Genomic DNA, 131193 nt, shown 5'->3' with positions numbered 1-131193 from the left:
ACCTTAATCGTATGCTCCTACACAGTCATTTTATATAGCATGCCTCTGGGACTCATGCATTATTAGAATGGTGGGTGAAAAATGAGACTGAACAATGATTCTTATAAATGACATCTATATCCAGCTTTAGTTCTACACATGTTCTTAAGTGGAACAATGATTTTTGTAAGTGACAAAAATAGGGATCAAGTGATAAGTAGGGTCTTGCCTCCCTTTTAGCTTACATTATGTGATCTGGGTCCCTTACTGCCCCCTCCACTTCTTGACGCCTGAATTTGCTAGAGGTGCTGTGATAGGATATCCACCCCACCTTTGTAGTTGCGTTAGGTCTTCCCTCCTCCTTTCTCGATGACTGATCTATTTCCCATGCCATTCTACTTATCCCTACACTCCTAGGCCACTCCTCCCATGAGCTTCTAGCATTAGGTGTTAACACTTCCAGCATCTAAAGGTAAAAACAATACAAATTAATCACTGCAAAAAAAGCGTTAATACTTCTTATATGCAACGTGAATAGCACTAAGGCTACCCATGGGACAAACATGCCATGTCGTCCCAGGGTGCATGCACATAAAAATCAAGATTGCCTGAGTTGTTTACATAGGGAGCAAGAGATTGAAGACAAGACCTTTGTTAAAACAGAAGTTTATAACAGCCTATTGGGATACTCCCTCTGGAGCTGGGGTCTAGATTCATTAGCAGGTTGCATCAGGAAATCAATGGCATAAGGCTAGAAAAGTATCTGGGTCGCAAAAACAAGGATATAGCAGTATGGAAACAGCTCTTGTGCATCTGCAACTTAAGGAGGGGGGGAGGGGGGAGAGGACGGAATAGCTTTGTGGCAGAGGAAAGTGTGTATAGTTACTGGTTTGATTGTTTCAGCCCATTAAAAGTATTTCTGTCTTGAAACAAACAGAACTGATTGGAAAATGGAAAATTGCATTTTTGGGGAAGTTTCTTGACCAGGCTCTGCACTTGCATTGCAGATAGAGCATTCAGGTTTCCAACCCAGGAACACATTGAAGATGTTTTGTTCAACACAACGATTTTAGGGTTGAGAGTAAGCAGCCTCTCCTCAGAATGAATGAAATAAAGTATATTTCACCTTTATTAGGATGTTGAATGCACCCACTAACAAGGCAATGATGAGCATGCAACTCACACCACTCCTGCTACTTTTATGGTCCACAATGTCCAGCCTGCCTGGATCACCAGCATCTGCTGATGACGTTGCAGCAGTCAAATAACTCCTTGCCCCCACTAGAACAAAGTATGGGGGGGGAGGGGGGTGAGGTCAGGTCAATGCTGTCTTGCAATTTCACAGATAGAAATAGAACTGCACCCACTAGTACCTGGGTTAGAAATACTTTCTCGCAGTTTAGCTGCTGCCAGCATTAGCCTCAGACACATCAATTGTAGTTACAAATCTTTATTTCAAAATGCATTTCAGTTTGTTCAATTGCTGGCTGAATAAAACATGGAACTTCCTGCACACACACATTTTCCCCCAAATTCATGAGTTCTTCCTGTATTAGTGCTGCATGTGCTAATACTAGTGCAATAACGGGACTTCACACTGATCATTTACCTAACGGCGTTAAATCTAAGGTTATTAGATCAATTTCTGATCTCAGTTCCATAGTTATCCCAAATTTACATCACTGAGACATCAGAATCTGGTCCACTGAGTAAGTGTTTAAGGAAATGAAGCAGGCACTACAATGGATCACAGCACTAAGTCGCAATCAGGTCAACCATTTACCCTTATCTTTACTGTACTTACAGCACTATCTTTACTTGTAAAATATATACTGAAGTTCAGTATAGAGTTTATCCCTTGTCTCAGATACTAACTAGTTCAACTTAAAGACTGATATGGACCATACAACAGAAGACTAGCTTAAGTAGGTTGGACCATTCAAGTCTTGTTGAATGCCAAACTAGACTTGTTAATTTTTTGGAATACAGTGATTGCCTAAACAAGACTCCAGTTTTGTTAGTACAATAACGTTTTATTTGACATCTACAAGATTTTGGTATCTTGCAGTTTTTTGGACAGGTTTATACAATCTCAATTTTTCAATAGTGCAACCTGTGCAAGCAAGAAATGACAAACATTGTCCTTCACTTTCTTATAAACATCTACTATTATAGGCAAAACAAAACTTACCCATATTATAGATAAGTGACTATTCACATTTGTACATTACAATTTCTTTTAAACAGCTCCAGATAAACTCTACAATGTCTTACAACATATTAAACAGTATTCAAGTTACTGGGTAACAGAAACAGCACATATAGCGGAACCCTCAAGAGTTTCCCATTGTCTAATTTACAGCTCAAGTAAGGTTTCATCTTACAAGTGACAAAATTAAATTACATTAATGAAGTAAAAAATATAAGATTGTATGTGAGGTGGAAGTGAATTTGCACTTAGTTTCCATAGTCACCTCGGATTAAGGAAATATTTTAATTTTAAAGGAAAGGCTTTTAGCCATCTTTGCATTACACATTAGGAATACCATTAATACATTAAAATGAAGTAACTTTTTAATTTAAGATGCTTATCACAAAAAACATGTTGCAGACTCAAATATATAACCTCCAGGAGAGAACCAGAAAAAAATGCAATACTTGGGTATAAACACTATAAAAATGCAATAACCAATGCTGTACAACTAAGATTGTTTCTCTCGGAATTCTTGACTGGGGTGTTTATCCCGTTCATGCCTGTTTCCAAAGACATGCACTGTCAAACAGAAACTGGGAAGGAACCTGAATGAATGCATGATGTGCAATCTCTAGTTTTCATGCTTATATAAACTTACAAGTTGAAGAGAAAAAACCCAATATATATTTTCTATATATACTCAATACATGCATTCGAGGTTATCTCCCACAGCAATGGCATTGATGTACTGCGTTAAACCCTGAGCACTGTATGACAAGATAAAAATAAAGCCTGTTTGGGAATTTTCAAGCATTTTCGAACAAAATTTGTGGTTTGTGGCTTAAAAGGCCAAAAGTAAAAGCAAACAGGAAGCTCTACAGAGAGCATAGACAGATGCACCACCATAAGCAACTGCTGGCTTTCAGTTCTACCATCCTTTATGTACCTCTTTATTCCCAAAGTACTTCTGAGAGCACACAACTGAACTGAAAAAATATTTCTTTGGAATCTGTCCCTGATTTTTATGCAAGTGATATGCTTTTACAGCCTTTTCTCAAACACCAAAGTCAACATCTGTAGTCTGTCCTCTTATGCATTGTTGAAGTTGGTGATGCTCTGTGGGTGATGTTGCTGCCATATCTGCTGCTGTTGTACTGCAAGCTGTTGAGACTGGTCTGATGTTGACAGGAGGTTTACAAGGGGCGATACACAATTTGCAGGAATGAGCAAACCTGTAATTAGCAACAAGTCAGTTGTACTTCATAAATGTATAAAATGTTTGTATGCTTAAGAACTTAGGCCAATGGTTCCAAGTTCCTTAAATGTCAGCAGTAGCTTTTGCATAGAAAATTAAATCTTTTTATGTCAAGGGCTTTAAGAATTTATTGAGCGCTACAACAGATTCTATTCCCAACTAAAAGTAGTACATTCAGAAGTCATCTGATCCTTCAGTCACAGACTAGCAGAGAAAAAATGCAAGTTGTCTTTAGGGAAGTACAGCTTCAACTACTCTTGCTGTACCTTCAACTAAATGATGCACAAGGCAGCAATTGGCTATTTATTCACTCTCCTGGTTGAATAGAAGATGACAAAACCACAGAAGTTCAGGAATGAAGAGAAAAAAAACCCCAGTTTAAACCTCTTCACTGAGTTTAGGGACATTTGAGTTAAGCTGCTAAGGCAGGGGTGGGCAAACTACGGCCCGTGTCTGGCTCATCAGACCTTTTAATCCGGCTTTGAAGCTCCCACCGGGGAGCGGGTCGGGGGCTTGCCCTGCTCATGCCGTCGCTCTGTGCGGCTCCCAGAAGCAGCAGCATGTCTCCCCTCCAGCTCCTACATGCAAGGGCAGCCAGGGGGCTCCACACACTGCCCCTGCCCAAAGCGCCGCCCCTGCAGCTCCCATTGGCCGTGAACTGTGGCCAAAGGGGGCTGCAGGGGCGGACTGCGGATGGGGCAGCGCGCAGAGTCATCTGACTGCACCTCCATGTAGGAGCCGGAGAGGAGGACATGCTGCTGCTACTGGGAGCTGCTTGAGGTAAGCACCGCCCAGGGCCTGCACCCCTCATCTCCCTCCCACGCCCCAACCCCCTGCCCCAGCCCTGATCCCCCTCCTGCCCTCCGAACCCTCAATCCCAGCCTAGAGCACCCTCCTGCACCCCAAGCCCCTAATCCACAGCCCCACCCCAGAGCCTGCACCCCCAGCTGGAGCCCTCACCCCCTACACCCCAACCCCCTGCCCAGAATCCCCTCCCACACACTGAACTCATTTCTGGCTCCACTCTGGAACCTGCACCTCCAGCCCAGAGCCCGTACCCCCTCCCACACCTCAACATCCTGCCTCAGCCCATAGCCCCCTTCCATACTCCCAACCCCTCTGCTCCACCCCCAGCCTGCAGCTCCCTCCTGCACCCCAAACCCCTTATCCCTGGCCCCACCCCAGAGCCCGCACCTCCAATTTCAATGACATCCATGGCCTGCCATACAATTCCCATACCCAGATGTCGTCCTCAGGCCAAAAGTTTGCTCACCTCTGTGCTAAGGCCTACGTTCTCCACGCATACTTTTTGGCCATGGCTTCAATAGCCCACAAACACTGCAGAAGTGAGTATTTTAGTGGTTGAATTAAGGGTTTGCCACCCCTCTTCAAGGCTGAAAAGTTGAGTGACTCTGGTTTTAAAGATAGCTGGGTGGAAAAGACTTGGGTGGCAGAGAGAACCACAGGTGTATTGGGGCAGAGGTGGATCTTGCCTTTGTTGGGAAATATGCATCAGGTGATAAACAGGAGGGGGAAAGTGCAACACTTTGGTCCAGTAGTGTAGGGGTGCAACGACCCTTACCTTTACGACAGTGCGCCTGCTGCTTAGCCTGAAGTGATTCACACCCACTACATTTTTTTTTTTTTTTTGCTCTTCAGCTCTAGTCGGTGGAAGTTTTCACAGAAGGCTGGTTTGGAATAGTTCCTCCCCCTTAACCTCATGCAAACAACTCATAATACAGAAGTCAAAATACTTACTTACAGTAAGGCACAAAGGCCTACTCTCTATGTGTACCTGTATACCTCCTACACAAACTCAGAAGATAACTCTTCAGTCTATACACTGAGTCTAACTGACTGCTATGTGGTCCAGCAGAGACGAGGTAAAATAACGGACAAACTTGCTTACCTACAATCCTCTGTCCATCCTCTGCCCTTAGCCGAACTATTTGCATTTTCACATTTGTACCACTCACAGAGGCTAGAACTCCTTCCACTTTTGTCCAGACACTTAGTACTGAACCACACAAGACGAAGTAAGTTCGACAGCGGAGGCCCACTTCACAAACTAATCCGAGGCTTGCTTTCTTACAATTGCCTCTCCTGGAGGAGGAAGAGAGTTTAACACATTAAAGAAAAAGGGAGAGTATTTTTCAATTCAAATGATCTGTACTTGTGTAAGTAAACACTAAAGGATGAGAAAGTCAAGATAGTCAAGCTGGATAGTGAGATGGGGACATGGATAAAGCTACCTCACAAAATGGCTTTTAAAGTACATCTCGGGCTAGATCCTCAGCAGGCGTAAACTGACATAGCTGCATTAAAGTAAATAGAGCTACACTAATTTACACCAGCTGAGGCTCTGACCAATAATGTCCATTAGAAATAGCAAGAGGGTAAGTGCTCTGTAAACAAATTCAGCTGTTCGGGTACTAACACACAGACATTCTTCATCAGTGGTTAGCACTGAGAAGTCAAGGCACCAGATGTTGAGGGTTTATAACAGCATACTGCTAGGAGAATCAGCATTAAAACTAATGTTCTTTAGTTCAACCATCTAAACTCTGAATCTAGCTAAAGTTACTGAGTTTACATTTTTTCAAGTTAGTTATATCCAATACATCTCAACAGATCAATATGTTTACCAAAGCATGAGATACTTTTAGTCCCTCTGGGTTATTACAAAAGTTCTTCATTATGCCCACTCTGAACTAAAAATTGAAGTCTGAAAACAAGTTCATGGTTTCATCTCTCTCTTGTAAGGTAAGAAGTTGCAGATTACCACTTGGATTGTTGACTTTGAGACTCCTTCAGAAATTACATGAAGTGACCAATATTGGCTCTTGGAATTTTTATGAAGATATGGATGAAAAGTTGATAAATTAAACAGCAGACTCCTGGTCCAAGTGATAAAGTAACAGCTTTAGTCAAACACCTTGGTAGAAAACCTGTTTATATACATATAAATACTAACCAATAAGCATGGGTACAGGTATCTGCCGATGAATTGTACTGCTCTAGCCAATGTGGTAGAGCATCTTCAGAAGGTACCTGAAAAGCCATTTAAAAGTTGTATTAAAATATAAACGTGGCTTCTGAAAACTACAGAACAGCACACCGTATTTTGCTTGTAGCAATGGGGCAACAGATAACACTGATACGCCTATGGTTTTGTTTTTAGTACTAAATATGAACAATCCAAGTTATATTGCTCGGCAAGCATTTTGGTTCATCCATGCTAAAAGTGGAAATCCTGCTAAGGATGTCAATAAAGGTTTAGGTATAGTAGAATCTCACTGATTGAGATGTGTAGATCCAAGAACCTCGTTTATAAAGTGACAAGCTCAAAGACATCGTCACACTTAGTGCACTTCGTTCACTTATTCATATAAGCATAGTGTAAGTTCTTAACTTGCCTATGAAAACATTGGCTACTAAAGCAATTGTGTTGCTCTGATACAATCTTGAGGAACAAATGAAAGGATTAATTTCAGCACTTTCGGCTGTTTCCCTGCTACTCTTTCTAAAGTTCAGAATCATGTATGGTTAGAGTATATTGTACCTAGTGGTCAAACACGTTGGGGATAAAGCATCTTCTGTAAGTTGAATTGCAGTTGAACCTTCTCCCTAGTTGATGTTTGGAAAGCTGCTTCTAGGTTGTGGAAAGTCTTAATGGAAGGATTGATCTTTTGGTAAGTTTTTGCAGATACAAAACACTATTTGTTTAGGCAGGCTTGCAGAGCCCTAAAGATCTTTTTGGATAAAGATAACTATAGGCTTGTACTGGATGAAGTTTACTGCATAAACAACATTGGTTAAGTATTTCTATAACTTGCCACCATACTGTGTATGGACAGACATGGGTTTTGAAAAATCCTGCATTGTCTTTTACCACAAAGAAACTACTTTTTAAGTAATGTTGATTTAAAAGGTCACCTTCTTATATTTCTTTTTCAGGTCTGCATACGTTTCCAATTTGAGTTGTTTTCCAGTGTTTGGTCTGTATACTAAGAAAAGCTTCTTTTTGGGATTCACTTCCTTTACTAAGATGGCAGTTTTCTTATTATTTCTTATCTGAAAAAAATGATTATTTTGTAAGTTTAAACATGGGCAGTGTCTTTCCTAAATAATTATGCGTACAATAAATGTGGACAGAAGTAGATGATGTGTTGAATGGCTATCCAGATTCTAATTCTATATACATATTGGTCCACAACTAAAAAGAGTACAGAATTAACCAATATGACACAACAGGGTGTGTATTATGGTCTAGTAATGACATGCCTTAATGGTAGTTTGGCATGAGGTGAAAGAGGGGCACTGGCTTCCAAGAGGTGTGTCATGATTACCATAATCCACACCCTAATGTCTGAGATTATACACTGTTTTCCTTGCATGTAGCATGAGCACACACATTTTAAGATGAATACCACTTAAAACTAAGTGTATGGTTACATTTGATACCTGTCCTGAATGTCTTAAAAGTAGTGTTTTGTCATCAGTGCTTGATGATTAAAAAAAGTTACACAAACCACAAAATCATTTTTAAAATGAATGTGCTCATTTATAAAAATTGGAAAGCATTTTGCTAAACTGAATAAAAAAATAAGTGATTGTACTGGATTGAAAATAAATTAAAATCTTAAAGTTCTGAATATATTCATTTTACACATTTAATGTGAAAAATCAAGTTAGTGAAGTTTATTGGGGCAGCCCTAAAATTGTTCTGTTAAAAAAATGCATCTGAGAAATATGAAAAGAACATTTTAATAGTAGATTCTCACTTGCGAAGATAAATAAAATCCATCATCTGGTCCAGTTTGCTCAGCCCAAATCTTAGTTGCTTCTTCCCAAGACATACCTCTTTCTACACTGATCTAGAAGAGACATTAAAACAAGGATGTTTAAACACATTTTGGAACAATTACTGAGATTACATACAAACAATTAAGTCAAAACAATTAACAGTGCTCTTTAAAAGAAGACAAGGAACTTCATTCTTTCAGTAACAGGTTTACAAGCCTCCATAGTGGGATGCCAAGTCTCAATTTAAGAACTGAAGTTTCAAATTAAGGATTTTCAAGGGCAACTAAAGTTATGGCAGTTTGAAGAAACATGGAATTAACTTACTGTGTATAATTCTACATGTCCAGAGGTAGAGTATCCTGGAGTTAAAAACTTCTTAGTATCTGCCTTTCTGACCTTCTCATCTCCAGACCCAAGATCTTAAAAAAAAAAAAAAAACAACCAAGAACAGAAGAATTTGTGTAAGAGAAGCAGATTAAGGAGCAGAAAAAAATTTAAGAAATTTGATTTACTTACCTAAAATACCCATGTCATATCTTCCATTCTTTTTAGCGTTTTGTATAACTGCATTTAATGTATCTGAGAAATACTGGAATAAAGCATTCTGCTGATGCACCTCCATACCCAGAATTCTATTCAGGAACTTTCCTATATTGTTGTAATCTAAAAAGAATCACATATGATGTATAAAGTGCACAGCTTAGGAGAGAGAATTCCGGTACAAGTTAAGTCCTAAACTAGAATTCAAATGTTTTGAAAATTAACTAAAATCAAATTTCTCAAACAATCAAAGCAAAACATGTGGTTTTGAAATAAAGCATACATTTCTTAAAGAGATTAACTTCAAATCTAGACATAAATGAAAGAAAAGTTTCAGGTGCCACATTTACCCCCAAATCTCACTGCCAGGTCTGTGGTTTTATAATCACAAAAGTGATTTCTGATTTGACAATAAATTATACATCAGTGATCAACATTGACAGATATACCAAAAACAATACCTTTATCAAGTGTCAGAATTCCTGATCGGTCTTCTACATTTATTAGGCCCACACCTATTAATCCTTGCCGAACATCTAGGGGAAGAAAAAGTTACAAGGACTGAAGCCACCTTTGTCCTGTCTTCTGAATAAGCATATCATTGCCAAGAAAATGAAAATAGCTAGGAAAGCAATATTTGTGTAACCTCTGGAGCAGCAGATAATCCCCACTCCTGCCCCAAAAATCCAATTCCAAATCTTTGCACAACCCATTTTATATATATATAAATAAATAAATAAATTTGTGACTGATCCATATGCTAGGAAGTCACGATAGAAAGCCTTAGCTTCTGGTCCAGTCGAAACATGGGTAGAGAAGAATACCAATATTACTACATTTTTGATCAACCAAAGAGCAAAATAAGCTTTTTAAAAAGGGTGACAACCAGGCAAGGTGTTTAAACAGTTGCTGGTAGTACTGTGGTTAAATAGCCATAACTAGACAAGATTGTAGCATTCCCTGAAATTGGTACCCATAGGAAAACAGAATTTAAAGAGAATTTAACTTCAAATTTTCCTATGCATACAATAACCATATATGTTCCCTTAAACATTTTTATGGGAATTATATTCAGCTGTATTTATCATGGGGGAAATGGATCTCATGTTTGGGTTATGAACTAGTACATAAAATTCACAAGTTAATTTAAACAAAATTAGAAGAATTGTACTGGTAATATGAACAGAATTAAGCCACTTGATATCAAGAATAATTCTTTACATTTAAACCTAACTCACTACCATTTAGAAAAACAGAAATAAGTGTTTTTGAAAAAGGATGACCAAAAACTAGAGGCTAGAAAACAGTGAATTACAATTACCTTTAAAAAATTCTCCAGGATAGTCAGCAGGTGGGGACACCATTGGGGAATCTAAATTCACAATGGATTTCATAACTATCTCCAAAGCATTTCTGCCATACTGTATTAAGAAAAAAGATTAAAGTACAGTACTGTAAAAATTTTGCATATGGGTTAAGCCTCAGAATCATACTATGCATGCTGATATACACCATGGGTTAAAGAACTATTTTTAATCCTTGCCTGAATATAGTTTTTCCATTCATAATCCAAATTACAAACAACCAAATTAGAGCATGGAAGAAGAACATGGGAAAATGCTAATGAATTTCTCAGTTTAACAAAATGTATTGTATGGTAATAGCCCAGTCTGTTAATTTCTCCTTAACATGCTCATTTCCCAAGGTTCAGGATGCTCAACATATTGACTGAAAGACAGCACACTGCTTAGGGTTAAAACATGGAACTTTACCTGGTAGATTAAGTCATCTATATATGCTGTAATTTTACATGGCACTTTCTAAGCAGAGTACAACATTCCCGCCCCAAACAGCAGGCAAAGAAGCAAAATGCAACAGTTCAAAAAAGAAGAATGAGGGGGGGATTCCTCCACAGGCACAGGTAGCTTTTCATTTTGTCTAGTATAAGTATTGTTGCAATCTGTTTTTATTTAAAAAACAAACAAAACAAAAACAAAAAAACCAAAGATGTCACCTTGTTGTCAAAGTTGAACCTGCTAAGGTCTCGAGTTTCTGTTGCTCTTCTGTCACCGTGAGTGAGAGCTCCCTGTCAAGACAATATCTTTGTAATTAAAACATACAAAAGATCTCTGTACTGAAAAATAAACTCTGTACACTGCTTTAACTGAGCTATATGTAACAGTCTTACCAAGCTCTCTAATCTTTTGGCAACTATAGATGCAAATCTTTGCTCTCCTGCCAATTCGGAAATTAGGAACACATACTCTGGTGCAGTAACTTGGTTTGATCTGTGAGTTCTTCCTGTGTATTTAAAAGTGAGAAAAGTGTTACAAAAACCAACCAGGAGCTCCACAGAACATTTGATGGGAAAGTAGAACGAAGTCTCCTCCAGAATCCTAAACAAGCAATTGGGAGACACTGATACTTTTGCCACACACAGTCTTAATACATTCTTAAGCAGAGTCAATGTGATAGGGACTAAAAAAATTCAGAAAAACATACTATTTATATACCAGTTTTAGATAAATCCTGTAAAGAGAAACAAGTAACTGCTATGCACAAAGGAGAAATGTTTGTGGATGCACATACTATGAAACAAGGTATACTACCAATTTTCCTTAGGCTTTTTACACTATGCCTACAGGTAAAAATTCTACTGAGGGGCATAGACAGTTGGCCTTACTATGAGATGGGCAGAGGGGTGGAGCTTAAATATAACTAAACTTAGCAACCCTGCTGCTCCACTAGCAAGACAACATTTAGAAAATTGTTGATTATGCTGTAAATACTACTGTAAAACTATGTGCAGATGAACATTACCAAACGCAAACACTCCAAATTTCTGATTACTTCATGAAGATGCACAGAACATGCAAAACAACTAATTCTAGCATTTACAAATCTCTGTATATTTATTCACTAGAATTAGAGAGAGAACTCACAGCACTTAACGAACAGAATACTCCATATTATACCAAAACTAACCATCGACATGCCCGGTGCAGAAGATTATTTCTGAACTTGATGAATTAAAACACAGACATTAACTCACCAAATTGCTGTATTGCTCTATCTGCACTCCATGGTAACTCCAAAGTCATGTGCACTCTCCGCCTCTGATTTTTAGCTCTACGGTCGGCTTGTAATGAAATACCTGAGCTGGCAGCTTCTGAGATGATGGCAATGTTCTTTTACATAGAAGAAAAATTAGCAGTGAGTTTGAGACCAAACCTTAGTTTCCAGATCTGTGAAAAAACAGCTGATTTTGGAATTGCCGATTGCTATGTGACTGGAGCTACACCACTAGCTTTGGTACTTGTCACATGGAGGGTGGGGGGAGGAGGAGGAGAATCAGCTTTAATCTTCTTGCATTTAGGCTAAACAAATGCTACAGAGGCACACAGCCCTTGAGAGAGGAAAGGGGGTTATCAACTTTACTTCCCCAGCAACTCCCTCTTGCAGTTGGAGAACAGCAGGGATCTGCATCCAGTCCTGCCATGGCAGAGGAGAGGCTCCTGTGATGTAGGCCAGCCCCTCATGAAAGAAAGGGAGAAAAACTCCTATAGCAACTAAGGTGGCAGCTGACCACAAGCAATATGAATTATAAGGCTGCTGCACTGGATAAGGGTACCTTGATAGCCAAGTACAAAACCATTTTGGCATTTGATCCTCAGGTGAAAATACTCAAGAATTTATAAAATAGGATAAAAGATTTAAATATTTACATGCAACTTGTAACAAAACTGCAACAGCAAAGTTAAGTTACAACTCACTCAAACAATTTAGTGAGGGTAGTAAGATAACAACCAAGCTAAAAAAATAGGCTCTCTGTAGTCTGAGGAGTTACTTTTAACAGTAGTCAGTGTAAAACTTTCAGATGGAAAACATGATTTCTCAAGTTGGTCTGTGTGCATCTCACAGGACTGTGGGTATAGGCAATATGGAGAGGCTCTAACTTATGAATATTGTACAAGACCATTAATTAGAACATTTACTGTATGAATATATTGATTTAGTTTACTAGCAGGCTGTTGGAAAAACAAGCAGGAAGGCAAGACAGTGACTCCATACGAGACACCTCCAGCCAAACACTTTGAGGGGAATCAAAAGACAATGCCTGAGCTATTAAATGGGAAGATCTTAGCTCCTTGGCTACAGCCAAGTTAACAGCTTGTTTTGCAAAGGCTGGGAACCGAAAGGTCTATCAGAGTGACAAGGCAGGTAAGAAAATATTTTATTGGACCTACTTCGGTTGATGGAAGGTACAAGCTTTCGAACTACATAGAGTTCTTCAGGTCTGGGGGTGTTCTTTCCTCAGAACTCAAGAACTCTGTGTAGTTCGAAAGCTTGTACCTTCGATCAACAGAAGTTGGTCCAATAAAATATATTGCTTCAACTACCTTGTCTTTCTCATATCCTGGGGCCAACATGGCTACAACACTGCAAAAGGCCTACAAACAGTTAAAGTTGCTCAATCTAGTGTGGAAACAGTAGTTGGCAGCTATTCATGGGGGGACAGACACCAACCTGTGGGTCTGAAGAAGTTAGGCCTTCCTAAGCTTCCAGGAAGCTGGTAAGCCTTTAGGTAAGACAGACAGACATGTGGAACTTTAGTTTTAAAGCCTCTTTTCTCTTGTTTTGTTCCTACTGTTAAATACTTTGATTTTAAAAGGCTGTTTTGAGTCACTAATGCACTCGTTAGAAGCTCTCAGAGGGAAGAACTGGAGGTACATGAACCCAGCCGGATCTGTTGGGGGTAAGTATGGTTGAGCCAGTGTCCTGCAGTGCAGAACCCAGTCTAAGACCCGGAGAAGTTGCATGATTCCATCGCAGGAGAGGTGAGGTCATGAGGCCTGAAACATAAGTGGGTGCACTCAATGAACTCAGCAAGGGGTCAGAGGTGCAGCTAGTCCGATAACTGTGTCCCTGTTTAGTTGAGGGTCAGCTATATCACTCAGGCCTCCACAGCTTCTACAACAGGGGTGGGCAAACTATGGCCCGGGGGCCACATCCGGCCCTCCAAATGTTTTAATCCAGCCCTCGAGCTCCTGCCGGGGAGCGGAATTGGGGGCTTGTCCCACTCTGCGTGGCTCCTCGAAGCATGTGTCAACTTGAATTTGAGTCTCCCCTTTTAAACAGAAAAGACTTAAAGCTACAGGTTAAATTCCCATTCCCAGCTGAAAAAGCCTGTTGGACCTTCAGGGCATTCCATAGAAGTCATGTATCTGACAGAGCTTTTAGGAGCAAAATGGGTATATGATTCTGTGGATCAGTTAGCAGCACAGTATAATGGAAATTAAGACTGTGGTTGGAACGGCACATTTTAATAGTCTAGCGCCTACAGCTTGTGGATAGACCTGCTATAATTTCTCCAACATAAAATTATTCCTTGAAGTTACACAGAAGTAGTTTACCTTGTCTCCATCCATGAATCTCTGCTTTTCTGTGATATTTAGAATTTCAACAGGTACATCAAGTTCAGACCTTGACTCGTAAGATATGCTGCCATCATCATTGCTTACAACTCTCCCTTTGCGGCCTGTCATCTTTTAAACAAAGGAATATTTTTAACCTTATCATAGAGGTGCTGAAATGATCGAACATGAAATTACTTCAAACATCAGTGCTATTTATTCACACACTATCCTTAGAGGACAGCAAACAATTCACTGCAAGTATCCAAAGACTAAGATACATTTTATAACTGAAGCTGCCTGATTGAGGCAATACTGAGCGGTGCACAATACTCCTATTTGGGAATAACCTTGAGAATCAAAAAGGCAACCCAATAAAGCAGAGGTTACCAATCTTAGTGTTTTTTTATTGCCTGATAATGGAAGCATCATTAGTAACTAGAGAATTTAACTGTTACTGCAGTTAAGTCATGGAACTCGTAAGTCTAAGACCTTGTCTACACAAACAATTAGGCAGCAGCAAGTTGTAGTGTGAATTTACTCTGCAATAGCCTGCCACGGTCTGTGTGCACCCTCCCGATGCATAGAATCACAGAATCACAGGACTGGAAGGGACCTCAAGAGGTCATCTAGTCCAGTCCAACTGCACTCATGGCAGGACTAAGCACGTTAACAGAGTGCTTTGATCTGGATTAGTCCCCTTTGAACAGAACTAGCTCAAAACATGTTAACAAAACACCCTGCTGATGTGCGTTGTCCGTGGACAGCTAGACTGTGACTGGATAGTAGTGCAAGGTAGATTCACACACCAGCTTGCCGTGATCTAATTGTTCATGTAGACAAGCCATAATATTTAGTAAATGGAAGTATGGAAAGCTGTGAAGGATGATTGCTGATCCAGGGAGCACAGTGTCAAGCTGCTAGGAACATCACAGAAATGATGCTTGTAAGGGGAGGAATTTAAGAGCACTGAAGAAAGGAACTAGAACTCCAAAGAACTTCACTGAAAGTAACAGGGTCTCTTCTGAACTAAGGGAACAAAGAATGTTTCTGCTGGACAGACAGGTAAGTCTACAGGAGAAATTTTCTTATTGATAGTGAGTAAAAATGTTGCCCCTTATGTGAAGCTTTACACACATGCCCTCCCTGGTCCTCAACTCTGAGTCCTCCCTGCCTGGATTTTTGGGAGAGAAACCTGGAGTTAAAAGAGAATAGCATAGTCATATGTTGCTACACACAGTATATCAGCTTTAGCTAACTAGTCAGGAAATTAAGAAACAGTACAAAGACAGACAGAAGCCAGCATTTCTCACCCAATGAGGAAACTCCTACTAACAATTATTTTAACAGAAAAATAAAATCAGAGTTTTTCCTCAGTCCTTATCTATTCAGATCCCTTCTCTTCACCAGTCTTTACATTTCGTTCTATAGCGTTGGGAGTTATAAGGACCTGCAAGACTAATGAACTTATCAGTTTAATCCTCTAATATGCAGCTCACATCACTACACATCTTGAAAAATAGTAATATCACAATCAGATTTCTAAAATACATGTAAACATTGAGTGAAATGGAGGGAAACAGCAAATTCTTCACTTGCAATAGTCACACTGGACCTACCTCAGCCACATTCTCAGGACCACCAAGTTCATCTATAAGTTCATCCAAAGTATTAGGAGGAAGGTCTTCAGCTAGTTTTTCCAGTTTATCAAGCAATTCTTTTTTCATCTGCTGGGCTCTTTCAACAGCATCTTGACTTGTTACAAAGCTGCTGTTAGTATTACTGTTAGCTGAAATTTATAGACAAAAACAATTCCTTAAGAAGTTAAGCTTTTTTAAATGTTTTGCAATTGTTGGGAAAAAGTAGAGAGACTCTAAATAATTCCAAAACTCATTCATACCCGATGTATTGGTACTAGAAGCAGTGGTAACAGCAACGGAAGAAAAACTGCTAGGTCGTTTTGATCCAAGACCAGAAGCTAATAAGGCACTCTGAATGGAATCTGGGTCTATACTTTTCTTCTTTTTCTTGTCTTTATTTTTCTTATGGTCTTTTCTAATTAACCAGGGATCTGAAGTTAAAGAAAAAATTAAGTAAATAGTCAAGACACTTCCCCACTTTCAAAAAAATTAAACTTTCCTAAGTACAATGACAAATTCTACATATCTACAGTTAAATTCTAGGTCATAAAAGCAGTTTAAAAAATACTTTAAAAAGATATGTCAAGTACAGCTATCATAGGTAAACCACTTAGTTCTAAAACTGTCATTTTATGCTATTTAATTTCAGGGCCTAAACCTCTGCCTCAATATAACACGAATTCGGATATAACGCGGTAAAGCAGTGCTCCGGGGGTGGGGGCGCACTCCGGCAGATCAAAGCAGATAACGCGGTTTCACCTATAACGCAGTATGATTTTTTGGCTCCCAAGGACAGCGTTATATCGGGGTAGAGGTGTACTTCTTCACATTATACATTTATAACAAATGCCCTCTATTTTGCCTCATACTGCAGTGTTAAATAAAGTTATATTTGACATGTAATATTCAGAAATACAGCTAAATTCTTAATGAAGAGTATTCACGTTATCTTACCATCTTCATCATCCTCACTAGATTCATCTCTGAATGGGTTGAAGTCATCATCATCTCCAGAACTCAAAAACTTAGAGCTCTCGTTGTCACTTTCTTCATTGTCTGAGGCATCAGACTCGCTTTCACTCTCATCGGAACTGCTCCCAGCGAGGCCACTTGTTTTACGAGCTTTCTTGGTTTCTCTAGTTATTTCCTCACCTATTTTCCCCCAAAATAAGAATGAATTTAGAGATCTGTAGTCTATTTTTCACAGTTTGTTCTCATACCTCTGCAGTGACTAGGAAAAAATGGAGCCTCAGTACTGAAATGGGGCTTTTGGGTGAATCGTAACTGAAAGTACATGAATTTAACAGTTTAAATCTTTAAGTTTTTTGGTGAGTCACAAAGGTTGCAACTTTCCTGCATATCTATACTATCAAACAGATAGAAGGTGCAAGATTTGGTCCTCCAATAACCAGATTCCATTAGCTGTCCCAATCGTTTCCATTTGCCACCCATAAAAAGATTCTTCTACAAAGAATCTTATTCTGTGCAATTCTCCAAGTGCTGCCATTACCTCAATAGTATAAGAAATACATAAAAATAGCAGCTTACACTTTACCTTTCCGTTTCTTTATTTTATTCTCCTTGCAAGGACTGTCCCTAGGTGAATTGTTATTACTTTGAGCAGTCAGATCTATTCCCAGCAAACTAAAAAGCTTCTTCCTGTCAGGAGCTGGGAAGTGCTTCTCAATGAGAGACTGCAATACTCCTCTGTGTAAGGAAAAACAATTAAGAATGAATGTTCCTCAGCCCAATTTTCATCTAAGAAAAAAAAATGGTTATATAGTGACTTTTCAGTTTTCCCCCATTCTTTGGCACTAAAATTCACTCAGACACACTGATACAGTAGCAAAAAAAGGAAGACTTACTTTGCTGTGGAAACAAAGTCATTCAATTCTCCACCACCCTCCTCTAAGGCTTCTAACGTTCTTGCTTCTCCTGTGGACTGTAGTCCAATAACAACACACTGTAAAGGGGAAAAAAACAAAATACAGTTAACATAAAGCCCCGAGATTCTGATAAAAAAAGCATGTATTTTTACTTCTCGCAAGTTAGACAAACAGGGATTCACAATCAAGAACAACCTCAGAAAGCTGAAAAGCATGCCACCACACACCTTCAAAACACATTAGTACTAGGAACAAAGCCATTTGAACAAGTAATTTGGATGGTACTACACTTAGAGGTTTCCAAAACATTCTGAACTACTACCAGACTTAAACAACTTACTTTCCCATTCTTGATTTCTTCTCTAGCTAGCTGTACCACCCTTTTGACTTTGGATGCTATGCAGAGGTACTTGAAAAATCTCTGGTGGGCTGACCAAAACTGACCCCACATAGACTTTTTCATGCGTTGCTCTGCATCAATAAGATCAGCTGATTGTTGAAATTTCTCTCTGGCATTCACCCACTGAAGAAGAAATCAAAAGTTTTACATATCACGCCTTTCAAAGTAGACAGATACATATCTAGTGACAGTAGAATGTAACAGCCAAAGAAAGAAACATGTGTAGTCTTTTATAGCATTATTAGAATTGAAAAGCAATGGTGGACAATAGAGTACACAATAACGAATGGTCCTCTGACAGAAGATCCAACACCAAATAAGTATATAGCAAAATGTTTCATGTGAGTGAGCTAAAGAAACACTGTTCTGAAAACAAACAACTGCCTGCCAGAAACTAGAGACAAACTATGAAAAGAGACTGTTATAATCAGGATAGTTTTGTGCAGCACAATTAATGCTGTGAAGTTTTGAAAACTTACCAAGAAGGTTGGCTCAAGAGAAGTACTTCAGAAATCAAACTTGAAGATAGACCTCAGAAAGCATTAAACATGCCTTCATTGCAAATTTAAATATAACAATCATAATATCTCAACACAGATCTTGGTATTTTTACACATGCAATTATGTACACTATTTGTTCCATTCAATTATCCAATATAAGGTACTCATTTCTACAGTTTTTCTATGTAGAAAAACTGTATTAGTGTATATATACACCAAGTAACCAGAAAAGACCATTGCAATAGCCAAGAGTTAAGTGAATTATAGAAACTGCAACTTCCTTGTTTGTAAAGATGGCTCATTAAAATTAAGAGCTATTTTATTTTTAGTACAATTCAACTCAATTTGAACTAAATTTTCATAAGAAGTTTACATAATTTTATATGAGAATTCCTTCTGAAGATAAAAATTCAGACTTCTTAATAGTGATAAGTCATTCAGACTTGTTATGCACAAGATTGGGAATAAGTAATGTAGTATAAATCTTGAAACCTGTTGTGATTTTGTAATGACTCATTTAAAAATGTTTCTGAAGTAAATTCTTTTAAACTTTTATATTCCAGAGTAGGAGCAACTCCCGTCTCCAAGGAAAAGCCATATGTAATGGAACCTTCATACTAAAGCAAAGCTAATGGACTTCATTCTTTTCCTATAACAGCAGCATATGCTGTATAATCAGGACACTATGCCTAATCTGACAGCAAATGATCTCCATCCATTAAGTTCTCAGCCTCTACTAGTTCAAACTGTCATGAATGTTTAAAAACTGAATAAATTCTTACCAGTTTCACAGATTTATTATACATTTTAATGTAGTTCTGTGAAAGTAGAACTTCTTCAATTTTGAAGGTCACACCTGAAAAGCTTAACTGTCTTGCTATGTACATTCCTCTCAGTTTCATATCCATAGCAACTATTTCCATGGCACCTACACCTCTGAATAAAACAAAAAAATACAAAGTGGTTTAGAAGTAAATGGCATATTTAAGTACACTATGAAAAATAAGAAACTAATATTTATTCCATACAACCAATGTGCATGAGCATTACAGTTGTATGATTAAAGACAAATCAGAAAATATTAGAGATCAGGTTGCATGCACAACCTTAACTCTGCCCTCTTGTGAATATGCCCTGCAACATGATTGTGTAGATAATTCTCACGCAGCCTATCTTTCGAATGACCTAACACATCCATGGGTAGCCATCTTGTAATTTTTTTCCATTTTTATACTTACACTAATTTCATGCCAAAGTTACAGTTATCTGACAGATTTTTTTATAGGCATTTCTCCAGAGTGTGTTAAATGAGTGCATTTTCTGTTCATTCAGTTACCCATTTATACTGGCATAAGAGCCAAATTTGGCGCTCAAGCAGCCAGATGATATAAATTCTTTTCAACCATCAGCACAGCCTTAGGTGCAGGCAGGGGCGAAGGCAGTCAACTATGAAGTTAATTTAGCTGAAAATTTAGGCCTATATATTTAGTATCCCTCTTTTCTTGCGTACTTAATACATAGTATGTTTGTACTAGCATAGTCTATTTTGTACTTTTCATATGACTGGTGAACAGTGTCTGTCATACACAATACAAGATGATACACAAGAGGATCTAAGATTTAAAAAAAATGTATGAAATTTAATATTTTTCAAATATTATAACCATGTGAATGGGAATTAAATTGTTAGATGTTACATTTGCATTGTTTTGTATGGCACTTCCCAGGTTTGTTTTTTTTATTTGGAAGTTCTGGGGAATTAAATGCCCATTTTCTTTAAAAGGTAGCCTGGTTTTCATTAAATGAGGAACAGTGTAAATTCCATAATCTGGAACTAACTGGCTAAGGACCACCAGAAAGCCCCGAGAAGCAGGACTTTTGCTGACCTTACAAACCGTGCACCAGACCTCCAGAATCCGTTTGCCCCTTCAATACACTTTTTACTTTGTAGCTAAATCTATCCTGTATGAATTGCACTGGGTGTGTGCATTATGTATTTTTCATGAGGATCAATTAAATCAAAAACAGATTTCACCACAACACCCAATTGCACTTCTCTAATTGAAAACCATTCTACCCCAAACTTTTCCAGCTGTAGAGGTGCTTTAGAAAGTTAATTACAAATTTTTTTTTTTAAATGAAGTATATCCCTACCCAAGCTCCATTTACTTCATTTTTTGCTAAAAAGTTAAGAAAGGTTCACTTTTAGAGACAGAACAAGCCTGAAAGACTTTCAGGAGAACTGTAAGTGACTGAAAACAGGGTTGAAATGGAAAAATGGAAACCATAACGCAGCCACAACTATAGCTGTTCTTGCTATAATCCTTTAAGACATTACATTACCTTCTTTCAACAGCCTGAATAAAGTCACTGAATTCCCTAAATGGGGTTCCTTCACCCCATATTCCCAGACGGTTCATGTATGCCATATTTCGCGGCTCAGATGCACCTGAAAGGAATAGCACATACTGTACCAATGCCAATAAAAAGTCAGTTTTCTCTAAACGTCTGCATTAAGTAGTACTTACCTGTGGCACTAGCATAAACAACTCTAGCCTTCGGAAGTTTATTCTGAAGCTCCAATACAGCTAAGCCGGTCTTTGTTGGTTTTGAAGAACCAACAGGACACAGATTCTTAGCTTTGTGACATTCATCAAATACTATCTGAACATTAATTAAGGAATAAACGTGCCATCCCACAGTCAATATAGTACAGGGTCTTTAGAATGGAGAGGGATTTTTTTAATTGATTTTTGCAGTGAACTCTATACTTTCATTAGCGGTCAGTTTTAATTAGTAAATGTTCTATAGACTTCAGTCAGAAACAATTTGACTAGGCTTTTTTTTTTTTTTTTTAAGGCGATGTCAAGACATTCCATTTTAAACTATTCAAATATACAATTACCATAATGTTTTCATGTATTTTTGGAATGAATTCTCTTGAAGTACTATGCATTTCCTCCAAAGATTTGACAGGAAAAAGCCATAAGAACTGGAAAGAAATTACGTATAATTTAACCAAGAGGTAAGGTTTCTCATGACCATATTCCAGGCTCAACCTGCCTATTTAAACACCAAAGCCTTGATTCTGTTCTCATTCTGGTTTACATCAATGTAAGTTCATTAACTCTATTGAAGTCAATCCCTGATTTACACCAACATAGGACCAGAATCAAGCTGCTAGTTGGTCACATGTACAGTGTGCTACATGTTTTGAATAAAGCATTTAGAAAACGTTTGTGGTGTCTGATAAATTATATAGTTTCAAATTAATGAAAAACATCCTTCCTAAAATATAACCGTAAATAAAATGTACACGGCTGTCTTGCACCAAAAGATGTGTTTTATATTATGGTTCAATTATTTCTGTTGCAGATTAAGAAATGAAAGGATACAACTCCATCAAAGTCATCGCCACACCAGTGGAGAAGCTGCTTTAACCTGGTTTTGTATTTACCCCCAGATTGACTTTCACCAATAAGAGAAGAGTATGTGGCAAAAATTACACCTTTCTTTACACTCCCATTATGTTTGGAAGAAATTTTTCCATATTTGAACTGCAAGAAAAAAGATAAAGTTATATTTTAGTAAGTTACAAAAATTGGTCTGTCTGCATCTTAGTCAAGAAGAGATACCCCACAACCCAAGTGAATGCTCAAAGAGTGACATTGATTGAAGCACTGATTCGGCATTCCTTACATAACAGTGAAGTCACTAGTGATTTCAATTTATAGGATAAGGTCCCCAATTTGCAATCTGGGAATATGGTTAAGAGGATAGTATGGTGGTTCTCTTGTAAGTACATCATGGAAGGTATAAACTTCCATGGCTGCAGATTTTACAGTTTAGGCCCCTAATTTAGGGGTTTACACTAGGGGAAAGCCAAGATGTCATGAGTCAGAAGCTGCTCAGAATTTTTTGTTTCCACAGCAAAGTAAGTCTTCCTTTTTTTGTTTCCCTTTTAAGTTGAATACAGCATTTAGCCAAGAGATCAAATTTACAGTGCCTACTATAAGTGAATTGTCTTAACATTCTAAAAAGCAACGATTTACTCATCTGTTTCCTACAGTCATTGGTCCAACAGACTTTAAAAAGAGGAAGCAAAATCATTTCAAGTCAGACAGTGAACATGACCAGTAAGAGCACTTAGCTCTTACATAGCAAGGCATTTATCACGAAAAAGAAAAATAAGCAATAAAAATGCCAAACAAAAAAAAAAAAAAATATGGAAGCAATATTCCCTGCACAGCTCTAAAAGGACTTCTAGTCAGAAGTTAAGGGCACTATTTATGCTTGAAGTTAGGTATATATGGCTAATTATTTGCAAGTTTAGAAATTAACTGAACAAAATCATCTACATGGCACTTGGAATTATAAAAATGTAGGGTTGGAAGGGACATCAAGAAGTCATCAACTCCAGCCCCCTGCACTGAGGCAGGACAAAGTAAACCTACACCATCCCTGTTTTTAAAAAAGTCGCCCATGTTGAGGATTCCACAATCTCTCCTGGAAGCCTATTCCAGAGCTTAACTACTTTTAAAAAGTTAAAAAGATTTTCCTAATGTCTAACCAAAAATCTCCCTTGCTGCAGATTAAGCCCATTACTTCTCATCCTAGCTTCTGTGAACATGGTGAACAATTGTTCACCATCTGCTTTATAACAGACCTTAGCATATTTGGAGATTATTAGCAAAGTCCCCCCTCAGTCATCTTCTCTCAAGACTAAACACACGCCCAGTTCTTTTAACCTTTCCTATAGGTCAGGTTTTCTAAAATGTATTTTTGTTCTCCTCTGGACTCTCTCCAGCTTGTCCAAATCTTTCTTAAAATGTAGCACCCAGAGTTGCATCCAGCTGTGGCCTCACCAGTTCCAAGTAGTGGGACAATTACCGCATGTGTCTTACATACAACACTCCTGTTAATACACCCCAGAATATTAGCCTTTTTTGCAGTTAAGTCACATTGTTGATTCATTCAATTTGTGATCCACTTCAACCCCCAGATCCTTTTCAGCAGTTCTACCACTTAGCCAGTGACTCCCCCATTTTGTAGTTGTGCATTTGATTTTTGCTTCCTAAGTGAAGTACTTTGCACTGATATTTATTGACTTTAATCTTGTTGAATTCAGACCAATTTGTCAAGCTTATTTTGAATTCTAATCCTGTCCTCCAAAATGCTTGTAACGCCTCCCAGTTTGGAGTCATCTGCAAATTATATACATATACTCTCTATCCATTATCTAAGTCACTAATGAAAGAACTACAGTACCAGACCCGAGACTGACACCTGAGAGACCCCTCTAGATACACCCTCTCAATTTGACAGTGAAACATTGACAATTACTATGAGTACGGTCTTTCCACCAGTTGTGCACTCACCTTATAGTAATTTCATCTAGATCACATTTCCCCAGTTTTCTTATGAGAAAGACACATTATGACTATGTCAAAAACCTAACTAACATCAAGCTACATTACATCTACTGTTGCACCCGTATCCACTAAGCTGGTAAACCTGTCAAAAAAAGGAAATTAGGTTGGTTTTGCATGATCTGTTCTGGACAAATCCATGCTGGCTACTTCTTATAACCATATTATCCTCTAGGTCCTTACAAACTGATTGTTCAATCATTTGTTCCAGTATCCTTCCAGATATTTAAGTCAGCCAGACTGGTCTATAATTCCCTAGATCCTCTGTTCCCTCTTTTAAAGATAGGTATTTGGCTTGCATTCTTTTTCCCTCATTGTTAATATTAATTGTGTTGAGTATCTGGTCACCATTAATCTGGTTTGTTTCAACATAAAATTTAAGAATAGTATTAAACAGTAACATGCATGTCTCATCACACGAGCATACCTAAAGGTTTGCCTCAATTGTACATAGTAAAAAGTTTCCACACCTTGTTTAAGGAATGAACCAAAATATTTTTTGCGCCAATGTCCCTCAAGTCTCTTTCAGCATCATATTTCAGATCATTTGACACACTAAACCTGGATACAAAACAAAAGAGCATATAATTTGTAAAATTATTACAGCAAAAGACCAAAAAAGCCATAATCCAAGACTTTTGTCCAAAAAAGCTTACACTAACTTTAAATACTGCAGTAACTACAAAGTTTACCATCACAAATAGTTAACCTACCATATAGCTCTTTTTCTACTCAACAGGTAATTTTCATAGATTATTCCAGCTATGGTCCTTCCTTTTCCTACACCAGCACCATCACCTATCAAGAATCCAGCTCTGTCTCCATTAGGCAGGAATGTTTCATGTTGCTGTGAAAGAAAACATGTTTTAAGTTTTCAAAAATGGATCATTTATAGATTCCGGCAGGGACAGAAGAGTCCACACTATCCCCCTCCCACCCTTTCACAAGCTGATCCTGAAAGGCAAAGTTTAGTCCTTCAATGGACCTTTGTATTCTAAAAATAAAGAATTTAAAAAATACTATAGTGCAACATACCTGGGCTGCATAAGTAATTGCTTCAAGTTGCAATGCCGACAGCCAACCATTATCAATACTTTCTTCAGATATTGATGTCTGATACCATACTTCAGGAGGGGTTACACTGGATAACGAACTTGTTTCTACTACTGGATCAGGATGACGTAGACCAATTTTTACTAGTTTGGGAAAAAACAGTAGTTCTAAACATAATTCAGAACAGTTTCATTATTGTTACATTAGTTATTTCAGAAGTGGCTAAATCCCCGAACAACTTCCAAGACTAGATGTTTTTGGTTCACGATTAAGGTTAAATACAGGACAACTCTAAAGTCCTATGCTCTTTTGAATCCGGCTCCTGCTCTTAATATATGAAATGGTGTTCCTTTAAGAAAAAGTGCATTAATCCAAGATTTCATATAATGAAAGTAGCTTAAAGGTGACCTTCAAAGCTTTTGAGTTTGTTCACTTTCAGCTTGCAAGACTCGTGGTCCATGACTTCTGCTTTGTCAAAATCTCCCTTTTAAGTTAAAACTACTGGCTCTGAGTTCTGCCTTCCCTCACAGAAAAGTCCCCTGAAGGATTTAAGCTCTGCTCTCTGATGACATCACTGCCATTTTCCTATCAAGAACATATAAATAGCTTTCCTCAACCACTCTATTTACACATTATCTGACCACGTACGCAATCTAGCAATACCATAGCATGGAGTGTGGGAAGAGAAGAGTCTGACTAGGAGCAGCTCAGATTAGTCAGTGATTAGCACACATTTCCACTGGGTTTGTGATGTCACTAATCCACAAAAAATGAAGTTACATGAACTGAGAGAAAAGGCACTTCCAAGACACACACTCCAAGGAATACAAGACAGAAAAAGAATTTTTAGAATGTTACGAGAACTTAAACATACGCAGTCATATGAGGGCTGTTAGAAAAAAATCCAAAAAGCTTTGCAGGTCACTTAAATAGACTTAATGTTATTGTACCATTGGGTTACAAATAGCAGATGAGACTACAGCAATGTCATCAATATGGGAGCTTAAGGGCATTTGAAAACTAGTTTCTGTTCTGTGACACGTTGAATTGCTTAAACTAAACTCCTGTTTTTCACTCATGTTGAGCTGTAATAAAAGATAGATTAAGATTTACAATCTTACATTCCTTGGGTTCCCACAGAATCTGTTACATAAATTTCAGTAAGATAAGACACTTAGGAGTGCAATTTTACATTAACTACCCAGAAAAAAAAGTGTCATATGTCTTTTCAACACACTGAGCATAATGGGGGTAGCTCTTAAAACTTTTTATTCCAATGAGTGAACTCTTCAACTGAAAGCAGCAGTGAAAGCAAAAATAAAAGGAGATGACTTAGGAGAAGTGGGCTACTATAGTGCTGCTGAAAAGGATAAGGTTTACTTTTTTGGTAAGACTCAGGGAGGAAATTGGTGCCACATCCTGCTGTGGAAAAATAAAGGCAACCAGGATGAAAAGACAGTGGAAAGCAAAACATTTTTTGGACCCATATGCAAAAGAACTATTAATTTTAAAGTTACAACATGGGGTGAAATCCTATTTCCTGTCTATCCTGGAGTTCTACAGAGATGATCTTATTAGTAACTTTTGCCCGTAAAAATATGAACATTTTAGTGGGGGATTGCCTTCAATAGAACTATATTTTCACACAGTATGAACCAGGAGATTCAAACACTGCTTAAAATAATGCTGTAATTTTTTTTAACCTGTGTTAGGAACACCATAGGCTATTAAAAGTTAAATTTTTAGCAATTTAATCTACTTGTCATTATTTAGGTTCTATTTCAGGGGTCGGCAACCTTTCAGACGTGGTGTGCCAAGTCTTCATTTATTCACTCCAATTTAAGGTTTCGCGTGCCAGTAATACATTTTAACGTTTTTAGAAGGTCTCTTTCTATAAGTCTATAATATATAACTAAACTATTTTTGCATGTAAAGTAAATAAGGGTTTTAAAATGTTTAAGAAGCTTCATTAAAAATTATATTAAAATGCAGAGCCCCCCGGACCGGTGGCCAGGACCCAGGCAGTGTGAGTGCCACTGAAAATCAACTCGCGTGCCGCCTTTGGCACCCGTGCCATAGGTTTCCTACCCCTGTTCTATTTACATGTCAGATTGGACAGAGAAACAAATCAATTAAGTCAGTTACTTCCATATTCTTAGTGCTGCAAAGTTTAAGTATCCATCTGCAGGGTAAAGTTCATTTGCTTTAAAGACAATTTATTTCCGAAATAAGAGAAAAACTGTGGAAATATTTCTAGTAATCTTTGGTTCTATAAAAGCTGTTCAAAAAATAAAATTTAGGGCCAAATTTGACCATTCACTTAAATTATATACATGTAAACACTTCCCCAGCCAGTGCTTAGAGCTAGGATAGTGACTGCTCAGTAATCAAGTGACTGAAATGCTTTACTTGGCTAATAAGACAAAGCCCCTTAATACGAAGGCAACAGTTCAGTCCTGAGCAGTCAGGAACAACTGTTTATTTAAAATTATGTGCATAGATGGACACAATTCTAAAGACCATTGGCAAGCCAAAGTTTTGGCTTACCAATTATGTTATTTAAAAAAAAAAAAAAAAAAAAAACAACTTACCATTGTTCATGAACTATTGATAGAAAGTTAAACCAAAAATAGTATCAGACCTGTCCAAGGCCAAGTTCAAAGATTTGAGTACGTCTTTCAAAAGTTGACTGTTGCAGGAGAAAGGAATTTTCTCCACAAGAGCAAAATCTGGTCCCCTTTTAGTTATTTGATTTTGATGCATTATAAAGCATTACTAGTCTATCTTTGCATATTCTGTTAGGAATTTGGGCACTAAACCATTTAAAGAGTTTCAGTTTTTGGATGCAAACCGAGAGTCGTACATTTTATTGGCATATACTCTGCATATGTCTCTGCATGACCCATTTCTTCTTCATCCTCCTCCTCAGGTTCCTCTTCCTCTTTTATTACTGGCACTTTCTACAATACAAATATATCTGCATTAGTCAAATGATACATTGCTGATGCTCAACATCCTAGAAGTGTACAGGCATGTGGCGTGGAAGCTAGAATACAGACATTGACATTAGTATTGTTTCCATAACAGTGCACTACCTGAACCAGAGAGCAATAGAAACATTACAAGATTTCAGAAGGCTTCAACAGCCATATTCCTTTTGTAGGGACTCCCTTCACAGACAGTGGCATTCCACTGGATGCAAATATCACTGGAAAGTGAGTTAAATGATAGTAGCATAGGAAATGTGAGCCAAAAACATAAAACCTGCAAAGCAGCGTGAGCACTCCAACTAAGCCAGTGGACCAACTCTTTTATAAAGCTTTTAGTCCAAAATATGCAATTTTAAAGTTGATTTTATGCACCAGTTGGCATAATTTTAATTGAACTTCAATTATCCAAATGTAATGAGAACTAATGGGAAGCTATTTGTTTGCCTTGCGATGAATTAAAAACTTCAGGGCATAAGTCTACAGTACATAACCAGGGACATAACTCATATTTAGATAAAGGGGTGCTAAAAAGGAGTATGATTCTATTTTACTGCAGTCATTCAGCGTGCCACGGATTAAATGTAGGTTCACAGATGTACATTTGAGAGTGTACCTCAGCCTATATACCTGTAAAGTAACTTAGAAAAGAAAAGGCCTTCAAGTAAATATTTCTGTGAAATCTGTTGCAGATTTCCATTGGTTAAAGATTCAAATGACTTCTAAGGGTACGTCTTCACTTACATCCGGACCCGGATGTAAGCAATCGATTTTCTGAGTTCGATTTATCGCGTCTGGTTAAGACGCGATAAATCGATCCCGGAAGTGCCCCGGATCGATCCCGGAAGTGCTCGCCTTCGACGCTGGTACTCCAGCTCGGCGAGCGGAGTACGCAGCATCGACGGGGGAGCCTTCCTGCCGCGTCTGGACCGCGGTAACTTCGGACTAAGGTACTTCGAATTCAGCTACGTTATTAACGTAGCTGAATTTGCGTACCTTAGTCCGAAGTGGGGGGGTTAGTGTAGACCAGCCCAAAGTATTGGAAAGTATGCATATGTAATGCACCCACCACTGGGGTATCCAATATAACACACAAAGAGATGACATTAGCCCATTATTATCCTGTGGCCCAGGCTACTACACAACAGATGCCTGAAGTACTTTTTTTTTTTTAAAGCAGAAAAGAAACTTCCTCCGTGCCTAAAGACAAAACCCTTCAGCATCAGATAGCTCTTTTAATATTAAAGATCCAGACAGCTTCCAGGTACCATACTGGAGATCACACACTAGACTCATTTGAATCTAGTTCTTGTTGAAGTAAGATTTAAGTGCATGTTTCAATAGTATTAGTACTAATTATTCACTAAACACCCAGCATATCAATGGGAGAAGAAACTGAGTTTACATTATGGTCATACAACCCAAGGCTGGTCCAAATTGCTACAGAAACATTAACAACCTCAAACTGTGGAGAGTTGTGTACCTGGCTGCATGACAGGGAAATTTATACAGAGGAAGTTTCCAACAGCAGAGCGAGGGAGCTGCACATCAGCTTTGGTCAGGTAGGATACCCTTCAGCATGCACAATGGGTTCTCGTGAAAGATGCCTGACCTTCAAATGACTCCCACCCTAGCTCATATGGAAACTGTTCTGGAGATATGGCGGTCTGGTCTGCTTGGACCAACCACTCCACAACTATTGCAGCCAGGGAAAATTTTCCTTCAGAATCAGATAGATATGCTATGTGGTTATGGAAACCTAGGAAGCTTCCATGAGCAACTGCTGAAACTAGCTAAAGACAGTTGGGGCCATTTATATGTAAAACTCATTTAAGAAACTATATCCATTCATTCTTACTACTCACCATAGTAGGTGAATAACTTCTCATTTTTACATCATTTACCCATATTCTTGTTACTTCTTTTGTAGAAGCCTCCTTCTTTACAGCACCATTGCTTAGATCAGCTACAAGAAAAATTAAATTTTACAGAAATTAATAACTTTCCTTACATTGTCTCTGTTGTATTGATTTATACATCACACAGTCAAGGTAGCTGGAAATGAAGATCTAAAATCTTTGATAGTACACTGACGTCCTCAAGAACAATAGCCAAATATATTTATCTACATAACTCTGAATGTGCCTGAAATTAGTCCTGTTGCCTCCTTCTGAGGGAGCCACACATACTTAAAGCTTTAGTTTAACCAGTACCATCATATCTGAGAGAGATGCGGGAGTCTATTAAGTGTAACTTAAAGAAAAGACACCTTCACCAAACCTCTATATAGGCCATTTAATAGTATGCCGTCTCACGTGAGAGCTAAGGCAGTTTAATAGGAAACCACAAACCCAGTTTTATCAAGAGAAGTGATCTTACCTGGTTTGGTGGTGTTTACCACCTTTGGAGACACTACAATTATTTCTGTAAGAAAGTCAACATGTTGGACTGAATTGTTTTAAATGCTACAAATGGACAACTACAAGACATTTGTTCATTTTCCTCCCTTTAGAATATAATGGTGATGAGGGTCACAGTACAGATCTAAGACAAATATTTATACAAGGATAGATACAGTGGAAGTTTTAGTTAAGGAGCTATCTTTCAAACTTCCAGTATGTGAAAGCAAAAGCATAAGTTAAATGTAAGACTTGCAGAGGTTACTTTTGTAAGAAGAGTAAAATAAAAATACAAATAGCTAAAAACTGTATGTTAAATAGTAAGAAAGCATTTAAATCCTCCGTTGTAAAGCTTCATTCTTCCAAGTTCTATTAAGTGTTTCTGCAAAGATGTCATCAGGGAAGAGAAAAAAGAGTCTGCTTTCTGTAGATTCTGGGCTGTTTTTATAAAACAAAACAAAAAAAAACTTCCCTTTCACAGGACAGCTGAATTATATGTTCAGCAGTTGTGTGTTACAAAACCAATGTCACGTTCCAGAAAACAAAACAAAAAACTGAGAGACTCCTGACATGTGGTACCTGAAATTTTAACTTTCAAGTTCACAATGCACCCCTTTGAACATTAACATGGAATCAGCGGGAGATTTAAAAATGTACATATTATATATATAAAAAATACACACACACACTGAAATCCACATTTTTACGCCACATAGAAGACTTGCAAAAACTTCCGCAGTACAGCATCAACTATATTCAAGGTGAAGCTGGTAGTAAAGTTCCTAGGCATTATCCCACCACAGGATCTCAGATATTTACACATACTAGATCTCCCAATATTTGTAACTTACCATTTAACTATTCCTGCAACAATTTCCCCCTAAATATGGAGTACTGGAGAACCACTAAATTGTCTATAAAAGATTAGCCACCACAACAATAGATTTTAACATACGACACAAAAGAGGGAAGCACTTGTGTGTGTGTGTGTGTGCACGCGCGCGTGCACAGGTTTCTGTTTATTCCCTCCCCAATGGATGCTTTAGAGAAACATGGCTAGAAGTCAAAAATACTAGCTTGTTCTAGAAGTCTTTTTGAGAAGGAGAGAGAGAAAGGGTTGTGACTATAATTTAAGGACAGTATTCCCCTACCACACACACACACACACACACACACCAGATTAGACAATGGCATAGGTTCAAATAATGCAACTTCAACAAGATTAACAAATTGCTATATACAAAACATTTCTAATGTCAGTCATTTACCAGCGTCCTATTTCAAAATTTATTTTCAGTTTGTCTCATTTCTTAAAAGGATATATCAAAGGGTTCTTGAGTTTTTAAAAATTCAATCATTTTGTGCCACTTCATACTTTCTTTTTATAATGTTGAGAAGTTGGGAGTCCAACATGTGTCAGGTTTTCTAGGCTCAGTTTTAATGCTATTGTGCTATTCTACTCTGTTACTCCACGGAGAGCCCAAAAGACCAACACCAAGATCTTTTTATTAGATTATTTCACTATCACATTTCCGAAACAAAATGCACATGATGAAGGGGAAAGAATCACTTACTGGCTGCTGTTGCAACTGGCTGGGCAATGTTCGGAGGTGGCTTCAATTTCATTAGTTCATTAAGACTATTGTTTTTGAGCAGATCTTTCAGCTGGACCTGGTCCTTTGAAGGTGTAGTGGTCAAGGCATTGCGTACTGCTGGTGCTGCAACCGATGGTCGAGTAGTTGTGCTGGTTTGAATGATTTTTGCTACAGTGATGGTCTGCCTAGTAGTTGTCACAGGTGTGGTTTTTGTCATTACTATTGTAGTCCCCAAAGTTGGAAGCTGATTTATTTGATTCAACACAAAGGTTGTGGTTGATGGTGGTTGCTAGAAAAGAAAAACAAAAACGTAAGATTTTCCTGTTTTGAAAACATCATCCTGATGATTCTCGAAGTGACAATACTCAAAAAGCAAAACTTGTGTTATATGCCTCTCAGCTAGAGGACAGGAGGTATCAATTTAAGCTGTGTGAGGGTTTTTTTTGTTCTTAAAGCTGGTGGACTATCAATATTATCTTTCCATCGCACAACTAACTGATGCTAGAATGCCATTTTATTTCAGGATGTGGAAGCCTGAGAAAGAAGCTTCTACCAAAATGCAGGAGTGTTGCTTCATGGGAGGATCCAGCTCCACAGGATTTTTTCCCCAAAGAGAAGAGAAAAGAACAGGTAAGAAAGAAGGATTTCACCATCCAGACACAAAGTACATCTGCTGTGTGGAGACGCTTGGGTTGTAGAGAAATCTTACACACTGCACAACATGGTTTCACAGTTAGTTTATAAATAAACTAGTATCTATTTTAAAACTTCTTTTTCTGTGGAGATTCTTTGTTAACCCTACCCTCCAGATATTGATCTACTTCTACTTTATATCATCTTCTAGTAAGATAAAGATTATCTTGTTCATAACTTCTATATTCCGCATAATACATCCAGAATTCTCAGTCTCCCAATTTAGGATACTATATGGTACCTAAAAGCATCAGGTTTAATGGCATCCTTATTCTAAATGTACTCATAAGAAATGAAACTGGGCTCTTCCTTAAACAATTTTTCCCTTTAAATCTGGCTTGATCTAAGACATGGCATCTCTTACACATCATGCCCTTCAAAAGTGAGTTTTACTGAAAAAGCCAGAAAAGAATTTGACTGTATTACGAATTATACTGAAGGGATGGCAAAGAGCCAACAATTTATAGGCCTTCCTCACTTTTTCACTTCACTATTTTACACATACAAAACTCTAAATATGTCAGCTCTTACCCTGACATTTAATAGTGCTGGAGTAGATACAGTCTCTGGTTCTTGTTTAACAGCAACTGTTGCCTCAGTCTCCAAGCCTAGTTCTAATGCACTAAGTGGCACTGACTAGAGAGAAAGAAAGCAAGCACGATCAGGTACTAGTTTTAGTAGGAAAAAAAGAATGAAAACCTTTACTACTATTCCCCCCCCCCCCCCCCGCACCCTCCCATGTTAAAACTAATGACCAACTCATTTGCTTCGCCTGTTAGTAATCCTGGTTTTATTAGAAATCAAGATGGTAGCACACCAAGTCATTGACTCTGCTCCCAAAATTGCTTCAAGCATAAAGCCTTTCCAGTTAACTGCCGTGAAGACTGAGTGAGTTTTGCAATTTCATTTCTGTTGACAGACTACTGTTTTCATAGAATCATAGACTTTAAGGTCAGAAGGGACCATTATGATCGTCTAGTCTGACCTCCTGCACAACGCAGGCCACAGAATCTCACCCACCCACTCCTGTCTATGTCCAAAAATGTGTTCCATTCTTGTGGTGTGTAAGTTGTCATAGAGATTAAATCAAATATTAAATTAATTCTCTCTTTTTTCAGAGGAGAGGAAAACCATGCAAGATATATCAATGGAAGTTCTATGTGTGGGTACATGACATTGTGGCCCTAGAAAGTATATATAACTCATATTGATACAAGTTCAGTCAATAACGTATGTACTTTTGATTTCTAAAATACATATTTAAGACGGGTAATTACCATCTCAATTTTTTCCGTACACAAGCCCAGCACAGCAATGAAAACATACAATTCCATTCTTTCACAATAAACCTCTACCTTGATAGAACGCTGTCCTCGGGAGCCAAAAAAAATCTCACCGTGTTATAGGTGAAACCGCGTTATATCAAACTTGCTTTGATCCACCGGAGTGTGCAGCCCCCCCCCGGAGCACTGCTTTACCCCGTTATATCAGAATTCGTGTTGTATCGGGTCACGTTATATCGGGATAGAGGTGTAGTTAACCAAAAAAAAAAAGTCTATGATTCTATATTATGCAATCTTGGCTAATTTTAAAAGGCTCTCATTTTTAACCTGCTGAACAGCTGGCGCTGGTGTTGCAAGGCCCATGTCCGCAGGGTCAATATCAAATAGATCATTTGGACTGATTCCACTCTCACTCAAAGCAGCAAGCAACAGATCTTGTCCTGGCTCCACCATCTCTAAAAACAAAAATAAAGAAGACCACAGGCATAAGTTACAATTGTAATCATTGTTTATTCTGCAAAACCTTTAGAATTTTATATTTCATCATCTGATTTCTAAGGGCACAGTCAAATTAGTCACTTTCATAAAACAAGTTTCAGGTTCTAAATCTGCCCAGAGTCTCTTGACAATTCCTGTCGTTTTGTGCTCAATTTTCCAAATTTAAAAAATATTTCTCACGTACACGATCCCCATAAACGGGGGAACCAATGAAAACCTAACTATACACAAGATGCTATTAAATGCATAAAGTAAACAAAGTGAAAAAAAGCTTTCTTCTAGCCTTTGTCTTGGTAATTGTAGGAGTTTCAAGTAATACTGGTAGGCAAAAAGTGGTGAGATGGAAGTGCAATTTATGTTGTGTCCCTTTAAGAACAGCCCCTAAAGCATATTGCCTAAGCAGGGAGAAGTACTTAGGTAGTAGTTAAAAATAATTGGCTTGTTTAGCCTATAACAATTCTGTACCTGCTTAATGAGACAAGAATTCAGGAAAAGTCAGTTAATTTAAGTAGTTATAGAAATACTTGTTTTATACTAAACTAATAAGCTTTTAGTTTTTGTACCATACATGAATTTGAGAGGATTTTTTGCATAGTGGGCAGGATAGATGGTCAAGTGCTGTATTTAATGTATTAAGTCAGCAAATATTAGTAAGGGACACTTTGAGCAAAACGTAGGCCATGGGCTTTTCATGTATAGGATAGCTGTTAATTTACTCCAGGACGGTATAAAACTTAAGAAGTCAAATACTCCATGTTTTTGGGGAAAAGGGGAAGCCCAGTTACTAGAAATCATAATACAAATATCCCCTTTCATTCCACAAAGGGACTGAGTTTTTGCTCAAACATTACAGTTACTCACTTTTCTGTATAGGCTTGCTTGCACTCCTAGAGTTTACTTACTGTTGACAACAGGTGTCTGCACTGTGTAGCTTAACTCTGTTTAGCTATAAGCATAGAAAAGGACAAAACATTCAGCATTGTTTCAGAAACATGGTTTTATCCAAAGTTTTCAAAACAATGCTAAGCAGTTTATCCTTGTCTGCACTAATAGCTAAGATATGTTTAAACACTTGGTTAACAGCACCTACACTGCTGACAATTGCCAGAACAGGTAACAGACAAAGCTCAAAGATCCAAAATTCTTGTGCTCCCTAGTTCTAGACTGCCCATTGTTGAGGAGATACCTACCCTCGTCTAGTAATACAAGAGGTACTGGCAAAGATTGAGGTGTCAAAACAAAACAAAAAAACATGCCGGAACAAACTGATTATGTAAATTCCATCAGTTTAAGAATGAAGTTTGTAACTATTACCATAGTGTCTAGGAGCCGTAGTCAAGGACCCCACTGCTAGGTGCTGTACAAACAGAACAAAAAGATGGCCCTTACCTAAAGGAGCTTACAATCTAAGTATAAAACAAGAGAACAGATGGACACAGACAGGGGAGCACAAGGAAACAATGAGACAATGTTGGTCAATATGACAGGCAGTGATTTCACCACACCAACAGCCTGTTAATTTTTTTGTAGCCTCGTGGTGAAGGAGCGCTTTAGGAGGGTTTTGGAGTTGCATAATGAGATAGCTTTGCGGCTTTTTACAGGTAAAACTGCCCAAGCAAATGGGCAGCATGGGAGAAGACAGGAATGTGCTTGTTTGAAAATATAACAAGTAGACAAGCAAAAGCTGGCATTGACAGCTCAACAGCAAATGAGACAATAGGTAGGATGGGGATTGACTGAAGGGCCTTGGAAGTGAATATGTTTGATATGTTAGAGAAAGGGGAGCCAGTGGAGGAATTCAAAGAGGGGGTGACATGCTGGATTGGATTGGAAAGACCAAAAAGGAGGATGTTGCAGTAATCAAGATGCGAGTTTACATGATAGTTTTAATTGTGGGGATGAATAAGAAAGGCTGCATCTTAGAGATGTTATGCAGAAAAAATAGACAAGACTTAGACACGGCCAAAATGTGAGGACAGCGAGAGCCCCAAATTGAAGAGGACACATCCAGATTTAACTGTCAGTAAAACCATATAATCCCATTAAAGCCAGATACCCTATAATACTTTGTAGTAGTAACAAATATTGTACTTTAAGGCATTCAGAATGATCTGGAGAATTACAGACTGGTAAGCCTTACTTCTGTACTTGGTTTAATTAAATATAGGATACCTAGAACACCATGATGAGGAAATCTAGTCAGCACTGCTGCTTTCTCAGAGAAAAATTCTCACTAGTCTTTTAGAATTATCTGAATAAGTCAATAAATTACTAAAAGAAAAAGGTGACAATTTAAACTTTCAAAAGGCCTTTGACCATCCTTCAAAAGAGGCTACTAAAAAAACTAAGTAGCCAGTTTAGAAACTGGATTAAGGTAAAAATCAAAGTAGGAAAAAATGGTTAATTTTCATCATGAGAAAAGGTTAACAGTAGAATGCCACAAAGTTCCAGACTGGAATTGGCAGTGATTGGTACATTTATAAATTAACTGGAAGAGGGTGGGAGTAGCAAGGCGACAAAGTTTGCAGAAGAGAACGTTTAGTCAATACTGGAGAAGTTCCAGGAACTTCAGAGAGAACTTCACAGCGGAAGAAGTTGTTCTATGTGGACATATGCAAGTAATGCAGATTATTCCCTTCAATGTGAACTACTCATACACTTTACTGGGTTCTAAGTAAACTATCAATTCAGAAAAGAAACCTGAGTATCACTGTTACTAGCTCAATGAAGACTTCTGCTCAATGTGGCCAAAAGAGCAAACAGTGTAAAGGTGAACAGGGAGAGATTAAATGAGGAAATCATAATGGAATTCTACATATCAACAAAATGTCCCCACCTGGAATACTGTTTTGGTCACCCCAACTCTATCAGGAGATGGCGGAAATAAAGTAAGTTTAGAGACAGGTGACTAGAGTGATTAAGCACAGGGAAAATCTCATGAAAGGCAACTGAAAAGATTGGGACTGTCTATCTTAATTTGGAGTTGAGTGAGAGGGGACATGATAAAAGTCTGCAAAAATAATGAATGGGGTGAACAGAAGTTTTCAATCTATATGGAGTGATTTAGATGGGACAAATCCAAAATGGGGGGGAGGGGGGGAGAGACTTTCCTACATAATGAACAATTAGTCCGTGGAACTCAAAGCAAGACATTTAAAAGTTTAGCATGTATATTAAGAATATCCTGGGTTATAAATATTAAACAAACGAACAAAAGTTTTGGAAGATATAAATACTCATACTTGAGTATAAGGCCTGGTCCCCACTAAGCCCCCACTTCGGACTAAGGTACGCAAATTCAGCTACGTTAATAACGTAGCTGAATTCGAAGTACCTTAGTCCGAACTTACCGTGGGTCCAGACGCGGCAGGCAGGCTCCCCCGTCGATGCCGCGTACTCCTCTCGCCGAGCTGGAGTACCGGTGTCGACTGCGAGCACTTCCGGGATCGATTTATCGCGTCTAAACCAGACGCGATCGATCCCAGAACATCGATTGCCTGCCGCCGGACCCTCCGGTAAGTGTAGACGTACCCTAAGCCAACAACTAAAAGGGTTAGGAAGAAGCTTTCCCTGGGGGCAAGTTATCTCATACCTGCCTACTGCAGGGCCTACAAAGGATGACCACTAGTTGGAACTAGTATAGCAATTCATATGTTCTTAGAATAACCAAGTTTAGTTTTATACTCACCCTTAGATAATTTAAGCACTCCAGCTGTATGATCACAGTAATCTCCAAAAGACATCCCAATTGCCACTCCCCTTCACATACATCCCTCCATTTTTTAATTCCCTTAAAGATATCTATTGCTAACAATTTAGATTAAGTGAAAGAACTGTAACAGTTTACTTGCATGGCATTCAGTTTGGACGACTCTGGACTAGTTAGTTTCAGTAATCTGGTTCCTGAATAATCAGAATAAAGTTATAGTGTTCTGGTTGCAAACACTAGGGGAATACTGAACTCCTGACATTGTGACTGAAGTTAAAAACATTCAATAAATAATAGCTAATCTTCTGTTTTGTGAAACTTAACCCACAAAACTAAGCTCAACATATAAATTTCAACTACTCAGATTTGCATTAATTTAGAATCCAAAAAACACAACAGAAGTACATCAGAAAAAAAGCTACATCTTAATACCTTATCGTTTATATTCTTACATTCATGTAGTCAAACCTAAAACTAAGCTAATCAAGTCAAAATACAACTCCATAATTTTTACAAAGTATAAGGCTTTTTAGTAAGCATAAGCAAAAGTTACTTTATCAAGCTCTGTGGCTCAAGTTGTGCAATACTATAAAAGGCTGTTTCTTGTATCCCAAAATCCACACAAAAGTTACTTTAAAAAAGTTGACGATATTACAAGATGTTCCCTACATTTTTCATTGTTGAATATTGTTTTAAAAAAAGTCGTCGTCTGCAAACTATCCCAATACTACTAAGCAACAAGACCCAACCTGTTAGAAGAATCACAAAAAAAGCTGAAGCACAAAACAAAAAATTGTTATACAACTACTAGATACCTTGATAGCACTGGTACAACTCACTTTTTCTAGAAAGCACAAAGAAAAATCCAAGTTACTGTCATAACAAAAAAGATGCTACAAAAATGGCTCAGTACACATTTTGTATGATGTGCTGTGCCACTACAAAACTATTTTTTCAAAGTAAAAGAGGGTTTCATTAACATTATGCATTACATAAACCAATTTCTTCTCAAATCATGCAAAAATAAGCTTCTGATTTAAGAACAAAACACAACTGCCAGTATTCTCAATGCCATTTTTATTATGGCATACATCCGTGCCAATCTGCCAATCTTTGTCTCGCACCTTCCCTGTTTTAGCCTTGGTGGAAAGTGCAAAAGCAGCAGCATAAAACTAAGATAGTCAGAAACAGATGTCCAGCCTACTTTTTTCCCCAGAAGGAAAGAAGGGTGGTGGTAACTTCAAGCCCAGAAAGATTTTCCATTTAAAAAAAAGCCCCCCTACAAGTCAGATAACACTAAATATACCATTACATTTTTAGAACTTCTCTATTCATAAATTGCATTCAACTGTGTGTTTGCAATTGCCACAGTCAATCTGCTATGGCTTCCACCAAACCCTCCAAGCCACTGGCTAATATTTAAAGCACTGATGTCTATGGCATATCCCCTGTGAACCCAACATCTCACACTTCGTGGAATACTAAAAACCCAAGGTAACGTCTTATTGTCAACAGTGCTGACAGCCTTTGCTCACCCTTTAACACTAAAATCCTTGCTGTAGCTTCCACACAAACTTTCTCCCTCTCCACCTCCAGTTGCTACCATACACAGCAAAAAATGTAATACACCATACACTGCATAAAAATGCAATGAGCAGCCTAAACAAAACTGTGAAAAATAAATCAGATTTGTAAATTTGTCAGACAATTTTAAACTGTATCCCTTTCCATTTCAACTGATTAGCCCAGTGGTTTTCAGACTTTTTTTTCCTGGCAACCCAGTTGAAGAAAATTGTTGATGCCCGTGACCCAACAGAGGTGGGGATGAGGGGCTCAGGGTGTGGGAGGGGCTCGGGGCTGGGGCAGAGGATTGGGGTGCAGGGGTGAGGGCTGTGGGGTGGGGCCATGAATGAGGGGTTCAGGGTGCTGGAGGGGGCTCTGGGCTGGGGTGTGGGGGAGGGTCAGAGCTCTGGGCTGGGGATGCTGGCTCTGGGATGGGACCAGGGATGAGGGGTTTAGGGTGCAGGAGAGGGCTCTGGGTTTGGGGGGGGGCTCAGGGCTGGGGCAGGGAATTGGGATGCAGGCTTAGCTTGGGCAGCTCCTGGTCAGCAGCGCAAGGGGGTGTTACGGCAGGCTTCCTGCCTGTCCTGGCACTGCCAACAGGGCTGTGCTCCGGAAGCGGCCAGCAGCAGGTCCGGCTCCTAGGCAGAGGCACGCAAGTGGCTCCACGCTACTCTCACCCACAGGAACCATACCCCGTCCAGGTGCTCAGGGCGGGGGCAGTGCGCAGAGCCCCATGGCCCCTCTGTCTAGGAGCCAGACCTGCTGCTGGCTGCTTCTGGGGTGCAGCGTGGTGTCAAAACAGGTAGGGACTAGCCTGTCTTAGCCGGGCAGCACCACCGACAGGACTTTTAACAGCCTGGTCGGCGGTGCTGACCAGAGCCGCCGCGACACAGAGCCTTACATTCCACGACCCAGTACTGGTCATGACCCGCAGTTTGAAAACCACTGGCTTAGCCCATTCTTTAACAGGATCCATGACCTTCTAAGAATGCATCTCTTTCAGAAAGAACTTTTTAACAGATGTAACTTCCCCCTCAAATAAAAAGGTTGGATTTTATCATCCATTTTTTTTTTAATTCATTGTGACTGAAAAAGGTGAGACCTCTTTTCTCAACAAAATTTAAGAGCATTTCCATGTTAAGTGATTATTCTCCCTAGCAACCTTTGTTTGTGGTGTGCTGTCAGAGTTAACCGGACCTTGAGGATCATTCGTTAATTGTTACTGTTTGTGGCATTCAATCCCACCATTGATCCCAGGTGGTTGCAGGAACCCTTGAGCACTTTGCTCGCTATTCACACAAACATTAACGAACAGGTTCCTCTCACTAAAGGGTCAGCAACCCTCAGCCTCCTAACTTTGTCCACAAACATGTGTTCAGGACAAACTTCCGCGTTGGGTTAGAACTGGCTGCGTAATTGCGTCCCATAAACTACTTTTGTTTTCAGCTCTCCAACACCTTAAGAATTCCCTTAATAACAACATTAAGTTTACAGAAATGGTAGGAGTTTCTACAAATAGAACATTTAAAGCCAGTGAACCACCAAAGCTCAAACATCTTTTCCCGATTGTCTTCTCCCATCGCTAGAGAGGCTCTATTTGTAACAATTAACATTCTCCGTCTCCACCTCCAATTGTTTCCATACACAGCATAGTAATCTGTCCTGAGATCATTTCTTACACTACCCCAAGTGATCTGAAATGCCTTGTCAAAAAATAAGATCACAGTAAAATTTGCTTGGAATTATTAGCAAGAATTCTGCTACGACTACAAGACATACAGAACTCAAACTGGGAAAAGCACTGGTCTCACAAGCTCTGCCTTCTTCAGAAGCCAAAATTAGATGCCACACATTAGACTGTGCAGATACTCAAAACATCGCCATACAAGATCTGATGAATTCCTTAGGCTTGGCTCCTCTGCAATGGGTTCAGATACCCCCGGGGCAAGTCTGGAATAAGGCAACGGAAAAATAGGCACATGCCTAGCACTCTGGCTCTCAGTGTCATGCAATGACATCAGAATCTAAGTTATCAATTAAAAATATATATATTACTAGTCATCATAGCGGCAAAGAAAATCCTGAAAGCAACCCAAGTTTAGTTAATACAGCAATGTCTGCTCAAGCCTGCAGACAGCCTCCAACACTGGGAGGAGCATAGCCAATAGAACCAGGGAGGAAGCCACCTGTCCAGAAAAAAACAATCCCCAACCATGCAGGAGGGGAAGCTCAGATGTCTCACTGGATGGGGAAAAAAAATTGGTAGCCCACTCCCAAGCAACATTTAATTGTTGAGTCAAAAAGAAATTAGTGCCTCAGACTGCTGATTTTTGTCCCTCTCCTCTCTTTCCTTACATGCTGTTATCATCATAACTATGTCTAAATTGTAACTGGGCATATAAATTAGCACCTCCATTGAAATGAATGGGCCAGTTCACAGCTCTCAATAACAATTGTTCCGTATGAGCTAGATACTTAAAATTAAAAAAAAACAAAAACAAAAAAACTGAAAAGTAAGATTCTGGAGAATGAGATAGTCTCCAATAAAGTATTGGGGGTCACCAACCTCTCTCTACTTCAGTCCAGAAGACAGTACTAGCATAGACTGAGATACACAAGACAGTTCTTTTCAATTAGCTGTCTGCCCCTGGAACCCTCCTCAAGCACCTACAGTTAATGTCAATTTCTCACACCATTTTAGCACCAGTTGAGAAAACTTATTCTAGACAACATGGGATAGACTTGTGGGAAGGAAGAAGGTGGGGGAGATGTAGCCTATTTTCATTTTTCAGGAGTGTCATTTTTAGATTCAGGTAAAGTTATGGCCCTTGTAAGCATGTAGTGTGTCCTTGAAAGCCAATACGAATACTGTACCATAACACAACATACACCGTTGTATACATAAATCAATTTCCATCAGGCAGATCAAGCCCCAAAAATTTAGGATTATAAAAGAGTTGTGAAACTTCAATAGTTTAATTTTTTTTAAATGAAAATTGTTGAAATTTAAACATCTATAAACTTTAAATACTGTCCCACTGTATTAGTTAATGAAAACTAAAAGAAACCTATTAAGCAATATAAAATGCAATGAGTAGCCTAAATAAAACAGAAAAATAAACGAGATTTGTAAATTTGTCAGATAATTTTAAACTGTATCCCTTCACACTTCAACTGATTAGCCCATTCTTTAACAGGATACATGACCTTCTAAGAATGTATCTATTTCAGAAAACTTTTTAACAGATGTAACTTCCTCCTCGAATAAAAAGGCTGGGATATCATCAATATTTTTAAAAATCATTGTGACTGAACAAAAATGAGGCCTCTCTTCTCAACAAAGTTTAAGAGCATTTCCATGTTAAGTGATTACTCTCCTTAGCAACCTTTGTTTGTGGTGTGCTGTCAGAGTTAACCGGACCTTGGGGCTCATTCGTTAATCGTTATTGTTTGTAGCATTCAATCCCACCATTGATCCCAGTTGGTCGCAGGGACCCTTGAGCACTTTGCTCGCTATTCACACAAACATTAACGAACAGGTTCCTCTCACTAAAGGGTCAGCAATCCTCAGCCTCCTAACCTTGCCCACAAACACGTGTTCAGGACATAAACTTCCGGGTTGGGTTAGAATTGGCTGCGTAATTGCGTCCCATAAACTACTTTTGTTTTCAGCTCTCCAACACCTTAAGAATTCCCTTAACAGCAGCATTAAGCTTACAGAGATAGTAGGAGATTCTACAAATACAACATTTAAAGCCAATGAAGTACCAAAGACATCTTTTCCAGCTAGTCTTCTCCCGTCGCTAGAGAGGCTCTATTTGTAACAATTAACCAAGCGATTAAAGAGACACACAACGACAGTGGTTAGAAATATTAGATAATGAGGCCATTTTGCTTAACCAACCAGAAAACGGGGGTGGGGGGGACCTCGCCCCGCCACGTTATAAGGGCCACAAGTTTTCTCTGCCGTTATCCACCGGATCCTACGAGACTATTTCAATAAACCCAGGAGCTGAAACTTCGCCATACAGATACGTGTTACGAGCCAATAGCAGGAAAGTTCGCTCATTTCTGGGGCAGTGACCCCCGCAGCAGTAACAGTGCGAGCCGGCCCCACACCGCCTATAGCAACCCCCTCCCCCCACACGCCTCCCCGCTGGAGCGATTAGCGCCCTCCACCAAGCAAGACTTCAGAGGGGCATGGGGGGGGGGGGCGCAGCGTCCCTGCCGGCAAGGGGACACTCTGGGGGAGCTAGTCACTGCGGGGCCGGCTGCTCGGGTTGGGGGGCAGGCTTAGAGGAAGGGGCTGCAAGGGCGACCTACATCCCCCTCCCCATTGAGTCCCCACCTCCAGACAATGCCTAGGCACCGACCGCTCCCTACCCCGCGTGACTCTCTCAAAGGGCCTCCTGCCCGCACGGTGTGGGGCCAGAGTGGGGGAGGCCGCGGGACAATGCCTGGCCCCGCTCGGTGCGTGGCTGCCCAGACCGGGAGCTGAGGGGGGATCCCCGCGAGTGCCGCGGCCCCGTCGAGCAGGGACCGCCTGAGGCGGCCGGGTAGGCCCCCCGCGGTATCGGGCAAGAGGGTAGGGCGGGACTCACTCTCTCTCGATCCCTCCACGGCCGCTCCTGGAAGTATCCGCCGCTAGCCCCGCCGTCCGACGCTTTCTAACTCACCGCCGCCATGTTTGCCCGCCCTGCCTCCCCTCTCGTGGAGGAGGGGCTAAGGGCCGGCGGCGGCGGCGCCGCAACACGTGACCTCACCGCTTGGCGCCCCTCCTCCCGCCGTATGCCGCGCGCCACATCCACGTGACACCAGTATGTCGCGTCGCGGGCGGGCGCTCTGTACCACCTGACTTGTTCTCATTGCCCCTCCCATCAGAGGAGTGGCCATCTCTTCTTCTCCCCGCGTTCTCTCCCATCACGTGACGTGGTGCCTTTAGCGCCAGTAGTAGAGCCTGGGGTAAGGGAAGAAATTCCTGGTCCGGTAGAAGGAGCTCCCCGGGGCCCGACTTCTTCTGTCCGGACTAGCCCATGGTAGTTGCCGTAGATGAGAATGTCGGTGCAGGCCCAGTTTTCGGTGGGTGGGGGAGGGGAGAGCGAGAAGTCGGCAGCTAGGAGTCACGTGATTCCCTACGCTGGCGGCCGTTGGCGTGCGTACGAAAGGCGGAGGCGCTGTCGTCTTCTGCGCGTGGCAGGATGGGAGAAGGGTCTGAACCAGAGCCATGATGATGAGGTCACGGGTGTAGGGCTAGGCGCGTGCGCACAGTTTAGCGTCAATGAGGGCCTTAGAGAGGATGAGCGCATGCGCGGGTGGGCCCAGGCTGGCCCTGATGGGGCCCTGAGCTCGTGCAGCCCGTGCACCTCACAGGTTCCTTGCCTGGGTGGTCTTCAGTGCTGCGGCGGCCGGGCCTGGCAGAGCTGCGGCGGGGTTACTGTCACTGAGCAGGCCTATAGGACGGGGGGTGCAGCATGCTAAGCTGCAGAGGCGGTGCTAGCCCATTGGGGGCCCTACACAGGAATATTTGCCACCCCTACACACACATCCTCAAAAAGCCAATAGCCCAGCCCTCCCCTCGAGCTGCTCAGGGCCCTAACCAGTTGCTTAGTCTGCTTATACCTGGTGCTGCTAAACTGAGGACGGGAGAGGTGCGTGGGTCAGCGGGGAGTCAGCTGCCTTCTCTTACGCCTCCCAGGCAGTTGCTATCCCTGCAGCCTCTGCTCCTGCTTGGCACATGCCTGGCACCCTGCATGTCCAGTGAACACTACATCAGTGCAAGTTAGGCCCCTCTACGGTCCCCACTCCGTGGCTAAGGTGTATTATTGCTTATGTGGTTACAAAACCGGGCCTCCCTTATATTCTTTAGGTGCATAACACGTGGTCATGTTAGTTGCTCTTTACCTCTAGAGGCATAAAACTTTCAGCAGTCTAGTAGGATCGGTGCCAAGATCCTACTGAACTACTTCCCACTGCCATGATCACCTGAACTACAGACTTCCTGGCTTAAGTCCACAGTTCTCACTGCTGTTTTTCTCTTAGGAAGTTTCTTCTCATGAATTGGAGGACTCCTGCCCAGCTCAAGGGCTCTGTGATGAGGGCAGTCTCTGCTACTCTGTCACAGACCTTAAGAGCCTTACTATTAAAAAAACAAAACTATATGCCTGGCACATCAAGTTTTCTCTACAGACAACTACTAGCCTGATGCATAAAATTGTCTACACAAACTGCAATGAGCCCAGTATGCTTGAAAACTTTTATGTGCTGACATGTCTTTTTATGACATCTTTATTTTAGTTTTCAGGCCTCCTTTTATTTAAAAAAAAAAAAAAGTAGGCACCACAAACCTTTGTTAACTTACTGTTAAGATTGCTACAATGAATAATGATGTTTATCCAAATTCTGAAACAAAAATATTGCAATTTAACATTTGAACATTTAAGAAGTATGCAAGTTATTTATCTTTAATGTGAACTGAGGAGCCATAAAATATATTGCTAACATCTTTATATAGGCATTATTATAAAATGACTAAAAATATTCAGTGATGCTTACTCCTTCATTATATGTAAGTATTCAATTTTTGCACAATACAAATGAGAATATAAAGGATGAAAATGACTAGTTAGGGTAAATTGTATAAATATTAATCTTACATTTCACATATTTGATTAGCTACATTACTGATGTGAAAAAATCATTTTACCCATTCCAAAAATAACCTTAACTCTGACCACAAAACATATTTTTAAACTTTCAGCATATACAGCACTTAATCATATAGCTAAAGTTATCCATATATTAGTGTTGTGTCTTATGTATTGCAGCTTGTTATAAAATGTATTAAGCTTCACATTTAAACAGAAAAAAAGGAATAGAAAATATTACGTATGTGCAATATGACTGAGTTAACATTGCTATGGGAACCTTAACTTTTGCATATTGAAAATTGTATGTGATCAGATAATGAAAGACTGAATATTAGTTTATATCATTAAGATTGCATGTTTGTTCCTGGCATATGCCATATTAATATTGTGTTAATAAAGTTTCTAGCATTTAATTTCCTAGGGAGTTTTATAAAAGTATCTCTAATGCTCAGCATCTTTGGAGATCGGGAACTAAGGAGTAGAGCTCCACAGTTACCATGCTTGAAGTAAGGCAGATCAGGCTTATCACTCAGGCCTCAAACACTGAGGGGGATGGAAGTCTGGCCAGAGGAGATAAGAATATGTAAAATGCAGCTACCTAATGCCTGGCTACTGCCTCTTAGGGTATGTCTACACTACAGGATTAATTCGAATTTATATAATTCGAATTTAGGAAACCGATTTTATAAATTCGAATGTATTCGGCCACACTAGGCACCATTAATTCGGTGGTTTGCGTCCAAGCTACCATAGTAGCATCGATTTCCAGAGCGTTGCATTGTGGGTAGCTTTTACATAGCTATCCCATAGTTCCCGCAGTCTCCACCCCCCTTGGAATTCTGGGTTGAGACCCCAGTGCATGATGGGGCAAAAAACATTGTCGCAGGTAGTTCTGGGTACAGCCTCCCCCTCCCTCCCTGAAAGCAACGGCAGACAACCATTTCGCGCCTTTTTTCCTGAGTGAACTCTGCAGACTCCATTCTGCATCAAGCATGGATCCCGTTGTGCTCCAGAACGCAGTCTTGAACATTATAAACACCTCGCGCTTTCTCGTGGAGTTTATGCTTACACAGGACCAGAAACAAGAGGCGAGGAGGAGGAGGAGGCGGCGATTGCAGCGCAGCGACCAGCGTGATGAGGACATGGACACGGACACAGAATTCTCTGAGACCGCGGGCCCCGGTGCTTTGGAGATTATGATGTTAATGGGCCAGGTTATAGGCTTTGAACGCCGATTCTGGGCCCGGGAAACAAGCACAGACTGGTGGGACCGCATAGTGTTGCAGGTGTGGGACGATTCCCAGTGGCTGAGAAACTTTCGCATGCGTAAGGGCACTTTCATGGAACTTTGTGACTTGCTTTCCCCTGCCCTGAAGCGCCAGAATACCAAGATGAGAGCAGCCCTCACAGTTGAGAAGCGAGTGGCGATAGCCCTGTGGAAGCTTGCAACGCCAGACAGCTACCGGTCAGTCGGGAATCAATTTGGAGTGGGCAAATCTACTGTGGGGGCTGCTGTGATGCAAGTAGCCAAAGCAATCACGGAGGTGCTGCTACGAAAGGTAGTGACTCTGGGAAATGTGCAGGTCATAGTGGATGGCTTTGCTGCAATGGGATTCCCTAACTGTGGTGGGGCAATAGATGGAACCCATATTCCTATCTTGGCACCGGAGCACCAGGGTACCCAGTACATAAACCGCAAGGGGTACTTCTCAATGGTGCTGCAAGCACTTGTGGATCACAAGGGACGTTTCACCAACATCCATGTGGGCTGGCCGGGAAGGGTTCATGACGCTCGCGTCTTCAGGAACACCAATCTGTTTAAACGGCTGCAGCAAGGGACTTACTTTCCGGACCAGAAAATAACCGTGGGGGATGTTGAAATGCCAATTGTTATTCTTGGGGACCCAGCCTACCCCTTAATGCCATGGCTCATGAAGCCATACACAGGCAGCCTGGACAGGAGTCAGGAGTTGTTCAACTACAGGCTGAGCAAGTGCAGAATGGTGGTAGAATGTGCATTTGGCCGTTTAAAAGGTCGCTGGCGATCCTTATTGACTCGCTCAGACCTCAGCCAAACCAATATCCCCATTGTTATTACTGCTTGCTGTGTGCTTCACAATCTCTGTGAGAGCAAGGGGGAGACCTTTATGGCAGGGTGGGAGGCTGAGGCAAATCGCCTGGCTGCTGATTACTCGCAGCCAGACACCAGGGCGATTAGAAGAGCACACGATGAAGCGCTGCGCATTAGGGAAGCTTTGAAAACCAGTTTCATGACTGGCCAGGCTACAGTGTGAAATTTATGTTTGTTTATCCTTCCTGAAAACCCGCCCCCTTTATTGACTCATTCTCTGTAAGGAACCCACCCTCCCCCTTCCCCCAGCTTGCTTTCAAAGGAAATAAAGTCACCATTGTTTAAAAATCATTTATTCTTTATGAATTGATTATAAAAAGAGGGAGAGAACCTGAGTGGGGTTTGGGAGGAGGATCAGCGGGAAGGAAAAGCCCAGTAAAAAAAGGTTAAGAAAATGGCAGCCTTTTGCTTGGGCTGTCCACTGGGGTGGAATGGGAGGGTGTACGGAGCCTCCCCCCCCCCCGTGTTCTTACACATCTGGGTGTGGAGGCTATGGAAAATGGTGAGGAGGTAGGGGGGTTATACAGGGGCTGTAGCGGCACAGAACCTGAGTGGGGTTTGGGAGGAGGATCTGCGGGAAGGAAAAGCCCAGTAAAAAAAGGTTAAAAAAATGGCAGCCTTTTGCTTGGGCTGTCCACTGGGGTGGAATGGGAGGGTGTACGGAGCCTCCCCCCCCGTGTTCTTACACGTCTGGGTGTGGAGGCTATGGAACATGGTGAGGAGGTAGGGGGGTTATACAGGGGCTGTAGCGGCACTCGGTTCTCCAGCAGCCGTTCCTGAAGCTCCACCAGACGCCGGAGCATGTCTGTTTGCTCACGCAGCAGCCCCAGCGTTGCTTCCCGACTCCTCTGATCTTCCTGCCGCCACCTCTCATCTCGAGCGTCTCTCCTCTCCTCACGTTGGTCCCTCCTGTCCTCACGTTGGTCCCTCATGTCCTCACGTTGGTCCCTCCTGTCCTCACGGTCACTGGCTTCTTTCCTATACTTGCAAACCGTCTCCTTCCACTCATTCAGATGAGCTCTTTCATTCCTGGTGGATTGCATGATTTCGGAAAACATCTCTTCTCTCGTTTTTTTTTTACGACGCCTTATCTGGGATAGCCTTCGGGAAGGAGGAGGGAGGCTTGAAACATTTGCACCTGCTGGAGGGAGTGAAAAAAGGAGAGAATTTTTTTAAAAGATACATCTTTCAGAACAATGCTTATACTCTTTCACGGTGTATACTATTCACATTACATAGCACATGTGATTTCTGTGCAAGGTCGCATTTTGCCTCTTAATATTGAGTGCCTGTGGCTTTGCTGCTAGAGATCACAGACGCAGGTCGGGGAAACAGAATTCACCTTGCATGCTGCCATGGTAAGCCACTGTCTTTAGGCTTCTGCGCCCTGCTTTCCCACATACCAAGCAAAGCCCGTTGTGCTGCAGTTTTCCTGTTAGCTTGTTTTCTGCTGCTGAAGGTTAACCCCCCCCCCCCATCCAATTCTCTGGGATGAGTGCTTTATCCCTCCCCCCACCGCCTGGCTGGTATCAGGGAAGATCCCTGCAGGAACCAAACTAACACCCCCCCCCCCACCCGCCATGAATTCTCTGGGATGAGTGCTTTATCCCTCCCCCCACCGCATGGCTGGTATCAGGGAAGATCCCTGCAGGAACCAAACTAACACCCCCCCCCCCACCCGCCATGAATTCTCTGGGATGAGTGCTTTATCCCTCCCCCCACCGCGTGGCTGGTATCAGGGAAGATCCCTGCAGGAACCAAACTAACACCACCACCCCCCACCCGCCATGAATTCTCTGGGATGAGTGCTTTATCCCTCCCCCCACCGCGTGGCTGGTATCAGGGAAGATCCCTGCAGGAACCAAACTAACACCCCCCCCCCCCCCCACCCGCCATGAATTCTCTGGGATGAGTGCTTTATCCCTCCCCCCACCGCCTGGCTGGTATCAGGGAAGATCCCTGCAGGAACCAAACTAACACCACCACCCCCCACCCGCCATGAATTCTCTGGGATGAGTGCTTTATCCCTCCCCCCACCGCGTGGCTGGTATCAGGGAAGATCCCTGCAGGAACCAAACTAACACCCCCCCCCCCCCCCACCCGCCATGAATTCTCTGGGATGAGTGCTTTATCCCTCCCCCCACCGCCTGGCTGGTATCAGGGAAGATCCCTGCTAGCAAAACGCGAAAAGCTCTGGGCCAATCCTCCCCCCCCCCTTGCACTTGGCTAAATGCAGGGAAGGATTTCTTTTCAGCCACAGGCAAACAGCCCAGTAGGAACGGCCACCTCAGTCCCCTTAATTAAATTCCCTTATTTCAACCAGGTTACCCTAAGCGATATCACTCTCCTGAGGATTACACAGCAAGATAAAGAACGGATGTTGCTTGAATGCCAGCAAACACCGGGACCATACGCTGCCAGGCTCTGTCAGGCAATGATACCAGATTACTTGCTACTAGCATGGCGTGGTCAAGTGTCCTACCATGGAGGACGGAATAAGGCTGCACTGCCCAGAAACCTTGTGGCAAGGCTTTTGGAGTACCTCCAGGAGAGCTTCATGGAGATGTCCCTGGAGGATTTCCGCTCCATCCCCAGACATGTTAACAGACTTTTCCAGTAGCTGTACTGGCTGCGAATGCATCCCAAGTGCTCAGGGCAAATTAATCATTAAAAATGCTTGCTTTTAAACCATGTTTTATATTTTAAAAGGTAAACTCACCTGAGGTCCCTTCCATGGGGTCATGGTCTTGGGTGCTGGCTTGGGAGGCTTGGGAGGGTACTTCAGTCAGGGTGAGAAACAGTTCCTGGCTGTTGGGGAGAACGGAGAGCTGGGTGCTCTCTGCCAGCTCGTCCTCCTCCTCCTCCTCCTCTTCCCCTTCCGCGGAATCATCAGGTGTCCCTGATGAGATTATCCCCAGCTCGGAATCCACAGTCAGAGGTGGGGTAGTGGTGGCGGCCCCCCCTAGAAATGCATTTAGCTCAGCGTAGAAGCGGCATGTCCGCGGCTCTGACCCGGAGCGACCGTTTGCCTCCTTTGCTTTTTGATAGGCTTGTCTGAGCTCCTTGACTTTCACGCGGCACTGATCTGTGTCCCTATTGTGGCCTCTCTCCATCATGCCCTTGGAAATTTTTTCATAAGTTTTGGCATTTCGTCTTTTCGAACGCAGTTCAGCTAGCACTGAATCCTCTCCCCATATAGAGATCAAATCCAGTACCTCCTGTACGGTCCATGCTGGTGCTCTTTTTCGATTATCAGCCTGCATGGTTACCTGTGCTGATGAGCTCTCTGTGGTCACCTGTGCTCTCCACGCTGTGCAAACAGGAAATGAAATTCAAATGTTCCCGGGGCTTTTCCTGTCCACCTGGCCAGTGCATGCGAGTTCAGATTGCTGGCCAGAGCGGTCACAATGGTGCACTGTGGGATAGCTCCTGGAGGCCAATAACATCGAATTGCGGCCACACTAACGCTAATTCGAATTGACAAATTCGATTTTGGCGCTACTCCGCTCGTCGGGGTGGAGTACAGAAATCGAATTAAAGGGCCCTTTAATTCGAATTAAATGGCTTCGTTGTGTGGACGGTTCCAGAGTTAATTCGAATTAAAGCCACTAAATCCGAATTAAAGGTGTAGTGTAGACCAGGCCTTAACCACTTTGAATAAAAGCATACTTAACTAGCTGTGCACAGACTACGTGCAGCATGTGTAACATTAAGTGCACCTGTGTAAATGTAAAATTTTCTGCCATAAAATATAAAATGTTTTAATGTTGTTGTATAATTCTTGTATTCAAGCCCTGATTCAGAAAGATACATAGGCTCCAGTCAGTCTGCAAGAAGTAATGCTTGTGCTTAATTTTATGCACTGTGAGTAGACTGGAATGGAACTACTTGCAGTATGTAAAATTAAGCACATGCATAAGTCTTGGCAGGACTGGGTTCTTCATCATGTGCCTAACTTTATGATACTCCTGTGCTTAAGTATCTTGCTGAATTGGGCCGCATTAGGTACTGGTATTTCAATGCCTAAATCCCATTGAAATTAATGGGAGTTAGGCACCCAAACACCTTTAAGGATTTGGGCCTGAGTTACTATTTTAATTTTCAGCGGCTGCTGCTCTGAATGCCGTCAACCATTTCCCACCCCATCACCCAATATAGGAAATATAATTAGTCATATCCTGATATAATTAAAATGTTAACTAGTAATATATGGTCTTATATAAAATCATTCTACATAATGTTACATCACACTGCCAGGCTTTTATTGGTCAGGCATTATTTTTTCCATCACTACATTTTTTTTTTTTTAAGTGAGTGAGTTATCTATAGGGGTGAGACTGATGGATTGTTGAGTCAACACTTCATATCATAAAGAAATACTTGTGTAAAGTTTATGAAAAGTGCTTATCTATAAGTGTGGTGCCTGCTACATAAGTCAAAGAATACATAATAAGAACTAACACAATCAGTTGCAAATGTGTGAGTTGATTAGAAAGGGAAAATGTGTTTTAATTCAGCACTGCCTAGTAACAACCATGGTGCTCTCTATGGAGACTGAGTAAGCGAACAACTCCCATGTGTGCTGACTGCACTGAATGATGGTGACTGGCTGCAGCAGACAGACTGACTCCTTGGGGTTACAAGCTCACGCATGATGAAATACAATTACCCCCATATTAGCATTTTCATCTATAGCTCCCTAATGAGACCTAAGAGAAAAGACCGTGTTTTTTGTCATTTAATAGTGGTGATAAAACATTAAAAAAAAAAAGGTATCTCCACTGTACAGTGCAGCAGACTGTTTTAGATGACATTGTTTTCTTTGTTGCTCTGGAGATGATGGTTACTTACCGTAGTTTGTTTTTGCCCCCTAGTGGCTGCCCGTGGAGCCACAATTTCAAATTCTATTTTCAGAGAAAACTTTTAAAAATGTCCAAGATTTGACTTTACAATAAAAAAGTTAAATATATGACAAGCTAATGTGTTGATCTCATTACCAAAGCTAGTTCAAACTTTAGGTATAGTAACCTCAAATGAGCTTAGGAAGGGGTTAGCTAAAGGTGACCTGTAAAACTTTGTTTCTCAGAAGTGTAAAAAGAGGGCCTGCATTTTTAAGACTTTTTTTTTCTTACTTGTTCTTTACATAGGAATCTGAACTATTGTCTTCCCTGTTTTTCCTGGAGAATCTATTGGAGGTCTCATTGAAAGGGAAGTGGGTGAGGGGAGATGAATTTTAACAAATACATTCATTTTCCTAAATGTTCATTAGTCATTGCAGTTAAATAGTTGTTAACAAAAGAGTTTTGAAGTCTGACTAAAATCCCTTTCCTTCTCCATTGCTTTCATTCTCTTGGCTTTTATCATGTCATAGCTTAACTAGTGCTCCAGGCTAAACAGGAATTGAAATTCTAATGTTAAAAAATTATTGGCAAAACCCCCTTTTTATAATTAAACAACCAACAGACAAACAACAAAAAATGTTCGGGCCTTCTTTATACTGTACATCATAAAGGAGCACCAAAGTACACAGGCTCAATTTGCTTTTTCCTATGCAGGTCACCTTTAACAAAAAAGAGTTTACATTTAATCTCCCGGGGTTTGCAAACATACATGTAAGTAACTTTACATTTGTGAATAATCTAATTGGTTGGAACTGATCACGTGGATTACGTTACTCAGGTGTGAATGTTTGTAGAATTGGGATCTCGCTGTTTAATTTTGGATCATGGCCCTGATCCTCGAGTTGGATCTGGACGGGTGGACCCTTGCTGCCACACGGAACTGCATTGATGTCAGTAGGCCCCACTAGGGTGCAAGGATACCTCCCTGCATGGATCCGATTGTTGGACAGCTAGTGATTTTTCAACCCTAACCTTCACTTTCTGTTTGGAGGTTTGGCATGGGGGCGTTAATCTGATATAAGCAGCAGCAGAACTCAGAGCAGCATTGAGAGCAGTCAGACTCAGGCGTTGTCCCAGCCTATGGACATGTCTACACTTACCTCCGGAGCGATCGATCCAGTGGGGGTCGATTTATAACATCTAGTGAAGATGCGATAAATTGACCGCCGAGCGCTCTCCTGTCAACTCCGGTATTCCACTGGAGCGAGAAACGTAGGCGGAGTCGACGGGGGAGTGTCAGCAGTTGACCTACCGCAGTGAAGACACCGCAGTAAGTAGCTCTAAGTACGTCGACTTCAGCTACGCTATTTTCATAGCTGAAGTTGCGTAACTTAGACCGACTTAGCTCGTCCTCTCCCCGACCCCCCCCCCACCCCAGTGTAGACCAGGCCTGTGAAATGTCTACCTTATAGATTTTTTGCATTGGTGTACTACACCAGCGCAACCCTCTTGTATAGATTCATTGCACCAGTGGAAAAAGAAGGCTTGCAACATTTGTGCAAAAATCCCTGAAGTAGACAAGCCTTTGGACTCCTTACAAATGTAAAAAGTGGTTTACAATGTTTTCATGCAAGTGTGTAGAATCCACCCTCTATGATGTTGCTCCGTTTGGCTGTCTGACATTCTGTTACATTTTTTGTTACATATTTTGTAGGGTGTAAAATACTACTGATAATTTACTATTATACTTGAAGAGTCAGAACTGTGTCCCAGATACTTTAATGGAATTGCAGGAGATGCTTCAAAACACAGTGTGATCTCTCTCCACTCAACTTACTCTTGTGTCTTTGTCCCATTGATTTGTTATAATTAGGGTTTTGATTTTGTTAAGCGTAGGTGAAAAATGGGTGAAACGGTGCAGTAAAAATAGGGGGGGGGAACAGGTTAAAATAGTTTTAACTATAGAGTTATCCTTTGAGGGTGTTATGTAAAAGGCTGTAATTTTATGTGTTTTTTGATATTTCTCCGATGAGCACAAAATAAAATCTATTTCTAACTCATATGAGATGACATACATTGTCAGTTACATCTTCCATGGATGCTCCATCATGTTGCTTTGTACAAAGTCTGTGCTAAAATGTAAACAATATTTACATCCAGTGTCAGGAATGGCCATCTCAGCTTTAATTATGGCATCTAACATATATGAGATAGTATCTGCAGGTGCACAAGCTAAAATGCCAAGGTAGTAGCAGTTTGAGAGCCATAATTTGAAGGTGGTTTATTTATATCTTTTGTATTCTGTGTGCTTTGCTACCATAGCAATCAGAACTATGTTTTAATAAAATCAGATAAATATAAGATTACTTCAACGGTAAACTCTTTAAGGCAAAGGACTTTCTTCCTTTGTGTGTGGGGACAGTGCTTAGCACATTGATTGGGAGGCCTAATATAAATATATATAATTATTATAAATATAAATATAAATAATTATTATAACTATGGTATTGCTTTTCCGTTTTATAACCACCTTATCTCAGTTCTACTGACGCTTGGTCTACATTTAAAAGTTGTAGCTTGACAAGAAAAAAACAAAAAAAACCCACCCTTGAGCGACATAGCTATGCCAACCTAACCACCAGTGTAGACACAGCCATGTTGATAGAAGAATACTTCCGTCGATGTCATCATCATCCTTGGGGGAGGTGGTGTTCCTGCATGGACAGAAGAACACTTTATGTCAGTGTACGCTGCATCTACACTACAGTGTTATGCCAGAAGAGTCTCCATAGAGTAGACAATCCTAAGCCTAAGGAGAATACGAGGCACGGAGAGTAGATGATATAGGCCTGATGCTTCACTGAGCACAGAACTCTGCACCCATGTAGAGGTCATTGCAGGACCTAGGTCATGGTGTTTAAAATGTCTCTGGGTGCTTTGAGCCCTATTTGCAATAGTCGTATCATCATGATCATAGCCTGTGGAACTGAACTGGTAATAGCAACAGTGGGAAATGTTAGTAAAAAAAAAAAACAACATACAAAACCCCATTATCAACAGCCTTATTCTTTGGCGGTGTGTGTGAATGAGGGAATTTACTCAGCCTCCAGTTTAGGACAAAATAATATTATTTTTCTCTACTCCATTTCTATTACAGCAACCAGCAGGGCCTCCTCTCTGCTACTGAAAATCAGCACATCTGTGCTGAAACTTCTGATTTTGTCAAAAGTGTATATTTGGACTGCCGATGGCCTATCTTCTGCACATTCTCTAGTGGTTTGACATCTAAAACATTGACTGATTATTAAAGAATCTTACCTGTGTGTGTGTGTTAAATTTATGCTTGTAACAGCTGCAGGTTTAACACCTCTGGAAATTGCAGTCCTTTATTCACAGAACAGATTCACTGCTGCTCCCTGCAGTGTAACTTCCAACACACTGTCCCGACAACACACATCAGCCCTGATTGCAATTTTTTTCTGAAGTTTCTCTGACTTAGCTTACCCACCAACCTACTACTAATAATATTTCACAAAATAAAAATCAGCTCTGTCTAAGATATACACAGAAAATTAGACCTTGAAAACTATGTTTCTATTTTGGGCTTTATTCTCAAAAGATTTAGAATATATTAGCAAATCATTACCCTGTGACACTGAAACCCTTGATGCAACCTTAACTATGGTCTTACTACCACTCCTCCATAATAGAAAGACAACAGGAACAAAATGTAACAGCTGAGTAGCAGAGAGAACGAAATTTGCTATTGTTGTGTTTAGTTGTATAGCATCCATGCTGATTCCATTACTTGTGGTGAAATATTAGCTTACACTGTAAGTGATTTCAGAACTAGAGTGTGAGTTTGGATTGTGAGCAAAATCAGACCCAGACTCTATAAAGAGCTCAGATATCCTGCTGATCAGCTTGGTATAAATGCTTAAATAGATAAGTTGGCCAACACTAAATCTCACCACCACCTATGGCTGACCTTACTTAGCTACCTTGTGGTAAAAAATACAGAGCCTCGTTTACAGTAGAATTTTACGACAAGATAACTAGATAATGCTGGTTAACTATGTGGCTGTAAAACCCCATCTTTTTTGGTAAATGAAGAGATAGACTTTGAGGAACTACCTCTAAGATGGAGAAGATAGTTCCGTCTCCACTGCCCAATCATGTCTTGGCCTCTCTGCTAGGACTGCCAACAAGAATTACAAATTGATGCCAGTTGTAGTGATGTTGACATGTGAAGTGGCTGGGTGACCAGTAGGAGCTATATTTAGGCCACCAAACTCATTTCATATAGGCTACCAAACTGCCATTGTATAATAACTTTCATTCATTATAAAAATTAGCTGAATTGATACCAAAAACTTGGAGGCGAAAAGCTCAGTACTGTATCCCATTGATGGTCTCATGTGGCGTCCAGCCTCCTTGTTTCTACAAGCTTCTTGGTGATATTTTTTTCTGACTTTGAGATACAAGGTAACCAGGGCTGGATTAATGCAGGGGCTTTAGGGGCTGCAGCCCAGAGCCTCGGGCTAAGAGGGGGGCCTGCAAAAATAAATCCATAATTATATACAATTCAGTGGTCACCAACCCATCGATCACGATCGATTGGTTGATCCTGAAGCCTCCACCAGTCAATCACAATCTCTGTGCCGCTAAAAGTCCAGCGGCGCAGCAGGACTCAGGTAGGCTGCCTGCATGCCATGGCCCCATGTCACTCCCAGAAGCGGCCAGCTGCTGGCATGTCTCTGCGGCCCCTACAGGGGGGGTGGGGTGAGGCAGCTCTGCGCATTGCCTCCACCCCCAGCACCATCCCGCAGCTCCCATTGGCCAGGAACCAGCCAATGGGAGCCATGGGGTGGCGCTTGCGGGCACGGGCAGTGCATGGAGACATGCTGTCCCCCTCCCCTCAGGGGCACGCAGAGACGTGCCAGCAGCCACTTCCGGCAGTGGCATGGGGCTATGGCGCTCAGGCAGGCAGTCTGCCTGAGCCCTGCTGCACTGCCAGCCAGGAGCCACCTGTGGTAAGCGCCTCCCGGCTGGAGCCTACACCTCACACCCCCTCCTGCACCCCAACCCTCTGCCCCAGGTCAGAATCCCCTCCTGCACTCAAACTCCCACTCAGGCCCTGCACCCGCTCCTGCACCCCAACCCCCTGCCCCAGGTCAGAATCCCCTCCTGCACCAAACTCCCTCCCAGAGCCTGCACCCCTCACCCTTTCCTGCACCCCAACACTCTGCCCCAGCCTGGAGCCCCCTCCTGCACCCAACTCCCTCCCAGAAATAAACTAATATAACAGCTGTTTTAAAGTAAGAAGTAGACTATTTTGAATTCACTTAACAATATTCTACATGTTTTAATACTGAAAGGTAAACACAGAACGGCTTTATGTTAATTAAAAGGCAAGTTTAGTAATATAGCAATCATAGAATATCAGGATTGGAAGGGACCTCAGGAGGTCATCTAGTCCAACCCCCTGCTCAAAGCAGGACCAATCCCCAGACAGGAAAATCTAAGTGGCCCCCTCTAGGATTGAGCTCACAACCCTGGGTTTAACAGGCTAATGCTCAAACCACTGAACTATTATAGCCTTGATGCCATAAGTGTGAGCATTTTGTTTTAAATTAGGAAAAAGACTTGTCTACAGGGACCCCACAAAATCTAACAGCCCTGGGCCCACAGGAGAGTTCATCTGGCCCTGAATGTAACCCTGCAGCCATGATGTATGGTTCAGTGGATAGGGCTCCACACCTGCATTCTGTACTTCCTGGTGTTGGGAAGTACAATGCAGAAACTATAACCATGCTCTTTCAGTTACTGGGAGCTGAATGGTTTGTTTAAAATAAAATGTGCAAGGTTGTGTTCATCATATATGACAATTAACAGGCACTTTTTAAATAAGCTAGACCCTCACATGTAATCCCATCCCAATGTGCATATGTGCACATAGCCAAACCTCTTGGAACCGGGTCTAGTTAGCAGGATACACAGAGCTTAGCAGAAGAGTTTTGCAGTCTCAGGGGAGTCAGCGTTGTCTTTTCAGGGCTCCAAATATAAGTTAGCTCAAGTAGGAAAAATTGCCGGTTGGAGGGGGGAGGGAGATGCCGGGAAGGGAAGAGTATAGAGCCAAAGATTTGGAAAAGTGGGGAGAGATTTGTGTATGTAGGGTCCGTATTCTGCACTGTTCCCTATAGGGGCTCTTATGTACAACCAACTTGAACTACTCTGAAACCCATATACAGTGGCTAGGAGTACGTAAGGCTATTGTCAGGCGATCCAGACTCTCACCCAGCCTAGCAAAGGAGGGAGAACTCCTGGTCTGGCCTCCAATCACAGGCCCCGTGCTTTTCGCACTGGCCAATCAGCGACCAGGGGACGCACATTTAAACACCCTTACTGGGAGGCAGCCGCGCTAACTCAAATGGAATAGGGGAAGGCGGGACGTTCCCCTGCGCACCAATCAAAGATCGGGGAGATGTGATAGGCAAGTGGAAGCGCCAATCAGGCAGTGGAGAGCGCTCAGTGTATCATCTCTTTGGAGCACTCCGGCTACACTGAAGGTTCTCGGAGGGGGACCTCCTGCCAGGACAGCTTCGAGCCGGGCTTGGCTCCGCTCTCGGAGCCATGGCTAAAGGTACCCGCCCTGACAGGTGCTGGGGGGGAGGGTAAGTTATGGAGGGTCCGGGTGTGTGTGTCTGGATATGGGCAGTGGGCGTGTGTAGGGGCTGGTGACTGGGCGCCTATGGGGGCAGAGAGAAGCGGGCAGGGAGTGGCTGGGTTGGCGCAGGCACGTGGGGTGCGAGGGGCGCTGGAGTTCTGAGGACCGGGTGGGTGTGAATGGAGCTGGGGTTCTTGAGGGGTGGGGGCTACATAGAGGGTGGGTGTGACGTGGGGGTGGTAATTGGGCTATATAGGTGGCTGGGCCCTGAGGGGTGCGTGGTGCCCTGGGGGGAGCTGGGGGGGTGACTGGGTCCCTGGGGGGTCTGGTGACTGGGGGGTGTATGTCTTACGGAGGGCGGTGTGAGTGGGTAGAGTGGGGGTATTGTGGGGGTCTAGGAGGTGTGTGTTGCGGGGTGGGGGGGGTGTCAGATACCGGCTCCCTAAGCCCAGGCTGGTTTGCCCTCTCTACCGCTGCTGTGGGCTCCCCTGGGGGGCAGCGTGCCCTCGGCAGCGGGGGAGGGAGCTCGGCGGCGCTCCTCCCCCCCCGTGCGGGGTGCGCGCTGGGCCGGCCTGCATGGGCTTCCCTCTCTGCACTGAGCCCTTGAAACATGGCGCAGGTGGCGGCGGCGGCTCCGGGCATGGCTTTGACGCCCCCATCCCCTGCTCTCCCCTAGGCAAGACCATGTCCAAGCCCCGGGAAGGCAAAGCGGAGGCGGCGGCGGCTCCGGAGAGCACCGAGAGAAGGGGGCCCGGCCGCCCCAGGATGAACGGGGTAAGCGCCGTGTGTCCCCCCCACACTGGGGTGCGGGGGCTGGGCCCTGGCCGGAAAGGTTATTTCCTGCCACTTCCGAGCCCGGGCTGCGGAGGGGCGGCTGGGGCCGGGGAGCAAGGCGAACCCCCCGGCTCCTCCCCGGGCAGGGCCAAGCTGCAGGAGCGCGGGGAGGCAGAGTCGGGGTGTGGGGAAAGGGCCGCCCCTTGCAGCCAGCCTGGGCCTGTCGCCGCGCTCCCCTCTGCGAACCCCGGCTAAGGGGCGCCCGGAGCTGCTCTCTGACCAGGCAGACGTGGCCATGCAGCTATTCCACGGGCCTGGCCCCGCCGGGGCTGCCAGCCGGGAGGAACTTGCCGCAGCAGACGCACTGAAGTCAATGGGTCTACTCACGTGAGTAAAGTTCTTCGTGTAAGTGCTGGCAGGACGACGCTGCCGTTGTTGTTGTTGCAGTCGCCTTGCAAGCCCTAGGCAGGATCAAAGCTTCACTGTAGCCCCAATCTTGCAAGCTGATCCCCATTCTATGAGGCTTTGGCTGGGCTTAAGAGTCTGTCTGTGGGAATCGGGTGGCAGCAGATTGGCTTATGGTAGCGGTGTAAACACCTACAATTACTATCTCCCTGCCTGCCTGGAAGAATTTGCAGTCTTAAAGCCTGGGTCTTCCAAATACTTGCCTATGTGCCTGACTTTTAGCATATGGTTAGTGGCATTGAAGTTAGCGCATCTGTAAGTGCCCACAAAATTGGGACCTAAATGCTACAGAAAGAAGGAAAATATTTATAGACCTGTGAGAGGGGTTGACTTCTCAAGTGAGAGGGGTATGTATACATTTATAAATGCAACTAAACAAGCCGAGTGAGCCTTTAAATGGCCAGGAACTAACAAAATTCTTCTATTGGAAAAAGATTACAAATTACAGATAATTCAGACACAGAGCACTAAGGTTATAACATTAAGCAGTTTATCCGATTTTAAGGTTAAAACATATCTATTTTGTTCTACAATAGACTCCCTTTAATTTTCAGTGCTTATGCGCCCATCTGTTGGAATATGTGGTACATTTTATGCTTTAACTGTAGGGTTCCTTTTTTAGTGAAAAAATATATATTTTTTGTTACACACAAAAAAATTATTTTCAGATGTAAGAAATATAGCCAAGGCAATCTTGGTTCTGGCTAAATTATGTCAACATATCATGACACCGTGGGGTTGAACAATCAGAATCACTAGACACCTAGGAGTCAAACTTGGGAGAGGGGGGAGAAGATGATGGTACTCTTCTAAGCCCTCTACATAAGCCCTTCCCTCACAAGTACAGAAGCTGGGACTGGATAATGGGGATGGATCACTCGATAAATCACCCTGTTCTGTTCACTTTCTCAGAAGTGTCTGGCACTGGTTCTAACCTGTTCATACAATGCGCTAGAAACAATGCTGCTTAATTTTAAAATTGGTCATCCAGTTCTTTCTGATGTCATTGGTACCTCTGTGTATTGTAGGTATTGATGTGTGTCCTAGAATTGATTTTTGGAATGGGGGTGGGAGGAGAAACTGCAGAGAATTACCAAAGCTGAGTGTTTAAAAAACTAGCCTTAGATCAGTTTTGTTGCTTGCTTTTTTAATGCAATTTCAAGAGGAATATCAGCTTCCTAAATAATGGAATATACTTGTCTCTATTCTGCACTACTGTGGAGAAAAATCATCAAAAATTAAATAGTTATTCTATTAAAAATAAGAAACATTTGAGAGAGAACCTTAATTATGTAGGTCCATGAAAAAAATATTAACACCAAATGCTGCCCTCAGATACCAGCATTGCACCTTGTGTTTAAGTCACTAGGAGCTATGTACACATTCAAGAAAAGAATTTTAGGCCTGTACCCTAACACTTAATTCAACTAACATGATGCATTTAATTTGTTTTTGAGGAAGTGTCTGTGCTGAGAATTTGCATGGCAAGTTTTGTTCAAGCTATTACCAACCAGAGTGATATGGTTTTGAACACAGATGGTTTTTATGTATATATTTTCTGCTATTCAGATGCAAATATGTTGCAGTAATGTAGGTGTTGGCTTATGTAGCATGATCCAGATACCAACTGGAGGTTTGAGATTGATGAGATTTCTTTGATGTAATGAGCTTTATTGGGTCTCTGTTTTAGGAGAATGTATTTCTTGGCCAGTCCAAAATCTACACCTACCTAAGTTCTAACAAATCTCCTGGTGCTCGTCCTCCACTTCAAGAGGAAAACTCGGTCATGCATCATGAGGTGAAATGTCAAGGCAAAACACTAAATGAAACATGCAAAAGAGGAGACGGTAAGATTGACCTTACAACCGTTTGCTTGTGGGTTAGAAAACATGCCTTGTCTAGCCCTGTGACTTTTTTCCCCAAACTTTCAAATTGGGTACAACTTAAGATCCCTTTTTTGTAGATCCCCTGCCTTCCCAGCAAATAGTTAGTGTGTATGGAATTTCAACTCTCTCGTGAACACTGATCTCTCTTTACCAATTTCACTTAAATTAAATGATGCAGCTGCTTGGTTAAAATTTCCCTCTTGTTTTGTCTCTTGGCTTATTTGTTTTCTTTTCCTGGTGTAGGACTTAAATATTTAGTTCTTAATATTCCCTAAATTCCCTGCATGCCCCATTTGTATTTAATCTCTGTGGGTCACTTTGCAGTTTGGTTTGTCCTCCTTTGCATGTTTATTACCCAGAGTTGGTTTCCTCTGCAAATTTGATTACTATTTAATTAGTGCCAAGGAAACATCAAGCCAAGAAATGTATGAAGCAGCCACGTAGTGTGATGAGAGATGCCGGTGTTTAGGTTTAGTGTCTGTGTGGCTAGAGTTAAGGGTGTGGTGGGGGAAAGCATCTTTCGAAAACTGTTTCTTGGACTAGACCACCAATGCTAGAAAACTGGTAGCTGCTTTTTCATTGTTACAGAAGTAGCTCTATACACCAAATGAGAGTGTTTTGTAGATTAGTTGGAGAATCACTGATCTGTTAAACCGTCGGCTCTCACCAATTTTAGCACTTATTAAAAACCTTTTTACTTAGTTGACCAGGATACAAATCTTACCTGAAAATTTGTATGTACAAGACACTGGGTTGCATGCAGTTAACATCTCTTCCTGGGTTCATGGAATTAGTCCGACCCTAACTAGTTTTACTGCTGCTTGTCTATTACTAGGATTTCTTACGCACCAATCGCTGTGGTACTTGGGTGTCATTTAAAAAAAAAAAGCCAGTTCACATTTCCATTAAACAGAAAATAATGGCTTCAGCCTTAAGCCACATCAACCTAGCTGCAAACCTAGCAACAAACTAAAAGCCAATAAAATAAAAGCACGTCCTTTCTTAAAAGTGGCTGGAATGGACCAATAGAAAATGTGTTCCTGAAATAAAGAACCTCCCCTGTCAAAAGTGAGGGCTCTGGAGATAGATGGTAAAAGGACTCGGATTGCAATTAGACAATGCTTGGGGGCCCGTTCCAATCCTTATTGAAGTCAGTGGAAAGACTTGCATTGACTTCAACAGTGATTGCATCAGGCCCCTAGAGGTTTCTGATAAAGGCTCCAATTCAGCGAAGAACTTAAGCATGTACTCAACTTTAAGCATGTGAGTAATCCCATCCCTATTCAGCAAGGCTCTTAAAACTAATTTAAATCTTAAAATTAAGCACGTTTAAATGCTTTGCGGAGTCTAGGCCAGGAGAAGGTCTAGAATGTTGTATCTGTGTTTTTTAAAAGCCATTTACCTTGAGAATCTACCAGGAATCCTAGAGACTTCCACCCACATTCTGAGTCTGCATTTACTGATTGTACCAGCTGCAGCTTGTAGATTTGTTACAATGTGTATAATAGGAACAGCAATTTTGATTCTTCTTCTTCTTCTTTTTTTTTGATGGCACTGGCCTCTTGATACCAATAGCCACTAAGTATGGGACTATAGTCCCCCAGCAGACTCCTGAAGTCACTTTCCTTGCAGAGTATTCATCTAGTTCAACATGGCAAACTTGCTGGCTTGGACAATAGTGCAATTGTTACAAAACTCCCTTTGTAGTGTCTGTGATGTTGAGACTTGGGAAATTCTTTGTCTGGATAACATCTTTAACTAGACAAATTACTTGGATTAAAATCCTTCCCCTCCACCCTTTATGACCTGTAGGAATTACTCATGATGCATAACAGGTAACTTGGTCCAATTTGGCCCTTATGACTACTTACTTTTGCCATGTAACAGAATAAATACAATGTTTCCCCATCCCGCCCCTGTAATTTGATACAGATAAAATACAGGTTAGAACCCTTTAAGAGTTTAGGGCACTTTGTGATATAGAAGAAAGGAAAGCTAGAAGACATCTTATGTTAGTCGTCCTACATTTTCCATCCACAGGGAAAAAAAGTACTCTTAATACAATAGAAGGTGCTATAAAACCAGAAGACCAGAATGATAAAGAAAGTGGGTGTGATTCTTCAGTGTCCTTTCCTAATCAAAAACAAGAAGCTGCAGAAACTCAGAAAAACATGCCTCTGCCTTCTGATTCTACTGATGCAGCAAATGCAAAGCAAGCTCAGAAGAAGGTGGTAAAAGCAAAACCTGGACCAAGGAGAAAGTAGGTAACATGTGGGAGCAAAGGCATCCATACGCCATATCTTGGATTTTTTTAAGCAAATGTGCCAGAAATATTTTCTGCTATAGTGGCTTAGAGGTTTTATTCTGAAACCTACCCTAAAGAACAATTTAATGTAAATTCTGTACTATGATGGATGTAAGCATTGATATGCCTTGCAAAGGATTTTTTTTCTTGAACATACAGCTTTCTAGCTTGTATATTGTATATGGTGTGCATTTCCACTAATCTTAACTAATGGGAACTAACAAAAGTGGTTAAGACCTCATTTTTGAGGGGGGGCAAAACAAGAAGTTCTTTGGCCAGACCCAGGATATTACCTTTATAGCTAGTGGTCTGATGGCTGAGCTGGTATCTAAGCTCACTTTTGCATGACCAGTGTAAACCAGGGTTTCGCCGTGTGATGGGTGCATCCCTCTCCAGCAGCAGCCAACCATGGAGCAGGTTTAATGATAGAAATTCTAGAGCATATTGGGTTGAGACACACACAGGTGCTGTATAATAGTAATTTGAGCTAATTCTCTACACTTTGAGAAATATCTTTCTCATCTCAAGAGTTTGAGCTGAAATACTGGTGATGAGACCAGGTGGGGAAGAACGGGAGTGTACAAGGTGTTGTAAGAGAATGAAGGGTGCAGATAAAAAAAAATCTTTAGTTCTGAGCAGCCATTTCTCAAATCATTGTCTTGGAAGTAAAAGCTTCTTGACCCTTTTGGGTTAGGACAGTGAGGCCAGAAAATCTGAAGTATTTATGTATTCTTTCCTTATCCCTCAGAGTGCAAGGAAAAACATCACAGAATCGAAAAGTGACAGATTATTACCCTGTTAGAAGAAGTTCCCGGAAGAGCAAAACGGAATTGCAGGTAGTGCTTCTTGTATAACCCATCAAATCCTGGCAGTTTCAATGCTGCCAGTCAAATGAAAATTTAGTATGATGAATGCAGATACTTGTAATCTCCAAAGTACTGTCTAGGAGAGGTCTTAGGAAAAGTGCAAATAACAAATGCACAATATAACTATATAAAGTAACACTTCCTCATAAACTGCAAAACCTAAATTTGGATTCCTTTAGGATGCCTTCCAGCTGTTAGTATAGAAAAACTGCACATTCCTGGAGAGCAATTTGAAATTTTCTTTTCAATGTTGTAATATTTCTGACAAAACTGACATGCTTGAGCTCTAAATAGAGCACCACAGAGTGCTTAGAAAAGTGAGATTATTACCAGATAAACACCTTCCTAAAACACTTATCTTAAAAAACCCTGCAGAAATCCTAGTAGCAATACTATGGGTTTTTCTTTTTGCAGACTGAGGAAAAGAGGAGAATAGATGAATTAATTGAAAGTGGGAAAGAAGAAGGAATGAAGGTAACTGCTACGCCAACTTAAATAGCATGACACTGCATCTGTATGGTAAAAAGGTTTTATTGTCATGACACTGAACAGCAAATGTAGGCTTTTCCTTGTGGCATTGAATGGGAGTGTGGTGGTAGTGGCACTCCTATCAGTTTGTTAGCTAGTATCAGTTACTGGAGTTAACTCTGCTCACTGCCTGGGGGTCTTGTTGCTGTTTTTCCCTTTCAGAAGTAAGGGTTTGTACTTTTTGTCCCTGCTAACCTGGGTGTGTGTGTGGGGGGGGAACTAAAACCTATTATCTGATCAGAACTCCTGAAGCTGTTCAGTCTTTAATGTTTGCAGATGTTTGAAGGAATCATTTAGGGTGTTTGAAAGGGCTACACTGAAAAGTGATGTGTTTGAATTAATAAGGAAACTTCTGTGCTAGTAGCAGGAAAACTTCCCTTGTGTGTGTTAGGCAGTGGAATAGTGATCCAATGAAGTGATGGATTAGATAATAAAATAGAGAACATGTTGTAGGGAACAAGACTGTTTTGGCTTTGGACTAGACTAGCTTCCATGATAGGCCTTTCTGCATCTCTAACTCTTATTATTCTATGTTGCAGCCAAATTGGACACTGAGGGTATCTCCTAGTCTGCAATGGAAAGACTAACTCCTCCCCCACCGCTCAAAGAAAACAAATAATTGCTATAAAAAGATGACTAATCCCACTTTTCTGCATTTTCAGTCCAGTTGACATTGGTCTTTATTATCTAGGAAACCGTCTATCTAAATATCTGGTGATCTGCATCCCTAAATTCATCCCATGTATCTCCCCTAAAGGTGTGCAATCTGCTGCCATATCATGCTATCTAAAATACTTGTTCATATGTGCCACACTCTTATATTGGTGCTAATGTCTCAAAGACAAATCCTTGTAGGTTCCCTTTCCCCCAAATAGGTAGGAAATAGATTTACTTAAAACAGTTTAAATATTTTGCAGCTTTGCTAACTGAGCTCCTTTTCTCCTTGACAGATTGACTTCATTGATGGTAAAGGGAGAGGGGTAATTGCTACCAAACACTTTAATCGAGGAGAATTTGTGGTAGAATATCATGGGGATCTCATAGAGATCACTGATGCTAAAAAGCGAGAAGCTGTGTATGCCCAAGATCCATCCACAGGCTGCTATATGTACTACTTTCAGTATTTAAGCAAAATGTACTGGTAAGGTTTTGATTCTGTTTGTTTTTAAAGTTTAAGGGATATAATAATAGAATAAGTGGATGCTTTGAAGGTGCCAGATCTTTCAGTTTTCCTGCTAAGTGTAAAAGTTCCAAGCTCAAGATTTACCTTGAGATATTTGCTTTTTATTTGAATATATTTTTCACTCGTATTGCTTGAACATTCAAAACTACATGCTGAGTATCTCTTCTGGTTATAGTGAGTGAAATTGGAATTAAGAGACAATATGTCTTAGTGGATAGATTTGAGGTTCATAGATCAGCAGCAGAGCTGAGAATCTGGCTTTCTGATGAGCTTTATTTACCTCTGTATGTTAACCTTCCTCGCCAGGCTGGATTTTGCTTTTAAAAGCAGCCCAAGAATTGAAGAGAGTAGTAATATACCATGATTTACTTAAAATTACTGCAGCTGATTAAATCAGTAACTAGTATCTATTAAATATTGGAACCTAAGTCTATTGTAACAAAGTCCTACATATTAAATATCTTTGACAATTATAGATGGTCTGACTTCTACCATGCTGTCCCAGTGACACCTGTGCTTAGATACTATAGCGATAGGCACTATACAGCTTCAGGTAGATGCTATGGCACAGCAACGTGTGGACCCACTTTGGGAATATCCACAGTCAGTGGAGACTGAGCATGTGTTGGACACTAAGCATACCCGGCCTTAACGGAGCAGGGGTCTTTTGTGCATCCTTTTGCTGGCTGACACAATACATACCTTACACACAGCTTCCTCAGAAGATATTGTGGAAGACAGAAAGCCCTTCTGGGTGGTTGCCCTATGGCTGCTAATGAGGAGAAAGCAAAATCTAGAGAAGGAAGGGATCCACAAAAAGCTTAGTAAGTGACTCTAAGATGTCAGTTCTAGAAGAAATCCATGGCTGAGTTGAAAGACCCTTTTTTCACAATTGTAAAGTTGTGATGAACATATGCCGTGGGACGTTGACTTGTGGTAATGTAAGACTAACTAGATTTGCTAGAGCAGTTTGGTTAAGCTTGTTCTGCGGATCAGGGCAGTAGTGGCATCAGGATCTTTAGTATTTTTTTGTCTGTTTTCAAGCCTTGTGCTGACTGCACACTTTCTTTCATCTCTTGATTTTCAGTGTGGATTTAACCTCTTCTAGTTGTGAGAGTGTGACTTGTGTGTGCTGTGCAGAAATCTTCCAATCTCTGTTTGTTCTTTCAGTGTCGATGCTACAAAAGAGACTAATCGTCTGGGAAGGCTGATTAATCACAGCAAATGTGGCAATTGTCAAACAAAGCTTCATGATGTTGACGGCGTACCTCATCTCATACTGATAGCCTCACGAGACATTAAAGTGGGTGAAGAACTATTGTATGATTATGGAGACAGGAGCAAAGCTTCCATTGAAGCTCATCCGTGGCTGAAACACTAATTCATCCTTCTTTGGACTGAGCACTGTTGAAGAGAGTTGATGGATTTTTTTTTTTTTTTTTTTTTTAACACCGCTATCTTAGTGGATTGCTTCTGGTGTTTTAAAATTGTTTAAAAACACCTTTTGCTCTGTAGTATTTAAATATCTGTTACAGGTTTCCAGACAGGCTTGAACAGATGGTCGTAGATTACTGAAACTTTTTTATATTGTTCAATTTTGTACATTTTTGCAAATAGATTGATCAGTGCTTCCTGAGCATGCAGTCAAAGACTTACGCATATTTTATAAGGGGGGAGGGAAGAAATTAAATCTGAATCTCTTGGGTTGTGCTCCTGCTTTGGCAATGAAATCTCATGTTCTGTTTTAAAGGGGAGCTATCAACTGTTTAGCTTGATGGTGACAGATGTATCATATGTTCTAACTCTTAAGTCATTGATTTGACTACTTGTCAGCCTTTTTAAACCTAGTACTGACGCGCCAAGGACCTTTTCATGAATGAAGCATTGCTAGGATCATTCTTAACTAGTCTGTGCTAGGAGTCCAGTTTTTCCAGCGCACTGCCCCTTGTTGGCAACAAATGCACCACAATCCACTGCAATAATGGGATTGAATGATCAACCTGGCTGCCTTCTTCAGAGAGACATAACTCCAATCCAAATGGAGTTGGATTTTTATAAACTGGGTTGATGCTTATTAGAAATGTGAAGATAAAACGTGCAAGTCATCAAAATGAGGAATTGCTTTTTTGGCGTTACTCTGTTTTCTAAAGTTTGAGATGGTACCTTTTTTATAGTTGGTGGCTGATTTGAGGGAGTTTTGTTAGAGGGCTTTTTAAAAAAACAAAAGGCCTCTCTCTACAAACATATTACCTCCCAACGTTAATTGGCCACATCAGAAACTGAATTATTTATTTACTGTGAATGCTGGAAGTGGATCAGAGTTTCCAAAATTTGGAGTCTTGTCTTCATGTGCATCTTCAGTCTTGCTTTTGGAGTTATGCATATGCATTGAAGAGAGTAGATTCCTTAGGGCCTGATCCTGTAAGCTGTCATGCACTGTCTGGTCCCATTGACTTCATTGGGAGTTGAGGGTGCTTTGCACCTTGCAGAAGATGCTCAGTACATCACAGGTTCGGGCTCATTATTGGGGGAACCAAATCCATGGTATGGGAAAGCTATACAGTGGAGATCCTTACAGTGAATATGAACTCTTTATCAATTGAAACGTTTGCCAAGGCATGCTTGGCATGTGTGTAGCTGAAAGATGGCCTTAGGCCACCAGCCACGCTTGTTGCTGGAAAATGTGTCAGCAAAGAGGTCTGTGGCTTTATTAATGTCCTCTGCTTCTCCATGTTCTCAAAGCTGCTCCTCCTGCTCATACCACCCAAGACAGTCTTGTGCACTTGTATGATAGCCAGGGTAATACAGTCCAACCTATGTGTTTCTGCAGCAAGAGAGGTGGGTTAGTGATGTATTTTAAAAACAAAAACTTGAAGAAAATGTGTCTGTAAAATAAAAAGATATATATTTATTAACAATGAATTGGCTGTTGTGCCTGCCTCTGTCTCAGATATCTTTAAGCAAGCTGTGAAAATGGTTAACCCTTAGATGCCTGTTGTCGTCTTCTACTCCATCCAGTGAAAGCTCAGGAGGGTGGATATGTATATGTCCACAGTCTCTTACCCCCATCAGTATATATATTGTATGCAAACTACTTTGGGGCTTTGAATTAGATGTGGGCACAGCACAGAGTTCCTTCTCTTCTCTCTCTAATAGAGAAGCCAAAAATGTGTGCAGGTTCCCTCGTTCTGAAAGAGCTTCTCCCTCTGCAGCATGGGCTAGTGGCTAGAGAACAGACTTGGGAACTGGAACAAACCTGTGCTTTATTTATACCACTGGCTCACTGTGACCTTGGACAAGTCACTCTTCACCTCTGTTCCTCAATTTCCCCTTCTTGTTAACTCACTGTAGAGATGCCTACTTTGCTCAGGAATGCTGAAGCTGTCAGTTTTCTCAATCGCTCTCTCTCCTGTGCAGAGCTAGCCTATAAGAAACTCAGAACCTGAGTAGATCTTACCACCTTTCCTCCCTCCCACCCCCTCACCTAAATTGCTATCCTAATAGCAGCATGCCTCTACTGAATTAGAAATGTTCATGAACACTCCCTCCAAGTAACAGGAAGGCGTGGTGGAGTACACAGACCTTTGTGCCAGAGTTCTGCTTTCATTTTGTTAGCACCAGCTGCTGATCTGGTGGCTGTGTTACAAATAGAATAAGACTATTTTTGGATGTATTGGCCCAATAGACTTTTTCATACTTGATAGAATCTTAGTTTAATTAGCCCTCAGACCCAGAAGGGTTATACAAGAAGCATCCCCAATGTTGGGGTGTAATAATGTTTTGAAGATGGCAAACCCTGTGTGACACCCATCCATTGCAGAGAATTATCCCATATAGACAAATCTTTCCAAGTTAGGCATCTTTGATATTGCTTTACTAACATTCTGTTACTAGTGAACACATTTGAAAATGACACTGCTGTTTTTCTACCTTCTGTGCAGCCATATTAACTGGCATTCTTTGTTACTAAGTATAGATATACTGTATACATCAACTGACCTATATTCTGCCTACTGCTAGCATATAAAAGGGAATCAAAGGAGATCATAGAATTCACTTCCCTTTTGAAAGGGAATAAGATTATATTCTTGAGTCTTTTAATTTTTCCTACTATTTACATGTCTAATCAGCCTCATATCTAATGCTGTTAAAATAACTGTTGTCTTTCTATTTGTAGATTTAGTACAAACCTCAGAGATACGAATTATCTCCCCTACACCTACCTTCCATCTGTTTGACCTAAATGCATTTAGTAGTGGATTGCAGCTAGATAATTAACTTTCCTATCTCTTATCTGTTCTGTATATGCAGCTCATTTAGTGTATGCTTTTTTAAATCAGTGATTAACTTCCCAAAACTAGAATTATCTCAATTTTTAGTGTTTTCATTCCCATTCAGTACCTATGAGGAGTCAGTGTTGAATGTGCTCTATCTCAAGAATATATGTATTGCCTCCAAAAGGTTCCAGTACTAACTGAAGTCCTATATGTCCACTGAGCAGGATGAACATATGTAGTAACAGTGTTAATACTCTGCTACAACTTGCTTTACTTTTGACCTGAAGGATCACCCCTAGCCATGAGAGTTCTATATCCATGGTCTAGCCAATGCTTGGCTTGTGAGTCTACCGCTAAAGGTGTCAGATACTCCCAATTATAGTAGTCGCGGTGGTAGGCATTAGGCTGCTGAACAGAGGACATCAAACTAATTTAATACAAACCACAAAACAGCCACCACATGGGCAACTTCCAGTTTGCTTCAGCTTCGGGGTTACTTTAAGATATGGATATTTCTGGTGTCAGACCACTGCACAACAAAAGTCACTTTAAATTTAAATGTAAACATATTAGTCTTTGTAGATAGTGTAACTCTAGCAAAATGTCAGCAAGATCATTCTAGCCTTTGAAAATCCCCTAGCCCAGGCAGTGAGATGTGAGTGGAAAAACTAATATTCTTTCTTCCGTAGGCTATGTCTTGGTATGTTTCTTCAAAAGACTGAAAATCGCTATATAAAAAAGGTTTATTCCATACCCCATCTGCCTGGATATGTCTAGAGGAAGTCTGCCATCCTTTACAAGAGGAGAAAACAACACTTATTCCTTAATACAAACATTGTCAGAAATGTTATTTAAAAAAGCAAAATCTGAAAGTATTATACAAATACATGTTGTTCTTGAGATGTGGCCTGTTCTCTACAGTGAAACTGATGCTTTTCCTTCAAATGCTTCTTCTCAAGGGCTTTATATGCTGCAACTTTTGGAGCAGAAGTGGCTAAATTCTCAGTCATATTCGTTTTCCGTATTTAAAAGAGAACCTAGAGCAAAAAGAGGAGGGTGGGGGAAGTGTCTTACAAAAAGGAAAGGCTACAACCACCAGCTGAGCCTGTCCTGCTAACACACTGGGCTGCTCTCAGGAGCTATAAGCGCAGGGCTTGAGCAGGCTTCCGCTGCATATAGCCACTTGAATCCCATCACAAACAAACCTTGGGGGATAGTCAGTACACAACACAACGTGGACATTCTTAGTGTACTCACAGGGGAGGCAATGGCCTCCTACAGCATAGGAGAGCTTAATGATTAGCTCTGAAAAGCTGGCAATTTTTCAACCAAGAAGGCTAAATTCAAGACAATAAATAAATACCATGCAATTTCATGTGTCCCCGGGCTGAGACCTTAACTGAAGGCTTCTTTGTGTAACAAGGATTACTTGGAAAGTCTTTGGCCTCATAGGGTGCTTTTCACAGGCACGGGGCAAAATCACTTCTCCCTTTGCTGTTGTGCTAGTATGTGACACAACCAGCACTGTCCAGTGGATGCGGCTGGTATGCAGGAGAACTGGGTTCTCTCCCTGTCTCTGCTGTGTCATGCTGTGACCTCAGGCAAGTCACTTCATCTGTGCCTCAGTTTCCCTCTCTCTAAAATTCTGATGCCCACCTTTATAAAGCACTTTTGAGTTCTACACCTAAAAGGTGCTATAAAAGTGTTAAGTTTTTACTGTTATTTTGATGCAGCGTGTCAGGGGTGGTGCACTGCTATAAAGCGGTCTGAGACGTAGTTTCCTCTAGGAATCTGAAACAGTGAGACCTGAAAGCTGGGCCATGTCATTTAAGTGGTAATTTCCCTCTAATTTTGCAAGAAGTATTCAAGGATTTGACCTGGGACCATTCTTAAGAAACCCTTTCCTCCTACAGGCACTGCTACTAGTTAAAGAGATTGTGTCCGATGCCTTTTAGTTAACACTGTTTACACAAAACATTCATCCTGTCTGTATCTAATTCAGACTATCCCTGTCATGAGATTAACTCACATAAAAGTTAACTGAAGCAGCTATTATTTTTACCATCTTATCAGAGAGGAGCTATGCCCAGCTGCAATGTGAACCATCTCAGTGGTAGACTCCTGATGCTACCAAATTCTGGTTGGCTTCAGGAGGAGGTTTGCAGGCTTCAGGATTCCAGCAACAGCCCTTAATTTTTATAATGGGGAAGGGGGGAGGGGTTGTGAGGGGAGAACAAGTATCCAATCAAGTCAGCCCACCACTATAAAGTGCTGCAAGAGAAGTGACAATACTTACAGACGCTTTATGATTGTTTTCTCTTCGTTAGATTTGCTTGAGCCAGAAGGACTGCAGACAGTGGATTCCTTTTCCATTGGCCCAGCCTGGTCCTCCCTCTGTGAAATGATGCCACTAGCAAACGAGGGAGATGGGAATTTTGTTTTTAATCTGTGCTACACCTCTCCCCCCACCACGCCCCCATTGTGCATATTGAACCCTTTCTTAATTCTGGCAGCATGTGGCATCTGAGCAGATGATGTCAAAATACCCTGCTAAAGTTTGCAGCACTGTCACGTTTGCTGGCTGTGGTGTCTTTGCACCTTTCCTTTGTGCATAGGAATGTTGTACTAGTTTTAGTTTGTGAAAAAATGATACTAGGAACTGTTCTGTGCTGGTCTGTAAAGCTAGGGCATGCACAATGCAGCCAATATTATGTCTTTATTAATGTAGGCACCGATTCAGAAAGCCCTTAACTTGTGCTCAAGTCCCACTGAAGTCAAGTTGTGTGTAAGTGCTTTCCTGAATAGGAGCTCTAATTTCTCTGGACACAGCTAACCTGGACTAATGCTAATAGTGAATCACTCTTATTTTAATTGTGCACAGTAATTTAGCTTAGATGTAGTGCAGTTATAGCTGTGTTGGTCCCAGGATATTAGAGAGACAAGGTAGGTGAGGTAATATTTTTTATTGGACCAACTTCTGTTGGTGAGAGAGACAAGTTTTCGAGCCACAAGGAGCTCTTTTCCAGACCTGAAGATGAGCTCTGTGTGGCTTGAAAACTTGTCTCTTGCACCAACAGAAGTTGGTCCAATAACAGATATTACCTCACACACCTCGTCTCTCTAATTTAGCTTAGAATATTTTGATAAGAACCCCACTGATAATTGTTAGAAGCTTATATAGCTACAGATGGAGTGTTATGTAATTATTTAATACTCAGTGAGGACTGATTTTAATCCTATGTTGCATTTGTAAAGCACCTTCCATCCAAAGATCTCAAAGCACTAAATTCCAAGCTTGGTTACATTGGGGCAGATCCAGGGTATCTCCAGCACAGTCACTTAGATTTACACAGGTGTAACAGCAGATTCTGGCCTGAATCAATGAAGGTCCACAAGACCCCTGTGAGGTAGATAAGTGTCACCTTCCCCGTGTCACTTCCCTTCCCTACACTGGAAATGTTCACTGGTTACAGCCTTAGGGCATATAGCTGTACCAGTGCAAACCACTACTCTAAACAGTGCAAGCCATGACTACAAGCATTGCTGGCCTTTATTAGGGCTTTGTACGGCCAGGCAGAGGGTGCTTAGTTCTACACCTTCACGGCCATCACTGCACTGACCTAGCCTGACTCTGCTTATCTTGAGATCTGAGGGGATCAAAGCCCACAATATGCAGATAAGCAATGCTGTTCAATGTGGGCACTGAAACATACTCCTTCAAAAACACCCGAGACAAACTCACGTCTTTAATAATACATTATCCAGCCACTAAAACATTCTCTGTGAGTCTTAAATTCAGGACGTGACATTTTGTGCTATACACATGCTATATAGAAGTATACTCATGACATTCTAAAACACATTTTTTATTTCAAAAGTCCCATATTTATACTACTTTGTTTTATATCTGATGCCTTCAGTTGGGTTTTTCAGCACCCTGGGCACCTTGTTAGGAAGTTACCATGTAAATCAAATTATTATTTTTCCTCTGATTCGCTTGGATTGAAATCCATTACTGACAATACGGGTTGGTAATTAGAGCCCCACAGCTCATGATCCACTTATGAATTAAACATTCACATGGTTAATTTGTAACTTGGATTCCAATGAGCTGGGTTAGGCAACTGGAGAGTCAAGGGCCAATGGAGCCATTAATGTGTGACTGAGCTGGGGGAGTGGGTCCTTAACTGCATTGCTGGCAAAACTGCTGTTTGAGTGGGCAGGTCTGAAACTGGCTTCTCAGCTATAACTTGCATTATGCATGTCTGTTATAGAAGTGTACTCAGGATGGATTTATTATTTGTATTATGGTATCACATGGGGACCTCAACTGAGATCAGGGCCCCATTGTGCCAGGCACTTTACAAAGGGCTTGTCTACACTACCCGCTGGATCGGTGGGCAGGGATCGATCCAGCAAGGGTCGATTTATCGCATCTAATCGACCGCTGAGCGCTCTCCCATCTACTCTGGTACTCCATCAGAACGAGAGTCGACGGGAGAGCGTCAGCTGTCGACTTACCGCAGTGAAGACACTGTGGTAAGTAGATCTAAGTACGTTGACTTCAGCTACGCTATTCATGTAGCTGAAGTTGCATATCTTAGATCAACCCCGCATGGTAGTATAGACAAGCCCAAAGAGAGTAAAAGTCAGTGCCTGTCCCAAACAGCTTATGGTTTAATTAGTCAAGCCAGACAAAGGGTGGGAGGTGAAAACAAAAGAGAGGTGATGTGATTTGCCCAAAATCACACAATAGATCAGTGGCAGTGCCGGGAACAGAACCGAGGTCATCTGAATCAGGGCCCACCCTAGACCAAATGGTGCCCCAGGCGAGGAGCATCTTCGGCGCCCCCCCTTTGTTAAACTTTTGAATATCTTATTTTTTATTGCATTTTTAGCCCATTTCACGACTTTGATGCATGATTTATCCCTGTCATATAAGACAATAAATGTGCATGCTAGGATCTGTAAATCTGTATTTATTCATGCCATATATAAGCAAATATGGAATACCTGAGCCATGTTACTTCAAACATTCTATGTTCCCTTTTGTCACTAACAACAAAAACAGCACCCCGAGCCCAGTGCCCCCCACGCCTAGCACTCCAGGCAGTCACCTGGGTCACCTGCCCTGAACTGAATCCTTATCCCTGGGTGAGTTTTTTGTAGTATGTGCCTTACTCAGTCTTTAGCTGGGGGTCTTACAAAATACGCACTTTCATCCTGAACAATGCTAAAGTGCTTTACAGCTATACATACAGCATCACTGAAATGCACACATCTCTGAGATGAAGGGTGGTAAATAAACTAGCATGCATAAGTCTGCACAACAGGAGAAGGGAAATTTTAACTAAGGCCAGCAAGGAAACCTCCCTGCTCTTATGACAAGTGGCATAGGATAGATACCTACATCCTGGTTTTCATCAAAATGCATGTGTGCAATTACTATGATTGCATGTGTGAATAAGGTACTTGCACTCACACATGGCCAGCCAGGCATACCTACACACTGGATTTGTGTGCCCAATTTCCTACTTTGCACACACAGTTGAAGTAACTGCCTGCAGATGTTGATGTGTGCAATTACACATGTTTTTGACTCACACAGAGCAGGCAGAACTTCAGTTTTAAGGTTGATTTATATAGAAAATTCCTTTTGAAACCCCCACTCCCTGACCCCTCTCTGCTTGTCTGTTTATCCTTACACCGTAAGCTTTTAGGGGCCAGAATGTCCCTTCTTTTTTATTAATATTATTAATAATAATATTTATTGTGATCGTGCCAAAGGGGCCAACCAAGAATAAGGCCCATTGGGCTAGGCTCTCTATAACCACAGAGCCCCAAAGAGTTTACAGTCTTGTATACCTGGACAGTGCCTAGCACATTGTGGGTGCTACAGCAAACAAATAACACTAATCTCCTCTGAAATGATCCCTGCATAATAAACAGGTGTTATAAACAGGGGCTCTTTGCTGACTGGATGACCTAGTGATCTACCTCTTATAGCACTGTAGCTCCTCTTGTGCAATAAGAAGTTGTGCTTTCAGCTGGTTACGTTCCTGCAGCACATCTCTCAACTCCTGCAACGTGAACCGTGGACGATTTGGATCTGTGAGATCTATTATCATTTTGTCTGGTCCAAGGCTCAGCTGTAGAACAAAGGGCAACAATTTAAAAACCAAGCAACCGTAAGGACACCACATGCCCAGATAACCCCTGAGCAGCTGTCAGGCTGTACCTTAGACAAGGAATCAGCTTTATCAATCAATAGTAATTTCCATTATTTATAGACATTACAATCTTGATCTTTCATACCATGTAGGTGCAAAATAATTATTTGTATTTCAGTAGTGCCTGTGGGCCCCATTGTGCCAGGTGCTGTATGCACATATAAGACAGTCCCCACCCCAAAGAGTTTACCTCTAAACTTGCAAAGGAAGTGCTGTTATCCCCATTGTCACACACAGGAACTGAGGCCCAGAGAAATTAAGGGACTCGCCTGTGGTTGCAGAGAAAATTTGAGCAGAGCTGAGAACTGAACCTAGCTTTCCTGAGTCCCAGCTGAGCGCCTAAACCACAAGGTCATTCCTCCTCTGATACACCTAATTTGCACAAACACAAGGATTTCACATGTGTGCAAATGGCTAATTAGGTGCTTTTGTGTGAGCAATTGTACGTAAAAGACAGATGTGCAATTGTACATCTACACTACATGAAAATCAGGGCCCGGATGTCTGAACTTCTCTTTCAGCATATTGACTCTGTCCAGACAAAACCATGCCCTGTACCTACAGTACTACAGGACATTGTACTGCAACATTGTAGGTTGTTGAGCCAGAGCCGGTCTCTGCTCGGGCAGCTGGGTCAGGAATTTCAACAGGGATGAAAAGTAAACTTCTCCAATAGGGCCTGTCCACACAATGGCTTGAATCATGCTAGCAAAAGTGTTTTCCAGTGAGTGGTGCTAGCATGGCCTCCCATCCGACAGGGATTTTTGACGTTGAGAATTCTGCTAACCTCAAACTGTGCCTACGCTTATGAGGTTGCTCACAGCAGTTTCTCAACAGAGCTGTAACTCTGTCAATGTGTGAAAGGTGGGCCAAATTGATGGAGATGCTTCGCCGAATGTCACTAGTGTAAAGTGTAGTTAATAAAACCCCATGCCTCCACAATAAGCAGATCAGTTCCTGAGGTTGCACCTGCCCTTATACCTACCTGCTCTGCATTCCCTGGAGGACCCTCCTTTCTGAGTCCCTCCACCTCCTTTCTGAGATTGTCTCTCTCCATCTTCAGCTCCTCCACTGTCAGGTTACTCTCATTCACCAAAGCTTCCAGCATTTCCAGAATCCTCACTATCTTGAACTGCAACTGGGCGACCCTGGTGGGCGCCTCCCCCTGGGGCTCGCTGCTTATTTTCAGGATCTCCCTGCCCACCAGGTAGGAAATGTCATAGACATCCTCTGCTGTCAGCTGGAAGGGGCTCTTCTCAAAGGCGCTTTCAGGCTCTTCCTTCTCCTCTCCCTCCTCTTGGTGCTGATGATCCTGCATGGCAAGCCCCAGTGGGCAGTCTGGAGAAGGCTGGTTTCAGACCTGCTGCTGCAGTTGTCGCCTGCTTCGGCTACCACACTCAACAGCTTCCTTCCTCCTCCTCTGTGAAACTTGTTAACCTGTGACCAAGTCCCCTCTGCCTCCAGGGGAAGCTCCTGGGGGCCAATCAGATAACCAGGCTGGGAGGCTGGGGTGGGGCTAAAAGCCATGTGGGAAGCGAGGCCGGCACGGGACAGTTTCCCTTCTAGCTGGAGTGGCCTCTACTCTCATTCTTAGGCAGTGTCCAGGAGACAGAGATTGGCTGCAGGGTGATAGGCTATGGGCGTGTGTTTCATTGCTGGTTGTGCAGACAAAACTACCCAGCAGACCCAGTCTCTGTCGCAAGAGGCAGGGCTGTGGCTAGCCTAGGAGTGATCTGTGTTGAAGTAATGGGTGGAGGCTTTTGCAGGCAGGCGGGATTGATGCTGCGAGGGCAGCTGGAGACATTTCCCATTGCATTTTGCAAGAAGAACTATGACAAAGCAAGCCCTGGCCAGGGTGAAGCGTCTGCCCTCCCTGGGTAACGTTTGCAGTTTCCATGGAGACGCCTCAGGAGGGGGAGGGACTGAAACACTCCTGGGTAGGGCCAGTTCCCCACTCACATGCCTCAGGATGTAGGGGCCCCTTATCACAGAACCAAATATTCAGCTCAGTTTCCAAAAGCAGGGGCCAGAGCTGCCCTTGGGATTTCACACCCCCCTCCGCCCGTGTAGCTGCTTTGCCTTGTGCACTCTCTCGGGTCACTACAACTCGATTCGGATTTGAAAGTGAATTCCGCTCTCCGGATCCGTAGCTCGGCGGCAGCTCCGCCCGTGCCACAGCTAAGCCAGGCGGGGATTTGCGGTGCTGCTCGCACGCCCCGGCAGACCGCACATGGCAACAACCCCTGGCAACTGGCAGGGGTAGCGGCTCTGCTCCAGGGTCACTGCAAAGCCCCTGTTGTCTTAGCCATTGCACGGGGGAATAAAGCAGCCGGGCTTGTTGGGCTGCAAGGAAGGACTCTGGCCAGGAATCCCTATTCTGGTTGGGGCTTGGAGGTGGTTTACTGTGAATTGTAAAGGGTCTCAAAAACCCGGCAGGCTCCTGCAGCTCGCTGCCTCCCCCGGCGGGCAATGGACTCAGCTGCTGCAGCCTGCCCCCTCCAGCGGAGAGCGGGTGTGAGCAAGGCAAACATATCTACAGCCAGCCCCCTCCAGCAGGGGGTCAGCAAGGCAAATGCTTCTGCAGCCACCTTCCCTCCAGCAGGGAGTCAGATATTAGACTGATAAGAACAGGCATAACTTATAAGATAATGTTTGTACTTCATGGTCCAGGAGACACAGAAAAGGTTTTAATCTCGGGGCCAAAAAACCAAAAACATCAAGACACTTGATCACAGCCTTTGATACCTATTGGGCTTCAGGAAGTGGGAGGGCATAAGCTCGCCCACTGCTAAAGGGTCCCCCCCCAGCCTAAGGGGAGGATCCACAGGGCCTGAAACTCAAATAATTACGGGGGACAACTAATGTAAAAACAGGGACAGGAGTGCGGTCACAGGGTCAAAAGAAGGGAACCTGACGGGGACACCGAGCAGAGAACCCCGGACAGCGCCCACTGCTCCTCAAAGGTGTCAAGGGAGCCAGTGGACGCCGCCCAGAGGAACTCTGCCCGGATACGTGAACGGACAGAGGATCGGAAACAGGCCCCACAGTCACAGGAACCTCCATCGGCCAACCTCCTCTCCCTGGTTTTATAGATGGCCTGTTTAGCCAGGGCCAAGAGGAAGTTGACCAGGAGGTCCCGTGACTTTGTGGGGCCTTTGATAGGCCGAAAGACTACTTAGGCTCGATCTTAGCTCTGAGGAGCCAAGAAGCGATATGCATCTGCAGCCAGCCCCCTCCAGCAGGAGGTCAGCAAGGCAAACCCATCTGCAGCCAGCCCCCTCCACCCCCCAGCAGGAGGTCAGCAAGGCAAACCCATCTGCAGCCAGCCCCCTCCACCCCCCAGCAGGAGGTCAGCAAGGCAAACCCATCTGCAGCCAGCCCCCCTCCCCCAGCAGGGGGTCAGCAAAGCAAACCCATTTGCAGCCAGCCACCCCCCCAGCTTAGCAAGGAAAATGCATCTGCAGCCCGCTTCCCTCCCCCAGGGGCCGGGGTGAGGAAGGCAAACGCATCTGCCTTTCTGGAGCACCACTTTCCGCGGGCTTGGCCCGGCCGGGGCGCAGCGCGTGCCCGGGGCGCGCTGCCCTCGCCCAATTCCCGGCCCCGGAGCTGCGCTTTGCACAAGTCGCCCCTCCCCGCGCGGGATTTTGCTAAGTGGAGGCGTCTGTGGTTTGCGCGCACGAATCGGCCCCTGCCGACGGGAAGCCGGCCGCGAGCCTGCAGCCGGTGGGCGGAGAGAAGCGCGCCCGGGCCCCGGGCCGCGGCGGAGGAGCTGCGGTGAGCGTGCGGGGACGGGCTGGGAACCCTGCTGTGCGCGGGCGGGCAGATGGCGGTGGTGCTAACAGTCCCCAGGCCCGGTGTGAATGGGCCCGGCCCCTGCACCAGACGCCTGCAGTAAGGGGGCGTTAGATGTTTATATGGCCGCCCCGGGTGGCTGGAGAGAGGGGCTGGGTGTGGTCTGTTAGGGGAGGTTCAGCCCAAGAGCTGGGGGGATGTGCTAGGCCTGAGCTGTGCTGGAAGGTGGGGGAGGGGTGTGCTGACTAATTTCGGGGACCCTGGGGGGAGGGGTTGAGAGTCCCCCGGGTTCTTGGCAGCGCGTGACACCCGGAGGGCAAAGCTAGGAAGGAGCCGAGCTGGCTGCTGGGTTGTGCACGCTGCAGCAGGCGAAGGGGCGAAGTCTGCAAAGCCCAGCTGGGGGGCTGAGATGGGCTCAGAAGCACGTGGCCTGTGGCCCCCCCCACTGAGCGGCCTGTGGGAGGCATCCGGCCTCTTTCTACACTCGCTTAAAAACACCCAATACCAGAGCATGGGAAGGATGTTCCCCTAAAATACACCCAGATAATGCAAGGCTTCCTCCCACACCAGGAAGCAAATGCTCCCCACCTCCACAGTGAGCAAATCGCCTTCCACAGAGGGCCGGAGCTTGGGGGAGTCTAGTTGAAAAGAGCAAGGAGTCTGGTGGCACCTTAAAGACTAACAGATTTATTTGGGCATAAGCTTTTGTGGGTAAAAACCTCACTTCTTCAGATAGTTGAAAAGAGGATTCCAGTGGAGTTTGTTTTAATTAATCTTATAAAGGATTCTTTGTCATTTCTGCAAAGTCTAATGGGGTTTTTTTAGCGAGGATGCAGGATGTCTAGGGTTTTCTGTGCCCCTCACGGCCTATCCAGGAGGAGTGCTAGCAGATGAATCTGTGCTAAGAACTGAACTCTCTGCGTCCTAGTTTTCCCGTCTGTAAAATGGGAATCAGCCTGTGGTGGAGTGTTGTAAGTTCATTCATGTTTGTAAAGTGCTTTGTGATCCTGGGATGGAAAGTGCTATAGGCAAATGCCAAGTATCCTCATTAACTGTGTCTTCCAATTCACCTGTAGTGGTGAACGTTTATACAGAATGTTAGCAGTGATGCTGGAGTGTGTTTGATGTTTGTGTTCCCTCTAGAAAATGAATGAGTGGGCGCCCATAGCGAAAGAGTATGACCCCCTCAAAGCAGGGAGCATTGATGGCACAGATGAAGAGCCCCATGACCGTGCCATCTGGAGGGCCATGTTGGCACGGTACGTACCTAATAAGGGGGTTACAGGAGATCCCCACCTCACTCTGTTTGTAGCAAGACTGAATCTACAAACCACAGAGGAGAAGCTGAAGGAAGCCTTTTCCAGGTATGGAGACATTAGGAAGATTCGTCTGGTTAGAGACTTGGTCACAGGTTTTTCCAAGGGCTATGCGTTTATAGAGTACAAAGAGGAACGGGCGCTCTTGAAAGCCCATAGAGATGCCAACAGGCTGGTTATTGACCAGCATGAGATATTTGTGGACTTCGAGCTGGAAAGGACCCTCAAAGGATGGATCCCTCGGAGACTTGGAGGTGGTTTTGGAGGCAAGAAGGAATCCGGGCAGCTGCGGTTTGGAGGGCGGGACAGGCCTTTCCGAAAGCCCATCAATTTGCCAACTATGAAAAGTGACTTCTATGGAGAGGGGCTAGTGGAGAAAAGAGAGAGGAGCTGGTCTCGTGAGGGAGCGAGGGACTGGAGAGCGAGGGACCGAGACCCTGAAAGGAACCGAGACAAGAGATGGCTGGAAAGGGAGCGATCGTGGGCTTGGGGTGAAAGCAACCGGGAGAGAGAGCGGGATTCCAAAGAGGAAAGGAGCAGAGGAAGAGAGAGGAAGGACAGAGAGAGAAAAGACAGGGAAAGAGACCGGAGCAGGGAGAGAGACCCTAAGAAGCAGAGAGATGACGACAAACATCGGTAGAAGAAAGTTCCTTTATTATAGATAAGCTGAACACCCATGAACTGTGGGGAAGTTTACAGCCAGACCCCTCCAAAATCTTCTGATTCAAACAACCCTGAACTGAGGTCAGGTTCTAATCCAGGCATGGGCCCGCCTCTGGTTTAAGAAAGCTATGGGCACAAATTCAACCTGTGGCTTTGCTGCATGCTTCCAGCCTGCAAGGAGTCCTGCTAATCACCTGGAACTAGATCCTCAGCGGGTGTAAAATTGGATAGAGCCACTGTCTTCAGCAAAGCTGGGCCAGCCAAGCAGCTGGCCCATTGTCTCTGGTTTATTGTCCTTCAGGTAATTTCTATGGTGGTTTTGCCAGAAAGAGGGGACAATGACTCCTGCAGTAACCTGTACCTGTGTTGAGCTGTGGCTCTCTTATTTACAGAGCTTTTGTTCTCTGTCTCATGTATTATGTGGTATCTGCCTTTTCTTTGGTTTGATTCCCCACCCCCACCTTGTTAAATTTAAAATTTAAATTGCTCTTTGTGTGCAAGCAAATCTTCCTGTAGGTGTATTCTAACCATGCGGTGACTGTCTCCTTTCTTTCTGGAGGTCAGGACTGTAGCAGGATTCCTTAACATGGTTCAAACCATTCTATACAGGCAAGGCCAACATCTCTTATAAACAGGACAGAGCCCCAGTTCTGTTATGACATGATTCCCCCTTACTCAGTAGTTTACCTCTATAGATGGGCCCTTATCCTGCGTTAGATTCAGCATAGCCCTCCCCCACTCACTCAGCTTGGAGCTGAGAGAGCTGCAGCTGGCATTGGTATCATAGTCCCAGCCTTCCAGATATTGACAGGAGTCCTACAGGAAAAAGAGGAGAGCCAGAACTGGGCATCAAAAGTGTTAGAAGGCAGATCTTAAGACACAGCCAATTATTTTATTTGTTGCTCTTCAGAGGTTTTCTTTACGCAAAGTCTCACTAATGTGTTTTATAGAGCGGAGTGGAGGGGTAGCAGGATCTGGGAAATAACGAAAGCATTGGAAAGCACACAGTATTGCATTTACTGCATCTGATGGTATCGGGCTCTATGTAGTTCCATTTCTAAGAACGTTAAGGAACCAATAATCACTGTTTGCTGTGGGTTCTCTATTATACTTTGCTGTGGGGAGACCCAATGGAAAGTTGTATGTACCTATGAAAATAAAAAGGAAATGTTTAAAAAATTTTTAACCACACGATACTTGTTGACATTCTGTAAGGAACACCAGACTTACAGATGTGCCTGTATTCACACCTAATTCAGTGGGATGCAAAATGAAACATGTGTCCAGGCTTCTTGGCTATTGAGAGAACGGCTTGTTTGTATATGAGAGAGCCCGGCCCTTAAATATTTCCTATATATGCCATGTGCTCATATGACAGACTGATGAAGTCACCTATTGAAGAAATATCTGTAAAATCATCATCTTCGGCTTTTGCAAATGTTTCACACAATATAAAACGGATAGGAAATGATTCAGCTGCTTGAGAGATATGGGGATAGACATAATGTTTAGAAATAATGTTTTTGACAGGTGTTGGGTGCAATGGGGAAACATGCCTTAGAAATCTTTCTTTTAATGGAGAGCTGCTTCCCTGCTTCATTCAATCCTCCCCTTTAACTAGTAGAACGTGTATGCTCTAGACATAGAGATACATGAGGGCAGATTGCAGGTCACATGACTTCTCAGGTTAATTTCCAGCAGCTGTTGCAGCTATAGCACATCCCAATGTAAAGTCTATGGAGAGCGCCCAATCAAAGCAAAGTGACCAGACTTTCATCTGTGTATTCCTTTGTTTTGAAACTCCTGCTCTAGCTTTCAGAATGATGTCCCTGGACCAGCCAGTGGGACAGTTATGCAATGTAATACAACAGCCATGTAACCTGTTGTCTACCCTTTGTACCACCACAGCTGCTGTTGGGTGCTGCTCCCATATGGGTGCAAGAATTATGTAGTTTGTAATTTTGTTATTGTCCCTCCTTGTCTCCTGCTCCCTTTGCACCTCATTTTCTCTTTCTTGCCTAGAGAGCATAACTCTGAGGTTACGCCCATCCGAACTATTTTGCAAAGCAAGAAAATGCTTTTCTGGGTCAGTCTGTCTCCCTTGACAGCTGAGCTGGCTATAACATGGTTAAAAGTTGTAATGGAGATGGAACCGAACTTAACAAGAGTAAAGCCCAGCCAGTCCATGATTTTAATCTGCTTCTGGGGATGAGAATGGTTGCTGGGTGCACTACAGCTGTTAGTTGTAACTGACTGCCCCACCTCTGTTACAAGTGTAGGGTAGATAAAGGCGTTTTGTACTAGAACCTGTGTAGTTTTGCTTCTAGCAAGCTCAGCATATTCATGTTTAGTAGGGAGAGGCCCTGTTGAAAGTAGGGCGGCGGCAGCAGCTATGTAAATATTCTTACCAGAACAGTTCCAAATGGTCATCCATTGTTTACACTTTGGCCTAGATCACCCTGTGCTTACTACTCAATCTTGAGGCTAGTTCAGTCCCTAGTGCAGCGGTTCTCAAACTGTGGGTCAGGAGTCGGGACCCCAAACTGGGTTGCGACCCCATTTAATGGGGTCACCAGGGCCAGTGTTAGACTTGCTGAGGCCCAGGCTGAAGCCAAAGCCCAAGCCCCACCACCCAAGGCTGAAGCCGAAGCTTGAGGGCTTCAGCCCAGGGTGGAGGGGCTCAGCACCTGCCCCCCCCCCAGGGGGGGTCATGTAGTAATTTTTGTTGTCAGAAGGGGGTCACGATACAATGAAGTTTGAGAATCACTGCCCTAGTGTAAATTAGGGCAGCCTAGAGGCCCTAATTTATGCCCAGCTGTCCAGGGCTCCAAGGGCCATTCTGGCAGCTGGGGATTGGTGTGGCTCAGGGACACCCAGAGCCAAGGGCTAGAATACGAGTGACACAGGAACTTCCACTCTGCTTTTGCATCAGCCAAGGATTTTCCTGCACAGTGAGAAGCCGGGGGGGGGAGGGGGTTGCACTGTGGTGGAGTCCAGCATCTGATCCATTGTCTCCAAGTCCTTATTTCAGTGGTGAAAGTTTGTTTTAGAGGCAGGAACAATAGAAATCTGCTATAGTTGCTTCCCCTTCAAATCTGCACTATTCCCCCTCCAGGCTTTCTCCTCTACTGATCTGCCAGCCTCTCAGTTTAGTTCAAGGAGACTTTGTTTGCATGAGAAGCAGTACAAGCTTTGTGAATGTGTAAAGAAAAGATAAACCCCTCAGCTATGTGCCAAATGAGTAGAACCCACTCAGGATCGCATTACACACTGTATTTCAACACCAGATAACCTAAGACACTCACATAGCAAAGTCCAACAGAAATATTTATTAGATTATTGAAGAGATTTACTGTTAGACCAAAGAAACCTCAAAGACTCTGCACAGTGAATGCAAGACTGCTGTGCCTCTTACCTGGCTTTTAAAAGAAGAGCATTTACTTGAATCTGTCAAGAAGCTACATGGTAGATATTCAACTCTCTGCCTATTCCAAATGAGCAGTTCTTCCCCCAGTAACGTCCTTTCAGATGACTGCTCTCCATCTGAGGGCGTTAGCTGAAAGCATGAAAAGCAGGAAGCCTGCCAAACAATCAGTGGGGCCACTGTAGGATTGAGGTGCTAAAGGAGCACTGAAGGAAGACAAGGCTGTTGTGGAGAAGCTAAATTAATTCTTTGCATCAGCCTTTACTGCAGAGGATGTAAGGAAGATTCCACAGCTGAGCCATTATCGTTAGGTGACAAATCTGAGGAACCATCTCAGATTGAGGTGTCAGAGGTTTTGGAACAAGTTGATAAATTAAACAGTAATAAATCACCAGGACTAGATGGTATTCACCCAAGTATTGCAGAACTAACAACTGTGGTATGTAACCTTTCGCTTAAATCAGACTTTGTGCCAGATGATTGGCAGATAGGTAATGTGACACTGATTTTTAAAAAAGGCTCCAGAGGCAATCCTGGAAATTGTAGGCCGGTAAGCTAAACTTCAGTATCAGGCACACTGGCTGAAACAATAGCAAAGAACAGAATTATTACACATAGATAACACAATATGTTGGGGAAGAGTCAACGCTACCTTAGTAAAAGGAAATCATGCCTCACCAGTCTATTAGAATTCTTTGGGTGGTCTACAAGCATGTGTATCAGGGTAATCTAGTTGATCTAGTGTACTTGGACTTTCAGAAAGCCTTTGACCAGGTCCCACACCAAAAGGTCTTAAGCAGTCATGGGAAAAGAGTGGAGGTCCTTTCATGGATCACTAACAGGTTAAAAGATAGGAAACAAAGGGTAGGAATAAATGGTCAGTTTTCAGAAGGGAGAGAGGTAAATAGTGTGGTCCCTCAAGGGTCTGTACTGGGACCAGTGCTGTTCATCATATTCATAAATGATCTGGAAAAGGGGGTAATCAGTGAGGTGGAAAAGTTTGCAGATTATACAAAATTATTCAAGATAGTGAAGTCCAAAACTGCCTGCAAAGAGTTACAAAGGGCTCTCACTAAACTGGGTCACTGGGCAACAAAATGGCAGATGAAATTAAATGTTAATAAATGCAAAGTAATACACACATAATCTAACGGGGTCTAAATTAGCTGTTACTACCCAAGAAAGAGTTCTTGGAGTCATCATGGATAGTTCTCTGAAAACATCCACTCAATGTGCAGTGGCGATCAAAAACAGAAAGTTAAGAACCATTAGGAAAGGCATAGATAAGACCAAAAAAGATCATAATGCCACTATAGAAATCCATGGTACACCCACACCTTAAATGCCATGTGCAGTTCTGGTTGCCCCATCTCAAAAAAAGATAAGTAGAGTTGAAAAAAGTACAGAAAAGGGCAACAAAAATGATTAGGGGTATGGAACAGCTTCCACATGGAGAGATTAAAAACACTGGGACTGTTCATCTTAAAAAAGAGATGACTAATTAGGGACATAAGAGGTCTGTAAAATCTGGAATGATGTAGAAAGTGAATAAGGAAGTGTTATATACTCCTGCACATAACACAAGAACCAGAGGTCACCCAATGAAATTAGTAGGTTTAAAACAAACAAGGAAGTAGTTCTTCACACAATGCACAGCCAACATATAGAACTCATTGTCATGGGATGTTTTGACTGCCAAAAGTATAACAGATTCAAAAAAGAATTAGATAAGTTCATGGAGGATAGGCCTATCAATGGTTCTTATCCAAGATGGTTAGGGATGCAACCCCATGCTCTGGCTGTCCCTAAACGTCTGACTACCAGAAGCTGGGACTGGCCAACGGGGGATGGATCACTTGATAAATTGCCCTGTTCTGTTCATTCCCTCTGAAGCATCTGTCACTGGCCCCTGTTGGAAGACTGGATACTGGGCTAGATGAACCATTGGTCTGAATTGCTATGGCCAGTCTTATGTTCTTACTGTTTGTGGAGTCAGGAGTGAAATGGTTAATGTTACGTTTCAGTAGTAATCAGATTTCCAAGGTAGCAGCCCACAGAGATGAATGGGGGACGTTCAAACTGCTTAGTGCCATTGTTCCAGATGGGCTGCAGCTTTGGCCCAACAATAGTGCAGTGGTGTCCACTCTGTGGGGCGAGCTTGACACACAGAGCTAGAAACTTCCTCTTTAAGAACAACAAGGAGTCTGGTGGCACCTTAAAGACTAACAGATTTATTTGGGCATAGCACTTAGATATTGGGCTAAGTATTAGTTTATGTATTGCTATTGTCCCAGGTCACAGCTCTTAATCAGTTTTGAAAGTGGTTTGCGGATTCAGTTTGTAAACCTACTACGTTTCTGCAGTGCTTAATATTGCTGTAGTGTTGTTAAAGTGCCAGACCAACTGCTATCAAGAGGATTGACAGGAACATCACAGTGAATTTCACAGCAGGATACAGTACAAGCTTGGTTTATAAAGAGCAGCAATGGTCTGGTGTGTTGTCACTGTAATTGTCCAAAATAACTTATGCAAGTGCTGCCTATAGCACTTCCCTACTAGGGGGAACTCCCAGCAGTTTGGAAAGCTGTTTTTTTCTTCTTCTGAAGTTGGGGAACAAAAGTATGATAGTAACATATTAAAGGGTCATTATCTAGATTTCCTACGTCTTAAATGCATCATACAGTAGCAGTACCTTCCTGGTTTCATTTACATTTATTTTCCCAACTTATCTTAGAAACTTGGGAAAGTATTATTGTTCCCACATTTTGTGTAAGGGCCTATGCATAAACAAAGTGTATGCCCAATCCACGTTTTAAATAGGTAGTGGAGATACTTTCTGTAGGTGTGGCTTCTCTTAAAAGATGAGAAATATAGGTCATAAGTTATTTTAGTGTGTCTAAATCTGGTTCTGTTTTCATAGCACAGCCTTCATAAAATGCTAGTGTTGGACAGTGCTATCAGCATCTCAAATGTGAATGCGTTTCAAGTATCAGACCCCTCCCCCTCTGCCTCTGTGAGTGAGCCTGCCAGTCCCTATAAACAGATTCATGCTAGTGGGGCTTGCGCTAGTGTGCTAAAAATGGCAGCATGGGCATTGCAGTTCCAGTGGAGACTCGGGCTAGTCACTCCAGCTCATACCCAGCAGCTGGGGTGGGCTTTGCTTGAATGCCTGAGCTGCTGCCCAAGCAGCACAAGCCACCCTGTTATTTTTAGTGCACCAGGTTGAGCCTTGCCAGCACAAGTCCATCTACCAGGGCTGGGAGGCTTGGTCCCAGCTGCAATGTGGGCATAGCGTTACAGGCTAAAGCATAACCAACCACCCAGTTATTGGAGTTGTACTACAGAACTAACTGAGGGGTTCTTAAGGAATGATGTACTTGAATTTGTAAGGCTGTGACGTGGCTGGGAATGTGCAATATCAGGGTAGGTCTACACTTAAAACACTGCAAGCTGCACTGCTGCAGCGCTTCAGTGAAGATGCTACTACACTGACAGGAGCGCTTCTCCCATTGGCGTCGTTACTACACCTCTGCGAGAGGCAGCAGCTATGTCAACGGGAGAAGCCCTGCTGTTGACATAGCGCTGTCTACACGGGGAGTTAGGTGGTTACAACTGCGTTACTCGGCCCGTGTGGATTTTTCACACTCCTGAGTGATGGAGTTATACGGATACAAGGTTGCAGAGTAGACCTGGCTTTGGCCTCATTTAGAACTGTTAACAGACTGCTGCCTGTAAGCGGTTTCTGTGGTGAGTGCACGTAGGCCCCTAACTGAAAAGCCCAACCAGTGCAGGGGACAATGGGGGGAACACTGACGTTATCCTGTAGAGTGGAAAGAGCCCAAGGTCATAGTTCACTCCCATTTAGAGTACAAAACAGAAGAGCATTTGAACCATGATGCAACAGGTTTTCCAGCCCTGCTGAATTATAAATGGGTTCTAGCAGAGGTTCCCTAGCCTGTACATACAGGGATTTTTTTTTAAATCCAAAACCAGTAGTATTAAACCAGTCTAAGTTCAGAAGACAAATTTGTAGCCACGCTAGGGAAGAGTGTTTGACGAACTCTCTAAAGCTTATTTTCTGCTTACAAGTTTCCTCGCTGGTTCAGATCCAGCAGCGTCAACAACACTGGGAGCTTTAGTATACACGGAGTGTGGATTGCTGCCGTAGTTTAGCGTGGTGTCCTGTCCAAGCAAGTCTAACCACTATGCTGTTAAAAGAGCAAGTACTGCTAGGATTTTTTTTAAGAATGTTACTCTAGAGCAGACAAGCCAATAGGCAAATATATGCAGATACATCTCACTGATAGCAGAACTGTGCAGTAGTATGACTCTTCCTATAGTACAGCTGAGCCCAAAAAATGGCTTAAACTCCATTGTAACAAAGAATAGTTCTCTCTCTGCTTCAACAGAGCGGACAAGGCCTCTCTCACATTAGGGGGATAATGGGTAGCACAGTTTGGGTAGCACGGCTCTCAGGGAGTGTGGCTCAATGTGGTCTGGGTGGGCACCCATTCCAGTAACAACTGTCTTACAGATGAATTTGCTAGTGGGTGTTTATGGCCACTACTCAGTTGTTCAAATACAGTTAAATTGGGGATGGGCTTATATCACCAACTGAGTTTCAGATCAGACCTTCCCATAGATCATCCGTGTACAGAGGTGGGATTTTCATTATAGAGTTAGGCCCCACTGCTCCAAGCTGTTGCATGTAACCAAGGGTCCATACAGAGCACCCCTGTAGTATAACATGTGTTAGCTTAGGGCATAACCTGCATGATTGGGGTTTTAGAGTCTATTGTCCCCACAGTCCCAACAGAATTTTGGGGAGGGCTGGAGGTGAGATTGGGGGTTGGGACTGTCTCTACACAGAACAAAGGAGTTATCATCTGACTTAAAACCTCCACTATACTTGTGTTAAAATGGTTTTCAGATAGGGAATAAGAACTTGTGTAAGTGCTGCCTGGGGCTTTGTTCAAAGCCACTTGTGGGAAAGTAATCTATTTCCTGTACAGCAGAGGTCTGATATTACACATAGAAAGGAGGGGTGGAGGGAAAAAGGGCATGGTACGAAGAAGAAAACAAATGCAGAGTGTTTAGAATTCCTCCATATGAGCAATTCATTTTCTGTTAATACTGCATAACTCAGAGCAAAAGACAAGGCACACTCACCTTGTACATCAGTATCTACATGCTTTAGGCACTATAAACAACAAGGGGGAATATACAATCACAGTCCCTCACAGCTGTTCCAGTTTCTGTATTTTTATCAGTTGAAGTTCCAAGAAGTTTCTCTGCAACCTGTGAGTTTGACAGGATACAGCTGTGGTAGGACCTGCCCTGGAAATAGTGTATACACTGCAAACTCTCTCTTTGAAAGTGTCATTAACAGAACTAAGACAAATTCCCCCCCCCCCCCGTTAACAAACATGGTATCAGAATCTTCACCACTAGATATTGTACAATGCAAATAAACCTCTAATAATGGCACAGGGGGCTTTTTGGTTTAAAGAAGCTTGTGTTACTGTAGTTAATGCAAGAGTCAGACAGACTTGTTATTGAGCACAAAACCAGTTATCTAGAAGTTTCGATACCCGAGAGTATAAATAACCATTACTACAGAGCCTGGATTCTGTTTTCGGAGAGCAGTCGCCAAGTAAACACTGAGGAATCCCTTTGGAAAAGTATGTCTGAAACAACCGTCAACATGTGCCAGGCAAATAAAAAATGATGAGCTGCCAGATTTGGTTATGGAAGCTTCTTGTTACTAGAATGTTCAGATCTACTGTGGTAAGCAACACGGCTTGGAGTGTTAATCACAGATGCTGAAGGGCCTCTTGGCCTTGTTCGGTGTAGGAGTCATCTTTGTTTGAATCTGCCCATTCGCCAAAAGTATCCTGGAAGTGAACATTTTTCTGTGTCGTCTGCATGCGTTTTTTATCACGAGAGAAGAAACTAAACCTTCCAGAAAGTAAAAAAGACAAATTAGAACCTAGTGGTTTGGAGACATTTGAGATAACTGATACACGGTGCAACAAAACTTAAAGAGCAAAAAACTGTTTGCATCTGCAAAATGAAGGCAGCAAAGCCTGATGGAGTATTTGTCAAACATTATTCAAGATGAAGTCACTGCCATCTCCAGCTGCTTTGTTACTGAAGCTTCAAAAGAAGCTTTAAATGCTGTGACCTACACACACGTGCAGTCTTAGTTTGGGTGTATTAGTTATTAAAAAAAACCCACAACAATGAAACAAAAGGATTAGTTTCATGCCATAAACAAAATAAATTGGCATAGTGTCTTTTTGGCATGAAAACGCTACAATATGCTTTTAAGTAGAAAGAAAAAGTTGGGGGTGGGAGGGAGAGAGGGAAATAAGTATAAGAAGTCTCTAAAACAGGGGTAGGCAACCTATGGCACGCATGCCGAAGGCGGCACACAAGCGGATTTTCAGTGGCACTCACCCTGCCTGGGTCCTGGCCACCAGTCTGGGGGGACTCTGCATTTTAATTTAATTTTAAATGAAGCTTCTTAAAACATTTTAAAAAACCTTATTTACATTACATACAACAATAGTTTAGTTATATATTATAGACTTGGAAAAAGAGACCTAAAAATGTTAAAATGTATGACTGGCATGTGAAACCTTAAATTGGAGTGAATAAATGAAGACTCGGCACACCACTTCTGAAAGGTTGCCGACCCCTGCACTAAAAATTTAAAGAAATGTTTAAAGTGCATGCTTTTAATACCTTAGGCCCAGTTCCAGCACACACCTAAACACGTATGTAAGTGTTTGCAGGATCAGAGTCTTAACACATTAAATGTGCATATCGTTTACACACATAGTGTGTGGGTGCTCAGTTAATAGTATGCATGAACTGATAAGCCATTTTAATAAGCCCGTGAACCGCAATTAAATGCAAAGCTGATACTACATAAAATTAAAAAATACCAGTTTATTAGTTTTTCTTGTTTGTATGGCAGAGATGTTACCAGCTTAAGCAAAATAATTTTTTGTTATTATAGTGAACCATATATTAAAAAAATGCAAAAGGTGTTCGTGCAATGTTAAAATGTAATTCATGTCTGTTGGGAAATGCAAAAGTTAAGGTACCATCTTCAGCGTTAGCCACAATGCATATCCTTCCGCTTTTATGGTGCTCTTTTTTTAGGACTTTTTGTTCTGTTTGTATAGTACCTAGCACAATGGGGTCCTTGTCTACGAGTGGAGTCCTTAGGTTCTACTACTGCAATACAAACAATAACATGAGTACTACATTAAGCTACTTTTAAGTACAGGATAGAAACTACTACTACACGAGTGCAGTTCAAGCAAGTTAACCTTGCTGCTGGGACCTGAATGTTTGCATTTCCTAACTTTTTGATTTTAAGTCTGCAGCCTTAACATTGCAGTGTCTTGCATTTAATTTCTGGTTTGTTCTAAGAAAGTATATGTCAGCACTACCCTGCCACCGTCACCCCGGAGCTTGTAAATTCATTATGCTGCATTTGTTTTTGGTTGGTTTTTGTTTTTAAAGGCCAGATTCCAAGTCCTCCTGGCATAAGTGCACTGCTAACTAGGGCTTTCCCCTGTGCATATTTGTTCCTGCATTTTCAAAATGTTTATAACTAACATTTTTCAAATTTAGTAAAGCACACTCTTCAGTGAGGACAGCTGCATTTACATGCTAAATTTCAAGGGTCAAAGTTCAGCCATTTGAGTTACTTTCAAATTATGATGTAGGAAAATGGATATTTTATATATAAACTATTTATTCTAAATCCAACTGAAGAGATTTTGGTGAACTTAGAGTGTCATTGTTGGGCCAAGAAAGCATGGAAATTCTCAGTCCAAAAGTTGAATGTTTAGAAAGATTACAAGTTTCTGTGTGGGAAGGGAAGGAATTTAGAATGAAAACTATTTTGCAGCCTTCAATATAGTGGTCACTTCACATGATCACCATAATAATCAAAATTCAACCAGAACTTGCATTAGCAGTAGTCAATGCCCTCTTTTGATAGCCAAGAATCTAGTTGTAGAACTTGTTTTAAGTACATATAATCTGGATAGTGTGGAGCACACAATAGGAGACCAAAATCCACAGTTAACATATACTCAGACATGTAAATGACAGCCTATAAATAAAGTAAACACTAGGAGTTAGCACAGATATCGGCCATTATATTCTGTAGAATTAATTTGTAGCAGGTCAAAAAAATTACAGTTTTTAAAAAGCACTTGTCATGATAGATATAACACAAAACAGGTTTAGTAAGCAAAATTAACAGATGTTGGTTAAAATGCTCTTATTGAATTAATTTCTTAATGGGTAATGGACAAATTGGTTTAGCATGGTAACATTAAGACAAAAATGATGGAACAGAATAGTCAAGACTGAGCATTCAAATACTGAAATGTACCGATTGATCATTCTGATTGGCAGCTTTTGAGTTTCTGTGATCCTATAGTCAGCCAATGAGAATGCAACCAGCAGCTTATATTAAAATACATGAGGGTCATGCAAAAAAACCACACCAAAAGAGAACCCACAAAAAAACCACAGTACGAAACATTTAAAAAAAAATTCCTACAAGGGACACAAGTCTTCTTATTGGCTGCAATGTGGGATCATCTGGAATCAATCCAGCTGCTACCATGGGCATTATGGCTGTAAAGATCCTGGTCAGAAAAGTACAGGCACAGAGATAAGACTGGAGTAATAAATAAAAGACATTCCATAAAAGACAGGTAAACAAGATACATAGGGTTACTTTGAATTATCACACATGAGAGTAGGGAGAGAGAGAAATGTATCTGCAGCACCCAAGACACCTGCTCACTGGCACTTCTGGGTTAGATAAATTAGTACGGTAATTAAAATCTGGTTGTTATGCCATCTTAAAAATATTCATAACTGAGAGGTCAAATTTCTACTGTGATGCAGCACACAGCCTTGGTGTAACTTCACCAAGGGATTATAATCTCTAGCAATGCAGAGCATGAGAATACATTGTTTTTCCAGTTTACAGGTTTGTAAAAGAAACAGGCACATACATAACGGTGAAATGAAGGATGAAGGTGGATGTTAAGAAATACAAACAGTGCTCTACAATACAATAGAATAGCTACTGCTTTTCCATGGATATTTGCATAGGAAATAGGGTTAGAAATGATCCATTTTACAGTTTTAAGGGTATTACAAGTGACAAAACTGATACTGTCAAGTTTAAAAAAAAAAGTATTTGAAGACTTGAAATAAACCCCATTGCATTCTACTTGGTTAAAAAGGGCCCATGTCTCTCTTCTGAGTGGTTCTGCATCAATACACATGCAGAAATGCCAACCACAGGCAGCTAGAATACTGGTTTCAAAGCCTTACAACTATGCTAGAAGAAACATTATTTTATCTGACTTGCTGTGACAGTTTCTTTGTAAGTGTTCAGCCCTTTTACTGCACATCATACAATTCATGCAACTTGGAGGTACACTCTGGTGCTCAAAAAACCTGAACATGAGAGAGCACTTTGGCTAGATGCTCTGTATGACTTGGGCCACACAAAGCATCTTCGTCCATACCTGCAACACCCTCTGCTGTTCTAAGGATTCTCCTCTGCAGATACTGTCAACTGTGGCCAATTTATTTTTGTGCTGTGGACTAATGTCAGTTAAGGATAAAGTTGAGATCACCAGAGTCATTTCACTTGTGACCTAATGCAGCTCAAAAGCCTTCCTAACACAGCTGCTGTAGCTGCTATTCTTGGAATCAAAACAAACATTGTTATATTATTCACCATAGCTTGGACTTCTAGTTTTACACACCATGGCCCACTCGGTTATCTATAGAGCTCAGACATCAGAACAAGATGTAAGACTACTTCGGGCATTACATTGAACAAACAAGTGTGGTACTCTTAAAGAAAAGGGTCTTTCTGTACAGTGTACAAACAAAATAGAGCCAGCATTTTTAATTCCAGTACTGATGCTTTTTCCACACAAGTATCTCCTTTTGGCTGACGACAGATGTTCTCTCATTACATGCAGCCATAGAGGAATAGAGACAAACTTGTAAATCAAGGTGATCTCAGGAGATCAGTGCCCCTTTAAACTTGTAGAGAATCTAAAAATCAAGCTGTAACCCCAGGGAGGAAAAAAAAAATGTAGATTTCAGAACTTCTGTTTCCCTTAGCTGTTTGCAAATGCAGCAACTCACCAATTGTATGAGCCAATCCAAGATGGTAGAGAATATGCCTGGCGTCTTTATAATACTGTATTCACAGTGAAGGGAAAGAGGTGTATTTTAAAGAGGCAGACATACAGCTTTTCCTAAGAGAATGGCAATAAATCTGTATTTTCTTAGTTAGGCTTTGTCTGAAAACAGGAGTGGCAGCTAAGGCTGTCAGAGTTCTAATCCCAGCTCTGTTCCAAAGGAGTACTAAGGTAGTGTTTTTAATCTATTACATCTTATCCCAGTGCTATTGCAGGTTTGGAGAGCTTCCAGTAGAATACTGTAGTTACGGTGTCCCTCTATGGTTTTAAGCAGGTGACTTGGGGCCTGATCTTACAAGGTGCTGAGCAGTTCTGAGTGTCCACAACTTCCATTGGCAGTGGGACCTGGAGCACAGGAGTGACTCAGCACCTTGCAGAATCAGATCCTAAGTAACTTGACTAAGGCTCCCTTCAGCCACAGTTGCGTCTCCCAGCCCTGCAGCATCACTGGGGTAAGCTGTGGTATTTTGGTCTATTAATTTGGCTGCATCTTCTTTTTACCTCCACTTCCCCATCTGTAAAATGGATATAATGTAAAATGGATATTTACTATTTAGGTAATTAAATGGCTATAGTCTCAGGGTGCTGAAAGTCTGCCTGGAGCAGGAGAGATCTGTCAGCTTGCGGGATAAACTGTATCCCTAACTCTCACCTGACCAAGAAGCAGCTGGCTACCTGGGCTGTGTTACTTCTCCTTCTGGTACCTGAGTGGGGGGCTGTAAAGTGGCAGCTGCAGGAGAAGACACAGAAATGGGGGCCTTTTTCTTTCCCAGCAATTCGGTTTCCTTTCATTTCAGGCAATCACATAGACCCCCGGCACCTGCCGAACCTTGGCCTATGTGGGGACTACTAAAGTCCTGGAGTGCCCCCCAGCTCAGGACTGCAGACAGTGCCCCAGCCACGGAGGACTGCTGGTGCCACAGTTTCAGGGACTCCAGACATGAGAGAGACAATGAAGACAGATGGGTTCTGTCTAGGGAGGCTGCAAAAAAGTTCAAGTACCATTGTTGTCTTGGTTAACTTAAGATAAGGAAAGAATTATCCCAAATTTAAAAAAAATAATAATTATATATACACACACATTTTATATTATATTAAAAAAAAATGAAAAGGGTCCCATTTCCCCCCCTACACACCACACACCCCTGCAAGAGGCAGGGGGAAAAAAACAACAACACAACAACAAGATGTTGAGAGTGCCAGTTGACAAGAAAGCCAGTTCCCCCAGATAGCAGGTTTGGTACACAGTTCCATATCCCAGTAAGAATGGGCAGGGGAGCTCTATGCTTAGGATGACAGCCTGGGAATTTATTAAAATGTGAAAGGAGTTTTTGAAAGAAGGGAACAAGTCAAAACAACAGGTTTAACTTTTACTACTGTTAGATACGGGTGATTATAAATTAAAAGGCAAGATGATAAAGAAAGATCTGAATTTGTCTAGAAGTTTTCCATTTGATTAGTGGCCAGCTGCCCAACATATGTTCCACAGCACTCCAGAAAAATCAGAGGAAGAACCCAGCGAGACAGCCACTACAAATATCCATGCTCTCCTGCCATGACTCCCTATGCTACCTATGTATGTTAGAACCAGAGAGAGACAAAACTAAGAATGTCCAGTTAGCATTGCAACAAAATGTGGTCAGTTTACAATTTTGTCCCGCTTTTGCTCAAGATAATCCCAATCCACAAGTTGCAGTCACCACTATATTGGTTATGTGGCCATTCCCCACAAATGGGGAATCAAACTAAATAAAGTGAAGGATTAAATAGTAATACAGGAACAGAACATTTATGATGGAGATGAACATACAAGATAAATCCACTAGTCCAAACATGACATGCTCTTCTCATAAGTGTTATAAAAGTAGGGCATCATAACCATAATCATGAGGAAAAGTAATCCAAATGTCAAACTCAAAGTATAATTTTCAAATACAAAATAAAGGGTCATTGAAGCAACCAGTCTGAAATATGGCCCATACCTATGCACTAAAAGCATGAGCTAAAGCCAACTGGAGTCAATAGAAACACTCCAGTTACCTTTACTGGAGTTTGGATCAGCCCCCAAGATCATCCAGTGGAAGGCACTAGGTAAGTGCAGGCACTATTTTTATATGGAAGCTGAAGGTTATATGCATATAGGGACAGGATGGGAGAGTTTTGCAACTAAATAAAAATGTGGCATATCCAAATAGTTTATGCATTGTTAAAATAGTTACACTATTCACAAAACATGAAAACCTCTTAGCGGGTTCAAAAGCTAATATTTGGAATAAAATGGTGAGAGTGAGCTGACAATAGATAAACTGACAAATGAAGTGATTCAAAAATTTGTTTTTCTAATCCTTTCTGCACAGTATTATTACTTACACCCCACTATAGGGGACATGGAGCTTTACAGGTCAGAAAAACAACAGAGACAAGCCCCCTCTGACAGGGTACATAGTAAGCAAAGAGTTAACTCTGTGCTTAGACCTAATGCAGGTGTTCTGTATACAGCTAGGTGTGTACAGGGAAATGGCAAGGCTTGAACCTGAAGGCTCAATCAGATTCTCAGGATGTAGGAATCTGTAAACATGGCTACTTAGTAGTGGGAAGGGAAGGAGACTGAACTCCAGACCCAGCTGTTATGTGCTTGAGCTTTCGTTTCTTTCGTAACCAACACATTCTACAGCTCTCAGGTGTGAGACCTAGAGGAGGCAACTTGCTGACATGTTCCCATTGCTGAGTCTGCTGTCTCTGCCCCAAGGAGTTTACTATCTAAATGTAAGCAAGCATATAGGTGAAAAAGTGCCCAATTTTACATTCCTAATGCACCCTGATCTTACATTGGGCTCAGCTGCAATTTGGGGTGCCCAAGGAATGCAGGATCAGGCTTGAAATAGGACCACAGCCCATGGCGAGAGACCAGCAGTTCACTTTCATATGCAGACACAAACATCCTCAGAGCCTGAATAGGCTGACAAGATGGTTCCAAATAAGAGCCAGAGTTTCTGTGGCTAACAGCTTGTTAGCTCATATGCTGTTACAATCCATAACAACATATGCTATTCTACTCAATCTGAGTATTATAACAGTACTCAAGAAGGGAATATTAGAATGTAACACACCATAGGCGCTCAGTTTATCTGTAACCATAAATGCAAGTGCACAGAACACTTATTCTCCCTATTATGTGTGTGAAGGGAACCGGTCAGAGATAGGAAGTCACCGAGAATTAAATCAGCACTATGTTCTGTTTTGTTTCATAAAACCTCTAAAATGTGTTTTTATAATACTGTGTATTATAGGATTATTTCCAAAACACATGTGCATGTGATATCACTAAATGAAGATTAATGGGGTTGGGGGGTCGGGGGAGAAACCAGAACTAAAACCAACCCAATTACCCCCCAAGAAACATGCCCAGTTCAAGATCATTGGAAGAGAATGCTACTTACAGTCGTTTGATTCCAGATTCTGGCTGAGTTGAGGTTTTTGAATTAATTATGGGTGTAGGTTGAGGGGATCTAGTTTCTTCTTCTGTTTCCTCACTTTAAGAAGAGAAAAAAAAAATACAGTTAAGTTCTAGTTCTTTCATTATTCTGGAGAAATTTAAAATAAAATTTGAAGGAGTTTTGTAAATTTAAAGAAACTAACGGCCTGATCCACAACCGATGAAAAGATGCCCTCTGACTTTAGTGGGTTTGGATCACACCCTGAGTTTCATGAATCTGAACAAGCTTTGTAAACTGAAAGGAACTGAGGGGCTGATTCAAACCCATTCAAGTCAGTGGCAATCTTTTCATCAGCAGTGGATAAGGCCCTTAGTTTCTTTTAATTTACAATACTCTTTCAAATTCAAGTCACCAATGTTAGTAGATGAGTTCTATAACTGTCACATGAGGAGGATTTGTAGGGTTAATCATACGCAGTGAGTGCCATTAAAAAGGTCAGACTTCTGTGTAAGCTTGAAAGCTTGTCTTGCTCATCAACAGAAATTGGAACAGTAAAAGATATTACCTCACCCACCTTGTCTCTCTACTATCTTGGGATCTGACATGGCTACAATACTGCATATATTAAAAAACTTCAACATTCAGGTAACCCAAGTACCTGCAATAGCTTCTTAAACTCAGAAGAGGACAGAATACTGCTGTGCAGCATACAGCAATCCCTGGAGAGTGACAGGCTGAGTTTAATGGATCCCACCATTTATGAGAGGAAAACTGACCATGTGATTTAAAAAAAAAGTTGTGTAAGTGCTGGATTGACAGCTCAGGAGTCCCCGGTTTAGTCAAAGAACAGGTGCAGCATGGGGAGCAGCAAGACCGTCTTCCCCCTACTGATATACCTCAAATGACGGTCTAAACAGAGCTCCTGTAGGGGAGGCTAAGCTCTCCTGTCTTCAGGGCCCATTCAGTCCTTGGCCTCTATGAGGAGACTGGAAATCACTGGCATGCTAATGGAAATGGTCATGATAGTTTTAGGATTTTGGCACTTCTCCACTGGGTGCTGAACTGTGACCATAACCTTGCTGCCCTTGGGCCACAGAACAGGTATCAGATGCAATACATTTTTGGCACTAGCCATGTGCTGAGGAATAGATTTTTGCCAGTGACCTAGAGGTGTATGCAGTCCCAGGGACATATAGACCCTATATAGCTTTGCTGAGAATGTTAAATGAGTAAGTAAATAAACTATCCCTACATGAAACTTACGATTTTTTTTTTTTTTTTTTTTTTTTAAGAGCTGATTGAAAGAGTTAGGGTGTGCAGGGTGGGTGGTTGTTTTTTTTGTTGTAATTTCAAGCCAGATTTTGTTCCACAGGTATGGAAAAGATTTATTTGTTGCTCATTTGAAAAAAATTTAAACTAAGATATTTGGTTGTTGGGGTTTTCAATTCCTTTCCTCAGATTCTCTCCCTCCATTTTGCCACTAAAAAAGAAAGGGAGGAAAGAGGGAAAGAAAAAAAAGAAAAAAAAAAAAGTGCAGATATTTCCGTCTGTCAACAGGCCATTTTCTGATTTTTTTATTATTTTTATATATATATATATATATATATATATATATATATATATATATAATAAAAAAAAGAACAACAGGCACTAACAATTTCTTTCCCTTTTAAAAGTATGCATTTGTTTGCAATTTCTGCTATTGAGAGGTCACAGGTTTTGGGGAACATTAAAATTAAACCAAACTCCTCCCAAAACTTATTTGAATTTTCACCATGAACCAGATTTTGGAGCCATCTTTACTTTGTCTTAGGGAAGCCAAGAATCCGCTGCCATTTCTTAGAGACTATTTAAGCGGACACTCACAGTTTTTAAATCCAACCTCTGGTTTCCCTCTATTCTGTGCCTCTCCAAGAGTAGGACAATGGAGAAGGCAGAGGTAGCAATACCAACAGTGGGAGCCAACACACCTCTTATAATATAAAAGTTCCTCCTGCAACAAAAACACTCTAGACTTCAGTTCATTCCGCTCGTGTAAGACATCCCGTAGTTCTTGCAGAGTAAATCTTGGACGGTTTGGATCTTTTAAATCCAGAGCCATCTTCTCCGATTCAGAGAGAAAGTCATCATTGTTAGGTTCTGTCTGGAGGATGAAATACAAGCTTTAATTAATTCATTGCGCACTCAATAAAGGCTTAACTTTTCCTTAGAGATGCAATTGAATCATCCATCTCTATTCTTAATATTATAAGAGCCATCAACAATGTTAGAGGAGTGCTACGGAAAGCCAACTACTTTTGCTTCATTGCTCAGGTTTAATAAGATCCCCAGCAAGAATAATTCAATGGTAGTCATTTTTTAAAATGTAGGGCCTGTGTTTTGACAAGGGCCTACTTTCCACAGTTTCTTAAAGATAGTTAATCAAATATTTTAAAATAAATGACCCTTGCTGTGTGGCTTGTTTAGTGTATTTTCAATCATAAAGAGACGCTTCTTGAGAAGATGTTGCAAGTTTCCCTGATTATATAATAACCTACTACATTACTGCCCTTGCTCAATTGACACCTCTTTGATGTCAACACCAGTGAACCTGAACAGCTGCAAAGAGGAGATATACAGATGTGTGCAGAGCACCCCATATTCCCTGTGGGTAACGGTAGGGTTGGCTTTTTTATTTTTGAAATAGACCAGTTACTCCCATCCTTCTTCTATATAATAGTTCTATGTAAGATTCACTCAAAGTTAGGAGATTTCTCCAGTTTTGGTCCTGAAGCCTGTAGAGGTTCTGTCTCTTGCATCCTAATTTCTGCAGAACTTGGACCGTGATCTACGCAAATGGTTTCTCACACCTGTGTGGAGCCCTACCAAAATCAATGAGATCCTGCGTGGCTCTGTTTGCAGGGACGTGGCCCAAGGGACTACAGCACAGAGAAGGAGAAGAAAGTCACCATACACGATACTGCTGCTGTAGTCAGTGACATCAGGTGGCCATATAAAGCAGAGTAAGCGATATGGAGAAAATACAAGCGTGTTGGAAGTGTGTGCTTGGAATCTGGATGTTCTGCAACACAACTGAGAACACTACGAGGTCTGGGAAACTTCCAGCTGTAAAATAAATGTTGGAACGGTGCGTGCAGCAAAGTACATTTGAAACTCAATACTTGTTGCAAGAGCTGATGGGGTGCCAGCACATGGAAGCAGTGTCACTGAATGGGCTGAGAGACACACATTATTTACATATTTGGGCCTAATGAAGATAAGCAGGGAAGAAAGTAAGCTGCCCACCTCCCAAACTGGATTTTAAAGAGATACCAAGAGAGTCCAAGAGTTTCCTGGCTATGTCACTGGAGTCAGAAATCTGTTGGTGTTCCAGTGGCATGGAGGCTCCTAACTAGGTATTTTATATTCAAAGTATAGCCACCTAAATAGAGATGTTCCTTTCAACACTCTGAATGGAAAAAGGCGGATCAAGATCTCATTTCCCAGGGAAAGCTTCTCTAAATAAGATGCACCCCCATTTAGGGCCAATATAATAAAAATAAATACTGAGCACTTCTATTCTAAAGCGTAGCACTACAGATCTTCAGATGCCTTCAGATTTGACGTTGAATTGAACCCCAAGACCCTACAGAGTAGGTCAGTATTACCTCCATTTCACAGACAGGAGAACTAAGGCTACGTCTACACTGCGCACCTTACAGCAGCACAGCTGGGCTGCTACTAAGTGCTGCTGTAAGGTATGCAGCATAGGTGCTCTTTGTTGGCAAAATAAAACCTCCCAATGAGGGGCAGTAGCTTTGTTGGCGAGAGAGAGCATCTCCCACCGATAAAGTGCTGTCCACTCCGGCACTTTTTGTCAGTAAAACTTTTGTCGGTCAGGGCTGTATTTTTTTTTTTTTTTTTTCACACCCCTGACTGACAAAAGTTTTACCGGTGAAAGTGCAGTGTAGACCTAGCCTAGGGTACAAGAAGAGGAAGTGACTTGCTCACAGAGCGAGTCCATGTAGAGAGTCAGGATTAGAATTCAGGAATTGCTGGCTCCCGTCTGATACTCTATCCACTAAATTGCACTGCTTGTCAATGTCAGTCCTATAGGCGATACGTAATAATAGGGGGTATAGTCTCTAGTAGAGCTAGTTGGAAAATTAAATCCAAACTGTTTTTGCAGAAAGTTTTATAAATTAAAATTTTCCAACCAGCTTTAGTTCCCAGGAAACTACCCATGGGTTTAATTGGTATTAAACTCGTTTGATTAAAAAGGGAAAAGGCCATTTTTATAACAATTCAGGAAAACTACTGGCTTCTAGAGCCCACCCTCTAGTTATGAAACCTATCAGTAGAGCAGGTTATCTATTTATACCACATTTAAAACAAGGTGGTAGCAATTTTTCCTCCGTAAAGCACTACAGAGTGAGATTGATTAGAGTGAGGGAGATGTCAACAGCAGGTATATACCACTGAAAGCAGATAGTCTACATGCTCCTATTATTGAGAATGCCATTTTCTAGCACTCCAGGGAATATTCAACCTAGGGACCCCCCATTCCTGTAAACACTTAACTTTATGCATCTGAGTAGTGCTATAGAGTTCAATGGGATTTCTCACGTATTTAAAGTTCAGCACATATGTACCTGTTTGCAGGATCAGGGTCAAAGTCTCGTCACTGTTATATTGATTGAAAGAACATTCTCTCCATTGGGCGGGAAGGGGGTCTAGTGGTTGGAGCAGGGAACGGGAAGTCAGGACTCCTGGATTTCATTCCCATCTCTTGCTCTAACTCACTGTGTGACTCTGTGTAAGACACATAAGGTGACTTTTCCAATAGTGGCCTCTAGTTTGGGGTACCTGATTTTAGGCACCAAGGGCCTGATTCTTCACAGGTCTCGAGGTCTCACAAGCTTCACTTGGGAATGGTGGGTACTCAGCACTTCACAGGAAAAGGCTCTAAGCAGCTAAATTTGGAGACCCAAGTACTGGGGCATCCAAACACAAGCCACTTTTGAAAGTAGGGGCCTAACTGTCTCCATCCCTCTGCTCACCCATCAGCAAAATAACCTTCACCCTTCTCCCAGGGCTGTGGGGAGGGTTAGTTAATGGATGTTTGTAGAAGTGCAAACTGTTGCTGCAGAATATTCTATCCAATGTCCTGCAAAGATGGAATAGCAGCTTGAATGATGGCTGGTCTCTGTTTGTCAGATCCTTACTATTCAATTAGGTTTTCTTCTTATCGCAACCTAATGTCATAAGATGGATACTATGGAACACAAAATGTTCAGAGGAAATCATAACGTAAATGCTTTTCCATACAATTACACACATCTTGGTCACATGCATCATTTCAAAGCCCATTTCAATTCTGTTTACTTCCCATCCCCTTCCCCAGATACGCCAGCTTGTCCAGGTCTCATCTAAGTCAGCAGAGACTGACACACATGTAGCCAATGCAGCTAAGTTTACTCAGCCCAAGCCAATAACCGGTGCTAGTTCCAGAGAAGGCAGTTATTCCAGCTTTCTGCTTGCCACTGCAATTACTGCCTAACCTTCGCCCTGGCAGAAAGAATGGGAACGGCCGTAATTAGAAGAGATGCCACTGCCATGAAACTGATGAGTTACAGCCACAAGAAGAAAGCATCCTTTCTCTCCAGAGACTGAAGACACTTTCACGCTTGCTGGCTCAGGGCCTAGGCCTGTTTACAAAGCTGGGTCTCCCAGCTGAATTAACAACAATGAAATCATCCCTTAAATGATTAGTACCAAGCTCATTCAATTCATTAGTAAAACACTGACAGTCACTGTCACTTTTCTTGAGGGGGGGGGAGCAGGACACCCCAAGCATCCTCACATGCCCCTATTCACCTCTGTTTTCTCACTTATTTTCCTATCTACTTCTCCGCTGCTTTCAGTTTCCCTCTCTCTGGCTGCAATCTTCTGCTAAGGCATTTATACCATGCTCGTGACCAGACATGTCTTTGCCACCTTAGAGGGGAAGCCAATATTTTAGCTGGCGTTAAACACTTAATAGGAAAATTCTTTAGAACATTGGTCCTCAAATTGCTTCAGACCATGGACTACTTAAAACAAAAGTGCTCCTGTGTACACCTCCCTGCCCAGGCCCAGCATCTCCCCTACAGCAAATAGAGAACTTCGTTATGTGGCAAAGTTCCATCAGGACACCATTAAGGAGACAAGATGAAAGTACATTTGCTCTAATGGGATGGATGGTGCTGCTTGATCCTTCATCCCCACTGCATGTCCTTGTTGCTTATTTCCTCTGTGCACATGAGTGTAGGACTTCACCTTGATTCAGAATTACTCTCCTCTCACTAGAGCAAAGGGGGACGCAGACAATCTCACCAGGTTACTTTGTAGTTTGGTGCTTTGCATGTTTCTGCAAATATTTGATCACTTAAACTCAAATTTACTTTCCATGAGCATCTGTGCTAGTAATACTCCATTGCACAAATGTTAATAGGAAGCTAATGCATGAATAGGGCCAATGCAAGTTCATTTAAAACATGCCTACAAATATTTACAGTCTTGTTTGATAGCATTATCCCTGGTCTGTTCTTGACAGGTCAGTTGAACAATACCATAGCCACTTTACAGACTCAGTCTTGCTCCCGTTAGCATCAATGGTGCAGGTTCACAACCTCTCCTCACTTTTATGGGTTTGTAACCAGCCCTGAGCATTGTTCATTCATGCTTTAATTCTGAACATTCACAATTAGTTTAGTGAATGGGAAGATGGTCAGTTGTTAGAGAAATGATGTGCCAACAAAAAGGACAGAAAAATCTTGTTAATCCCTAGGATGCTGGCATCTTCCAAATGGTCAGTGAAATGAATGGGACATTCACTGGAATAAAATGATTATTAGATATGGTAATTTTTAAAAGTCACAGTAAGTGTCTCAGTTATGTCATGGTCAATCTAGATTTTTAATATGAGTTAGGATCATTATGCTTCATGATATAAGAGAGTCACCCAATGGGTGTTAGGAAGAAGATTTTGCCTAAGTGCTGTTCAATTAGCAATTTACTATCTTGTGCATGTGTGTCTGGTACAAAGATTTTAACAGCATGAATGGATGGGGACACCATTAACCAGTGGCAAAAATCACTATGTTGTTATTCAGGTCATCCCAAATGAGTACTGCTAAAATGTATACCTCCCCCCTCCATCCCTCTCTTTATTTTCTATATGCCACGTAGGTTACACAAATACTGCTTCTAGGAATGTGATAGTGAGCTTCACAATTGTTTTTTAACTGGGACTGTATTTTGTATTCCTCTGCCTGTAAGTCCAGGTGCTTTGTGACCATGAGTCCCACTGTACAGGGCTCAGATTACACTAACAACTCTTAAGAGTGACCCACAAAAACAATTCTGTGCAAAATAATGTGACAATTTCAAGTCAGTATCTCAGGTCCTGCCAGGGCTAGCTGCATTGTAAATAGGGGCGTCTCCCTTGCCATTGGTATTATGCTAAGCACAGGACTGGCCTGAGTCTCTGACGGAGGAACATTTAAAGAGTCCAATTTGGTGCAGTAAAAGGAAGGTGGAAATGATTGTCTTGACAAGCTGTTATTTGTAAATGGCAGCTGACGCAAGCTGCTTAGAGGTTTAGAGTGTAGGAAATAGTCCCAGGAGGGCTGGATTAGTGGACAGAGTGCAGATGAGGCAGTCAAAGATGCAGGATATATTTATCCCATGGAGATCATCTCCATATAGTGTGTGCATGTGCACAACACACACACACACCCCTACCTTTATTCTATATTTGTGGTCTCCCAGGGGTTAACTTGTGTGTCTATCAGAAGTGACCATTTCTATTTGTGGGTTCAAGACACGTGGCTCAGCCCCTAACTTTCAGTCATAGATGTAAACACAAGTTGCAGGTGAGTTTCCCCCAAGACCTGTAACCTCTCCAAGAGTGCAAAGGGTCAAGTACATCAAGTGCTCGGATATGTTTATAAACATTTTGCTGCAGGGCAGCCTATTTCTCCAGCTTAGTACCTGGAAAGCTGTGTGCTATTCCATTTCAGAGGGCATGTGCCAGTTATCTGCTGAGATGTTGCCAAACACCACACAGTAGTGTAAGCAGGAAGTGACCCAGGGAACAACAGACCCGAACAGAAACGTTAAGGTATCAGGTATATAAAATGCAGGCAGGTAGTACTTTTCACTTTGGAGATATCTCTATGCCAATAATTTACATGGCTTACTGGAAAGTGCTCTGCTAGTTAGATTACAGTAGCACAGAGCCCACAACTGAGATTGGGACCCTACTCTGCTAGGTGCTGTATAGAGACAGTCCAAACCGCTTACAAATTGTTAAATTTACTGTGAGAAACCCCTCCCCCCCCCAAATTTGTAGCAAGATGACACAATTAAGTTTTTAAAGGTATGTGTTAACAAGGACTAACAGGCCATGTGCACTGTAAATCCAGGAGATATGTTTGAAGTTGTTTTATATTAATAATGCAGGTTTTTTAGGACAAAAATGTTTATTTCTCCTCAGTCACTGCTGGTAAACTGTTCTGTTGGGGTTTCTATTCTAATGTAGATAGAGAGGTAAATATTCTATGCTCAACTTCAGTGGCAGTGACTGTAATAACTACACTGCCCCTCTGTAGGGTAATAGGCCCCATACTGGCCATTATTAGGACTGCAAATTCATCTGCCTGCAACAATTGGATACTGATAATTGAAGCAATACATTACATTCAAGCCAACAAAGAACAACATGAAGCATCCATGCAGGGTACTCAGAGGGCCCATCTACAATAAAGCTACAGCCAAGTCAAGGGGCTGTGTGTTACAATGTGCTTCTAATCTGTGACAAACATGGTCATCTACATTACATACGTAAACCAGGTCCTCCACATCTGCCTCTCTCTGTCTCTCTCATAACTGAGCTGTAGACAGGTTAAGTGATTTGCCCAAGGTCACCAAGAAGTCTGTAGTAGCACAGGAAATAGAATCCAAGTCATCTAACTCCCAATCCTATGTTTTAGTCACAGCTTCTCTTGTCTCCCTTTAAAGCCAATAAGCTGATGTTCTTCAGACACACAGATTCCTTTTCCTTCCTGTGAAGGCTGTGAAATGAGCCAAGTTTGAAGTTTCTAGACAGTCAACTGTTTAAGTTATGCAAGTGCAAAAGATACAGGGCCCAATTCTCCTCTTCCTTACACCAGTTTTAGACTGGTAACTCCACTGAAGTCATGGTTTATACCAGTATAAGAAGTGAAAGGAAAGTTAGGCTCAAAGTACAGTATATTCCTTCCACCTTCCCCCATACACACACTCAGAAAAAGCCAGACCAATGGAAAGTTTCTTCCCAAAAAGAGGAATTGTTTTAAAAACATGGGGGGGGGGGGGGGAAGCTTTAGAATGGAAACTGGAACTCAACCATAACTATATATAACACTTCTGCTTACTCACCACAAATGAGTGGCATACAAGAGATTTTTAACTCTCACAGATTTTACTGCAGATTTTTAGTACAGTAACTTGCAGGCCTATGAAAGTGGATTGGGGAAGCCTGGGCAGTGATAATTGATGCTGCTTTATACAGAGCTGTCATCTGTAGGAACTAGATATGGGGCAAACCCAAAACCCCAGATCATAACACCTCCCACAAAATTTGGGAGGATTCAGAGCAACAAAACTATTAGAGAAAAGCCTAAGCCACAAAGAAACTGAAGTCTCTAACTCTCAATAAAACAAAGCGAAAGCCAGGGGCCAGAAAAGAAAGTCAGACCATCATTTACATCTCCATAGCACCTTTCCCTCCAATGTGCATGACAGTCACACAGTACCTCTGACGTGGGGTGGAGGGAAGATGCCTTCCGACACACTGCACAAAAGTGAAGTGGATGAGGAAAAGAAATTTTAAGCCAAGGACACCAGTAAAAACCCTATGTCTTAGATGTTCTGTTCCTAATGAGGCCAACAGAAATTCGCATTTCACTTCAGTGAGACTAGGCATAGGTTTCAAGCCTCAACATCAGTAGCCAGCTTCTCCTCCTGTGATACTTTCAGGCCCATGTACAAGTCCTGGAGCCCTAAAATTTCCACCTGTCCTGCAAGTGAGGGGGAAGAGGGGATTTAATGTTCTAGCAGGCTGAATTCCACTGAACAGCAGTGTATCTATAAAATGAAGAGACCTCGTCTACTGCAGAACATGGGGACTGCTACTGCACCAATGCCATAAACATTTCACTGACCAACAACAGTATCACCTGTGAGACCCATTGGGGCGAAAATTAAAACCTCTCATCAGCCACTGCATTTTGGAACACTAAATATTTTAGGATGGGGAAAAAACACCACCACCAGACAAACACAGACTAAAAACAGCACAACCAAAATACTGGCTGCCTTGAATATAAACCAACAGCTGACACTAGAGATATTTTGGCTTGCCCGAGGCGTATTTAATACTGCTCTCACAAATCAACTATTTGTCACTGTATCTGGAGGATTCTGTGATCTGTCATGCAATCAGAAAGTCACACTTCCTGTGATGCATATGACAGCAGCTCGACGGATTGCTAAACGCATAGATGAGATTTTCTTATTCAATATAGAACTATTCCATCACTGAAGAGTGCCATCAGCACAGTGTATTTGAATGAACAGCTGCCACAGCTACAGAAACCTAGGACTGGCTACCTGTGGGCTGCAGTATTCCCCAGCTGGCTACCCTATGAAGTTACAAACACATGGTATTATTACTTGTTATGTTAACTGGAAATAAGACATCCTAACACAGGCCCTGCCATGGCCTGGATGCCTCAAATGCACATCAAGCATTTACACTGCAAAGAATGAATAATAAAACTTTATAGGGCCTCCCTGGTTCTTCAAGTGCCTTACTAAAGCGGGGTAAGTAGTCTCACCCCCTCCCCACTTTATATATAGCAAGACAGAGGCCAAGAGTTAACGGTGCTAGCTTTAAATCTAGCTAGCACAGATAATAGTATAGATGTGGCAGCATGGGCTAACCACCTGAGTACAAGCCCACCACAGAACTTGGACACATTCAGGTTGCCAGCCCGTGCCATCCATCTTTACTACTATTACCTGTGCCAACCAGATTAAAGCTAGCTCAGGTATGCCTACCCCTACTACAGTCACACCTTCACCTGCAGTGTAGACGTAGCAAAAGTGACTTGATCAAAACTATGCAGCCAGACCATTAGACTTGAGGAATTCCTGGCTCCCATCCCATGGTCCATCCACTAGACCACACTGCCTCTCACTACAATAACAGTCCAAAGATACTATAGCTTACAACAGCATTACATCATGACTTTGTAATTATCTATGGGAATGGATGGGTGGGCCTTTGGTTCTTTCTAGCTGAATGTCCACCTTTATAAATGTAACTCTGCTGAAACATGCAGCTGATTGTTGCCAGTGGGCTGGGTGTTTTGGGAGGGACATGAAGAGTTGGAGGTTCATCACATTTGAGAGATTCTGCACTGCTGTTCAAACTGATGCCTGTAAATTCTGGAGAACGTTTTGGTCACTAAGCAACACAGAACTTTAATCCAGATTGCTACTTATCCCAGGGTCCAGTGTCACAGCTGTATCAGGTCATCTGATCAGAATTCCCATTGAAATCAGAGGGGATCTACACTTCAAATCCGATGGCACAATATACCCTGGATGTGCAGTTGTCCCATGGGACGATGGGAATCACTTGCTCAGGGAGAATCAAGTGCCTCTTACCTTTATTTCTTCTCCATTTTGGCTGTGCTCCCCCTGTAGCTTCTCTCTCAGCTTCCCAAGCTCTGCCCTCAAAGTGCCCATCTCCTGTTCCTTGGTTTGCAGATATGCTTCCAATTCCACCTTCTGCTCAATCAGCGCTTTCCCTTGAGCCTCAACTACTGTGATTCTGTGCCGAAGGTCATGATTAATTTTCATTAGCCTGTTCTGTTGTTGTTGCAGCTGCCATAAAGTGACACAATAAGTATGCCTCCATTAAACCAGGGTAAATTAAATCACAAGTATTAAATTAAAGAACTAGCAATAGGTTCCTTTTGTATTTATCTTGAAAGATCTCCTTTATTTCACATTCATTTTTAACCATTTAATTAATCTGCTACAATTGCAGTCTCCACAATTGGCTTTCAGAGTAAATGGAGATTTTTTTCTCCTGCAGCACAGAACATTATCCTCCAGGTATATCCAGCTTTTCAAATGCTACATTTTTCTTTGGAATCTATTTCAGCAAAGCAAGGTTCAGGGACTGGGTGTCTCATGGGATACTGGATCAAGCTTTGACCTAGATTGGAAGCTGTCAAGGTTATTACTGTCTGATTAGTATCAATCTATGTACAAAGATGCCAGGATTGTCACTCCGAAGCCTGTTGGGTCAGTGTGACGTGATGGAAATTGCTACAAGCATGGTATTAGCATGAGAGCTTGTTTTGTTTAGAATATCACCAGTTTCAGTCATTACTGGATTTCACAGTCTCTCACTGTCCAGTTTTTAAGTTCTGAGCCATTTTTGGCTTTTTTACACTTTATGAATTACATCTGCATGACAGCACAAGCTTTCACCTAATTACTTGTACCGTGGTAGTGCTTAGAGGACCCCAACTAACATCAGAGCCACACTGTGCCAGGCACTGTGCATACACGTAGTTTGAGACAGTCCCTGCCCTGCAGTGCTTACCATCTCAATAGACAGGACAGCCATTGGATGGAATGGGGAACTGCGGCAAAGAGACATTCTGTGACTTACTCAAGGTCACAGTTTGTGGCAGAGTCAGGAACTGAACGCAGGTCTCCTGAGTTCAGTCCAGAGCCTGAGCACAAGCCCGTCCATCCTCTCCTTGATGACTTTCTGGTAGTGTATGTGAAATGATGTAGTGGTTTCACTCCCTGTTTCTAGGGAGCAGGTGTCTGCATCACAAATCGCACCCCAGTGGGGCTTTCTTGTTGACAGGCTCAGCAGAGAAAAGCAAAGCTTAATGGGCCATGCAGCCCTCTCCTGTCCAGAGCTGATGCCTCCAAGGGTGAAGTTGGGCTATGTGAGCTGCGTGGAAAAGTTTGCATTGCCTAAGTGGAGATTTTCTAAAGGCTTTAGAGGAGTTAGGTGCCCAGTTCACACTGAAAGTCAATAGGAGTTGGGCACCCAATTCCCCTTTGGGCCTATGAAAAATCTGCTCCCCTGTCATTCTTGGTTTCCAGTCATGCCCACAATGTGCTAGGTTCTTTCCAGACACAGAAGAGGGTTTGGTGCCTGCCCTGAAGAGTTCACAGTCTTTTTACCTCTTCTATAGATACACAGAGGACTTGACTCTTCAGGGATAATAATCTGCCCATCCTTCACAAGCACTAAATTAATTTAAAACTGGTCATAAACATCTGTGTGGTTCCTTCAAGGGGGAAAAGAGCAAGAAACACTTACTGCCTCAACATCCTCATTTTTAAGTCCCAGTTCCCGGTCCTTGGCTCTAATCTCATCCCTTTGTTTATCTACCACTTCCTTCAGCTTCTTCATCACTTGCCTCTCCCTCTCCGACATTCCTGGTTTAAAGAACACAAAACAAAGAAAATAAACTGAGAATGATCATGACAATGGGGAGAAACATTTGGGAAAGGCACTGGACATAGTCTGATTCAGCCAGCAAAGGGGGAGAGGTTGTTGGTTAAATACCTTGGATAAAGAAAGAAAGGTTATTTAGCCAATATACTGGATTCATGGATGATGGGAAAACAGGCTATACAGTTCACAGGGTGTACCACAACACTGAAAGTGATGAATATGCTTCTGATCTATTTATAAGAAATGTATGTAATACCATTACTGTGCTTCTATATGATATATCCAGTGGTGATATGTATGTACTGATCCCATGGATGAATGGCCTGTAATCTAGTTAGCACTCCCTAAAAGGTTTTCTATTTAATGAAGAAAAAAGTTCTCTCTGGAGTGGGAGATGGCATTTTGCATTGGCAAGATCTATTCCGATTTTATACGCATGCCACTATACTGGGGCCTGAACTAACATTCTGCATCTCCATTTCTAGTTTCCTAGATCCTGCAGTCCAAAGTCAGAGCAAATTTAACAGGAGTTTAACCTGAGTTAGGATCGTGCCATATATGTTTTTTCCATTCTAACTTCTTCTCTCATTCCATTGTAGTGATTCAGATTTAAAATAATTACACTTTACAAGGGGGGAAAAAAGATAGAATTCCCTTGTAAAGCCTGTTTGAAGTGTTGTCAAAAATCTCTCCATCAATACTGTTTAAAGATTAACAAGGGATTAAATTAATTTGTAGTTTGACCAACAATTCATTAGGATAATATCAGAATCACAAAACTGGAAACTCTTCCCCCATTAACCACCTGTATGGAGAGACGATAGAGCACCTAAGGACTGCAGTTGTGGGCAGTATAGCAACAAAGAGAACAATAGCATATTGTCCTGCTAATGTAACCAAGTGTTTAAGATGATGAGGTTATAAATTCATTACAATTGCTTCACAGCTAATCATCATCATTCTACAGAGACCTGCAGTTTGATATTCTTAACAGATCAAGTAAAATAATTTTTAATTGTATCTAATACAGATACATAATTCTGTGCCAGTGAACAGGTGCCTGGGGCTAATGGGCTATTAACAGGGACACTAGAGATGCCCTGGCCAAAGTGCAATTTAGTGGTTAAAGCAGGAATCTGGGACTCAGAATCCAGGGTTCTTTGCCTAGTCCTGCCACTGACTGGCTGTGTGACCTTAAGCAAGGCACTTAACTGCTGTTCCTTAGCCTTCCCCTCTATTAACTACAGATTATAATAATTTACTTACCCCAATGGGGTAATTGTGAGGCCAAATTCAAAGCCCTTTTTAACACACTATGGCAATTCTCAGTTGAAATGTGCTGTGTAAGCAGATTTACCCACCTTGGGGTCGCAGTGTCTGTTCTTTGCTCTGTATCATGAGCTGACTCATTCCTTACTGGTTTTTCCTTTTGTCACTTGGGGTGTGAGTAGACCCCAAACCCAGGTGACACAAACTCCCTCACCCCAAGTCAGAGTAGAACCCTTTTAAGAGCCCTGCCCAGAAAAGCACTGATGTTAACAGTGCACTGAGAACAGGCAAGAGCAAGACAAACCTGAAAGAGACAAGTGGGTGGAAGAGAGTGAGTAATTCCACTCCCCTACTGGGAGCCTGCCTTTGACTGCCAGTTTTTCTACAGCTTGCAATTTGGAGCAGGTGCAGGTTCCTAATGAGGTGCAAAAGCACATTACTGCAAAGGGGGAGAATAGCAGTTCCCCTCTGCCACGGCAAAGGAAGTCAGGAAGCTACTTGAGCTATGCAAAAGTAGAAGAAAGGTAATCTCTACTAGAGCATTGGAGGGAGGAGTGGTAAATAGGAAAAGCTATTAAGTTGTTTTAGAGGGTGTGTTACTGTCAACATCTATAAAGCCTTTGGAGTGACTCAGCTGTTCATGGTGAGCTTATTTGTCTTATATTTATTTTCTTTTATTTCTCAATAAACTGCTTAAACCTGCCAGCCCTACTTCTGGGGCCTGATTCTCACTTTCTCCAGTCTCTAGTGCTTTGCAGGAGAACAATGATTCTTATTCACTTCAGTGGGTGTTACTGGTATCCTGTGGGGAAGAGAAATGGGCTTCTGGACTACCCACTGGTTTCCTTTTCATTATGTCTGCACTCGCCTGTTGAAGCACACACCTGGGGAGCTAGGATGCTGTGATCCTATTCCCAGTGCTGCTACTGACTCTCTGTATGATCTTGGGCAAGTCACTACACCTCGGTGTTTCTGTTTCCTGATTTGTAAAACAGGAATAGTATTACAATGCACCCCTGCTAACTTTTACAAAGGAACAAGAGCCCCATTACAAATGAGTAAGTGAACAAGCCAGCATAGCTTCGCACTGTGTGCTTTTACACAGGTATCTTGTCAACAGTAGTTCCATTTTATGGATAATACTTCATAGCCTGCTAGCAAATATCAGTAGGGTTCTGTGTGGGCACTGGGACTCACCCATGTGGAGCCAGTTGCAAGATCAGGCCTAAAACACCTGCCCTTAAAAACTTTCCTTCAAAGTACAGGGGGACTAGCTGTTCTAAAAAGCAAGTTTCTCCCATACCTAATTCATGAGGAAAGTGTTTGAGATTCATAGCTAGCAGGTGCTATTTAAGGAGCAAAGTCCCCCTCCTCTTTTGTTTTCCTCTTTAACTCTTGGTGAATATGGAAGATTTCAGATGTCTACACAGATCACTGGGCTTTTTTCCAGGACAAGGGTGGGTGGGGATGTTTTTGTTCCACAATCATTTTACTCCTCTACATTTTTCTTAAACATGCAACGAGTGCACTAAGTGTGAAATAATTAACCCTGAATGATTCAAAATCGTGTATCTGCAAGATGTTAAAATGGCACACCCAGCTGGTTTCCCTAAGCACATCCCATCAGCAATTTCCTTTGGATTTGTGTGGTTGATGCATTGTTCCATGGGATGGTAAGAAAGCAAGCAGTTTAAAAAAAATCTTGACTGTTTATGGTTAGGGACTCTGTCTACTGATGCATTTGTAGAGCAGGGCACAGGGCCCACAATATAAATACTTAATTTAAATATACTGCTTGCCCCTACATTTGCAAGAGGATTTTAATAGGAACTGTCTAGATCATGGTTAAGGGTTCTTGACTTATCCCCTGTTAGGAAAATGATGAATAAGGGCTTGATTCTACTGACTTACTTGGGAGCAGGGTCAGGCCCTGTCTGAGTTTTCATCAAAGGGATTAAGGATCATGGAAATTAAAGATGTAGGACAAGGCTTATGAGATCATTGAGGATGTCTCCATGCAAGTGCAGGCTACAGTCTCCAAGAAGGAGTTGTCTGATGTTACAATACGATGCTTGAAGTCAGATTAAAGATCCAAATATGGGGTAGGACAGGTTCCAGGATAAGCAGACGCAAAATCTCATCTCCTCCCTGGTGATTGTGGGTTCTGATCCTGTGAGCTGCGGGGCAGCCCACAACTCCCATTGCCTTACTAGACTGAGCTGAGGTTGCTCTGCACATTCCAGGATTTGGCCCTTAGGCCATATCTCTAGGCAGAAGAATTAACTTGACACAGTAACGCTTTCTTTAAGACTGTAGATTGTCTCTTACCTGAAACTGGCCTCAGTAACTGGGAACCGAACCAAACCAAATCCCCACCCAAGTCTGATTTCAGGATCTGATGAGAAGTGGAGAGTAACTGGGTGTCTTTAGAACACATACTTGAGAGGTTTTTGTGATTCTTGTTTGTTGAGATCTCCTGCTTATTGTACCCATCACAACGCTGATCCTACCTGAGATGGCAGGATGTGTGACCTCCTGTCATGGCATCTGTGCTGCTCTATAAGCTGAGCAGTATATCTGAATGCCCTCTCTGACGTGCCTTGGGCCAGATCCAAGGTCTGACCTTGGATCAGTGGGGGTTACACCAGGGATATAGTCTGTTCAGTCACTGGCGTTATGCCAGGTATTAATTTGGTCTCATGAGTAGGAGTCACATTTTTAACATTGCAGCTGCAGCCCAAGATCCTGCTGTATTTACTTAGAATTCTGTTTTCTGCCACGCAATTTTCATATTAACCTTGCTCTGCTTCTTGAAGGCCTCTGCTCAAACTCCCAAAGACCAGGGGCTCACGCTTACTGCTGTTCTGTCCTGCATACCTTAAGGATGAGTTGCTACAGGCCATTCTTCAAGATAAAAGATCTGCCTTCTGGAACAAGGCCACTAGAAGTATTTCACTAGGTTTCCCTTTAATTGTTTGAGCACTCACAGTGTGTTTATTCAAAGTACAGAAGTCCTTGCTCCAAAGGACCCCAGTCTATATAGATGCAGAGTACTGGCTAAACATTATTATACATATGATACATAGGTTCACATGTCTACCTTTCTGTTGCTGCTGAATATTTCCTTTAAATACACTCAGTATGTGGGGGTGGGTTATTATTAATACTGCATTTGTCATAGATTCAGTGATTTTCCTATAATATTCATGATGCTGAGACAATGGGAGTTCTACAGGTGCTGTGACAGTGGACGACAACTTGAACCAATTTCCCTGAGAAACTTGAAAGCTGCCTGTATAAAACCTGAGCTGTGTGGGAGACTGAGATGCATCAGGAATGCTCAGAATTAGGGCTCATCGTTTCTCATGTGGTCCCAGGGGTGGGGAATCAAATTTGGTGATTTCTCTGGGTTTGGAGGGTAGCAGAGCTCAGACAGCTGGGTTGAGACCCACTGCAGTTCCTGCTGCCTTTGCTGAGAGAGGGAGTTTGAGCCTCTTCACACTGAAGTCCCTGGCAAAAATCCCATTGACTTCCACGGTGCAGAATCCGGCTCAGAAATAGGAAAGCAGCATTGGAGAAGGGATGGCAGCCTCTCTCTCCTGCCTTTCACCCATCACAGCTGCTGCAGAGATGAACCCTGCTTGTCAGGAGAGGGGTTCAGGACTACTATAAAGTGGCTTTAAGCCATTGTTATTGCAAAGGAAATGCAGATTTTGATGACGGTACTGCGAGCTGTCACTCTTGCCAATTTTGTTTACTATAAATATGTGATTTTAACCCTTTTAGTCTCTCCTTCCATGAGTGACTGTGACTTCAAATAACCATTACTGATATTCATGTGGCACCTATGAGATCCGCTCATGGGCCAGGACACCCATGTGCTACAGGTCGTGCAATCACCAAGCAAAGAGCCAGTTCCTGCCGCAAAGAGCTTACCATCTAGATATATGACAAGAGAAGACAGATACAGCCAGAAGAGTGCAAGGAAACAGTGACACAGTACTGGGCAGTGGTTTTAATATCACCAACCGAAAGCCCTCATTATCACTGAAAGACCTCACAGAAGATTTATGTTTTCAGGAGGGATATGAATGCAGTGGGGTGCAGGAGTTCCAAGTGTAGTAAACCGAGGCTACGTACATTCAGATACCACAGTCATTGCCAGGGATTGAACCTGAGCTCTTAACACCAAAGCCACAGGCCTCTGCCGCTTGAGAGGACTTCTGTAGTTATCTGCTGATTCAGCAGCAGACTGTTAGTCCCAGACCAGCCACTAGGAGACATGATCACGCCTACTAAATCATGCTAGGGTGTAAAGATTAGAACCTGATTACAGCTACATGAACTGAGCTTTGGGACTTGGAAAGCTGCATCCAGCAACTCACTGTGTGTCTGGTTATTTTTTTTCTACTCTGTCAATCAGTTGCCCTTAAAATCAAGCATCTGTTTCAGTGTTTCCTACCAGAACAAATTAAAACTTTAACATGATGTGCAGTCCAATCCTGGTCCCATTTGTTAACAAGCAAAATTCTCTAGTGGGAATAGGCATCAATAACTCCCATGTCAGACATAAGGGATTCCCAGTTAGGATCATTGTTAATCTATATCAGTTTGAGTCAAATTCTGCTCTCACTGAAATAAATGAGATGTTGGCACTTAGCGTATTTGTCTTCTCATACAGTTTTTTCTGTCTCTACCACACAAAGTAAAAATAACCTTGAAAAGCATGTCTGGCACCTGCTTGGCTATCTAAATTAAAGAGTTATTACTGTATTTAAATACAAGCATATAAACTGCACTGAATTGGTCACCCATTGACATGTTTTTGTCCAATTTTTTTATAGTCTATGACTCATCTTTATTTATTTCATATTCTGACACTTTTCATGGAATCAATAGTCCATTAAATTCTAAGGAAATTGCAAAAATTAGATCAAATACAGCCTGTTAAATTGGAAGAGCTGCATTTATTTTAAAGAAACAGTGATCTTGAGAGGGTAAGATATCCTTTTTTGTAATATGCCATTAACACTCTTCTGCACATCAAGTACAATGGTACTCAAGTCTAAGGGCTGAATTCAATGCTGGTGAAGCAGGTGCATTGGGGAGGCAAAGGGTTAAGTGCCATTAGCCACTAGTAAGTGCCTGGCCTTTACAAGGTCTCAAGATGAAGTACTGTTACTTTTAAAAAATATTTTTAAATGAGCAGAATGTTTACTCTGATCTTTGATCTGAGCAGTTGTACTAACAGGCTATGATCCTGCAGGTGGATGTCTGTGCCTGTGCAGAGACCCAGTGAAGTCAGCATGGCTCCAGATGGGCACCAGAATCTGTCCACACAGAACCAATTGCAGTATTGGATTGTGGTTCAGGACCGTGATCAGCTAATCAGATTTCTGCCCATTTAATACTGTGAGAGACAAAACCTCCCAACTAGCCTTAGAACTTGAGAACTGAGATGAAGCAAGTGCTTAAAGTTATGGCTCTCTCTCCTTGGTGCTTACGGACTGTCCTGATTATAAATTTAGCCTCACTCCCAAAATAAAACTCATTATGAGGCCTGAATTAGTATTTAATTCCTTCCTGTAACCACTTCCCCCTCTTTGTGCATTTTATTGAGATGGTTTCTGAAATTCTGGCAAGACATCTGAGACCACATGGTGATTTTTCAAAATATGAATTCCCCCACCCCTGAACGCTGCATGTTGTGGATTAATTGGTATTCTGATAATTCAGCAGAAGGGAGCCTGAATAATTGCTTTACAATCAATTATGATGAATTAAATGCCCAAGTGTGAATGCTGATTTGTATATTTCCACACTATCATACGCATACAATTATTAAGTGGTTAGATCTATCTATATTTAAAAAAACTTCATTAAAGGAAATTAACAAGTTGCTATCCTCAAAAAATGTTATGTTAAACCAAAAGAAAACTTGGTTTTGCTTTTTTAAATTGTTTCTCATCCATACAAGTGAATAACTCTGTTCCAGTCTTTATTTTGTTTCCAGAATTTATTCGCAGCTTTTGTATCCCGATAAAACAGACCTGCAACAATCTACAGGAACAAGCTGAAATGTACAGTCAAGACACTTTGATCAGGGATGACTTAAAAAAAAAAAAAAAAAGATACTATCACTGAATTTCAAATGTTAAACTTGCCTTCGTGTTTCTGAAATTCCTCTTCTGTGAAATTGATGTCTTTGTGCGACAGGTTTGTCATCAGCTGTTTGTTCTCTTCCTGAAGCTGAGCAATTTGGGTAAGAAGATCCTGTGCTTCCCCTCTCCATACATCCTCCACCAGTTCTAATTCCTAAAGTAAAGCCGGATCATGACAGAACATTAATGCTGTAATATATACAATCAATAGCCTTTGACCAAAACTATTTGCAGAATACACTAGCAATTGTCCTCTAAAGCTATCCTTTTATAATAATACTCTGAACTTCTAGCCAAGGACCTCAATGATTACTCCCCTTTCACAGATAGCCATATAATCTCTGTATGCCTCAGTTGCCTTTCTCAAGGTCACAACAGAAGTCCATATAAGAGGCACGAATTGAAGCCAGATCCCCTGAGTTCTAGGCAGCAGACTCAAAGTGTAGTATAAACACACTGTTCACAACACTTGTGAGGTCAGTCAGTGGCAGAGTTGGACATGCTATTTTTTTTTTTTTTTTTTAAGATCACAATGTTCCATAACAGTACAGTTTAGATTAGTGATGGTGCCATGTATGATACTGTAGAATATAGAGGGTTTTTTTTCATGTTGGAACCCAGAGCTCCTGTTACCCAGGCTTCTGTTTTAACCATTAGCTTATGCTTCCTTTTTCTTATTCTAATATACTGTAATCACATTTTGCAGTGTTAACTATACAGAGAACAGCAAAACTATTCAAAATAGCAACTACCTTTATTCAGGCCACTTTGTGTCAAGAGCAGCTGTTACCAATTCCAGGAAAGGTCAAATTAGGATACTAAGTATAAAGACCTCCTGGAATAGTGGAGACCATATTTATATCTATATTTTGAAAGCTTCATCACAAATATCAGTATTTCTCACTGTGGACAATCTGTGCTCCATTTTAATGTATGTGCTGTGATTAACAAGAAAGCCATGCTCAGAACATGGAATCCTAGGCTGAGCTACTTGCTGATTTTTCCACATGTAATTCTACAGGAGCGTGTTGTAACTATATGAAACTTCAAAATCAAAGCACAGGTCTAACACAGGGCTAGAGTTAACTTTGCTGAAAATAATACAAAATAGATAGGCTTGGCAGAATTAATTTTATTTTAAATAATTTTGATGGATATCAATTTTTAAGCAATTATTTTAAATGTTTATAAATTGTTTGCAGTTGTGCTAAACTATGGGTTTAAAAAAATGCTTAAGTTTTAAATTTTCAAAGTTGTGGGAAATTATGGGGGGCTCCTAAGGGAGAGTTCAGACAATAATTATTTAATAACAGTAGACTTTGAGATTCAAAAAGTTAGTTTTATAACTGTTAAAATACAAACTGTCAACAGCACATGTCAAAATATGCAAAGTAAATATCCTTAAATCAAACTCTACGAAGTTCTCAACAAGCATTTTCCTTACTTTGCGTCTCTATAAGTTTTGATTATTATTGACGGAAATATTTTGTCAGTTTGTGTGTGCAGTGAAATCAATGTTTATCAATAACAATCAAATCCTTCCACCCCTAATGCTAGATCTAAATAAAAACTCTTTCTTACAAAATTAGAAGACTATGTTGGCACAAGAACATCTGGGTATAAACTGGCCATGAATACATTTAGACTGGAAATTAGAAGAAGGTTTCTAAGCATAAGAAGAATGAGGTTCTAAAAGAGCCTTCCACTGGAAGTTCTGGGGACAAACAACCTAAATCATTTTAAGGAGAAACTTGATAAACTTCTGATGGGATTTTATGATGGGGATGCCGGAGACAGCAGGGGATTGGATCTGATGACCCAGGAGGTCCCTCCTAGTCCTATGTCCCTATGAAACCACACTACCATCCATTTTCAAGCCCAATTACACAGTCATTTTAGTCCAAAATTTAGCCTCATGTAGTTGTTACTTATAGTTTCCAAGAGCATGCTTGGTGCTTTACAGACTAGACGGAGATGGAAGGATCGCTGTTGGGGGGCTGAACTATTGGAGGAGCACAGGGGAATGACAAACTGATCCCCATGTTACGGATATTAAGGTGTATTACCATTCTCTCTACTCTGAAATATTTATATCTATGGGAAAAACTTACATCTGTGCTTAAACTTTTTGCCAGATCCCACATATTGTAGCCCCTAGAATGACATGTGATCATCACATGTCAAGGGAAACTTTAAAAACATGCACTGACTTTTAGGAGTGTCCACACTGAGTATCAACTAATATTAAAGTTTCTGGTGCTGCTACCCACTATAGCATTCTCTTTTAATAGTGAAAAAGTGATTTTCACCTACTCACTGTTTGATGGCCTCTATAAAATAAGTCGGTGGCTCTCAGGTCATAGTAGTTTTTACCAGACAGGTGCTCAGTTCACAAAAATGCCATGAGAGTTAGGTGTCAAGGGATAAAGTTCCAGTCTAGCAGAGGGACCAAGGATTGAAGAGGGCTGGAGAATGAGTTACCTGATCATTCAGAAATAGTTCTCTAGATCGGGGGGTCTTAGAAGGGCAAGGAAAGGGGAGTGGGAAGAAAATCTGCTCCGGCCCGTTTTGTTTCTGTTATGTGGATCAAAAGAGACGAGATCACTCTCTACGGATTTACCAGTACTTTTTCCCTCCTTCACTTCTAAAGGCACTATTGCACACAATTCCTATCTGTGTGAGAATGTTAGGTGAGAAGTCTCTAGGCCAGCACTGGGCTTTTTAATATATTTAGCTAAATTTCTACCTGATATCTTTGCAGGGTTTGGGGAAGTTTTGTATTGAACTATATCTTGAGTTTGTAGGGTTAGCTTTGAGAAATTCTATAAATATCTTTATTTTGTATCTGTGTCAGCAACTAGCAATAGTACAAGAAGACACCAGTGATGACACGGGATTGAGTTTGCTAATAGAAGCAATTTTTATCCAAATCACAGTTATTTGGATAGTTTTCTAAATAAACCCAATCACTTCTAATACAATAATCAAAGCCGCTCATGCTGTCCTGCTGCCACATTAGGGTAACAGGGTTTGAGAAAAGGTGTCTGTCTCTGGCATCCAGGTGAGCAGGAGGGGGAGCACTATGTTGGTAGCAGCTTAGTCCAAATATTGCATTGCTCCTCAGAGAGGCCATATCAGTTTCAGATCTGGGAGAGGTGGGTCTAGGCCCACCCAATATTAAAGGCCCGTGCCCTCAGCTAAGCCCGAGGAACCACTAAGCGCAGGCTACAAGTGAGTGTGTGGGATAATGAAGGAAAAACAGGGATGGAAGTGAGGTCAACGGTTGAAAATCAGGGAACCAGAAGAGGAACTGAACAGAGGAGCCCAGACAGCGCCCACCGCTCCTCACAGGTGTCTAAGGGTATGTCTACTCTGCAATTAAAAACCTGTGGCTGGCCCGTGCCAGCTGACTCGGGGTCGCCAGGCTCAGGCTAAGGGGCTGTTTAATTGCAGCGTTGAGGTTCTGGCTTGGGCTGGAGCCTGGGCTCTAGAACCCTGCAAGGTGGGAGGATCCAAGTTCCCGCTGGACTGTCTACACTGCAACTAAACAGCCCCTCAGCCCAAGCCCCGTGAGCTCCAGTCAGCTGGCACAGGCCAGCTGCAGGGGTCTAATTGCAGTGTAGCCACACCCTGAGGAGTCATTGGACACGGCACAGAGGGAACAGAAATAGGCCCCACAGTCACCCCCGTCCAGTTTCCTCCTCCTGGACTGATAGATGGCCATCGTGGCCAGCCCCAGAGCCGCCCTAGTGGACTGAGCAGGAGTCTGGGAGACAGACCCTCGGAAGTTTGCTCGGGTCTGGCACTGGCTTTCAACCTCTGGGTCTTTCCCTGTCCGGCAAAGGAGGAGGCTATTTACCCGCCCCCCTCCCCAGGGCATTGTCCTCAGTGTTCCGACAGAGCTCTGCTCCCGGGCGGGCCGAGCCCCTGGAGGGGCGAGCCGGGCTAAGCCGGAGGAAAGGGGATATGGGCGGGGGAATCTCCCCGGAGAAAAGTCCCTCCGTGAAGCGGTTTGTATCTGGCACACCCCCGCTCCATGTCACTCAGAGCCGGGCCCCTTCCCACCTCCATCATTTCCTCTGGCTCCCCGGGCGGGGGCCTGCAGCGCCTCGGACCCATCCCCCGGCTCCTCTCGCTCTTTGTGTTCGAATCCGCCGAGGGAAGAAAGTCTGGCGGGGCCAGAGCCGGGGGGACAGCGGAGGGAAGTCCCAGCCTCGGGCGGCAGCAAGGGGCAGGATTTAGGGGGCGGCAGCCCGCCCCCCACCCCCCCGAGCCGGGCGGTGGGTCCCTCCAGCAGTTTGCAGAGGAGTCCTAGCACTTCCCACGGCAAAGCGGGCGGGACAAGTTTAGCATTGCGCCCCCCTTCCGTTGTGAATGCACAAGAGCCCCCCCCCCTTCTACCGTCTCCTTTCTTCCCTAACCCCCTCCCCCCAATCCCCCACCTTCTGGTGCTTCTTCTCCTTCTCGATCCGGTCCATCCTCTCCAGCCGGAGCCGATCCAGCTCCAGCCGCAGCTCCTCCATTTCGGGGTTGATGTGATTGCGGCTCACCAGCACCTCCAGGATCTCCAGCACCCGCACCACCTTGGGCATGAGGCGGGCGATGGCCTCGCAGCCGTGCTGGTCAATGACCCGCTCGAACTCCTGCCCCACCAGCGAGGCGATGTCGTACACGTCCATGACCGTCAGCTCCGCCACGTTCTTCTCCAGGGCCGAGGAGGAGACACCCCCACCCCCGTCCATGGCTCGCCGGTTCCTGCGGCGCCCGGGAGTCCCTCATAGACCGCAGCCGCCACCCCCCAACGCCGGAGCCGCCCGCCCTTCCCAAGCAGCAACTCGCCAACTTCTGCTCGGGGCTGCGCTGTTAAACGGGGCTGCTGCAGGCTGCGCGCTGGCCTGGCATTTGGATCGGAACAGCTGAAGGCAGCCGAGAGCGAGAGCTCCCCCACCAATCCCACCTCCCTGCCTGCCTCCTCCTCTCCACCCTGCTCGGTGCCAATAACACGAGCCTGTCACCATGCGAGGAGGAGGACACCACGCATGCCTGCTGCCTTCCAAGTTGGGATAGCAGGAGTTGGGGATGGGAAACGAGATTTTGGGAGCACGTGATGCACCAGATTGCCTTTTTTTTTTTTCACTAGGAAATACTTCCTGCGTGTCTTCCTGCTGGTCGATCTTGTGTTTACACCTCTCCACGCCAGCCTCACTGGAAATCAGTGTGGCGCATCAAACAGCATGTCTGTGTAAAGTTTCAGAGTAGCAGCCGTGTTAGTCTCTATCCGCAAAAAGAACAGGAGTACTTGTGGCACCTTAGAGACTAACACATTTCTTAGAGCATAAGCTTTTGTGGGCTACAGCCCACTTCTTCAGATGCATATAGAGTGAAACATATATTGAGGAGATATATATATATACACACCTACAGAGACAACTCCCACCTGTTCATGCTCTCTGTATGTGTGTATATATATCTCCTCAATATATGTTCCATTCTATATGCATCCAAAGAAGTGGGCTGTAGCCCACGAAAGCTTATGCTCTAATAAATTTGTTAGTCTCTAAGGTGCCACAAGTACTCCTGTTCTTTTTGTGTAAAGTGTAAGTCTGGATGGGGGGGTGGGGAGAAGCTGGAGAAATGTGATGTCAACAGTAAAAGTTCACTTAAAACTGTTAGCTTGATATCTCTCCGCTATTATTTCTCCTGGATAAATATTGTATAGATTTACATATTCTTTATTTAATGTTCCCCTCGCCTCAACAGTTGTACACCCTCAGCAGGTCTGATTTCATCTGAATTACAGGTTTGTCTGTTGCCACAATTGTTCGCTGTACAGCAAAAAAAGAAAATAGCTACATCAAGATACAGTACGTAATACAGTTTTATTATGCTGATGTAACAAATAATTATTTAGTATTAAATTATAGTGTGATCGCATGTTACTTGGGATACAGAAACAACAAGGAGATTTTTAAATCTGCGTTGAATTAAAAAGATTTACATATTTTATTAATCATATCTAGCTCATACATTTTCTCATAAGTGGATCTCAAAGCACCTTAAAAAGGAGGCAGAAAAAGTTTTGAGAATTCTTTCTTAAGTGAACAGAAAATTTTTAAACATGAATTTTAAAAGTGTTTCGCAGTGGGAACAGAGGATCTGATCCTACAAACAAGTTACTACCATCATTAGAAGTCACTTTGTAGTTAGTGGCATTACCTAGGATAGAAAACATTTGAGCCCCATCCTGTAAACATGGAAGTCAGTGTGTCTGCTCAGGTGTACAGGGTCCACTAGCACAGATCCAGTTGCAGGTTTTGAGCCCTAATATTGGAGTAAATTGATTTTGCTGGCTTAATTGATCATTGTTTTTACCTTTGGGCCTGATCCTGCAAACACTACCAGGCATAATGTTCTAAGAAGTCTCATTGACATTGGTAGTAACTGTCTGTAGAATTGGACTCTGCTCTGGAATTTTTATTTAATGTAAATAGTTTTTTTATATATACTAAACTATGTATATGTATTAATTGGAGTTTAATACTTTTTTTGCTTATGCTGATAAATGTATATTATTTATATGGAACACAAAAGTGTATCAGATACTTTGCAGATAAATAAAACATCCCATTCTCTGCCCTGAAGTGATTAGTTTAGACCCTTATCCTGCAATCCAATAAATGCATTGCAAGATCAGGGCCCTAATTTTAGACAATGAATGACAGCAACAAACAATGGGATTGGAATAAGGGGGAAAGTTACAATAAATAAATTAATAAAGATGTGACTTACTGATAATATCTTATATACTGTGATTTTGGACCTGCTCCTGCATTTCTTTCATACACACAAAATGTCCATTGATGTGAGTGGGAGCTTTGAATGCACAGAAGCATTGCAACATTGGGCTGTGTATGCAGCGAAACTGATTCACTTCAGCTGTCAGTATCACATTACATTCCATCATAAGTGGTAAAATTACTAACTTCCCCATATTGGCCAGGAGCAGGAGGCATTCATGTTCATTGAATTGTGTGGCTCTATGGGCAAAGAAAACAGTCCAAATGTATTTGGGTTGAACACTCTACTTCCTTGCTTAGCATTAGTCACAAAGCATCCAGGTTATCCAGTAAAAATTTACTTTTATACTTTTTGTTAACGAACTTTTTAGGTGCAAAAATGCTCCAGTGTAGAAGAGAGAAGGGATGAGAGTGAATAACAGCAAAGTCATCACTTCATGGAAAATATGGCTTAAGGGGGCATGAAAAGCTATGGGGGTATAATGAGAATACATGAAAGGCCACACGAGGGCACCTCAGAGGAGCAAATGTGCTGTGAACTGAATATCTTGTCTGGATTAAATAAAGATGAAAAAAGAATCCATGTGACCACAGAGTCAATCATGAAAAATTGCCCAGCCTTACATACGAATGTGGAGGGGGAAAAAAATAATAAACTGGATAGGATAGCAAAAACCAAGACTAGATACAGCTGTAGGGAGAAAGCTGTAAAGGGAAGTATGGTAGAACATCACTAATTCACCCTAATGATTGGATGAGACAGTGTAAATTAGAGCCTGGCCCAAGTCCATTGAAGCCAATGGGAGTTTTTTTATTGACTTCAATGGACTTTTGATCAGGCCCTTAGGGGAAAGGGGCCTGATCCTGTGAAGAGCTGGGTGTTCCCTTTCACTGGAAGTTGAAGGTGTCTGGCATCCTGCAGGTGCATAAGCATTGGCAGGATCAGACCATCAGTGAACAAACTAACAAAATCAAGGCTTATCTCATCACAAAATGCATTATGTGACTTCATTTTAATTATTTGATACCTCATAAGTAGGATTGCCAACTTTGTAATGGCACAAAACCAAATACCCCTGCCCCGCCCCTTTGAGGCCCCACCCCCTGCTCGCTCCATCACCCCTCCCTCCACCACTTGCTCTGCCCCACCCTCACTCACTTTCACCGGGCTGGGGCAGGGGTGCGTGGGGAGTGAGGATTCCAGCTGGGAGTTCAGGCTCTGGGTTAGGGCCAGGGATGAGGGGTTTGGGGTGCTGGAGGGGACTTCAGGCTGGGGCAGGGGGTTGGGGTGTGAGAGGGAGTTTAGGATGCAGGGCCCCGGTGGCACTTACCGCAGCTCCCAAGAAGCGGCTGCCAAGTCCCTGCAGTCCCTAGGCTCATGGGTGGCCAGAGAGGCTCCGTGCACTGCCCTTGCGCCCGCAGGTGCTGCCCTCACAGCTCCCATTGGTTGCGGTTCCCGGCCAATGGGAGCTGTGGAGCTGACACTAGGAGCAGGGGCAGTGCGTGGAGCCTCCCTGGCTGCCCATGTGCCTAGGGGCCACCAGGACCTGGCGGCTGATTCCGGGAGCTGCGTGGAGTTAGGGCAGGCAGGGAGCCTCCCTCCTGCTGCTGACTGGAGCCACCAGGGTCCCTTTTCAACTGGGCGTTCTTGTTGAAAACTGGATGCCTGGCAACCTTACTCATAAGCATACTTGTAAAGATAGTATAGTATTTTTTGTTACAAATTCTTAATGATATGAGATCTTACTACAGGGATGCCTCTGCTATTAAACCTTTACTGAAAAGTGGGAAGAAAATGTTATTTTGTGACTTATAAAATGTGTGGATTAACTGTTTTGGTTTCTTGCTCTTGACTAATTCAAATTAACTATCAGTTTCAATTCA

General features: G+C 42.3%; 5 protein-coding genes across 5 annotated transcripts; 2 read left to right on the top strand and 3 right to left on the bottom strand.

Moving 5' to 3' along the window:
* Positions 1-1413: 1413 nt before the first annotated feature.
* Positions 1414-44528, bottom strand: SBNO1 (strawberry notch homolog 1). The gene is made up of 32 exons (XM_065417646.1): positions 44426-44528; positions 34382-34509; positions 33303-33407; positions 32058-32367; positions 29950-30050; positions 27961-28057; positions 25080-25240; positions 24758-24891; positions 24515-24605; positions 22011-22172; positions 21144-21279; positions 20959-21064; positions 19398-19551; positions 18055-18237; positions 17694-17791; positions 17384-17535; positions 16783-16980; positions 16089-16259; positions 15808-15977; positions 14189-14320; positions 11827-11962; positions 10963-11075; positions 10789-10860; positions 10096-10195; positions 9236-9310; positions 8751-8897; positions 8559-8653; positions 8213-8305; positions 7365-7502; positions 6403-6479; positions 5338-5531; positions 1414-3405 (listed from the first exon to the last, which is right to left on the bottom strand). Exons 2-32 carry the CDS (start codon positions 34505-34507, stop codon positions 3263-3265), a joined length of 4170 nt encoding a protein of 1389 aa, XP_065273718.1. The 5' UTR covers positions 34508-34509; positions 44426-44528; the 3' UTR covers positions 1414-3262.
* A 15548-nt stretch (positions 44529-60076) lies between these two features.
* KMT5A (lysine methyltransferase 5A) lies at positions 60077-69498 on the top strand. The gene is made up of 8 exons (XM_065417882.1): positions 60077-60086; positions 60787-60884; positions 63040-63196; positions 65276-65495; positions 66289-66376; positions 66821-66880; positions 67885-68075; positions 69288-69498. Exons 1-8 carry the CDS (start codon positions 60077-60079, stop codon positions 69496-69498), a joined length of 1035 nt encoding a protein of 344 aa, XP_065273954.1.
* Positions 69499-73367: 3869 nt separating this feature from the next.
* Positions 73368-79942, bottom strand: RILPL2 (Rab interacting lysosomal protein like 2). Its single transcript, XM_065418023.1, has 4 exons — positions 79610-79942; positions 78392-78543; positions 74691-74804; positions 73368-73431 (listed from the first exon to the last, which is right to left on the bottom strand). Exons 1-4 carry the CDS (start codon positions 79940-79942, stop codon positions 73401-73403), a joined length of 630 nt encoding a protein of 209 aa, XP_065274095.1. The 3' UTR covers positions 73368-73400.
* A 2420-nt stretch (positions 79943-82362) lies between these two features.
* SNRNP35 (small nuclear ribonucleoprotein U11/U12 subunit 35) lies at positions 82363-85586 on the top strand. Its single transcript, XM_065417792.1, has 2 exons — positions 82363-82398; positions 83560-85586. The coding sequence occupies exon 2, from the start codon at positions 83563-83565 to the stop codon at positions 84370-84372; it is 810 nt and encodes a 269-aa protein (XP_065273864.1). The 5' UTR covers positions 82363-82398; positions 83560-83562; the 3' UTR covers positions 84373-85586.
* An 8046-nt stretch (positions 85587-93632) lies between these two features.
* RILPL1 (Rab interacting lysosomal protein like 1) lies at positions 93633-127254 on the bottom strand. Its single transcript, XM_065417921.1, has 7 exons — positions 126955-127254; positions 122516-122666; positions 114945-115063; positions 113258-113476; positions 103492-103664; positions 101525-101617; positions 93633-93777 (listed from the first exon to the last, which is right to left on the bottom strand). Exons 1-7 carry the CDS (start codon positions 127252-127254, stop codon positions 93633-93635), a joined length of 1200 nt encoding a protein of 399 aa, XP_065273993.1.
* Between the last annotated feature and the right edge of the window lie 3939 nt (positions 127255-131193).

Source organism: Emys orbicularis, chromosome 16 (assembly GCF_028017835.1).
Source record: "Emys orbicularis isolate rEmyOrb1 chromosome 16, rEmyOrb1.hap1, whole genome shotgun sequence".
Taxonomy (NCBI): Eukaryota; Metazoa; Chordata; order Testudines; family Emydidae; genus Emys; species Emys orbicularis.
Note: the sequence above shows the minus strand (reverse complement) of the source record. Positions and strands in the feature narration are given on the sequence as shown.

Excerpts from the sequence above, each read along its gene's own strand:
- RILPL2 (XM_065418023.1), bottom strand. The coding sequence starts at position 79,942 with ATGCAGGATCATCAGCACCAAGAGGAGGGAGAGGAGAAGGAAGAGCCT. Across the intron at positions 78,544-79,609 it reads CTCCAGGGAATGCAGAGCAG|CTGAGCCTTGGACCAGACAA; the intron begins GTAGGTATAAGG and ends TTTGTTCTACAG. Across the intron at positions 73,432-74,690 it reads AAAACAATCATAAAGCGTCT|GTTCTCTTTTAAATACGGAA; the intron begins GTAAGTATTGTC and ends TTTTTGCTCTAG.
- SNRNP35 (XM_065417792.1), top strand. The coding sequence starts at position 83,563 with ATGAATGAGTGGGCGCCCATAGCGAAAGAGTATGACCCCCTCAAAGCA.
- SBNO1 (XM_065417646.1), bottom strand. The coding sequence starts at position 34,507 with ATGGTGGAGCCAGGACAAGATCTGTTGCTTGCTGCTTTGAGTGAGAGT. Across the intron at positions 10,196-10,788 it reads GGTTCAACTTTGACAACAAG|TATGGCAGAAATGCTTTGGA; the intron begins GTGACATCTTTG and ends TTCTTAATACAG. Across the intron at positions 6,480-7,364 it reads TGAAAAAGAAATATAAGAAG|GTACCTTCTGAAGATGCTCT; the intron begins GTGACCTTTTAA and ends ATGGCTTTTCAG.
- RILPL1 (XM_065417921.1), bottom strand. The coding sequence starts at position 127,254 with ATGGACGGGGGTGGGGGTGTCTCCTCCTCGGCCCTGGAGAAGAACGTG. Across the intron at positions 103,665-113,257 it reads AAAATGGAGAAGAAATAAAG|ACAGAACCTAACAATGATGA; the intron begins GTAAGAGGCACT and ends TTCATCCTCCAG. Across the intron at positions 93,778-101,524 it reads GAATCTGGAATCAAACGACT|GTTTAGTTTCTTCTCTCGTG; the intron begins GTAAGTAGCATT and ends ACTTTCTGGAAG.
- KMT5A (XM_065417882.1), top strand. Across the intron at positions 66,377-66,820 it reads AGAGCAAAACGGAATTGCAG|ACTGAGGAAAAGAGGAGAAT; the intron begins GTAGTGCTTCTT and ends TTCTTTTTGCAG. Across the intron at positions 66,881-67,884 it reads GGAAAGAAGAAGGAATGAAG|ATTGACTTCATTGATGGTAA; the intron begins GTAACTGCTACG and ends TCTCCTTGACAG.